The 144,179-nt window shown below is 46.6% G+C and overlaps 3 protein-coding genes and 1 pseudogene across 5 annotated transcripts in view; 2 read left to right on the forward strand and 2 right to left on the reverse strand.

Moving 5' to 3' along the window:
* The first annotated feature begins 32,318 nt into the window (after nucleotides 1-32,318).
* LOC148317949 (uncharacterized) lies at nucleotides 32,319-37,543 on the forward strand (annotated as a pseudogene).
* Nucleotides 37,544-61,178: 23,635 nt separating this feature from the next.
* Nucleotides 61,179-75,223, reverse strand: LOC148317950 (uncharacterized). Its single transcript, XM_088282585.1, has 8 exons — nucleotides 75,193-75,223; nucleotides 68,843-68,957; nucleotides 68,624-68,768; nucleotides 68,419-68,532; nucleotides 63,071-63,215; nucleotides 62,846-62,994; nucleotides 62,624-62,763; nucleotides 61,179-61,330 (listed from the first exon to the last, which is right to left on the reverse strand). The coding sequence occupies exons 2-8, from the start codon at nucleotides 68,940-68,942 to the stop codon at nucleotides 61,179-61,181; spliced, it is 945 nt and encodes a 314-aa protein (XP_088138711.1). The 5' UTR covers nucleotides 68,943-68,957; nucleotides 75,193-75,223.
* Nucleotides 75,224-77,394: 2,171 nt separating this feature from the next.
* On the reverse strand, nucleotides 77,395-100,444 carry LOC148317951 (uncharacterized). Of its 2 annotated transcripts, none has more exons than XM_088282583.1 (7): nucleotides 99,994-100,444; nucleotides 97,937-98,081; nucleotides 97,760-97,873; nucleotides 93,243-93,387; nucleotides 93,030-93,178; nucleotides 92,820-92,959; nucleotides 77,395-79,654 (listed from the first exon to the last, which is right to left on the reverse strand). In XM_088282583.1, exons 1-7 carry the CDS (start codon nucleotides 100,091-100,093, stop codon nucleotides 79,500-79,502), a joined length of 948 nt encoding a protein of 315 aa, XP_088138709.1. In that variant the 5' UTR covers nucleotides 100,094-100,444; the 3' UTR covers nucleotides 77,395-79,499. The 2 variants fall into 2 exon arrangements, with proteins under 2 accessions (XP_088138709.1, XP_088138710.1); XM_088282584.1 differs by lacking the exon at nucleotides 77,395-79,654 and adding an exon at nucleotides 83,372-84,320.
* A 40,295-nt stretch (nucleotides 100,445-140,739) lies between these two features.
* Nucleotides 140,740-144,179, forward strand: part of kpna1 (karyopherin alpha 1 (importin alpha 5)) — a 45,960-nt gene continuing 42,520 nt past the window's right edge. The window contains exon 1 of one of the 2 annotated variants that reach the window (XM_088283381.1): nucleotides 140,740-140,851. The gene's annotated coding sequence lies outside the window, so the exon portion shown is untranslated. Of the gene's footprint in view, nucleotides 140,852-140,871; nucleotides 141,086-144,179 lie in introns of those variants that run through there. The other variant, XM_088283382.1, reaches the window with a different exon arrangement.

Raw genomic sequence — 144,179 nt, forward strand, 5'->3', positions numbered from 1 at the left:
TTACGCAGATGAAAAAACGCAGTTCGAGTAATATTTTTAATGTGCATTTGAAAAGACATAGTTGCATCAAATATAACACCGAGATTTTTTGTTGAATCATTTTGGATAATATTACATTTATCGATATTCAGAGTGGTGTCTTTGAAAAGGTACCGATGACGCGCTGCTCCAATGATGAGCATCTCGGTTTGATCTGAGTTAAGACGCAAAAAATTGAAAGACATCCATTGTTTAATTTCGGCAAGGCACGCCTCTAATTTATAGCAGTCGCGCGGATTCGTTATATCCAACGGCATGTATAATTGCGTATCATCAGCATAACAGTGAAAACTAATGTTATATTTCCGTATAATATCACCAAGCGGTAGCATATAGATGCTAAACAATAGAGGTCCAAGTACCGATCCCTGCGGAACTCCACATGTGATCTTACAAAGATCCGAAGTCGTATTGCCATGAATTACACGGTGCGTCCTCTCCGACAGATACGAATTAAACCAAGAAAGAGCTGAACCTGAAATGCCAACACACGTTTCAAGGCGTTTTAATAATATGTTATGATCAACAGTATCAAAAGCGGCACTAAGATCGAGTAAGAGTAATATTGATGAGGTGTCGGCGTCCATAGCTATGAGAAGATCATTAGTAACTTTAGCAAGGGCCGTCTCAGTAGAGTGGTCGGCTCTCAAACCCGATTGGAAAGGTTCAAATTGATTATTAGCAGTCATATATTCATTAAGTTGTTGCGCTACGACTTTTTCAAGAATTTTTGCAATAAACTGAAGATTTGAAACCGGCCTATAGTTGATGAGACTCTCTGGGTCAAGGTTTGGTTGCTTAAGTAACGGTCGGATAACGGCGGTCCTAAAAGCTGCTCGTACTACACCCGTGGTAAGTGATAGATTAATTATATTTAAAACAGACGGTCCTAGGGTCGTAAACAGTTCTTTAATTAGTTTGCCAGGAAGCGGATCGAGCACACAAGTTGTCGGTTTTGCCGCACTAACCAATTTTGTTAGGCTCTCAAGAGATATTTTTTTAAATTGACATAAGGTTATCGGACAGTTATCAGCCCTAATGTCCCTATTAACACCATTTATCGCGGAATTCGACGGAATTTTAAGAACAGTGTCTTTAATCTCATCACGAATACATTCTATCTTCTGAGTAAAAAATTGCATAAAATCGTGAGCTGAATAGGAAGAGCTATCCGAGGTTGGTCGCTGTTGCGTTAGCATTGCTACGGTATCAAATAAATATTTAGGGTTGTTTTTATGTAAGACAATTAATCTAGAATAATAATTAGTTTTGGCTAGATTAAGCGCTTCTTTGTATATTAGATAAAACGGCAGCTCGGCTGAGGATCGCATAATGAGAACTTCAAATGTTTTAAAGGAATTGCTAAAACGAGGACTAAGTTTTAGGTTAGATTCGGAAATGAGGGCTACACCCCCGCCTTTCTTTTGAGGGCGCGCAACATGCGAGCTCACGAAGTTTGGAGGCGAAGCCTCATTTAGCGGTAAAAACTGATTCGGTTTTAACCAGGTCTCGCAAAGACCAATCATGTTAAGATTATGGTCTCTAATAAGGTCATTAACTAACAAGGCTTTCGATGAAAGCGATCTAATATTTAAAAAAACGAGTTTCAGTAAAATAGGTCTATCTAAATTATTCCGCGCAACAGGACTCCTGGTCATAATATTAAGGAGATTGCCTTGCCTAGGTCCCGGATTGTACCTCGAGCGACTATAAACGCGGCGAGAAATTCTGACGGTCGGAATCCGATAGTTATTTACCAGCTTTCGAGTGCTATTATTTTGAGAGAACGGCTCGTCGTCAATAAAACCGACCGAGGAGGAATGCTTAAACCCATCATGTATTGCCGCCTCAGTAGAAATTATATCAGTATGAGATGTAACAGCGTATGGTGTGTAGCGCTCAAATCTAGAAGAAAAGCTATGTGTGTTGTCTAAGTCTAGCATAGCGCTAGTTAGCTCTAGCCTTACAGACTCCATACCCTTCCTTACAGGCTCACTATTCGCCTGCAGCCCGACCTGCTCTAATATGAATAGTCATGGAAGGCTCAAACAATAATCTATGTTTCTAGAAAGAGTGATGGCGCCTTCCCAGTTAGGGTGAAGGCCGTCCATCCTCAGCAGGTCGGGTCGGCCCCAGAAAGAAGGCCAGTTATCTATAAACTGCAGTCCCTGCTCACTACAAAAACTAGCCAGCCACTTATTTAGCGAGAATAATCTACTAAACCTCTCATCATTGCCTCTCGCAGGCAAGGGGCCAGAGACAAGTCTAAACAATACAACAAAATGTTGCCCTATTCTGGAATGGGTGTGTGTTATCTAGTTGCGCACCCAATGTGAATAATAATAAAACCAGCGAGGCACATGAGCAGGCTAAAGCAACAACTATATCTTAATCTGTTTCGTGGACCCTAAATTAGAATATCTTATATCACCCTCCTTGTTGAGGAGAACCTCCGGGATGGGCGTGATGAGGCACTCTTTGAAGCGTTCTCCGGCCTTCTGGTCACACAGGTCACATGTCACCTCAAACCTGTGGAGAGAACTGGAGGAGTGGCACTTGCCAGTGAGAAGGGGTAAATTACCTCCCTTCTGAAACTTTCAGTTTTGCATAATTTTGTGTAATAATGTCAATCAATCATTCACTTGATGCTTGAATTTAATTACTCCGATCTTTCTCCAATAACAATTTGAAAATCAATACTTGGGAGTGCAATAGGGATCCAGGTTGATCAGGCCTGTCCGCCCATTGCATCCTCAGTACTGTAAGGGCTTGCCGGTGCCCTTAATCAGGTTTCCTTCCTGAGGCCCGTCCCTTAAGCATTCACTCAAACCATATATACGTACAAACACTTTTTCTTTCACACTTTCATTCACCTCTAGGTATCTAATTTCTTACCCAAAAAGATAATTTCCAATTTCCAATTCCACACCGAGACCCCTCCTTCGGCGCTTCCGCCTTGATTTCACTGAGATTTGTGCTGGCAGATCCTTAATTTTGCCTCAATTTAGCCAGCGTATGCCAAAGTTTACCACTGTGTGTTGGTGGATTTTCCCATTCAGTCCCCGTGATGTCGCGTCTCCTGTATCTCCAGGACGTAGCTGACGATTCTGCACCTGTGACGTCAAACACCTCATAGATGTGGATGTTAGCAGTCTGGCATTTATGGAATGCTGTCATGTCCCTTAAAAGTTGTCATGTCAGAGTTCGCGTCGTACAGTCAGAAAACATCTGTCTTCCACCTTTGTCACATTTAATACACATCAGTTAATAAATCATCTACAGAACTATTTAATCCAACTTTATATTTGGTAAACCAATCTCCTATCAAGGCTCATATTTTCTTATGGGGAACACAAATTCCTCTTTATTTACCTTTATTTATGCCAATGGATCCTTAAAAATTCTTCTTCATGCCACATAACAAGGAGAATCAAATTAACAATAACCTACAGAGAGTAGGCAGCAAAGAAAGTAAACAAAACTATTGTAGACCAAACCAGATAAACCAGCTATGTTTATCAGCCAAAGGGAACACAGACAGACACACACACACACAGTGAGGAGATGAGTGTCAGGAAAAGAGACAAACTGGGCTGTGAAGGGATGGGTTGTATGGAAACAAAGATAGGGGCCGCGGGCCACTCAGGGCCTCAGTGTTTTCCCCTCCTATTTGTCTGGAATTCATAAGGGAAAAATTATAACTCAGAAAAATCATAAGGAAAATAAATCATCTACAAATAGAACAGGAACATTTTACGTGACCAGATTTAGAAAACTACTAAAATACTAGTCGGCCCATATCAATGACAATAGTCTCAAAATAAGTAGTTTTAAACTTGTCAGTTTTCAAACTGTAATATTCCAAACAGTATTCCTAAAACAACTCCACTCTGGATGGCCGCAGCCACGTGCTAACCAGCCGAGCCGAGCACCAAGCCACCAGCAAAGTGAGCTCAATCAATAATATAACAAAACTGGAACAACACAAGAGGGACACAAGAGCGGTTAAACTCATGAGAGAAATTCCTCGATAATAACATCAGAAATAGACACATTTTCCAACATGTTCGCCTTCTGCAACATGTCAGGCATGTAAGGATCAAATTCCGACTGAGGGTATAAGCGTTTCAAAATGGCTTGACTACTGATTTGCATCGTTTGGTGTGTATTTGAGCATAAATTGAGGAGCGCTACTACTGTTAATTCATGAAATCCTGTTCATTTTAATTGCAAAAATAGTGGATTTGTTGGTTCTCGATATTGCTTTCTTCTAATTATTTTATGGCCCCTTTTTGTAAATTAAAAATTGACTGACTGTATATTTTGCAGGCCTTCCCCATGTGTCAATCCAATGGGTCATATAGGGAACACTCATAATGTTATATTAAATATCGATATATATAGTGCTTTCTTATCCAGTGTATCTTTGACTCTGCATAACAGAGCTATTGTTTTTTGCTAATTTTTTACTTTGTGCTCGATAGATGTGGTTTCCAACACAAATTCTAATTAAGAATGACACCTAGAAGCAGTTTCTCTTACTCTCGTAATATCAATACCATAAATGTCAATTTGAACACTCATGCCTCTCCTACTGTTACTGAATAACATGAAATTTGTTTTGACTTAATTATAGTTATTTATAGTTATTTTTATAGTTAATTATAGTTACACTAATTAATCAATTTATTTTAATCCAACCTGATTTTTATTCTTTTAAATTCTTGTTTCAAGCCCTTCAGCACCTGTAATATCTTCCCCCCCAAATTAAAATAAACATAAAAATATTATTTATCCCTACAACTGCTCCCTATTTTCTAAATTACTTGAAAATCCCTTTGAATGCAACCATATTTGCTCAGTTTTTAAGGAGTACACTATAATCCAAGGTATCAAAATCCTTTCAAGGTAAACAAAAACACTTACAAAATTTTCTTATCTAATACAGTTTCGTTAATTCCATACGTATCCTCAATGTGGAGTGCGTACTTCTAAATATTGTATCGCTCTATAGATTTGTCTGACCTAATTTTAAACAATTTCTCGAATATCTTACATCACAGCCATTGGCCAATAGTTTTGAAAAAAAAAAAAAAAATCATGTTTATCCCCATTTTTCTAAACTGAAATAACTTTTTCCATTTTCTTTTTCCATTTTACCATTCCGAATCCATTTAGCTTTATCTTTTGCCTCTTTCAATTGTTTGATGTCATTCAGCATTTTCCTCTCTTTCTTTTGCAACTGCTTAGCCAACTGAATCATATCCCATGTTCCCGGTTCTCCGCGGAACAGGTCATCCTTTTGCAATCTCAAAAACACATTCCGATAACTCTTTTTCTCTTCTCTTTTTTTTTCCTCAATTCCACTCATTAATTGTGTCTCCAACTTCACATAATGACCATCAATTTCTTGCCTCACACCATCGCTTTCATACGGTTCATCGCAACCGAGCCCCATATCTCACCTATCTCCACTCCTCCTGAACAATCCACTCCCGTGCGTCCCAGCCAAATATCAAACAAAACAGTCCAAATTATATCACACCAATCACACTGCTTACACTTGCACACAAATCGCGATACGTAAATCCCAGATTTTACACCGTATCAATACCACATATAGTCCCAGACTATTTTTGTAATGAGTAAATCCCAGATTTTACACTTTATTACGACTTCGCGATACGTAAATCCCAGATTTTACACCGTATCAGAACCACAAATTTAGTAATAAGTAAATCCCAGATTTTACACCTTATCACCGTGACACGTAAATCCCCGATTTTATACCGTGTCACAATCCACACTTTTAATATTTAATGTCCCAATTATCCCCGCTTTCCTCTGTTACATTTATTTTTCCCCAATTGTGCAGAATTCAGACATGTAGTAACAGGTATTCTGCTTACCTTTTAGATGTGGTACCACCAGAGGGAAAACAGGTCTAAGTCGGGATTTCCTTTCCGTTCAACAAGTCGTCACTTGGTGTGGATACGGGTGCCTGACCCTGGGTCCCAGACCCTGTGGTTCTCTTATTCGAAGTCTGTGGATTTCTTTTGTAGTCCTCTCCCTCTCATCACGTCGGGGTCACCAAAAATTGTTGGAATTTCTCACTTTAAATGTACCAAAAGTTCGAATTAATTATCTGACTCCATTAATGGTTAACCAAACACGACCTACATTCATCCAACAATGATGCGCGCTCGTTTTTGAGAGAAAGATGACCAGGAAGCCGGCAACTTCACACGGGAGTGGATTTATTCCTAACAGGAGATCGAATACAAATCTGGGGCTCGGGTCCCTACCATAACAGCTCTGCGCGTCCCTGTACCCAACAGAGGCCGACACCCCCCCCCCCGAGTTGACCAGGATCATTTATACATTTCAGCAAAAAAAGCAAAGATATTCTACTATTCTACTATTGGCTATGTGTAATCTGCAGTTAACTTTAGCTTTCACTTAGTGGATGTCTTCTGCCCGCAGGATGACGTATCGGCTCGTCCAATCTCACACAGCAGCGCCTTGATGTCGGGGAGGCCCTGCGTCAGTACCCCCGTTATCAGAAGTGCGGCTCGTCCTGTACAAAAAATATCTGCCACCTACGCATTTCACACAACCTGCCCTGACCTTCCACTGCACATCGAATCAAAGCACAATCAGCAAATATCTTTATTGCATTAAACTGAATCCATGTAACTTGTAGTCAATCGTATAAAATCCTTTATAGTCAAATGTATAAAATCCTTTAATCATTATATTCATTCACTCATTATATTCATACAATCTTGTAGCCTGAGTGAACCATTGCATGGTTGCAAGTTCGGCAGGAGAAACGTAAACGTTCCAGCGGCTTCTCGGGGCAATTTAGTGTTGTGTTGTTCGCGAACGATTCGTTCAAAAAGAAGGAATCTTTTTAGTTTTTTTTGGTCATCTTCGCGAACACCCAACCAGCAGCCAATGTCAGATATAAACGTGATTTACTGAACATACTGCCACGCTATTGGCGTTCACGAAGCAATCCGTGACGTAATTTCCCGTTCGCCAACGATTCAGTGAGTGAACGTGTCGCTGCCGTTTCTGGTTCACGCGAACGAGAACTCCGTGCAGTACATCAGTTCAGTCAGTGCACGCTGTTTTGTTGTGAATGATTTACGATTTGCCAAGGAAGGAACCACTCACCAACAGCACTCTGCAAGCTCACGGCTAATGCTAAGTCCATCCAAGTACCGGGGGCAAGCGGCAAGCGCATGAAAACAAGAGCGAATGACAAACTTACAGTCCCTCGCAGATCGTGACGAGGCGCCCCAGTCTGCAGCAGCTGGGAGATGACGTTGTTATAGGGGACATCTTCATTTGAAAACATTTCTTATTTATTTAGTTATATACAGTGAACCCCCGGTTATCGCGGTTAATGGGGACCGAGACCACCCGCGAAAACTGAAAATCCGCGAAGTAGCGTCGAACCTTCAAAAAAAAAAAAAAAAAAAAAGACAAAAAAAACCACCGTGTAAATATATACTTCGCACCTATATATATATATATATATATATATAAATATATATAGGTGCGAAGTAGCGGCACACCTTCAAAAATGCTTAAAAAAAATATATATATATATATGTATATATATATATATATATAAATATATACTGGTAGAGAGAGAGAGAGTGAAATTAATGTTCTAACAAAAAAAAATTATTATTAAAACTTATTTTTTTATTCCCCAGCCATTATTTTTGTATTTATTCAATCCAGCAGAGCTGGAGGATTGAACAGGACTCTCCAAACGCAGACATGGGAAAAAAAGGTGGTGATACAAAGATATTTATTATAATCACAATATAGTCAGTGTAATCAGCGCGTCTCGCAGCAGCTGACAAGACGATCGCTGGAGGAACGCCCACACAGCTGAAAAAACAAAAACACACGCGACATGACAGGCACGGATCATGACAGGCACGGATCATGACTGAAATGAAAGGTGGCATTCTTCATTTATTTATTTATTCATTCATAACTGACAGCCTCGCGCTCCGCGGGTGCCGGGCGGAAGGTGCTCCTCTTCGGCTTACTGTGACGCGAGCATGCCCTCCTCCTCGGGAGCTTCATTCGGTTAAACTTAGGGGCCGCTTGGAACCGCCCGTGCCCGGGGAACGTGCTCCTCTTCGGCTTACTGTGACGCGAGCATGCCCTCCTCCTCGGGAGCTTCCATTCGGTTAAACTTAGGGCCCGCTTGGCACCGCCCGTGCCCGGGGAAGGTGCTCATCTACGGCTTAACTGCCACGCACGCCGGCCGGAGCTCTGATACGGTCCGAACCGCGCGAAACGTCGCCACCAATCGTGTCCGGGGGAACCTGCTCTTCTTCGTCTACTCTCTTCTTCGTCCACTCTCCTCTTCGGCGCACGCCGGCCGTCTAACCGCTTTAGCGCCCCTTGTGCCGCTCGGCGAAACTACAATGCCCCCGAATATTTTTTAGACCCGCGAAGCACTGAACCCGCGAAAGGTGAACCGCGAAGTAGCGGGGTTTCACTGTATATATATATATATATATATATGCATATATATATATGCATATATATATATATGCATATATATATATATATATATATATATATGCATATATATATATATATATATATATATATATATATATATGCATATATATATATATATATATATGCAGCATATATATATATGCATACATATATATATACATATATATGCATATATATATATATGCATATATATATATATGCATATATATATTTGCATATATATATATATATATGCATATATATATATATATGCATATATATATATGCATATATATATATATATATATGCATATATATATATATATATACATACATATATATATATATATACATATACATACATATATACATATATATATATATATACATACATATATATATATATGTATGTATATATGTATGACAAAAAAATAATATATATATATATATATATAATATATATATATATGCTGCATATATATATATATATGCTGCATATATATATATTGTTGGAGTTGGGTCACCGTGGAAATGAGAAGTAGTTAGTAAATCAACCTTTAAAAGCCAAACTTACTCCAATGCGTTTTTTTTGTACTCAAGACGAAAAGGGTCAAATAAAGACTCAACAACTGATTAGAGTTCCGATATTTAGTTTCTTCAATTTCTGGAGTTCAGGAAATAGTACAAAGACAGATATCTGGCCGGCTTTTTCTTAATTTTACGAGAAACTGCACTCGGGCGAGCACAGTCGAAAAATGCGCACCATCTTTCAGCCCAGCTTGAGTTTTTATAGGAGTGTTTTTTATGTCAAGGGTAATGTAGGTTGAATCGGTCATCCTCGCTCCCTCCCACGGCATGGGTCCACGTCCAAGGGAAGGTCTTCCCCAGGTTAGTCATCGTCTGGATAGTTGATGATGGTCGATTCCCGTCTGGTCGCGTAGACTGGCACGCCAAGGCTGGCCTTCTCCGGCGGGCCGTCCCTCCGTCTCTCTCTCCCCTGGCATTCTTCTGTAATCTTGTCGGTGTGCATGTGTGCGAGTGTATGTGCAAGTGCATGCGTGTGTATGTGTGTGTATGTGCATATGTATGTGCAGGTGTATATATGTGTCTGTGTATGTGCAAGCGTGTATGTGCGTGTGCTCCGATCTCCAATTGTTATGTCTTTCGGAATGTGTTTTTTGAAGTGCTGTGAATGTGAGGGCAGCTCATGGAAATGCTATGTGCGGAAATCTATTCTCACTACTGAGAAATTCAATAAAGTTCACACATTTAAACTAAGTACGATAAATTTAGCATATGAGAATAATCTAATAAACCAGTAAACATCAGGCCTACAATCCCAGTCATTCTTGTAGCCCGTGCTTCTAGTTTCATTTGATAAATGCTTCTTGTTTCATCAATGTTTAAAATATTCAGTAAATATGAACCTGCTAACTTTATTAATCGACATTCTGTCCCTTATGTATTTAAAATAATGCCAGTAATCTTAATAGAATCCTTCAATCCCGAAAAAATATTTTACCATGAAAATGAAAACGCAACCCCCCGTCGACCCCACCACCCTACAGTGGTCGACCCCAATCAAAGTAATATTAGACAACAAAAAGTAATAAATTAACTAGTGCCGTTCCGCGATTAAATTTCTGAACTAAATCATCGCAGCACTACCGTAATTAATTGCACTCAATCACCTTTTTCAACTTGTTTGTGAAGCTTGTATCAGTCACTTAAATAATATATTGTAATTAACGTAGACCCACCAAATTTTATATCTATATCTATTTCAATTCCCAGACTGTTGTAATAGATTTCTTTGAATATGATCTAGACCAGGGGTCTTCAATCCTGTTCCTCGAGGGCCGGTGTCCTGGCCGTTTTCCACTTCTCCCTGGTGCAACACACCTGAGCGATCGTTATCTAGCTTCTACAGACCTTGCTGATTATCTAATCATTTGAATCAGCTGTGTTGCAGCAGGGAGAGGTGGAAAACCTGCAGGACACCGGCCCTCGAGGAACAGGATTGGGGACCCCTGATCTAGACAGTGGCATCCTCACAGGCATTGCCCCCAGAAACAATTTTCCAATGTATACATTTAGTTTTGCAGATAATCCCCACAATCCAGCAGTGTTGGTTCGCAATAATGTCCTAATGATATCCAGCTAATATGGCACAATGTTAGAATTTGGCTTTGCAAGCTGGGCAAATTATTCCTGAATTAAATAAAATTTAGTTCAGTGAGTTAGGGCTGGGCGATATGACCTCAAATCAATATCGCGAGAAATTGAACAATTTTACCTCGATAACGATAAATGCACGATAAATTCCCCCCGTGGACTAAAAAAAATCAAAATAAATGCAGGAAATGCATATTGACTGTTTTTATTATTGACCAACTGGTACACATTACTTTCAATGAAAAATAAAAGTACAAAAATCATTTGTATGAATTCCAAAATAGCTTGCTTTGCATTACTTGAACAATGTCACAAAGAAAAAGGGTACCTCTTGCAAAATCTTTTTCTGCAAGTAGATTGCGGCAAGATCCTCTCATGATGTAAATCATGGCAAATAAAAAAAAAAGCTAAATAAAATGAAAGAAAATGTCAATGCAAGCCAAATAAACAAGTGTGCATCATCGGGGAAAATGTGCCGTCTCGAGTACTCTGGTGCGCAGTCGCCACTTGACGTCTATGTAATGCACAGTCAGGCTCAATCAGGGATCCATGTTGCGACCCGACCTCAAGTCGGATGTGGATGCAAAATGCTTGACATGTCTAAGCTCCCGGCCCGATGTAGTCCATATCGGGAAATACGGCTTTCATGAAGCGTTTAAATCCTATGCGCTCCACTGTAACTAGAGGAACTATATCTTTAGCTATGTGCTAGGGCTATCGCGTCCACCTCTGAGACGTTCTCTCGTATGGTGTCGCCTCCGTTATGGGCTGTTGTCACTTGTCGAACCTTGCTTCTCACTTTGAACTTTCAGCACAGCATGGTTGTGTTGTGGGTGGTGAAAAAGCTTCTGGATTTGAATCGCCAGCGACGTCTGTTTTCTTTCTCGATTAGACGGGTGGAGTCACGTGACTAGAGGCGCTGTTGCGGTCTTAAAGGGGCATGAACATTGCCGCAGACAGAAAAGGCTTTTCTTTTTTTTTTTTTAAACACCGAATTTACCGACATGGGCAAAATGATTTCGGTCATTGTAATAAATTTCGGTAACGGTAAATTTTCAGTTTATCGCCCAGCCCTACAGTGAGTTCAAATATCTAACTGTTTAGAGATTACAAATTAAGCCCCGAGCTAACGCTCCAATTTTGACAGTTTTTTTTTTTTTTGACAAATTTTTAAAGCAAGCCAAATGGAATAGTAACCATTTATGATAAAAATAACAAATGCAAATCCCAAAACTATAATAACGCAGATACCAAATTAAACCATTTTTTACGGGAAGAATAGTTGCTCTCCAAGACCTAGACAGCTCCAAGACCGCTGCAGTCTTCACCTCCTATTGGCTCCCGAATGCCTCCGTCCACCTCCAGTCTGTGCCAACTCTGATTCTGTCAACTGGGGGAGGGTGTAGAGACAGTAAAACAACTGGGGGAGCCGTGGAGCAGAGCCCGAAATCAGTCGCGCCCTGTGTCCACAACCCCGCCGGCAGAGACGCACACAGAGCTACCTCTCCCGGGTGACCTGTCTTGTGAAATTTTGAAATTTAGTGATGTTCCCAAAACCGAAGAATTTGTAGTGGGTGTTGAAATATGATATCCTGATAGTGACGTGGAGTATTCAACAACTATGGGGCCTAGCTCTTTAGTATGAAGACGTGCATCGATCAATGTGATTTGTGGCTCGGCGAAAGTAAACAATTCATACCATTTCCGCTGCTCAGGGACAAGGCACGCATGTGAGGCAACGCCGGTAGACATAACAAATATATAATCCTAATGCAAGATGTGCTCCTGACTAAATTTGGATGAATGCATTTTGATAAACCAAATCATATGTGCGATCATATGTACAATGTACAATGTACTGGGTCAGTCAATTGGTGAATTAAATGGGTGGAGGTTGCTACACCACTCAGACCAGAGCAGGAACAGGGCATACCCACCGCAGGAGGATGGAGAACCAGGTTTCAGAGCTGCCCTCAGATGTTTCAGTTCAGCCACTGGAATGGAGGAGAGCACCCCATATGCTCCCCCCAACGGATGTGCACAGTCAAGTTCAGTCCCCTCCGGAAATGCCACTCAAATTCCAGTGTTAGTTCAGTCAATGGCAGTGACTCAGGCAATCGTGAGAGTCCACAAGGAGGATAGTGTTGTTGCTCACTGGGAGATGCGGAAGGATCTCACAAACGTGGAATAGCTTGCTCCAGTATCAAGCACCATCGACAAACTGTTGCCCATCCCCCGTCCCGAGGATGCTGGAACCTGCCAGTCCTCGTATGCTGAAGCTCCGCGGGCCCCCTATTGTGGAATGGGATACCAGCTGGTTGTTGTCAAAGGTGCGTTGGGAGGCAATGCAAGCATAGTTGGAGGAGTGGGTATGGTGGCGCCCCCTGCGCTGGTGGAGCTCTTTGTTACAGGTATGGCACTGGACCACAGGATGGCAGATTCCAGGAAGTGGCTCGGTATGGACAGCTCATCACCCAGTGACCCCACACCCCGCAGCAAGAGCACACCCCACTCACAACCCCTGTCTATAACCACCCCTACCTCTGTTACCGCAATCCCAAACTCGTTGACCGGCCTGGTACGGACAGCCAGCTTGCTGTGGCGCCGCGTCACCCGAACCTTGCCTAGGAGCAGCAGAAGCGGAAGGAACAGGTGCAATGGGAGCTGCATGCTGCTGCATTAGCTGCTGCCCCCCCCTTTTTTTATATATATATTTTTTAGCCCTCTTGGCCACCTGAACCTGCAAGTACAACAATTTTTAGTAACGCTCCTTAATCCAATCCCATATTTTCCTTTTCTGATGTCGTGCAAAATGATGTAAAAAAAAATGTGTTCTACTTAGACTGATTAGCATTTTTTCATTGATGGACTGTTTCGCATGATGTCCGTAACCGGAAGGACATGCCCTGAGGACGGCCAACTGGAACAGCTGTGTAATGATGACATTATTGGATGGGTCACTGCCGGAAGTCTCACTCCATTCACGTCTCGCCCTGGCCACATAGACGAGGCCTGTCTCCCCCTTCCCCACCTGGAAGACACAGCAACATCGGCCCCAACGGGGCCAGAAATATCTGATGCACGGCACGGCCAATCTCACCTGAGGTGTCCCCATTCAGCTGATGACCGTCATGCTGGTCTGTAGGTCTGGCCCCGGCCTCAAGTAAGGACAGTTCCTGACAAGTAAATTTTGTCCCGAATGTAACTCTGGCATCCCCCTACGGAGAACCTACCCTTGCGTTAAGTGAGTAATTTATTCATAAAAACAGCGCCACTGCCCCCTTAACTGAAATTAACTTCAAGTATCACTGCTGTGGTGCCGGATATTATGGTTAAAGTCTAAACAATACTACAAAATGTTGCCCTATTCTGGAATGGGTGTGTGTTATCTAGTCGCCGGGGCAGAGGCGAGAGGCGGCTGCGTGTCGTCCTCCACCACCGGTGCAGGAGCTTGGGGCGACGGCGGATCGTCGAGCACCGCCGAGGCAGCGACGGGAAGCGATGGCGTGTCCTTGGGCGCCGCCGGGGCAGGGAATTGGGGTGGCGGCGGACCGTCTGGCGCCGCCAAGGCAGGGATTTGGAGCGGCCGGGGGCCGGGCGCACCAGAGGCCGGGACTTGGAGCGGCGGCGGGCCGGGCGCAGCGGGGACAGGGACTGGTGGCGGACGCAGGACGTGCTCCGCCCGAACAGGGACTTGTGGCGGTCGCAGGGCGTGCTCCGCCGGAACAGGGACTGGTGGCGGACGCAGAGCATGCTCCGCCGGAGCCAGGACTGGTGGCGGACGCAGAACGTGCTCCGCCAGAACAGGGACTTGTGGCGGACGCAGGGCGTGCTCCGCCGGAACAGGGACTTGTGGCGGACGCAAGGCGTGCTCCGCCGGAACAGGGACTGGTGGCGGACGCAGAACGTGCTCCGCCGGAGCCAGGACTGGTGGCGGACGCAGAACGTGCTCCGCCAGAACAGGGACTTGTGGCGGACGCGTGGCGTGCTCCGCCGGAACAGGGACTTGTGGCGGACGCAGGGCGTGCTCCGCCGGAACAGGGACTTGTGGCGGACGCAGGGCGTGCTCCGCCGGAACAGGGACTTGTGGCGGACGCAGGGCGTGCTCCGCCGGAACAGGGACTGGTGGCGGACGCAGAACGTGCTCCGCCGGAGCCAGGACTGGTGGCGGACGCAGAACGTGCTCCGCCAGAACAGGGACTTGTGGCGGACGCGTGGCGTGCTCCGCTGGAACAGGGACTTGTGGCGGACGCAGGGCGTGCTCCGCCGGATCAGGGACTTGTGGCGGATGCAGGGCGTGCTCCGCCGAAACGGGGACTTGTGGCGTGCGCAGGACGTGCTCCGCCAGAACAGGGACTTGTGGCGGACGCATGACGTGCTCCGCCGGAACAGGGACTGGTGGCGGACGCAGGGCGTTCTCCGCCGGAACAGGGACTTGTGGCGGACGCAGAATGTGCTCCGCCAGAACTGGGACTTGTGGCGGACGCATGGCGTGCTCCGCCGGAACAGGGACTGGTGGCGGACGCAGGGCGTGCTCCGCCGGAACAGGGACTTGTGGCGGACGCAGGACGTGCTCCGCCGGAATAGGAACTTGAAGCGCTGGCGAGGCGCCGGAGCGGGGGTCAGCAGCTCTCGGGAGGCCAGAACGGGCCCCAGCAGCTCGGGGGGAACCGGGACGGGGCTTATCATCTGGCGGGGAGCCGGAACGGGACGCATCTGCTGGCGGGGAGCCGGCACGGGACTCATCCGCTGGCGTGGAGCCGGAACGGGGCTCGGCAGCTGGCGGGGAGCCGGAACGGGGCTCGGCAGCTGGCGGGGAGCCGGGAAGGGGCTCAGCAGCTGGGGAGGAGCCGGAACGGGGCTCAGCAGCTAGCGGGGAGCTGAGACGGGGCTCAGCAGCTGACAGGGAGCCCGGACGGGGCTCATCAGCTGGCGGGGAGCCGGGACGGGGCTCGGCAGCTGGGGAGGAGCCGCGATGGGACGCTGCGGCTGGCAAGGAGCCGGGACGGGACTCAGCAGCTGGCGGGGAGCCGAAAAGGGGCTCAGCAGCTGGGGAGGAGCCGGAACGGGGCTCAGCAGCTAGAGGGGAGCTGAGACGGGGCTCAGCAGCTGACGGTGAGCCCGGACGGGGCTCAGCAGCTGGCAGGGAGTCCGGATGGGACTCAGCAGCTGGCGGGGAGCCGGGACGGGGCTCGGCAGCGGGGGAGGAGCCGGGACGGGGCTCGGCAGCGGGGGAGGAGCCGGGACGGGGCTCGGCAGCGGGGGAGGAGCCGGGACGGGGATCAGCAGCTGGCGAGGAGCCGGGATGGGACGCTGCGGCTGGAGAGGAGCCGGGGCAGGGCTCAGCAGCTGGCGGGGGGGCGACAGAGGGCCGGATGCAGCAGTCGGTCCGGGCACAGCCGAACCGGGGGCCCTGATCCCTATCAGCCTGCCGCCATAGGGAATCAGGGGAATGGGGAACACGAGGGACCAAGGTTACAGGGGCTGGTGAACGCGAGCTAGGGGGTGCCAGGGGAACGTGAGCAGGTGCTGAAACCGATGGTGAACGAGGTGTGCGACGCGACCGTGACTTCCGAGATTTGGGACGTGAAGTGCGCGAGGTGGAGTGGGAGGTGGTCTTGGAAGACTCAAACGAAAAAGGTGTCAGGAATGGTTCGGGGGGGAAAAAGTGACTGGTACTAACTGGGTCCGGGTTGCGCTGAGCGTCTAACAAGGCGTAGATGTAGCCGGCATCGTACTCGTGATCCGAGTCGACAAAAACGTTCGGGGCATAGTGCTCAGAATCTTTTGCTAAATCATAGTCAACAAAAGCGTGAGTGGGTGAATTAGCCTGGTGATCAAAATTGTCGTCGTACTCGGGATCTATGGTACAGTGTGGAGGAAGGTCGGGGAGGAAGTTGAGGGCGTTACCGTAGAACAAAGACGAGGTACGGGGCTGGTCGGCAGGCTGATGAGGGGCAGGCGCCGGAGGCCGCACGGTCGGTGCAGCTGACGTGGAGGCTGCATGGGTTGCTGCAGCTGACGTGGAGGCGACGTGGGTTGCTGCTACTGACGTGGAGGCGACGTGGGGTGCTGCTGCTGACGTGGAGGCGACGTGGGTTGCTGCAGCTGGCGTGGAGGCGACGTGGGTTGCGGCAGACGACGTGGAGGCGTGACCCCTTTCAGCCATCTTTCGGTCGGCCAGCTGTGCCAGCCTCATGCTCTCCACCATCTTGACCTCCAGCTCCGCCATCTGAGCTGTCAGCTCCATGATAGCCTCCCGGGGTGGTGCCTCGGCGGCGCCCTTCTCCGCTATCGAGGCCACCTGCTCCGCTATCTGGGCCAGTCGTGCTCCCAGCTCAGCGCGTCGGGAGTCCAAAAGGGAGGCGGTCTTTACGAACTCGTCCTCGTAATCTGGGTCGATGATCAGAGGGGGTGGATTGACCGGGGAACCGTCGATGACGTAATCTGGAGAAACGGGGAGCGTGGCAGACGTGGCGCTGAGCTGATCGGCGGGTTGTTGGGGGTGGTCCGTGCGGCGGTGTCCATGACGCCGCCGCGAGCCCCTCGCTGGGTCCTTCTTTCTTGGTCGGGTCATTCTGTCAGGTTTCGCCTTGCGGCGATGAGGAGGTGGACCCAAGAAGCGAGGAAGCCGGGGTAGGTGAAACTTAAAGGGGATTTATTGAAGAGCTCAGCAGGGACAACAACGGGGCGTGGACAAAAAAACAACAAAGGCAACTAACCAAGACTGAACGGGCACAAGGACAAGGAACCAGAGAGCATGAACACTGCGTTGTCGGTCTGGGAGGTTTAAATAGTCCGAGTCATTAGGGGAGCAGATGGGAAGCAGGTGCTTGATGAGGGTAACGGGGAACAGGTGCGTGGCTGGTGATGACGAGTGCTGAGGGGAAACGCTAACACAGCTGACAAAACAATAACAGAAGCACATGGCAGGAAGGAGGGAAGAAAACAATAACAAAAACATTGACATGCCCGACACGGGTCATGACAGAAACAAAACTATCGTAGACCAAACTACCAGCTATGTTTATCAGCCAAAGGGAACACAGACACACACTGTGAAACGAGAAGAGTGTCAGGAAAAGAGATCAACTGGGGTGTGAAGGAATGGGTTGTATGGAAACAAACATAGGGGCCGCGGGCCACTCAGGGCCTCAGTGTTTTCCACTGCTATTTGTCTGGAATCATTAAGAGAAAAAATATTAACTCAGAAAAATCATAAGTAAAATAAAAAATCTTATCTGTCACTAGAACAGGAACAGTTTACGTGACCAGATTTAGAAAACTACTAAAATAATAGTAGGCCCAATTACAATAGTCTCAAAATAAGTAGTCTTAAACTTGTCAGTTTTCAAAATGTAATATTCAGAACAGTATTCTTAAAACGACTCCACTCTGGATGGCCGCAGCCACGTGCTAACCAGCCGAGCCGAGCACCAAGCCACAAGCAAAGTGAGCTCAATCAATAATATAACAAAACTTCAGCGGATAATGTTGCACAAAAGGGCGGTGCTTTGTTTCATAGTGGCGCTTCGCAATGTTGCGACGGTTTCGGAGCATATAATGCACCCTGGTTTTGAATCTGCTACAGCCAGAACGCAACTAAATTTCTCCATCCATTCATTTAAGACAATATGCATTGACCTTGCTAACTTTTTAGCACGGCAAACTGTCAGCAGCACTCTTCGCCGGTCTGCTGCGCAATTGGCAGTGGATCGTAAACAAAAGATTTGATTGGCTCAAATCAGTGACGCCTTTTCCGTATTAACTAGAATTGCAGCGTCAACGTTTGCGAATGCGCCCTTGAAAAAAAATCATCATAGATTGGTCATGGGTCCGGTCCGAACCATCTGTCGGTCCGGATCCGGACCGCGGTCCACCATTTGGTGATGCCTGGTATGAATGGTTTTATGTTTATTGATGTGAATTTTGTTAGGGTAGTTTCCATGGCAAGCAGGTTGTGGGAGCAGCTATAGGATGGGATGTGATTTTGTTAGTGTGAGTTGTTTCCAGTTGTGTTTCAGTTCGAGTGAGTAAACATTCCAGAAGGAGAGACGTCTGGTTGACGAATTAAGCCTGGTTCGTAGCGGGTAGGATGGTCTCAAATTGCAGCTTTGTCCGTTTTTATTGTTATTTGTATTAACACATGTGGGGCATGTGTCAAAGGGGGGAGATAGATGCAGTATTTTGTTCTCATAATTGTTTTTGCATGTAAGGATTTTTAAGTGTTAACAGGACATGTCAACGATGATCATGTGAAAGACTTGAAGATTGGGCCCAGCAGGAAGAATGCAAGCAGAGCGCTGGGGTCTCACCTCCATCTTCTGTGGGACCAGGAAGCCGGGCAGCCCCACACAGGAGATCAGGGGTTATAGTTTTAAACCAGTACCAGTCCCTCCTTTGTAGAAAGAATTGCCACTTCTAAAACCCATATGTGATTGCATTATTATTCAGTGTCATCAGTTTTATCAGTACACCTAACGCGTGAGTGTCCTAGTGTGCATTGAAAGATGCAGCATAAAAAATATTTTTAAAAATTTGGATAACAAGAAGCAAAATTAGAATGATAAAAAAGATAATTGGCTACATAATCATTGGGGTGAAATTAATCTTCAGGTCAAGTAGGGGTGTTTCAAAGAGAGACATTTAAAATCATAAAAGGATGAATGCATGTTACGTGGAATCTGATTTGTCAATACGGAAAAGCCTTGAGTGATGAAAACGTTGACATATGGTTATGGAACAAGTCTCTTTGACGGGAAAAGTCTGATTATGGTGAACAATTGATAATTAGACCTCAATGAAGTGAGTTGAAAAAGTTATTATATTGACTGAAAAGCTAAAGTGAGAAACTAGGATTAACTATTTGGCAAAAACTAGAATGTATTCAGTCTCGAGGAAGACTGAATGCAGTATAATTGCAATAAGAACAATAAGCCAGCCTAGAGTGTTACAATGTCCTGGAAACATAAGTTTGGGGTTGCCCATGTGAGTGAAATTCCTCTCTGAACCCCTCCTTTTTACCCCCGGCAGCAACTAATGATACAGGGATACTGATAAGAGATACAATTTTGTTAAATCAGAACACACAAGGTTAAAGGTCATGCAAAGCGAAAAAAACATCTGATGTTCCATACTTCAGTTTGGTGACGGCTGTACGAAGGTAATTGAATTAATGGAACGACATTTTGAGATAGAAATGATATGGGAATGTGATGACTTATCATGTTAAGAGGGGACTTTTGATATACAGTCAAGTAGACATTTTTAGTCTGCAGATAATCCAGTTTAAAGGCTATTGACTCGTTGGTTGAGGTAAAAGGGGCTATCTTAGAGTTAGTTAAAAAAAAGAATAGCTAAATTATAGTTGAGGCGTTCATGGGGATTAAAAATGAATAATGAATAGAAAACAAAACCAATTGGCATTGGCATAAGTAAAATATGATGAGCATACCTATTGGGAGTATTGATTTAGGTTTGGGTGATTAGCAGTCAGGAATTTATTTTGTCTTTACAAGACAGACCTTTGAGGTGTTCGACGTAATTTATAATAATTTTTAGATGACACGTGCTGTTAATTGTATGTTGATTACATCTAGTCATTGTTATGAGGGATAGGTTAGTGAGCTTTTATGGGAGACAAGCCTGGCTATGTTGCCAGGGCGAGACGTGAATGGATTGAAGGTTCCGCCAGTAACCCGTCCAATAGTGTCATCACCACAGAGCTGTGCCGGGTGGCTGCCCTCAAGGGCGTGCCCCTTTCAGTTACTGACGTCATGCAAAATAGTCCATCATTGAGAAACTGCTAATCAGTTTGAGTAGAACACACATTTTTGCATCGTTTTGCCTGACATCGATAAAAGAAAATAATGTATTGGATGTAGAAAAAGAATTGTTACGTTTGCGGGTTCAGAGGGCCAAGAGTGCTAATTCATTGGCAAAGAAAAAAAGAATATGGACAGGAAAAAAAAATAGGGAGGAAGCAGCTAATGCAGCAGCTGACGCATGCAGCTCCCATTGCGTCTAGGTCACGAAACAGAAGTCGGGGTGGTTATAGACATGGGTTGTGAGTGGGACGTGCTCTTGTTGTGGGGTGTGGGGTCACTGGGTGATGAGCTGTCCAAGCCGAGTCACTTCCTGAAAAGTGCCATCCTGTGGTCCAGCGCCATGCCTGTCACAAAGAGTTCCACCAGCGCGGGGCGCCACCGCTACCCCCTCCTCCGACAACGCTTCTATGGCTTCCAAACGCACACTTGACGCCTCAACCTGATTGGGATCCCATTCCACGTATTTTATAGTGCATGTTAGCACACCCTGCCAGGCAAAGTCGAAGACATCTATGCTTCGAATTGAATGTGACAAATACATTATGTGAATACGTTTTTGGTGATGGTTGCAGGAGAAAGCTGGACAAAAGGGCAGCTGTCCACGATGTCATAGTCTGTCTTATCATTCATGTTATTGCAAGCAAGAAACATCACAGGTTTAGACAACAGACTGCAAAAGAAAATGAAAAAAAAAAATAAAACACTGCCCAAAGGACACCACTCACATCTCTCTAAACAGCCATGTGATTGGCTGAGGCTGACTGGCCACCCAAGAAGCCATTGCTGTAATCTTTTTGTGTTATTTTTATTTCTTTTGGGGATAGGAATGGCATGAGAGATTATTTTTTTGTGTTCATTTTATTTCTTTGTTTCATTGTTTTCTTGTATGCTGTTCAGAGATATTTTTGGTTTTGATTTGAAACCAGATTGCTCTTTTGAGCCGCCTAGAAATTAAAAAAAAAATGCAGCCGTACGTTTCACCAAGATCTACAGAAAAGAAATTGTGGTATATGTCAAGTCATTATCCACACCGCTTATCCTGTACAGAGTCGCGTGAGGGTGCTGGAGCCTATCCCAGCTGACTACGGGCGAAAGGCACAGTACACCCTGAACTGGTCACCAGCCAGTCACAGGGCAGACATAGACACTGTAACAGAGTGGGAACCGAACCCACGCTGCCTGCACACAAATTAGGCAAATGTAACATTAGTAGGGTTCATAACAGGCCAACACCTAAAAAAAAGTTTCTTGGAGCCATATGCATAACCAAACAGGAAGTCCACCATAAAAATTTGGTGAATACTAAAACTGTTTGCAAAATGGGATTCTCTCAGTGCTGGACTGAGAAGAGCTATTGGTACTGACACGGCTTGTGGCAATGCCAGGGACGGACCCACTTCTGTCGATGCTCAGTACATCAGTTTTTTTAAGTTTCCCGTCATTTGTCATTTGCCACCAAAAGTGACTGATTGACAGCCATTTTGTCAGTAATGATGGAATACAATTGTTTCTACATGCGATACCTCAGGAATAAAGTCGCGAGCATGCAATTGTTATGAGGTGCAACAAATCGTCTGACAACTGTCTATTATACAATTGTATTCAACAAATGAATAGCTGCTAAAGGATAATGTAAATGGCAGTCAATTTAAAACTGAACAAAGGTTAGACTGCTCGGAGCCACTTTTGTGATCCTGGCATGGAAGTCCATTGTTTCAGAGGGGTCTCGTTCACACCTCCTGTGGTGCAGCTGTGATCCAATCTTCCTGCATTCATCTCCTGAGTGTCTGGTCATTAGCATGGTCTAAACTTCGGTTACACTTAAAGGATTTCATACATTTGACTATTAAAGGAATATAAGAGTTTGAGCTTAACATAGTTCATTAGATGTTGGTGCATCCAATGTATGAAAATGTGATATTGTAAAATGCTGAGAGTGTGACTGGTGAAGCGAAACTGGTTGCGGGGGTTGTGCAAGAATGGAATGTTTTAGAAGCAGAAGGTGCTGAGCGAGACGAGATGACTCCGGGAAGGAGCGGCCATCGGGGGATCGCACGCAGGAGGAGCCACGGGATTCGGCGGGAGGAGAAAGACCAATGAGAGCGAGCTAAAGTGAACTGCAATACACATAGCCAATAGAATCATGCAAGGATGCCTTTGTCTGTGCCATTTTGCATGTTGTATAGTATGAATCAGTACTGGGCAACTCGTAGGTAGAACACATTCGCTGGTGGCAAGAGAGGTGTAGAGTTGTATTGAGAGGGACTCGAGAACCAGGTGCCATGTAGAAATTCTGTAATGGGAATAAATCCACTTTGTGCGTGAAAATGCCGGCTTCCTGATACCTTTCTATTGCAGAACGAGCGCGCATATTGTTGGATGAGTGAGAGTTGGGTAAGGTCGCAAATTGGAGTCAGATTACTTATTTGAGTTTACATTGGGTTAAAGTTAAATTCTAACATTGATATAAAGATAAATTCCAACAATTTATGGTGACGCCGACGGGATGCATGAGAGGTAATAGAAGTCTGGGACTTCAAAGAGAGTCTGGGACTCTAAGAAAAGAAAGGAAGTCTGGGACTTCAAGAGTCTGGGGCTCAAAGGAAGCCTGGGGCTTCAGGAAAAACCACAAGAGTCTGGGCCTGGGGCCCACGTCCACACCAGGTGACGACCTGATAAAGAATAAAGGAGCCGCACATCCGACCGGCCTTCCTCTTGGGCCCACAGTGACATAAGGTAAGCAGATCCTTTTCAAATTCTGCATATTGGCAACGCTAAATTATAAGAGGAAGGCGGAGCGGAATGGTGTTAATATATATATGGTTAAATAAATAAATAAATATATAAATAAATAGATTATAAGAGGAAGGAGGAGCAGAACGGCGTTAAAATATATGGTTAAATAAATATATAAATAAATACGTGTAACAGTCTGGACGATAGTAGAGTAAAATCTGGTATTTACCTACTAGAATAGTTTGGAACTATTCGTGGTTAAGATACGATATGGTTAAATAAATAAATATATAAATAAATAAGTATAAAAGTGTGGACGTTAGTAGAGTAAAATCTGGGATTTACCTACTAGAATAGTTTGGAACTATTCGTGGTTAAGATACGATTTAAAATATCAGTGTGGAAGCGGTGTGAATGTGAAGGCTAAATTTGTTCTGCATAAAAGTGGTTGGGACACGCACGAGTGGATTTCAGGATGGCGAAGGAGAGGAAGTATGATAGTGGTCTCGGGTGTGAAACTCCAGACGAACGGTCTGAAGTCTGGTCGGAAATTTATGGTCATTACGCTAAGATGGAAGCACAATTAGTGGAACGGAAAGTAAGAAAATTAAGAAAGAAAAAGAACGGAGTCAGAAGTTGTTTTTGAAATTAAAAGAGGATGAATTGTTTTGCGGAGAGCCCGGAACATGGAACATGTTGAAGTTAGCGCAGCAGTTACAGAAAAAGGAAAGCAGAATGTTGGCAGATATTCGAGATATGAAGGGAGATCAGAGCCAAGCCGGATGGCGACAGCGTCATAAACTTAAAAAGGAAGTGAAGGAATTGGAGAAAGATAGACGAGGCATTCACCAATTGGCTATTGTTGCCACTGCGCTGGGGGCGATAAAAGAGGAAGAGAGAGTGAATGAGGTGCAGGTGAATTTGAGAATTGATCCGGACATTTTGGTCTGTCCGGAACCGAGATGTAAGAGGCATTTGATCTATCAGTGCCACATCGACATGGACAAAGCAGATAAAGATCAAAAGGAATCTGACGCTCTGGCGACTAGTTTGGGTAAATTACAGTTGGCAAAGTTGCATGGTGAGGCAAAACAAGAGAAGGTGAAACAAAAACAGATGTATCAAACTCCAGTGGGGGCTGGATGGCGCCGAGGCCAAGTGTTTCGTGGTGGATACAGAGGGCGTGGTCGTGGCGCCCCCCCTGGTCGGGGGCGGAATGGGTTTGCTCCAGGGACTTGCTTCAACTGCGGGTCCTCTGACCACTGGGCACGAGATTGTTATGGCAACCTACCACCAGGGGTGGAGCAGCAGAACCAGCAAGCAGGACCACCACACCAATGGGGACCTTTTGGTCTCCCAGCAGGGAGCTAAACTAGTGGAGCCAGGAGACTGGATGCTTGAAGGAAGTTTGATGATAAGACATTTGGTAATTGCCCAAGGTGGGGGCGAGTAGGCATGTGAACATTTCAGACACAGGAGGAGAGACAGACATCAATGGCAGTCATTTGCTGATTGAAGAGGCAGATATGCCTTTTGTTGCTGTGGCACTCAGTCCTTTTGTGTCAGAGGTGTGTCTCAGGCACACCCCCTTGATGTTACAGCAATGGAATCCAGTCTTCAGGCGTCCGCTCTCCGGGGGGTCTTCTCCATGTGGTCGAGCATGGATCGCATTGTGGAGCAATTCTTCTGCAGTGCTAGTGTAGTAAGGTACGGGATAAAATATATGTATTCAACCTAACAATAAATACAAATTAGCAGGGAATTAGAACGCAAGTTGAACACTGAAACATGCAGAGGACACCTGAGGAACAGCAGGGCGGCGACAATCTTATTAAAATTTACATTTTTAAGCAAAGGGATTATGGTTTTGGGATAAGTTTTAAGTGAAGTGTAACGGTTCAGGGAACCGTGAGAAAGGAAAACTGGACCCAATAGCAAGCGAGGATGGTTGAGGAGGATTTATTGAAGGGTTCGGGGGGAGAGGAACGGGTGCCGGGAGCAGGGCAGGAGGACAGGTGGAGGAGCGGCGAGCCAGCGCCGGGGTGCTCGCCGGGGTGGCGAGGTGTGCGCTCGCGGAGGTGCAGCGGAGACGGCGCGCTGAGTGTGCACCGGCGCTGTGGCGGGAGGAACGCGGGCGCGGAGAGCGGCGTGGAGGCGAAGGCGGCGGCGAGCCGGCGGAGGCTGAGAAGGGCAGGCAGGCGGCGTACGGGCGTACGAGGTGCGATCGACGCTCCGGGGCTCGGCGGCTGGCGGCGGAGGATCGGGCTCGGGCTGGCGCTGGGCGGCTGGAGGGAGAGCGAGGACAAACAATGGTTAACTCGGGTTGCATAACACAAGGAGCAGACGTGCACGAGGCGAACGTCGACGTGGACCGGGTACCGAGGTAGGTCACGGAATAATCCGGCGTCTGGCTCCTGGCAGCGCTGAGCTTTAAACCCCCGCGGTGATTGCTGATGATGGGCAGCAGGTGCGCAGGAGCCGACGCCCTCTCCGGTCGGAGGCGTGCCTGGCGGAAAACAGCCGGAACCTAGGGAAAAGGGGAAAAAGCTTGGCAGGCCCCCTAACCCGAACCCCCACATGAAGTATTCTATGAACATGTTGAAAGAAAATCTTTGGAAAGGGGAATATCTAGCCATTGGAGATTGGTTTACCAAATATAAAGTTGGACTAAATAGTTTTGTAGATGATTTTTTAACTGATGTGTATTAAATGTGACAAAGGTGGAAGACAGATGTTTTTTTGACTGTACGACGCGAACACTGACATGACAATTTTAGAGGACATGACATCATTCCATAAATACCAGACTGCTAACATTCGCATCTATGAGCTGTTTGATGTCACAGGTGCAGTTTCGTCAGCTACGTCCAGGAGAGGAGAAACAACTTCACGGGGAGTGAATGGGAAAATCCAGAGACCCACAGTTGTAAATTTTGGGCATACGCTGGCTAAATTAAGGCAAAATTATGGATCTGCCAGCACAAATCTCAGTGAAATCAAGGCGGACGCGCCAAGGGAGGGGTCTCTGTGTGGAATTGGAAAGTATCGTTTGGTGAATGAAAGTGTGAAAGAAAAAGTGTTTGGATGCATATGTGGTTTGAGTGAATGTTTAAGGGACGGGCCTCAGGACAGAAAATTGTTTGAGGTCACCGGCAAGCCCTTACAGTACTTAGGATGCGATGGGTGGACAGGCCTGATCACCCTGAATCCCTATTGCACTCCCAAGTATTGATTTTCAAAGTGTTATTGGAGAAAGATTGGAGTAATTAAATTCAAACATCAAGTGAATGGTTGATTGACGTTATTACACAAAATTTATGCAAAACTGAAAGTTTTGGAAGGAAGATAATTTACCCCTTCTCATTCTCACTGGCAAGTGCCACTCGTCCAGTTCTGTCCACAGGTTTGAGGTGACATGTGACCAGTGTGACCAGAAGGCCGGAGAACGCTTCAAATAGCGCCTCACCACGCCCATCCCGGAGGTTCTCCTCAACAAGGAGGGAGAAATAAGATATTCTACTTTAGGGTCCACGGTACAGATTAAGATATAGTTGTTGCTTTAGCCTGCTCATGTGCTCCACAGGAGTTATTATTATTCACATTGGATGCGCGACTAGATAACACACACCCAGTCCAGGATAGGGCAAAATTTTCTTGGATTGTTTAGACCTTTCCATATAATACAGCACCACAGCAATGATACTTGAAGTTAATGTCGAATTAGTGGCACTGTTTTTATGGAAAATTACTCACTTAACGCAAGGGTAAGTTGTTGTAGAGGAGATATTTCAGACAAAAATGACCCTGAAGTGGTCACAAGCACGTGTCTCATGTTGGATGTATGAAATTTTATTCTGATATTTTCCATTGTAACGTATTTCATTGTATTTAGGACTAAGACATTGTAAAACACTGTTTGGAAGAACTTATAGAATACCTCAAATTTAAGAACAAATGGGAAATAGTTGTTAAAGCAACTTTAGCTGACCATATGTGAGAAGTGTTAGGAAAACAAAAGACAGGCGCAAATTTAGAGTGACCAGGATCTTTCTGTCTCCCAGCAGGGGCACTAATATAGTGAAGCCAGGATACTGGGTGCTTGTATGAAGTTTGAAGATAAGACATTTGTAATTACCCAAGGGGGAAGGAGGGGTTAGTAACAGCTCTCACAGCTGTAAAGATAGCAGAAAGGTCAACATTGGTTTATTCGACACGTTGTAAAGAGGTCACACGTTGTAAAGAGGTCACGTTGGTTGAAATCTCCTACAAAGGAGACACCAGACTAAGAGGTTTATACAGAGTTGCAAGCGGGACAAAATTTATTTAAGAGGAACTGTCCTCACTTGAGGCCGAGGCCAGACCTGCTGACCAGCATGATGGTCACCAGCTAAGTGGGGACACCTCAGGTGAGATTGGCCGTGCCGTGCATCAGATATTTCTGGCCCGTTGGGGTCGATGTTGCTGTGTCTTTCAGGGGGGGAAGGGGGAGACAGGCCTGGTCTATGTGGCCAGGGCGAGACATGAATGGAGTGAGACTTCCGGCAGTGACCCATCCAATAATGTCGACATTACACAGCTGTTCCAGTTGGCCGTCCACAAGGGCGTGCCCCTCCCAGTGGCAGAAATCAGGCGAAATAGTCCATCAATGAGAAATGCTACTCGGGCTAAGTAGAACACATTTTGTACATAATTTTGCACGACATCAGAAAAGGAAAATATGGAATTGGATTAAGGAGCGTGACTAAAATTGTTGTACTTGCAGGTTTAGAAGGCCAAGAGAGATAAGAAAAAAGGAGGCAGCTGCTCCTTCCACTTCTGCTGCTTCTGGGCAAGGTTCGGGTGACGCAGCGCCACAGCAGACTGGCTGCTGTCCATAGCAGGCCAGTCAACGAGGTTGGGATTGCAGTAACAGAGGTATGGGTGGTTACAGACGGGGGTTGTGAGTGGGGTGTGCTCTTGCTGCGGGGTGTGGGGTCACTGGGTGATGAGCTGTCCATGCCGAGCCACTTTCTGGAATGTGCCATCCTCCGGTGCCATATCTGTCACAAAGAGCTCCACCAGCGCAGGGGGCGCCACCGTTACCCACTCCCAACGCACTTGACACAAACCCGCTCGTACCCCATTCCGTGACAGGGGGCCGCGGAGCTTCAGCGTTCAAGGACTAGCAGGTCCTAGCATTCCGGGGACGGTGGATGGACAGGTTTTCGATGGTGCTGGATATTGGGGCGAGCTATGAGCTCCTTCCGCAACCCCCACTGAGCCATGTGGACTCTCAAGAGTGCCTGAGTCACTGCCATTGACTGAACGAACACTGGAATTCGAGTGGCATTCCCGGATGGGACTGAACTTGACTGTGCACATCCGTCGGAGGGAGCATATGTCGTGCTGTCTTCCTTCCCAGTGGCTAAACTGAACTGAAACATTTGAGGGCAGCTCTGAAACCTGGTTACCATCCTCCCGCGGTGGGTATGCCCTGTTTCTGCTCTGGTCTGACTGGTTTAGCAACCGCCACCCTTTCAATTCACCAATTGACATATCACATTGTACATGTGATCACAAACATGATTTGGTTTATCAAAAATGCACTCATCCAAATTTAGTCATGAGTGCATCATGCGTTAGAATTATATATTTGTTATGTCTACCGCATTGCCTCGCACGCGTGCCTTGTCCCTGAGCAGCGGAAATGGTATGAATTGTTTACTGTCGCCGAGCCACAAATCGCATTGAATATTGATGAGCGTCATCATACTAGAGATCTAGACCCCATAGTTGTTGAATACTCCGCGTCACAATCGGGAGATCATATTTCAGCACCGACTACAAATTCTTTGGTTTTGGGAACATTACTAAATTTCAAAATTTCCAGGGAAGGGTCGCTCGGAAATGGTAGTTCTGTGTGTGTCTCTGCTAGAGGTGTTGTGGACCCAGGGCCCGACTGATTTGGGGCTCGGCTCCACAGCTCCGCGATTGTTTTTACTGTCTCTACCCCCTCCCCCAGTTGACAGAATCAGTGTGGGCACAGCCTGTAGGTGGATTGAGTCAATCATGAGACAATAGGAGGTGAAGACTGCAGCGGTCTTGGAGCTGTCTATGTCTTGTAGAGCACCTTTTCTTCCCATAAAAAAAGAAAGAAATAGAGGTTTAATTCGGTATCTGCGTTATTATAGTTTTGGGATTTTTTTATTTTCAGCATATATGGTTACTATTTCATTTGTGTTGCTTTAAAATTTGTCAATTAACAGTCAAAATTGGAGCGTTAGCTCGAGGCTTAATTTGTAATCTCGGAACACAGTTAGATATTTGAACTCAGTGAACTCAGCATCACTGGAGTCGGACATCACTCCGTACATCAACCTCCGGGTGCTTTCCCGGAGGTGGACTCAATCTCGCGGGTAAGGACAGTTTAGAGTTCTGGCTAGACCCTCACACGCCATCCAATTGGGAACTACAGAACAACAGTGGTACCATAACTCACAGTTGCGCCCGGCCCCAGTAGTTGCGCCCGGCCCCAGTATTTGTGCCCGCCAAGGTTGAGCTTAGAGGTTGACCGCCCGGACGGGCAGGTCAAGAGAGGGAATGTGTAGATGGCATGAATTGGATCAAAGTCAGACACTTTCGAGTCTGAACAAAGACGAGGACGATGCAAATGTTTGACTATTTTGCTGGCTGGCTTGTGCTTTGTGTGGACTATGTTGGCGTTTGAACAAAGGATGCAGGATGACAGAAGTGATGGAGTGAAAGGAGAACGAGTGATGGTGTACTATTCCTGTAATGGAACGGTATGGTATGAAGCAGAGCGAGATGATGGTAAGACGCTGACACAGACACAACAACTACTGCTAAATCTGAAATGTAAACAACCGACACAGGTGAACACTTGGGTGACAATTTTAATTGGACACACCCATGGAATGATGTGGGAATAAAAAAGAAAGAGCCTATTTTTGACACCCAAGTTGCAAAACAAAAGTTCACCTGCCTAAAAGTTAAATGGGACGGGTCCTGGGATTGGAAATATCCAGGAGTCATGGTGTAATGAAAATGTGTCTTTGCCAGTAGGAATCCCTCTCGCTCGTGATGATGTTTGGCTGTGGTGTGGAGAGAAAGTGCTGTACGATAGGCTTCCCACCAATGCCTCAGGTAAGTGCGCCCTGGTAACGCTGATCATGCCAGTTAGTGTGACAGCCTTAGATCTGGCCAAAATGGAGTGGGAAGGTGTTGGACAATGGGGAAGAATCCCCTTCCTTAACAGGAAGAGAAGGGACATGCAAGAATGGTTGAATGCAGGAGATCCCACGTATATAGATGCAATTGGAGTTCCAAGAGGGGTCCCTGGTGGATCAAATTGCGGCAGGATGGGAGAGCCTTTTCCTGTTCGTTACAGTAAACAAAAATGTGGACCGGATAAATTATGTCCACTATAATGTCCAACGATTGGCGAACTTCACCACCTCGGCACTCCAGGCAGTGCATGAGCAATTGGCTGCCACATCTCTGATGGCATTCCAAAATAGAATGGGCTTAGATATGGTGTTGGCTGAAAGAGGAGGAATGTGTAGTATTTTTGGGGATCAGTGTTGTACTCTGATTCCCAACAATACATCTCCTGACGGTCGCCTTACCAAGGCATTGGAGGGTCTGCGCACGCTAAGTAACAAAATGAAGGAGCACTCAGGTGTGGACACCAGTTGGTATTCTGACTGGTTAAACATCTTTGGTAAATATAAGAGCCTGATTGCATCAGTACTGATTTCTATCGCTGTGTTTGCCGCTATTATGGTGTTATGCGGATGTTGCTGTATTCCATGTACCAGATCATTAACTGTTAAGACAATAGAACGCACGTTGGGGCCACTCCCTCCGGGTGGTCAGTACATGATGATCCCTCAAAAGGACCCCCAGGAGGCGGAGGTAGCCGTGGCCCTCCGGGAGTCCAGGATGTGAGTATGGAAAGATGGCCTCGGGGACCTGAGGCCATAAGGAGGGAAGGAAATTTTCTACTGATTCTTATTCTTTTACTAATTGTTTGATGTGTTTTAGTTTTATGGCAAGTGATGTCGAGCTCGTGTGCAGCAATGAAATAAGGTGTTCAAGTGATGACCTCAGATGTCTGAGGTCATGAGAGGGATTAAAGGATAATGTAAATGGCAGTCAATTTAAAACTGAACAAAGGTTAGACTGCTCTGAGCCACTTTTGTGATCCTGGCATGGAAGTCCATTGTTTCAGAGGGGTCTCGTTCACACCTCCTGTGGTGCAGCTGTGATCCAATCTTCCTGCATTCATCTCCTGAGTGTCTGGTCATTAGCATGGTCTAAACTTCGGTTACACTTAAAGGATTTCATACATTTGACTATTAAAGGAATATAAGAGTTTGAGCTTAACATAGTTCATTAGATGTTGGTGCATCCAATGTATGAAAATGTGATATTGTAAAATGCTGAGAGTGTGACTGGTGAAGCGAAACTGGTTGCGGGGGTTGTGCAAGAATGGAATGTTTTAGAAGCAGAAGGTGCTGAGCGAGACGAGATGACTCCGGGAAGGAGCGGCCATCGGGGGATCGCACGCAGGAGGAGCCACGGGATTCGGCGGGAGGAGAAAGACCAATGAGAGCGAGCTAAAGTGAACTGCAATACACATAGCCAATAGAATCATGCCAGGATGCCTTTGTCTGTGCCATTTTGCATGTTGTATAGTATGAATCAGTACTGGGCAACTCGTAGGTAGAACACATTCGCTGGTGGCAAGAGAGGTGTAGAGTTGTATTGAGAGGGACTCGAGAACCAGGTGCCATGTAGAAATTCTGTAATGGGAATAAATCCACTTTGTGCGTGAAAATGCCGGCTTCCTGATACCTTTCTATTGCAGAACGAGCGCGCATATTGTTGGATGAGTGAGAGTTGGGTAAGGTCGCAAATTGGAGTCAGATTACTTATTTGAGTTTACATTGGGTTAAAGTTAAATTCTAACATTGATATAAAGATAAATTCCAACACTGCGAATGAATGTTGTCCTTGAACAACTGTAAACACTCCACACACAGCATATACGAGTGATCAAGCACTTTCTCCTGCTTCATATAATCTTGTATGCGCGACCATAAACTTCACAGAGTCAATCTTCTGGAAGAGATGATTAGCCAGTTTAAGGATGCAACTGCTCAAACACACCCAAAAATACACCTACATAGATGAAAAAGGATTTGATGCCAGTGGTGTTGCAAGAGATGTCTATGCTGCATTTTGGACTGAGTTTTTGGACCACACAGCTAAAGGAGAGGATATGAGAGTTCCATTACTGTCTCCTAAATGGCAGGAAGATGAGTGGAAATCCATTGGCCGGATTTTGCTGAAAGGATTTGAAGACCTTGGATACTTTCCATTTCGCCTTGGTCCCGTCTTCACAGTGGCGCTTGTTTTTGGTCAGAGCCAAGTGTCAGATGATATGCTGTTGGAAAGTCTTCTCCTATACATGAATCAATCAAATAGGGATCTGATTACCATTACCTTAAAAGAGGATCTTTCAGATGAGGACAAAGATGAACTATTGGATCTTCTGGAACCGTTGGATGTCACCAATCCTCCGACCAAAGAGAATTTGAAAGGTATCCTTAGAAGTGGCACACAAGCATGATCCAAAAACCAAGATACGCAGCAGAAAAAAATGTCATTAATTGTTAGCTACTCCTTCAAAGATGCACTTGGGAGCCCACAAAATGTCCTAAACATGTATCAAGACAAAATACCAACAACAAAAAAGCTTTTGAAGCTGCTGGAGGCATCTCCAACTACTCAAGCAGAGAACCAGAGCCTTCGTTTTCTGCAGCAGTGCATCAGAGGAATTGATGATGCAAGACTTGGAAAATTGTTAAGGTTATTAACAGGGTCAGATGTTATCATTGTTAACAAGGTTGAGATCCTCTTCACAGCAGTGGATGGGCTGGCAAGGCGGCCAGTTGTCATGCTCGCCGGTCGGCGAGGAGGGGGGTGGACCCAAGAATGCGGGGAAGCCAGGCATAAGGATAACTTAAAGGGGAATTTATTAAATTAATCAAGACAAGGACAAACAACGTGGCGTGGACAAACAAACGAAGTCGAACTAAACGTGACTAAACAGAACAAAAACCGAGGAACGAAGACAGTGACAAAAACTAGGGACAAGAGCGAGAGCGAGAACATGAGCGTGAACGAGATCAGGGAGCGGTCGTGACAGTCCAAATGGAGCAGCAACAGGGAGCCAAGCGGGGTAATGATCCGACACTGGGTTGATGGCATGGGAAGCTTAAATAGTCCGGTAATCAGGGGAGCAGATGGGGATCAGGTGTGTGATGGGTAACGATGAGCAGGTGCGTGACTGGTGAGGACGAGTGCTGAGGAGGAAATGCCCCGAAAGCAAGCAAAACAATAACACAAAAGCATGGAGCGTCCAAATAATAACACAAACCCTGTCATGCCCGACGCGGATCATGACAGTACCCTCCCCTCAAGGGACGGATTCCAGACGTCCCAAAAGAAATTAACAAAAAGAACCCCATGTCCAAAAACGAGGGTGGGCGGAAGGGGTCGGGAGGTGGGACCACCACCCGAGTTCGAGACCGGTCTGGCGGATGTCCTGGAGGCCAGACCAGCGAGTCCCGTCGAGGCCATTCGGGCGGACGTCCGGGAGGCCAGATCCATGAGTCCACCCGTGGCCATTCAGGCGGACGTCCGGGCGCACCCGGGACAGGAACGTGGAGCGGGGGCTGGTCGTCGAACCCCGCCGAGACAGGAACGTGGAGCGGCGGCTGGTCGTCGAACCCCGCCGAGACAGGAACGTGGAGCGGCGGCTGGTCGTCGAACCCCGCCGAGACAGGAACGTGGAGCGGAGGCTGGTCGTCGAGCCCCGCCGAGACAGGAACGTGGAGCGGCGGCTGGTCGTCGAACCCCGTCGAGACAGGAACGTGGAGCGGCGGCTGGTCGTCGAGCCCCGCCGAGACAGGAACGTGGAGCGGCGGCTGGTCGTCGAGTCCCGCCGAGACAGGAACGTGGAGCGGCGGCTGGTCGTCGAGTGTCGCCGAGACGGGGACGCGGAGCAGCGGCTGGTCGTCGAACCCCGCCGAGACAGGAATATGGGGCGGCGGCTGGTCGTCGAGCGCTGCCGGGGCAGGCACTTGCGACGGGCGCAGGACAGGCGCCGTCGGATCCTGGACCGGAGGCGGACGCGGGACGGGCTCCGCCGGAACGTGAGCTTGGGGCGGACGCACAATCTGCTCCGCCTGAACATGAACTGGGGACGGACGCACAACGTGCTCCGCCTGAACGTGAACCTGGGACGGATGCCCAACGTGCTCCGCCTGAACGTGAACCTGGAACGGACGCACAACGTGCTCCGCCTGAACGTGAACCTGAGACGGACGCACAACGTGCTCCGCCTGAACGTGAACCTGGGACGGACGCACAACGTGCTCCGCCTGAACGTGAACCTGGGACGGACGCACAACGTGCTCCGCCTGAACGTGAACCTGGGACGGACGCACAACGTGCTCCGCCTGAACTTGAACTGGGGACGGACGCACGACGTGCTCCGCCTGAACTTGAACTGGGGACGGACGCACGACGTGCTCCGCCGGGACATGGACTTGGGGCGGACGCGGGACGTGCTCCGCCGCAACATGGACTTGGGGCGGACGCAGGACACGCACCACCGGAACATGGACTTGGGGCGAACGCACGACGTGCACCGCCGGAACATAAACTTGGGGCGGACGCAGGACGTGCTTCGCTGGGACATGGACTTGGGGCGGGCGCACGACGTGCTCCGCCGGAACGTGGACCTGGGGCGCTGGCAGGGCGCCAGAACGAGGCTCAGCAACTGGCGAGGAGCCGAGACGGGGCTCAGCAACAGGCGGGGAGCCGGGACGGGGCTCAGTAGCTGGCGGGGAGCCGGGACGGGCCTCAGTAGCTGGCGGGGAGCCGGGACGGGGCTCAGCAGCTGGCGGGGAGCCGGGACGGGGCTCAGCAGCTGGCGGGGAGCCGGGACGGGGCTCAGCAACTGGCGTGGAGCCTGAACGGGGCTCAGCAGCTGGCGGGGAGCCTGAACGGGGCTCAGCAGCTGGGGAGGAGCCGGAGTGGGACTCTGGAGGCTGCAGCGGACGAGGAACCGGCACAGAGGGCTGCCGCTGACGAGGAGCCGGCACAGGAGGCTGCCGCTGACGAGGAGCCGGCACAGGAGGCTGCAGCTGACGAGGAGCCGGCACAGGAGGCAGCAGCTGACGAGGAGCCGGCACTGGAGGCTGCAGCTGACGAGGAGCCGGCACTGGAGGCTGCAGCTGACGAGGAGCCGGCACTGGAGGAACTGATCCCTATCAGCCTGCCGCCATAGGGAATCAGGGGAATGGGAGACACGAGGGACCGAGACTATGGGTGCTGGTGAACGTGAGCTATGATGCGCAAGGGAAACGTGATCAGGTGCGGAAAGCGACGGTGGACGAGGGGAGCGACGGGACCGTGACTTACGTGACTTTGGACGTGAAGCGCGCGAGGTAGAGTGGGAAGTGGACTCAAAACAGTCAAAAGAAGTGATCAGGTGCGGAAAGCGACGGTGGACGAGGGGAGCGACGGGACCGTGACTTACGTGACTTTGGACGTGACGCGCGCGAGGTAGAGTGGGAAGTGGACTCAAAACAGTCAAAAGAAAAAGATGACGGAAGTTGTTCGGGGGGAGGAAAGTGACGGGTCCTAACCGAATCTGTGTCAGGCTGGGCGTATAACAGGTTGTATATGTATTCAAAATCGTCCTCATGATCTGAGTCTTCCACGATGCGAGGGGGTGAAATGGCAAGGCGCTCAAATTCGTCTTCGTAGTCGGAGTCTATGATAAGATGTGGAGGTATGACCGGTTGGTAATCAATACCGTGATCGTGGAAGGAGAGGGGAGAAACAGACGTAGAACGGAAAATTGCACCTACGTGATGGACGCGGGATTGGTCGGCAGGCTGATGAGGGCGTCTGTCCGATCGGCGATGACGATGACGTCGCAGAGAGCTTCCCGCTGGGTCCGTAGTTGGTCGGATCATTCTGTCATGCTCGCCGGTCGGCGAGGAGGGGGGTGGACCCAAGAATGCGGGGAAGCCAGGCATAAGGATAACTTAAAGGGGAATTTATTAAATTAATCAAGACGAGGACAAACAACGTGGCGTGGACAAACAAACGAAGTCGAACTAAACATGACTAAACAGAACAAAAACCGAGGAACGAAGACAGTGACAAAAACTAGGGACAAGAGCGAGAGCGAGAACATGAGCGTGAACGAGATCAGGGAGCGGTCGTGACAGTCCAAATGGAGCAGCAACAGGGAGCCAAGCGGGGTAATGATCCGACACTGGGTTGATGGCATGGGAAGCTTAAATAGTCCGGTAATCAGGGGAGCAGATGGGGATCAGGTGTGTGATGGGTAACGATGAGCAGGTGCGTGACTGGTGAGGATGAGTGCTGAGGGGGAAACGCCCCGAAAGCAAGCAAAACAATAACACAAAAGCATGGAGCGTCCAAATAATAACACAAACCCTGTCATGCCCGACGCGGATCATGACACCAGTAGCTCATACCTGTGGGCCAGTTCTATCACTGCCAAGAACATACACTTCCTATCCAGAATTCTGCACTGAAATGGATAGCAATCTTGTTTGCTGAAAGCTCCTTTTCGTTCACTTTCGTTTAGGTTAGTGATAGATGACCGGTACCCTTTCAGGGACCAAGCCACACAGTCAGAATGACCGAAGCAGCCATTAAAAGTATTGGGTCGGGCCATGCATTCTAAACACACAAGATACATACAAATAAATACTGAGGGAAGTGCGAGACGGTATTTAGGGTGGCAATAATTACAAAAAGCCAAGTAATTCAAAACAAATCATGAGAAATACTTTTGAAACCAGAATATTGAGATCTTTAGAACAATGGCTTGACAAAATTAAACTGATGTGAAACACCGTTAGTAACCAGACAGCATTGTGCTGGCTTTTTTTGTTTTTGAGAGAACTCTTAGAAAATTAAATTTTACCTGTTGGACTGATGTTTTGCAAATACAGTACATTGTATATATAGTACAGGGCTTTACTTGAGAGCTGTAAATCTACAAAATGTTTACAAATATAGAAACACACAGCTGTTTATTATGTACCATGTTCATATAAACCCCCTGTTTCTTTTAAAGGTCTTACCTGTTGATTAACGACTTCAAAGAGCAATGATCAATGGTTTGTACTTTCTACTGATGCTTCTTTTGTCTTGCTCACTAAAGATTTCAGTCTCTGGTGTTAAACTGTATTTTGCAGGTTTTTTTGGAACTTTATTTTTATGAACAGTGTATAATAATCCATGGCAGAAAAACCGTATAAAATAAGACAATAGAAATATATGAGGAGCATTTTTACAGTTTTGTACACCAGAAATGACAGTAACAGGCAGAAAAGTGAAACGCGGAGATCAAACTATGTGAACATCAATATAACATAATGTAGTGTTCCGATGTTCTACTATGGGGGTCCACACCTTTTCAAAAGCATCAGACCTCAGTTGTAACTTTGCAGTAAGGGCCTCCATATCACAAATCTCCCTAAGCTTCTGCTTCCACAGCGACACCTTGGGGGGCCGAGGTTTCATCCAATTTATCACATTTTTCCTAGCTGTCATCAAGAGTATATGCAGCAGGTATTTCTGGTCTCTGTTGTAAACATCAACTTCTGACGGAAGATCAAAAAGGAACTTTTTAGGTTTGAATGACAAATTGATTCCCAGTGCCCTGTCGATCTCGCTCTTAACCTCTTTCCAATAAGGGAGCAATTTCGGGCAGTCCCAAAATATATGCGAGTGGTCGCCGATCAATCCACACCCCTTCCAGCAATATTTAACAGATGTGTTATTCATAAATTTGGACAGCACCAAGGGGGTCCGAAAAAATCTCGTCTTCATCTTCCAGTCAAATTCCCGCCAAACATTACTGCCAATACCCCTATGATACCCCGTACATATTTCTTCCCACTCTCGATCCTCAATAATAACATTCAACTCCATTTCCCATTTAGTTTTGATGTACAAAGTATTGTCTGTAGAATCCAGCGCTAAATTTCTGTATATGTGGGAGAGATGCTTTTTGGTAGGCAGACGACTTTTGATCACATTGATAAAGTAGACTTCAAGATTGGATGGCGCTATCTTAATAACACTCCAATCTTCGTGGTTCGTTACATAGTGTCTGAGCTGGAAATATCTGAACATGTCACTTTGGGGAAGTGAAAATTTATCTTGTAAATAGGAGAATGGTTGCTTAACATTGTCACAAAATAACTGATCAATAACTCTCATCTTATTGTTTGCCCACCTTGTAAAGGTGATATCTGACAATGAGGGAGGGAAGTCCGGATTTCTAGAGATCTGCACAGCTCAAGAGAGAGCCGCGCATCCTCTAATTCTTTTTTGCACTATTGACCATGCCTTTAGCGTGTGCCTTACCCATATGTTTGTAACTTCCAGTTTGTTTTGGGCCTGGGTATTCAGAAACACTAGCACTGATAGAGGAACAGCTGGCAATGAATTCTGCTCAATGGTCACCCAGCCCAGCTCTCCATCATTGGTGATCCATGCAACAACTGCTGCCAATTGCGATGCCCAGAAATAATGTTGCATGTTTGGGAGACCGAGACCACCTCTGTTCTTCCGAAGAGTAAGTGTTTTAAGTCTCACCCTTGGTCTCTTGTTCGTGAGGATTATTTTCCAGAACCGCTGGAAAATAGTATCAGGACTCTTCAAGCGCAGACACAGAGAGATGAATTTTAACAAAGGTATTTATTATTACAAAAAAATAGGCACACTATATATCTATATAAAATCAAACGCAATACCGACAAAGTGCAACGAAAATCGCTGGTGGAAAAACTCACACCAGGAGAATAACGATGGGAATGAAAAACGCTTGCAAAAGGCAAGGAACAAAATGAACAAAAATCGCTTACCGCAAAAGGGGAAGAAAAACCAATTGGCGAGCGAGCTCAACCGAGAAGAACAATAACTGAAAACGGAAAAATTTACCTCGTTGTTTGCCTTCCATGTTTCTTGATCCCGTTCGTTGTGTCTAGAATTCACAACTTGGGACATGAACATGAGCAAGGAGAATATTCCGACGACTGAGTAGTCAGCGCGGGTGTTTAAATAGTGCCGTACTCAATGAGTTGACGAGTGACAGGTGCGTGGCTGGTGGGCGCGTCTCTCCAGCCATGACGACATGAACAGGAACAGGCGCTGGAAGGAAACGCCCCCACTCCAGCTGAGCAAACACAAAACAAAAACATGACATGACAAAAACGAACCATGACATTGTTCTGCCAGACAAATTTCGATAAAAGCTTATCTAGCATGCGGAAGGCTGAAGACGGGACATTAACTGGGAGGGATTGGAACAGGAATAAGAGTCTGAGAAGCAGATTCATTTTAATGGCCTCTATTCTGCCCAAAAGGGACAACGGTGGTACATCCCATCTTTCCAATTCGTTTCTAAATGTCTCAAATAATTTGTTATAGTTTGCTTTATATAATCGTGAAAGTTGGGGGGAGAGCATGCAACCCAAATACTTGAAGCCCTGATTATTTCTGCGGAAGGTCACTATGACATCAAGTTGACTAGGCCATGTCCCCGACACCATCATCACTTCTGATTTATTAGGATTGATTTTATATCCAGACACTTGACCATAATCCTTAAGATTTTGCAACAGAGCCGGTGAATGGGCTGGATTTTCAACAAAAAGTAGTAAGTTGTCGGCATACAGCGCTATTTTATGTTGGTGTCCGCCCTCATCATGTATTCCTTGTATAAATGGATTTCTTCTGATCAATTCAGCGAGGGGTTCGATACTAAGAGCAAATAGTATAAGCGAAAGTGCGTCTCCCTGTCTTGTCCCCCTACTCATCTTAAAGAAATCGGAACAATGTCCGTTAACCCTAACTCTCGACCGGGGATTCATATAAAACACCTGGATCCAACTCGAAAGAGTTTCATTAAAGCCCATATGGATTAATGTTTGGTCCAGAAATGTCCAATCCAGCCTGTCAAACGCTTTTTTGGCATCCAGGCTGAGGAATAATGATGGGGTCCTTCTGGCCGAGGCAATAGATTGCAGGTTGAGGGCCCGTCTAACATTGTCAGTGCCACGTCGACCGGTAATAAACCCTGTCTGGTCTGAGTTGATTAATTTCTGTGTGTATTTTTGTATTCTGTCTGCCAAAATAGAAGTCAAGATTTTTAAGTCCTGACTCAGCAAGCTTATAGGCCAATAACCCATGCACTGAGAAGGGTCCTTTCCTTCTTTGTGTATAACAGTTATGATTGCCTCGGGCCAGGTTTTGGGGGGATCCCTGACATCTAAAGCATAGTTCTACACCCGCCATAGAATTGGGGCCAGCTCCCTCGCAAAAATTTTATAATACTCCGCTGGGTACCCGTCGACCCATGGGGAAGCCTTGTGCTTTAACTTACGAATGCGATCTATTATTTCCTGTTCCGTTATGGGGGAGCACATCATCTCTAATCTCGTTGCACACTTGAGTACAATGACAATAAAGGGATTTTTTATTCTGATTCTGATCTCAGCCTCATCCTCACCCTGAGACAGTTTATTCAATTGAGTCAAATCCAGAATTTGTGTTATTTTGTCCTTTTTTCCCATTACTGCTTGACCTTCATATAGTGTTTTGTAATAATCAGCAAATGCTTCTGCAATTTCTTTCGGTTGAGTGGTAGTTCTCTGTGTAACGGGATGTTAAATTTTTGGTACCACCCGATTTGATTGGGCTTTCCTGAACTGAAAAGCCAATAGTCTACTCGCTCTATTCCCCTTCTCATAGTAATTTCTTTTCGCGAATCAGAGCATTCCCTCTGCCCTGTCTGTAAGAAGTTCGTCCAGCTTTTCCCTTTCCTGATTTTGCAATACTAATGAGTCACGGCTTCCCGACGTTTTGTGTTCCTTTTCCAGCCTCCTAATTCCCGCCTCCAATGCAAGTCATTTCGCCTCTCTCAGTCTTTTTAATCTCGACGTGATTTGAATGATGTGTCCCCTCATAACCGCTTTGTCTGTTGAATAAGCATGCAGCCAAACCATGAGCCTCGAAAAGCCATAAATCGCTCCATTGATGCATATACCAAAAGGCTTTAGTTTGTCATAGGAGTCAATATACCACATAAAATTAGGCGATTTCTCCACCTTTGCTCGACACCACGGGGGTCTAAAAACTTTAGCAGTTGCCTCACGGTATTCTGGGTCACATATTGGATGCAGTGGAGGTGTTGTAGCTTGTAGACGTGGAACCTTCCGTGTCCCTCAAGTTGATCCACGAGAAATGACCCAACCTCTAGCAGGTCAGACTGATTTCTTCCTCCTGTACAGTCTCATACACTTCAATTTCCGTCGGAGAGTATGCATACTTATTCCAATTCCACTGTACTTAATAACTGTAAAATCTCGCCATGTCTCAACCCAAGCATGAAATAGAACTTAATCAAGTCGTTTAAAGGAGCTGCGTGATCCATTTTGTGTTGTTTCAACGTGACAAGTTTCACGTTATTACATGATAATTTTCACGTTTTTACATAATTATCACGTTTTTACATGATAAGTTTCACGTTTTTACATAAGTTTCCCGTTTATACATGATAATTATCAAGTTTTTACATGATAATTATCACGTTTTTACATAAGTTTCACGTTTCTACATGATAATTATCAAATTTTACATGATAATTATCACGTTTTTACATGATAATTATCACATATTTTCCTGGTGTGGCAGCAATACGCTTTCGTACATTGTCAATCTTTACACTGTAAAAATTTGACAGTAAAATTTACAGAAAATTATAGTCAAAAAAAGTTGCTAGCAAAGTATTGTAAACTCAAAATTAATTACTGTTAAAAATTATCACAACATATTACCATAAATGTTTTACAAGTTTCTACTGTATATAAGTTACAATTACCGACTGTTTTCAAGAAAACAGCAATTTAGTGTACCGTATTTTCGCAGTCATAAGGCGCACTTAAAAGTCCCAAATCTTCCCCTAAACTAACACAGCGCCTTGTAAGGCGACTGCGCTCATTATATGGACAAAGTATCACTCGCGACCATCAACCCTTTTACTTATTGGGCTGTTCGGAGTGCATGTTAGCACACCCTGCTGGACAAAGTGTGAGTCATCTATGCTTCAAAGTGACCATGACTATACATTATGTGACTATGGTGTTTGGGTGATGGTGTGGGAGAAAGCTGGACAAAAGGGCAGCTGTCCACAATGTTGTAGTCTGTCTTATTATTTATGTTATTGCAAGCAAGAAACGTCCCAGGTTTAGACAACAGACAAAAAGCCCAAAGTATAACAGCACATCTCTCTAAACAGCCATGCAAATCTCTCTAAACAACAGCCATGTGATTGGCTGAGTCTGAGTGGCTCCCAGAAGGCATTGCTCTAATGGCTCCCAAGAAGCCATTGCTATATCATTTTGTGTTATTTTTATTTCTTTTTGGTATATTGATGGCATGAGAGATACATGTTTTGTGTTAATCTTATTTCTTTGTTTCATTGTTTGCTTGTATGCTGAGTTTTTTTTTTTTTTGAAACCGTGACTCTAAGGAGTGTGGTGACCAGTGAAGTCCCTCCCCTGACGTAGTCTTGTAGACTATTGCCATGATACCTATTATTGGTTAGAGTCATTGTTAATGATAGTGATGGTCAATGGTATCATAGCAACTGTCTTTGAAATGTGGCGATTGCTTATGGTATTGAGGCAAAGTGAATTGCCATGGGCTGAGTCAGCTCTAGCAGCCGAGCTATTGCTATGCTAAAGGCAGCTGAGCTAGCGCCTTGAGCAGCCGAACTATTGCTATGCTAAAAGCAGCTGAGCTAGCGCCTTAGGCGGCGCGCCCAGTGTGTGCTTCAAAGACAGAAATAGCACTCTCAACAGGTGTTGTGCTAAATAAAATAATCTAATTTACCACAGTTTCTTGTAGTCTAATAAATTAGAGTAATTGCCTGGCAACTAACGTTGCCTGTGAATACCTTTAAATAAATAATATAACAACTTGTTGCACAATGTTTTACAGAAAATATTGTTTTTTACATTTGCTGCTTTGCAAATAATGGAGTATCAGGGGTGATACAAAACAATTTTATTAAACTTGGAGCATCTCAAAATATCCAAACATATATATGCAAACATGAGTCCAAAATTCTTAGTTGTGGAATAACCTAATAACCAAAGCATTGCCACCCTGCCCCCAAATCAACCTCTTGCCACCCCAAGAAAATCTGACGTGCCACTGGCTTTTAAATAATAAAAGAACTAAAAAAAATGGCAAACAGTTGTTATCTTTCCGATGATAATCAGACAGCCATTGATAATCAATCAGTAGCTTCAGCAGGGAGGAGACAATGGGATCGATGGTTTCTTTAACTTTGTTGTTTTTGTGCCACTGCGGGAATTGATTCCAACAAAACATCTCAAATAAGAAAATAGCAAAACTCAACAAAAAACTGCGCTCACCGCTGATTGATATGCCAGCAAAATCAGTCAGGCCTTACAATAAATTAGAAATTGAAAATATCTGCAATACAATTTTAGGGCAAAAACAGAAGGGTAGTTTGACTTCATGCCACAATGATACATCAAATACTGTATTTTCACGGCCAAAATACGCACAGTATCAAAGGGCGCAGCGTCAGTTGTTGGTGCTATTTCTGAATTTAGCACACACACTGGGCGCAGCACCCTATGAGGCGCATGCTCACGCACGCATGCTAACTCACATTCAGAGAAAGGCAGCTTTGTTAAAAGCAGTACCACATATTCTGTTGGAGCTCACATTACAACGCAGCCGCTAACAATGTCAGGGGCCGGCTGTCACTTGTCACCAGACTCCTTAGAGTTACGGTTTTAAATCAAAACCAAAACTATCACTGAACAGCATACAAGCAAACAATGAAACACAATTACCACAAAACATGCATCCCCCATGTCATTCATATCCCAAAAAGAAATAGAAATAACACAAAAAGAGTATTGCAATGCATTCTGGGAGCCTATCAGCCTCAGCCAATCAGGTTGGTTAGAGAGATGTGCGTGGTGTGCTTTGGGCAGTGTTTTTTTTTTTTTTTTCAGAATCTGTTGTTGAAACCTGTGATGCTTCTTGCTTGTGTGGCAGTGTACTCTTTTAAACAAGAACAAGCAGACAACGCCACCTGGGGACTTACACCCCAGGAGTATGAGATAAAATAAAATTAAAGGCACGTGGTTCAAATACCCACAGGACAGAAGTGATGATGAAATATTTTTATTAAAATTAAAACTAACTAAGGAGTGGTATGAGACCTGCCACAACAAAACAGTCAGGACTGGGGCCTACACCAACACCGTTCAACAAAAAAGTGGGGGATACAAACCTACACAGCACCTGCGAACTACAAAACAAAATAAGTGAGCAAAAGGACCACCACCAGGGGACCGCTGCTGCACCGGGACCCTCAGCGCCTGTCAAACAAAAAAAAGAACAAAATAAAAGCACACAATTGAGACAGACCTCAGACCACAAACAAAACAAAACCGTACAACAATCCTAGCAAAACAATAAAATGCACACAACAAAATAACACGTATAAAACAATCCAGTGGCTTTGTATGGGCCAGCATGGACGGCGATCTGCCTAATTGCATAGGCTGGGTCCAGCCCCTCAAGTCGGGTTACACCTTACGGCGACCCGGCAAACAGCATCCCACGAGTCCGTTAAAATTGCGTTAAAATAATCTTTAAAAGGCAAAACCAAGACAGCAGTGTGGCCCAGAACAGTGTTGAGTGGCACCAACACTGAAATAAATCAATTAAGATTTAAATAAAATTAACTGTGTAATATTAAATCCTCCTACCGGAGGGATGGACACTCAAATCGCAAGGGTTGGCTGGAAGGAGAACCTGCAACCCTGCGCTGCACTTGACAGCTGGGGTAATCAATTATTAGCTTCCTCAGTCTTCAACTAAAGGCGGACAGCCAGTGCCTCACCCGTTGAAGCGCGCCACGCGCACACAGACGCTATGGAACAGACTCGCCTTGAGTCACACACTTCGCTGCAGCAACAACGGAGCGAATGGGTTACCACGCAGCACACGAGAAGAGAAGGGCCGAGAGGACCGAAACATGCATACCTTCAGGTGACACCACACCCTGCTCAAAGAAGCCACAACAACGCACGTCCCGTCTGCCAGCTCCGTGAAGGAGGAAGTGGAAGCAAGAGACAGATGGGTGCCGCCCAGGGCACTATATATAGGCGGGGGCTTAATGGTCATAGGCACAACGGCCCTTGTAATAGGGTGTTGGGCTTTATTATGCCACATCTACCCCCAGATTTTGTATTGTCGCCCCGACGATGGCTAAAAGTCACACTAACACCAAGGTCTGAAGACAGCCATCTGGGCATTAGTCACAGGCCGTACCTGCTGAGTTTGACCATCAGTTAGGCCTGCAGGCAAGGGAAGATGAACATTTGAATGCTGTCCCGCTGTGGAGCGAGCAGTCCAACGTAAAAGGCACCGACTGGTCTCAGGTTGCTCCGTTGCAGAAAAGGGAGGGCACAGTTGTTCAATGCCAGCTAGTCTGGCTGGAGCTCCCAAAGGTGTTGCTACAGAGCAACTACCAGGACCTGCCGTACAAGATAACAAGGCAGAGGGACAAAAGGTATCTCCGGTACCAAAAGCCACAAGTCACCATCATCAAGGGACTCACATTCCTCCGGTCCCTGACTACAGGCAGGGGCAGCCTTAAGAGAAGGTGCCAGAAGTTCAGGCCTGATAACTGCCTTCAACATGTCACCTTGATCTGCTGGAGCTTTTAAGACCTGATGAGTTATAGGACTCCAGACATCTTGAATTTTGTGACGTCCCCTCACACTATGGTCCCTTAAGTAGACCAACTGACCCACTGATAAGGATGCCTCACGAACATGCTGGTCATGACGTTCCTTCCGGCGACTAGCCGCTGCAACCAATCGCTCTTGAGCACCTTTGAAAGCTACCGGAAGTCTAGCTTGGTGGTAAATAACCCAATCCTGTACCTCCCCGCGTACAGGATCCAGAACTCGCCCTAGCAGGAAGTCTATAGGCAGATGATGTTCTCTACCAAACATCAGGTAAACGAGTGACTATCCGGTACTCTGATGAGGTGTAGTATTACCTGGACCTGGGGCAAACATGAGACCCAGTCCCGTTCCTGGGATTTGGAAGAGTGCGTAGAAGGTTGTGAAGGGTTCTGTTGTAGCGCTCGCACTGCCCATTGCCTGTTGGATGGTATTGGGTAGTGCGAGACCTAGTAACCTCTTACAAGCAGTAGAGCTGCTGAAGCAGGACGCTCTCAAAGCTCCTATGCTGGTCCGAATGTAGTCTGCTCGGAACACCGAACTTGAAAACCACTCCATTAAGAGAACATTGATCCTGAGTTGGGACCACAACAGTGTATTTGCTAAACACATCTGTCATAATTAACTATGGGTGGGTTCCAGGAGGGTGAAGTCAATTACTAAGATCTCGTTTGGCTCTGAAGCAAACAAGTGACCCATGAAGCTATGTGGCACCGACCCAGAGTCCTTAGCAACCTGGCAGCGCTCACAGTCTTGAACCCACTGTTTGATTTCTGAAGACATCCCTGGCCAGTAGTAACACTGTCTCACCAGGTCAGTGGTTCGATCAATGCCTTGGTGGCCATGCTCCTGATGCAAACGAGTCATAGTCTCTCGCTTCAGGGCAGCAGGCAGAACCAGCTGCAGGAGTTCACATCCACCACCGGGCTGAGAAACTTGCCGGTAAAGAACAACCAGACGGTCCCACTGGCGCACCAAGGCCATCACTGGCCGCGAGGCATGACGTCACTCTGCTGCTGTGGGGCGTCCCTGTCGTCGCCAAAACAAAAAAAATATTTTATTATTGCATCAGCCTCTTGCAGGGTTCGCATATCAGCAGCAGAAGATGATAGACAACCAGATATCACGCGCTGGGTTGCCACCAGCCTCGGGTTTGGATGCATTGCATGTGTGGGTGTACTGGAGATTGAACTAACTGGCACAACACTATCCGCCAAGACAGAACCAGACAGGCACTGTCGAGACAGTGCATCAGCATTCCGATCACTGTGACCCGAGCGGTACTTTATTTCAAAATCAAATGCTGCCAGCTGCGCAGCCCAACGATGCTCAGTGGCACCTGTTGGAATTTAGCTCTGAATTAATGTTAGAATTTAATTTTAAACCAATGTAACCTCAAATTAGTAATCTGACTCCAATTTGCGACCTTACCCAACTCTCACTCATCCAACAATATGCGCGCTCGTTCTGCAATAGTAAGGTATCAGGAAGCCGGCATTTTCACGCACGAGTGGCTTTATTCCCAATACACAGATTTATTACATAATCGCCTGGGTCTCGGATCCCTCTCAATACAACTCTACACCTCTCCTGCCATCCACAGAACTCTACTCTACTTTTTCCGAGTTCCCCAGTAGTGACTATACAATATGTAAATGACACACAGACAAAAGCATCCTGGCATGATTCTATTGGCTATGTGTATCCTGCAGTTAACTTTAGCTTGCTCTTATTGGTCTTACTTCTCCCGTCGAATCCCGTGGCTCCTCCTGCGTGCGATCCCCCGATGGCCGCTCCTTCATCCACTGCTCCCGGAGTCATCTCGTCTCGCTCAGCACCGTCTGCTTCTAAAACATTCCATTCTTGCCCAACCCCCGCAACCAGTTTCGCTCCACCAGTCACACTCTCAGCATTTTACAGTATCACATTTTCATACACTGGATGCAGCAACATCTAATGAACTATGTTAAGCTTAAAGGATAATGTAAATGGCAGTCAATTTAAAACTGAACAAAGGTTGGACTGCTCGGAGCCACTTTTGTGATCCTGGCATGGAAGTCCATTGTTTCAGAGGGGTCTCGTTCACACCTCCTGTGGTGCAGCTGTGATCTAATCTTCCTGCATTCCTCTCCTGAATGTCTGGTCATTAGCATGGTCTAAACTTCAGTTACACTTAAAGGATTTCATACTTTTGACTATTAAAGGAATAAAAGAGTTTGAGCTTAACATAGTTCATTAGATGTTGGTGCATCCAATGTATGAAAATGTGATATTGTAAAATGCTGAGAGTGTGACTGGTGGCGCGAAACTGGTTGCTGGGGTTGTGCAAGAATGGAATGTTTTAGAAGCAGAAGGCGCTGAGCGAGACGAGATGACTCCGGGAAGGAGCGGCCATCGGGGGATCGCACGCAGTAGGAGCCACGGGATTCGGCGGGAGGAGAAAGACCAATGAGAGCGAGCTAAAGTTAACTGCAATACACATAGCCAATAGAATCATGCCAGGATGCCTTTGTCTGTGCCATTTTGCATGTTGTATAGTATGAATCAGTACTGGGCAACTCGGGGGTAGAACACATTCGCTGGTGGCAAGAGAGGTGTAGACTTGTATTGAGAGGGATCCGAGATCTAGGTGCCATGTAGGAAATCTGTATTGGGAATAAATCCACTTCGTGTGTGAAAATGCCGGCTTCCTGATACCTTTCTATTGCAGAACGAGCGCGCATATTGTTGGATGTGTGGGAGTTGGGTAAGGTCGCAAATTGGAGTCAGATTACTTATTTGAGTTTACATTGGGTTAAAGTTAAATTCTAACATTGATATAAAGATAAATTCCAACAAGCTCAAACTCTTATATTCCTTTAATAGTCAAATGTATGAAATCCTTTAAGTGTAACCGAAGTTTGGACCATGCTAATGACAAGACCCTCAGGAGAGGAATGCAGGAAGATTGGATCAAGGCTGCAACACAGGAGGTGTGAACGAGACCCCTCTGAAACAATGGACTTCCATGCCGGGATCACAAAAGTGGCTCCTAGCAGTCTACCCTTTGTTCTGTTTAGATTGACTGCCATGATTACATTATCCTTTACACCCAATTTAGCAGTCTGCAAGTAGCTTAGCGGGTTGTCATCTGTGAAGACCAGACACTTATGCCCCAACAGATATTCCCGGAATTTTTCAGTCATGGCCCACACAGAATTCTAATTTCATGGAGCTGTAATTATCCATATTGCATTTGGTAGGCCTGAGGCCACGACTAGCATAGGCTACAGGCTGAACCCCTTCGTCAGTCTCTTGCAAAAGCATTGCAGCAAGGCCACTATGACAGGTGTCGACTTCCAGAATGAAAGGACGAGAAAAGTCAGTATAAGTCAACATTGGGGCTGAAACCAAACTCGATTTTAAGGCCTCAAAGCTGGCCTCACACTGCGGTGTCCAGGTAGCACCCTGGGCTTGCTGAGCACCCTTTCTGGACTTTTTACTTGTGAGATCAGCTACTAATTTATGCAAAGGCCCTGCTATTTTTGCAAAGCCCTCCACAAAACGCCAGTAGTAGCTGGCAAAGCCTAAGAAAGAGCGCAATTCCGACACCTGACATGGTCGTTGCCACTTGGAAACGGACTAGATCTTTTCAGGGTCTGTAGAGACTCCCTCGTTTGAAATGACATGGCCCAAATACTTTACTTCCTTCTGAAAGAAGGTACAATTTAGCCTTCAGTCTAAAGGATAATGTAATCATGGCAGTCATGATCTAAACAGAGCAAAGGGTAGACTGCTAGGAGCCACCAGCATGACTTTTGTTGTCCCGGCATGAAAGTCCATTGTTTCAGCGGTGTCTCATTCACACCTCTTTTGTTGCAGCCTTGATCCAATCTACCTGCATTCCTCTCCTGAGGGTCTTGTCATTAGCATGGTCTAAACTTCGGTTACACTTAAAGGATTTCATACATTTGACTATTAAAGGAATATAAGAGTTTGAGCTTAACATAGTTCATTAGATGTTGGTGCATCCAGTGTATGAAAATGTGATATTGTAAAATGCTGAGAGTGTGACTGGTGGAGCGAAACTGGTTGCGGGGGGTGTGCGAGAATGGAATGTTTCAGGACAGATGGTGATAGCCGCAAGGAGGGAGCGAGACGAGATGACTCGGGGGGCAGTGGATGAAGGAGCAGCCATCAAAAGATCACAACCAGGAGGAGCCACCACGGGATTCGGCGGGGGAAGAAAGACCAATGAGAGCAAGCTAAAGTTAACTGCAGGATACACGTAGCCAATAGAATCATGCCAGGATGCCTTTGTCTCTGTTCCATTTGCGTATTGTATAGTATGAATCATTACTGGGCAACTCGGAGAGCACATTCGCTGGTGGCAGGAGAGGTGTAGAGTTGTATTGTGAGGGACCCGAGACCCAGGTGCCATGTAGAAAGTCTGTGTATTGGGAATAAATCCACTTGTGCGTGAAAATGCCGGCTTCCTGATACCTTTCTATTGCAGAACGAGCGCGCATATTGTTGGATGAGTGAGAGTTGGTTAAGGTCGCAAATTGGAGTCAGATTACTAATTCGAGTTTACATTGGTTTAAAATTAAATTCTAACATTGATTCCAACAAGTCCTTCCTTTTTAAGCCGCCCAAGTACCAATTCCAGCCGCTTAAGATGTTGTGTAATGGAGGAGGAGATGACGACAATACCATCAACGTACAGTAAGAGAGAATGTCCTTGTTCTCCAAATATCCTTTGCATCAGTCGGTGGAATGTGCTGGGCGCATTACACAGGCTGAAGGGCATCCGGTTGAACTCAAAAAGTCCAAAAGGTGTACAGAAGGCAGTCTTGGGTCTATCTGGTTCGGACACAGGCACCTGATTGTACCCGCTCGCAAGATCAATTGTCGAAAACCAGCGGGCCCCACAAAGTTCATCCGAGCTCTCCTCAATGCGAGGCAGCGGAAAAGCGTCCTTTCGGGTTTTACTAATCAGAAGACAGTATTCGACGCACAAGCGCAGTCTCCCATCCTTCTTACGAACCAACACAATGGGTGAGGCATAAGGGCTACAACTTTCCTTTTTACCTGAGCCTCCAAAAGCAGGTTAATATGAGATTTCACTGCCTCATAGTCTGAGGGAGGAATGCGTTGGTATCTCTGTCTAACCGGAACATCGTCGAGTAAAGGAATGTCATGGGAGATGAGGTTAGTCCTGCCCAAGTCGCCATCATGGGCTGCAAAGACAGACCAATACTCCTGTAACACTGACCTCACCTCACCCTGTTCAGAAGGGGAATCAAACAAAGAACGACCATATGCCCCAAAAAGATGTCACATTCATTCCCAAGACACCGGGGGGTGAGGTGACTGCTTCAGGCGGGTCCTTAACGACCAAAATACCACACACCTTCTCGCAGAGGGTCACGTCAAGCTCCAAATAGCCAACATATGGAATAGCCAGGCCATTAGCTGCTCGCAGCTGTAGCCAATGTCAAGACCGCAGGCGATCATAACCCCGAGGGGCAAAATGCTCCTGGAAAAAGCCCTCAGTTATGGTGGATAACACGAACCCAGTATCCACCAGGCATGTCACGGAGACATCACCCATGAGAACGTCAATACTTGGACAAGATGACATTAGGGCAGTTAGTTTACAATCTATGGAGTCTACCGAGCTCTGGCTCAACAACTCAGCGGGTTTCAGTTTTCGACTGCTGAATGGAAAAGAAGGCCTCGGAATGTTGGAACAAGGCCCTGCAACAGAATGGACATGATTACGAGGCAGGACACGCTCGCCATCACACTAGCGGGCAAAATGTCTGGGCTATTGGCACCTACGGCAAATCACATTGTGTTGAGACATCCAACCTTGAGGTTGGGGTGTGTGCAAGGAAGCAACGGTGCGTGCAAGATTGTCAAGCTGTTCTTGTTGGCGCTTCAAGAGGTCCATCCGTTCAGTGAGACCAGGCCCCTGCGGAGCACCCACCGGGGCTTGAATGGCATTGCTCTGAATAGTATACTGTAGACCATGATGGTCAAATGGACAGGGGTAGCTACGGCCACAAGAACCTCCCAGGAGACCTTCCCTCTCCCATCTAATGGCTTCACTTCGCACCTCCAACAAATCAGAATCAGAATCAGAAATCCAGAGCAGTGTTGATGGCGTCCTCAGTGGATCTGTTTGCTCGGTATGCAAACTGGTAGCGGACCAGTGTGGGAGGTAGGCAGTCACTGATGCGCTGGAGAACCAGTCTCTCAAAGCACTTCATGATGACTGGTGTGAGAGCAACAGGACGGTAGTCATGCAGGTGGACTGTGGGTGACTTTTTGGGGACAGGAATAATGGTGGAAGTATTCAAGCAGGAGGGGACGACTGCTTGAGCCAGGGAGCGGTTGAAGATCCTGCAAAAAACATGTGATAGTTGGTGGGCACATGCTCTGAGGACCTTGCCTGGTATTCCGTAGCTTACCTGGGGTTAATGGCCAGGAGCGCATGCCTCACATCGTGTTCCTCTATGGTGAGTGAGGCGGTGGGCTGGCGCCGAACCATTTGCTTCAGCTCCCGTCGCAACTAACTATCAAGTACATGCTCTACGAACTGGTCACGAAGCATAAATTCTGCATTTGGCATCCTACTAGGCGCACACTGCCGAATGGGCTTGCAATAACATGAATGATGAGACAGACTACAACATTATGGACAGCTGCCCTTTTGTACAGCATTCTCTCGCAAGCACATACTGGTCTGTTCAAACTGACTCTCTCAAACCATCACCAAAAGTTGTATTCAGATAATTTATGTCACAGTCAATTCAAAGTGCAATAGTGTCAGACTTTGACCAGCAGGGTCTGCCAGCATGCACTCTGTAATGCCCTAAGGGGCATCGGCCGTGGCACGAGTAGATAGCGCGTGTACAGATCTATGGGTCTTGGTCTATACCAGTGGGGTGCTTTTCTGAGGGGGGTGCGTTGGACCCTGGGGAACATGCTTTTTTCCTGCTGTAGTACGGCTGAACGATGCATCGTTTTGGGACCGAAAAAGACGATCTCAGACAACGCGAGTTTGAGTTCCTCAAAGCTCTTTGTGCCCCAAGTTCACACAGTAGGTCACGCAGGACTGATTAAAAAAAAGTGTCGCCCTGCCGCTCGTTGTCCCAGGAGTAATTTCTTTCGCCACAACTTAAATGCCCCGCGCCAAGCTATCTTGCGCCGAAGCAGAACGGTCTTTATTTGAACTACAGTAATACCTCGCTACTTCGCGGTTCACCTTTCGCGGGTTCAGTGCTTCGCGGGTCTAAAAAAAATATTCAAAAATTAAAAATATCAAAAATAAAATAAATAAATAAAATATCATTAAATATATTATCTATAGCCGCTACGCCGCCTCCTGCAGCTTCTCCTGCATCGTCTGTGTCAAGCTCGCTTGTAGCGAGGTGAAGGAGGAGGACCCAAAATGCACGGAAGCCAGGCAAGGGTAACTTAAAAGGAATTTAAGGGAACTTAAGAGGGCAAACCAGGTGCTGGGAGAAAACAAACTGACGTGACAAAGTGCAAAATAACGAAGAGGAACTAAACGTGACTAAACAGAACAAAATGACGAGGAAAACAGGGACAGTGACAAATAACTTATGCGCGTGAACGAGAACAATATCAGGACTCGGCCATGAAAGTCAGGGAAAGGAAGCAGAGGGAGCAATGTTCCGACGCCAAGCAGTCGGTCCTGAGTGCTTAAGTAGTCCTGGTAATTATGAAGTCAATGTGAAACAGCTGCGTGACTGACGAGGAACCGGTGTGTGGCTGGTGGGCGCGTCTCTCCAGCCATGATGACACGGGACGGGAACGAGCGCTGGAGGAAACGCCCCCACTCAGCTGGGACAACAAAACAAAGACATGGCATGACCGAAACGGGACGTGACAAAAACAAACAAAGACCTGACATGACCGACACGGGTCATGACAGTCTGCGGCGTCATCCGAGGAGCAGGAAAGCTCTTCATGCCCCTGTGCAGTCATTCATCGTTATTACCTCATCGTACTGCACAGGTCTTTTCATCAACTACGCTTAGAAGAACTTATTGTAAGAGGTCAGTTAAATGTTGTTTTTGTTAAGGTCGCGGGTAGGCGAGGTAGCGGGGAGGACCCAAAGATGCGGGGAAGCCAAGGCACGGGTAACTTGAAGGGAGTTTAATTAACGACAAAACTGGAAGGCAAATGAGGGAACTGGACAAACACAAACGTGGCGGGGTGCGAAAATAACAGAAGGTGAACAGAACGTGACTAGACCAAAAAGTGACGGGGAGCAAGGACAGTGACAAGTTACAAATGAACATGAACGTGAACGAGAACGGGATGAACGAGCAATCGGGGCAAACGCGTATAGAGGGTGTAGCGGGAGTAATTCACAGACGCCAAGCAGTCGGCACGGGGTGTTTAAATAGTCCAGTAATTAACAGTACAAATGAGAGTCATCTGGGAGGCTAACGGGGAACCGGTGTGTGCGTCTCATCAGCCGGGCGAGACAGGGCGGGAACGAGCGCTGGCGGAAAACGCCCCCACTCAGCTGAGAAAACAACAACACGAAAGCATGGCATGGGACGTGACAATAATACTAATCAACAACCCTGACGTGACCGACACGGGTCATGACAGTTTTATTGTTTGATTGTTTAACACGAATCTCTCTCTCTACACCCATTTTCTATATGGTATGGTACAATTTTATTCATGTACAGGTATTACTGTAATCTTAAACCCCCAGAAATAGAAATTATAAATGTTAATTTGTTGCGCAAAACGACGGACTAATTATGTTAGCTAATTGTAGTGTTTGCTTGTTTTTGAAAGCTGATAACAATAATTGGTTGTTCGTAAGTAAATTGTTCGGTAGAACAGTGTTCTAGACCCTCAATTGTTATTGTAAACAGACAACATATTTTACAGGGTTTTTTGTTATAACATGAATGTCACTCTCTCTCTCTCTCTACCCGTATATATATATATATATATATATATTTTTTTTTAAACATTTTTGAAGGTGCGCTGCTACTTCGCGGATCTTCAGTTTTCGCGGGTGGTCTCGGTCTCCATTAACCGCGATAACCGGGGTATTACTGTATATGTAAGTCCGCGCACAGCAGCAGCGACAAGCTACGTGATGGTAAATATATGACTCCGCTAACAAGTAGCGTTCTAAACGAGGAGGCGAGCAAGGAGGCGCTAAGCGTGCCAATCGCCAAAATGAATTGCTTTGATGTATGCTCAACTTTTAACAGAAGTCTGACTCCAACCGCGCTTGGGCGGAGAGCCAGCAGCTATGAACAGAAATGTATTGTAACGATTGCGTATCTAAACATAGAAAAAGATGACGGCTACGTTAGCAATTTAGCAGACGCTCTCAGGCTGGAACACAGAAATGGCTGACGTCATCATGACGAAGCGGTATATTATGTATTAATAACTGGTTTGTTCATGTTAATAAAGTTTAAAAAAACAAAACAAAATCGTATAGTAAATATTTATTATCTCATCAATATTTGCACAACAGAGTTTCGTGACCCTCACAATAATTGTTCTCAAAATTATATTTTTGTATCAATTTAGCTTTGTTAAGGGATATTTTATTGACAATCTAACATCAATATACAAAGAACATGTACATTAGTACGAAATGTAAAAAAAATGGTGGTGGGGGGGCGCAAATTCTTTTCTTCTTGGTAGGGGGGGTGTGACAGGAAATAATTGAGAAGCACTAGTCTCTACACAAGGTGTGTTGCATTACAGGGTGCCCCGCCTGTTTTGGGGAATTTTTTAGACTTTAAAGTGCACCTTATGATCGCGAAAATACGTTCACTTAAAAACTATCAAGTCCATCCTTCCATCCATTATCTGAACCGCTTCTCCTCACTAGGGTCGAGGAGGGTGCTGGAGCCTATCCCAGCTATCTTCGAGCAGTAATTGCAGGGCACACAGAGACGAACAACCATTCGCACTCACACTCATAGGGGCAATTTAGAGTGTCCAATCAACCTACCATGCATGTTTTTGGAATGTGGGAGGAAACCCACGCAGGCACAGGGAGAACATGCAAACTCCACACAGGAAGGCCAGAGCCGGATTTGAACCCACGACCGCTGCTGTGTCTCACTGTGAGTCCATCGTGCTAACCAGTCGTCCACCACGCCACCCAAACTATCAAGTCAACAACTTAAAATAATGTCTTGTGCATTCGTCATATTGCAAGCTTAACAAGTTCTACAAGCATCTATTGACCTTTGGATGAATTCCAGCGTACATGCAGCTCGCTCCTGGTACGCCAGATTAAAGTTTTAGTCGCATGAAAACAATGCCACCAGTCCTGTTGAAAAGTTGGGGTGTGGAGGGACAGCCACCTTCCCTGTGATGCTCAGCATCCACTCTTTGGATGTGGGCACTTTAACTAAACATAAAAAAATATTTTAAATGTTGAAGGATTGTATTGCGATAATTGGCATTCTTTTAAACATTTACGGGACAGAATGTCAATTATTTAATTTAGCAGGTTCATATTTATTACTGATTATGTGAAACATTGATTAAACAAGAAGCATTTATGAAATCAAACTAGAAGTACCGTGCATAGGAATGACTGCGATTGTAGTCATGGTGTTTACTAATTTATTCTGTTATTCTCATATGCAAAATTTTGCAGTTCATTGCAGAAATGTAGGTGTCTATAGGCTTCAATGTGTTTGTGAACGCTCGTCTGCAGGCTCCGTTCCGCCCACAATTTGAACTTAATGTGAGTTAAGTTATTTTAGGTTTCATGTTTAGATAAATTGGGTGTCTGATGGTTTAGTAGTGGTACATTCACCTGACTTGTGTGCAGACAGCATGGGATCGGTCCCTGCTCATTGACGGTGTCTGTTGTTCCCTGTGACTGGCTGGCGACCAGTTCAGCTTTTTGTCCGCCTTTTGCCCAAAGTCAACTGAGATAGGCTCAAGGTTCCAGCACCCTCCCATGACCCTGTACAGTGTACAGGATAAGTCGCATTTATTCAGAGCCAGAATGCCCTTTATTGACATTATACTACAATCGTGTACAATGAGATTAGAGCTTCCCCTCTCCAGTGCAAATATAAATAATAATGTAAATAAGAATAAAAATAAAAATAAATAAATTAAAATAATAATAAATAAAATCAAATCAAACAAAAAGAGTGTTGAAAAAGTGTACTCTGTACCATATTTTGTACTGCCAGGACCTTGAATTGATAGGGTCGCTGTCCGGCCGAAGCCGGAAGCGAAGGGTGAACTCCACAAACGCTGACCACAAGAAGAGTTTCAGATCAGATGTTTATTGGGGCCGACAGAGAACAATCAATCCATATCCACACTATGATATGGACTAGGGAAGAACATAGATTTAGGAATGTATATACAATTACAAGCGTCGCGAGCGACGGGAACAGAAAACGCTGGTGGACCGAGTCGCACCAGGAACAGAAAACGAGATTTAACTTAAAGCGCTTGCACAGCAAGGATAAACTACTAAACGATAATGGTCTTACCACAAAAGGGAAAGATGAGTCCAAATAACGAGAGCGAGAACCAAGGGCGAGCCGAAAGGTAGCTGAACAAAGTAACACTATGAACGGAGAAATCAAGACACGGAATAACAAGGAGCAAATGTGAGCATAAACCATGAGCGTGAGCATTGCGGGATAATAATCCGACGCCGAGCGATCCTCGGCGACGGCTTAAGTAGTTCAGGTAATCAGCAGGTGATGAGCGTCAGTTGCGCGGCTGGGCGCGTCTGCCCGGTGACGTGCGACGGGGAGCGCGCGGAGGGAACACCCACTGCTGAAATGAGAATCAGACGGATCATGACATGAATAATTGGGGATTGGGTGTAAAGTCATGTTCCTCCTGAAGCCGATGACAATCTCCTTAGTTTTTACATTGTTCAGCTGTATTTTATTGCCCTCATACCAAGCCGATAGTCCCTGGACTGCCTCCGTGTAAAGCTTTCTCATCTCCTTTTGAGATAAGACCGACCACTGTCGTATCATCAGCAAATTTGACGGTGTTGTTTCCGTGGGCCGGGCTGCAGTCATTAGTGAAGAGAGCGTACAGGAGAGGGCTCAGCACGCTGCCTGAGAGGCACCTGTGCTCAGCGTTCGGGTGGAGGATGTGTAGGGGCCGAGCATGACAGCCTGGTGTCTGTTGGTCAAAAAGTCCTTAATCCAGGTACGTGTGAGGGCGGGGAGGCCGAGAATGTCCAGTTTGGTGATGAGGATGTCTGGGATAATTGTGTTAAATGCCAAGCTGTGGTCCACAAAGAGCATCCTGGCATAGCTCTGCTGTTGTTCCAGGTGGCCCAGCACAACATGCAGAGCAGTGTTGATGGCATCCTCGGTGGATCTGTTAGCCCAGTATGAAAACTGGTAGGGGTCCAGTGTGGGAGGAAGGCGGTCTATGATGTGTTGGAGAACCAGTCTCTCAAAGCGCTTCATGATGACTGTTGTGAGAGCAACAGGACGGTCGTCATTGAGGTGGAATATGGGTGACTTTTTGATGGTGGAAGTTTTCAAGCAGGAGGGGATGACTGCTTGAGCCAGGGAGAGGTTGAAGATCCTGCAAAAAACATGTCACAGCTGGTGGGCACACTCTCTGAGGACTTTGCATGGTATTCCGTCTGGGCCAAACTGGGGGTTTACTGCCAGGATCACACGCCTCACATCGTGTTCCTCTAGTGAGTGGGGGGGTGTTGGGGCATGGAATGCGGGGCTGTGGCGGTTTGGGTGAGTTAAAGCTAGCAAAAAAGCAGTTCAGCTCCCCTGCCAACGACACAGTCAGGTCTACTGGTGTTATGCTACCGCCTCGTTAGTTGGTGATGCTCTGTAGACCCTGCCACACCTCCCGTGGTCTGTTACTCGGAAGGTGGGACTCTAACCTCCTCTTGTAGTCCATTTTGGCTTGCTTAATGCCTTTTTTTTCAGGTCAGCACGAGCCATACTGTACAGAGCTCTGTCTCTGGGGAATGGCTGTAACCGTGCTTGATGTTTGAATAGACGTGATCAAGAGTGCCCTAAAGGAGTGGAAGAGTTTAAACCTGGCTAGTTTTATTCGATGTCCTGCATCTTGTGTCACTGTTATTCTGTGGAATGCTGAGTGTGTGGCTGGTGAAGCTGAACAAAGAAAGTGAAAGAATGTGAAGGTTTGGGAGGTTTTAGGTTGGTGCCTGGCGCAGACAGACACCTCGAGCGGGAAGGGGTCGACAAGAAACTGGACCCTTCAACCACAAGCAGGAGGAGCCACCACTTGAAGAAAGACCAATAAGAGCAAGCTAAAGTTAACTGCAGGATACACATAGCCAATAGAATCATGCCAGGATGCCTTTGTCTCTGTGCCATTTGCATATTGTATAGGATGAATCATTACTGGGCAACTCGGGTAGTACATTCGCTGGTGGCAAGAGAGGTGTAGAGTTGTATTGAGAGGGACCCGAGACCCAGGTGCCATGTAGAAAGTCTGTGTATTGGGAATAAACCCACTTGTGCGTGAAAATTCCGGCTTCCTGATACCTTTCTATTGCAGAACGAGCGCGCATATTGTTGGATGAGTGAGAGTTGGGTAAGGTCGCGAATTGGAGTCAGATTACTAATTTGAGTTAACATTGGGTTAAAGTTAAATTCTAACATTGATATAAAGCTAAATTCCAACAGCCCCCACCCCTCACTTTTGGGGACTTAACATGCTAGTGGAACTTTGAGAGTACAGTCTCTAAATTGGTCTTATTAATGTCTCCCGCCATCAGGGTGGGCCCGCTGTTGTTTGTTAATCACGCTCACGAGCAGAGAGAGGGCCGTGCTGGCATTAGCATCGGGGGGGTGTAAACAGCAGTGACGATCACTACTTTTAGCCCCCTCGGGAGAAAATAAGGCCTACATTTAATGGACATGTACTCGATGTCAGGGGAGGATTGCTTCTCTGTGATCAAGCTGTAATTGCACACGGCTGTCCCAAACATAAGTTTCCCAGAAGTTGTAATTCCAGATCGTCCATTTTATAAACTACAGATCTGGCGTTGGTGAGGTACAGTCTTGGTAGAGGTTGCTTGTGTGGCTGCTGTCGTAGCTTTAGCAGGAGGCCGGACCTGAAGCCCCACCTCTGCTTCCTCTCCCTCTGTTGTCTGCGTCGCCATCCGGTCCAAATGGCAATCCACGTTAAAGCGGGCGGGCTCGCTAGTTCGTCAGGAATTTGGTGATCATCGCAAAATTTTTCAGAGATGGTTATTTTGTATTGATAACCAATGTCCACAATGTCCTGGCGGGTGTATCGATGTTGGGCTGAAGTGGGCGTAAATAAAGACAACAAACAAACATAAATAAAAGGTAGGAAGGAGCACTAAAAGGGAGGGCCGTGAGCCGCTGCATCCATTTGTGCTGCCATCTTGGAGAAAAAAAAATGATGACATTTTTTTAACTCAGCGGCATGTATTTAGCCTCCCTATCAAGCAACAATCACTTACATGTAACATAAATTTTATAAGTTACATAACAGATAGACCATGAGAGATGCATATTGTCTTTCAGTCACACCAAAAACGGCACTTTTAGAACAGCTTGTATCATGCACATATATTTACTAATAAACATACAAGCACAAGAAACATGAAATGTAATGTTTTTACACAACATCATCAAGACCTTTATGGTTTGTGTAATCTGAAATCAACAGGCAGGAACTGTGAAAGGTTCAGAGATTAGTCAGTGAGAGATCAACCCTGGATACTTACATATTAAGTCAGATAATAGAATAGTCATCATGTGTAAATTATTAACAATGAATGTCAAAGTACATAATTTGAACATGGGGCTAATGGTGTGCAAAAAAACCCCCAAAGACTATAACACACTACAGTGACAAATTGTATTTATTTTTTTTTTAATTACAGAACATGAAAACGCGTTCATCTGAGTGCCATTTTTTGCCGCTGGGCAGTCTCCATTGGCTCCATTACGTCCGGGATGATGTCACTGTAGAGTGGCTGCTTACAGTGGCGCCAAATTACCACGACAAGGCGGGCGGCATACAGCAACGAGGCTGCCGCCAGGAGCACAACTGCAGGTATGAGGAAATACAAGTCGTCATGCGCCAGAAATCTAACTTTTAATGTTGTACTACATACAATAATAAAATTATAATAATACTGTCCCTGAGTCATCACCTTATCTTGGTGGAGGTGTGTATGTGTCTAAATGATTCTAGGAGTCATGCCTCTATTTTCAGTTGAGTTTTATTTTTCTGATGCACGTGGTGAGCAAAGAGGACTGTGCCTTAGGTGACACACCTGTGAGCAGTTTGTTATCAGCTGCTTTTTAAGTAGAGGTTCAGATGTGTGCTTGTGTTGGACTTTAACTTGCTTACCTCACCGTGTGCTCTATGGTATTTGATTCTGTATTTTTTGTATTTTCTCACTCAGCTAGTTTTTGGTGTCATGCACTCACTGTTTGTTATGTCCTGTTCCTGCTGTTAAGCAGTCAGGATCTGAGTATTTTCATTTGTTTGGTGTTTGAGTTTCTTCTTTTTTTTTGTTGTTGTTGTATTTCAGGTGTGTTTCAATCTAATTGCACGGCTAATTACAGCTGTGGCCATTAGGTCAAGGTCAGTCCAGGCATTGTGTTTCCTGTCTGCAAATCTTCACAAGCTACATTGAAATATTTCAACTCTATAAATGTTTAATTCTTGAATATACATGTGAAACAAAACAACTTCTTTATAAGTCCCGACTTCATGCAAGAAATTATTAACATAGAAATTTTTTTTAAAAAATGTAAAAAAACAAGGTGGTACTTGAACCCGTGACAAGAAGAAATAAAGCAACATATCAGGTGTGATGCTCTACCCACTACACCACAAGCTGGCACACATTGCCGAGGACAGAATTTGTACTTTTAAACACTTGTAGAATAAATTCTCCGGCGAGGGCACAAATTAATCTGGTGCTCAATGTCTATGCCCATGTCAACTGTCATGCAATGTAGTAAGTCGCACATTCTGAACGCTGATTGGCTGTCAACAGCGCTGCTGTTGAAGCCAAAGGAGTGGAAGGATCTGATGATCCTAAAATAGTGGTGACGAACAGTAATTAAACAATGACGGATGCTTGGCTGAAATAATGATGACAGACTGGCGAATGGTGATGAAGTGTAATTTCATAATGACAGAAGCGCTGTTAAAATTATGGCGACAAAGTGACAGACGATTACCGTTTTGGTTCAGCTTGAAATCATGACCGACTAACGATGGTGGCCTGGACGCTGGCAAATGATGAATGACAGACCAGCAAAATTTACTGCTATGTCCACTTCTGGTAATATTGTATTATTGTTCAAGTAAAATGTATTGTCTTACCAATGAAGATGCCACTCCGGCTAGGCGATTCAGCATTGTAGTTTTTATCAAAGTTTCCTGCCAGCGCCCAGATCACAACTGGGTAGTCAATGAGGACATAGCGCATGTGCTTGTCCAGGACTACATTCTGCAGGAAAAACCTAAAAGAAAAAAAAATACTTTGAAGAACAGAGGGAAAAATATATAGATTTTATGTGTGTTGTTGGTATATATCAGGCTCACCAAACAAGCAGCACGACGGTCAAGATACAATATGACACAGTGGCAGCATTTGTAGGCGAAACATTTGCTTGATAGGTCAGCACAATGGCCAAGTTGATGAGAGTGGCAATGGTCGTCCACGTTGTGTAGATCATCACACCATTCAAAACCTGGAGTCACAATGTTAATGATATTTTATTTTCAAAGATTTATTTAATGAATGGAATCAGTGTAGGTTCCACTAACCAATATGCGAAAGAGCCACAGGTCAACTTTGTGGTATTTGTTGAGCCAGGCTCCATAAACATGAAGACCATGGCAGGCAAAAGATATCATGCCATAGTTGGTGCCGGCAACCAGAATCAGAAAAACAAGCGCCACAATCATCCACCTTGAGGAATGTATCAAAAAACAAATGTCACTAAAACAAATGTTCCATGTAAAGTGTAGTATTCAATAATTCGCTCATATGCGTTGACTCGCATATTCAAAGAGACATTCTCTTCTTAATCCATAGGGTTTAATGATGTTGATGCACTCTTCATGTACCGTACTTTCAAAACCATAAGGCACGCCTAAATGTCCCAGTTTTTCTCCAGAATGGACGAGGCGCCTTATAATGTGGAGCTCCTTATCTGTGGACCTAGTTCCAAATCCGCACATGCGTGAGTCGAATCCAATTCTTTGTTTTTGTTTTTCAATTTAAAAAAAAAAGGATTTGCATAAAAACAAAAAATAAATTCTCATATATTAAAGGTATTACAATTCAATAAAATATTGTGACTAAAAAAAAGTATTATTTTTTTTAAATGAAAAAAATGTGCAATTATCTACAAGTTAACGATGAAAAAATGTGATTAATTATGATTAAATATTATAAATATCGCTTGAGTGCTCTAATGTGTATATATATATATATATATATGTGTATGTATATATTAGGGATGTCAAGTGATTAATTTTATTTTAACTAATTAATCACCAAAAATTCTATGATTAATTGTAATTAATCACATTTTTCAACTACTATTTTTTGCAAAGCTCATAACAGATATTTACTTGAAAATTTTCTTGGAATTGATACAAAATCACCAAATATGAAGTATATTTAATTCAAAGACAGTTCTAATAGCTTTCTTGGATTCTTGAATACGATCTAAATGGAGACATCTTTGCAGACATTTATTTTCTAAACATTTCTCAAAACTGCCCACAAGCGCCACACTCCAGCAGTGTTGGTTTGCAAGGCTCAGTGGTAACTTAAACACCGTGTTTTGTTCTGAGACGTGCTAAAGACAGCTAATATGGCACAATATATGCAAAGTATGCAAATTTTTTTTTAAATAAATCAAACTGTGTTAACTGAGTTAAAAATATTTAAGTGAGTTAATTTTTTTGGGATTAATCATTTGAGTTAACGCTTTAATTTTGACAGCCCGGGCTGTGTGTGGGGGTGTGTGCGTGTTTGTGTGTGTGTGTGTATATATGTATATATGCGTGGGGGTGTGTGTGGGGGTGCGTGCGTGTGTGTGTAGGGGGTGAGTTAGGGGTTGACCTATTTCTGAATCATATTCTTCTCATTTCTCTTTTAACACCGTAGGCCTTCAACTTAGTGTTTTCAAACTGATTGCAAACTGAGTCCAAATCAGTTATTAATTGCTTATAGTCAGACTTTCTAGTTTTCTAACGTACATATTTTCTATACCCTTAAAAGAAGTGACAATAATTATATTGGTCTATAATTGGTAACAATTTGTTTATTCCCTGATTTAAAGAGTGAAATAATCTTACCCCCTTTCATCCAATATAGCAAAACACCTGCTTTAAATGTCAGCTCGTATACCGTATATTTACTGCAAATCACAGTGACCCAATTACAGTTGAAAATTAACATGTGTGTTTTCGTACAACCATGAGAACATCAAAATCATTCAATTGATGTCATATTGATGTTGAATTTAATCAGAGGCTCACTGGGTCTAAATATTATTTTTAGTTTTTAGTTATATTCTAATAATTCTTTTTTCTCAAAAGGTTGGTTGAACAGTAGAGACAGAAGCTCCCCAAAACATTTTTTTTAAATTGCTCACGTCTCGTTTAAAGATGTAATTTTGCTTTTGCGCACTATTTTTTTTTTCACGTTGAATCTAGATAAGAAAAAAACTTTGGATTTTAAATGGATACTCAAGTTGCAGAGAGGAGCATTAGGGTCCACATCTCCGGTAGGAGCCGGGCTCTTCTTTGTGGAAAAAAAAGATAAATCCCTCCGTCCTTGCGTCGATTATAAGGAACTAAACGCAATCACTGTAAAAAACCGTTACCCACTGCCCCTCCTGGACTCGGCCTTCGCTCCTCTGCAATCCGCGACCATTTTTTCAAAATTAGACCTCCGCAGCGCGTACCACTTGGTCCGCATTAGGGAAGGTGATGAGTGGAAGACCGCGTTTAAAACCCCACTTGGACATTTTGAGTACCTGGTCATGCCCTTTGGCTTATCAAATGCACCTGCGGTGTTCCAAGCCCTCATTAACGACGTCCTCAGAGATATGCTCAATGTTTGCTGTTTTGTCTACTTGGACGATATCCTCATATTCTCTCGATCCCTAAAAGAACACCAACTCCACGTGCGATCCGTCCTACAACGACTCCTAGAAAACCAACTATACGTTAAAGCAGAAAAGTGTGAATTCCACAAAACCTCGGTTTCGTTCTTAGGCTTCATTGTGGAGAACGGGCAATTAAAGGCCGACCCGGCCAAGACGCGCGAAGTCGTGGAGTAGCCGGTGCCCACTACGCGCAAACAGCTACAGAGATTCCTAGGGTTCGCGAATTTCTATCGCCGCTTCATTAAAGACTATAGCCGCCGGGCGCTGCCGCTCACGCGCCTCACCTCAACGAAGGTCCGTTTTACCTGGGATAGGGAAGCGGAGGGGGCGTTCGCGGGGTTAAAAGAGGCATTCACAAACCCACCTGTATTGCACCACCCTAACCCCAATCTCCCCTTTGTTGTAGAGGTGGACGCCTCTGATTCGGGAGTGGGGGCCGTCCTATCGCAGCGGTCCCCGGTCGACCAACGTCTGCACCCCTGCGCCTTCTTCTCCCGCCGCCTCTCCCCAGCGGAGGCCAACTACGAAGTGGGCAACCGGGAGCTCCTGGCCGTGATCCTGGCCCTACAGGAATGGCGGCACTGGCTGGAGGGCACCCAGGAGCCATTCATCATTTTCACGGACCACAAGAACCTGTCATACATTCGCCACATGAAAAGACTGAACCCCCGGCTGGCGCGGTGGGCTTTGATCCTCAGCCGCTTCAACTACACGATGACTTACCGGCCGGGGGCACGCAACACCAAGCCCGACGCTCTATCACGCATCCACGACGCATGGGAAGACGAGGAGGGGCCGGCGAGCGTGGTGCCCAGTCATCGCGTGGTGGGGGCCCTGCAATGGGAGGTCGAGCGGCGAATCCGAGAAGCTCAGGAGGAGAATGGAGCCCCAGCAGACTGTCCTCCCGGGCGCCTGTTCGTGCCGACTCGAGACCGGGCGGAGGTGATCCAGTGGGGCCATGCCTCCAAATTGGCCTGCCACCCGGGCATACGCCGGACCCTGGGCCTGATCGCCCAACGCTTTTGGTGGCCGTCGCTCAAAAAAGACGTGACGGCGTACATCCAAGCCTGCCCGCCATGCGCTGCCAGCAAGGCGTCGCACCAGTCCCCGGCGGGCCTGCTGCACCCGCTTCCCGTCCCGGCGCGCCCCTGGTCTAACATTTCATTGGACTTTGTCACTGGTCTGCCCGTCTCCCGCGGGCACACGGTCGTTTTGACCATAGTGGACCGCTTCTCCAAGGCCGCCCACTTCGTTGCGCTACCTAAGCTCCCGTCAGCCCTCGAAACCGCCAACCTGCTGGTCCAACACGTGGTACGACTCCATGGCATCCCGGACGACTTGGTGTCCGACCGAGGCCCGCAGTTCGTCTCCCGGGTGTGGAAGAAGTTCTGTCAGTGCCTCGGGGCCACATCCAGCCTCTCCTCAGGTTACCATCCGCAGAGCAACGGACAATCGGAGCGCGCCAATCAGGTCCTCGAGTCCGCGCTCCGCTGCGTCTGCATGAACCAGCCGGCCACTTGGGTCGATCATCTGCCATGGATCGAGTATGCTCACAATACCCTGATCTCCTCAGCAACAGGCCGATCCCCATTCCAGACCGCCTACGGGTACCAACCTCCGCTGTTTCCGACCCAACCCGGTTCTGAAGAGGTACCCTCGGTCCAGCAGCACCTAAAGCGAGCCCACCGGGCATGGAGAGAGGCTCGGGCCGCCCTGGCACGCACCGCGCTGCGGAACCGGCGCATCGCTGACCGTCGCCGCCGTCCAGCCCCGGGCTACAAGATCGGCGACAAGGTATGGCTGTCTACACGAGACCTCAATCTGGCTGGTTCATCTCGCAAGCTAGGGCCACGCTACGTGGGCCCGTTCGAAGTCTCAGCCATCATCAACCCGGTCTCGGTCCGCCTCAAGTTACCCCCCACTATGAAGATACACCCCGTGTTCCACGTCTCGCTCCTCAAGCCGGCCCCTACCTGCCCGCTGGTGCCGCCCTCCGCCCCGCCACCGCCTCCTAGGATCATCGACGGCGACCCGGTCTACACGGTGAGGGAGATCTTGGACTCCAGGCGCAGGGGAAGGGGGACTCAGTACCTGGTCGACTGGGAGGGCTACGGCCCAGAAGAACGACAGTGGATCCCTTGCTCCTGGATCATGTGTCCATCTCTACTACGAGATTACCACAACGCCCACCCAACGAAACCAGGTAGTCCGCCAAGGGGCGTCCGTTAAGGGGGGGTACTGTCACGATCGTGCCTTTGTGTTGCAGCCGAGTGGGCGTGGTCGACGGCGCGTTGCTCGGCGACCACGAGACTCCCCAGCTGCAACCCATCATCACGTAATTGTGGACTATTTAAGTGCGTGTCGGATTATTGACCTACTTGCTCTCGCCTTGTGCCTTGCTATAGTCTTTGCCAAACTTTGCTCCGAGTGTTGATCGTGTTTGTTGTTTCTTTGTTTATTTCTACAGCTACGTTTCGGCCCGCTTTGTGTTTTCTCGATGATTGGATTCAACCTTACCCTTTGGAGGAAGGACATTCTCGTTTTCGGTTTTCTTGCGTTGCAAGCTCCTTTTGTTACTCGTTTTGCTTTTCCTGGGGGAAGATTGTTCCCCCAGCGTTTTTCGTTCACGTCTCCCGACGTCTGTAAGTATAGACCCTCTATTGTCTCTGATAGCAACTCTCCTTGCCTATCGCCTGCCAATTGTTTTTTGCCGGCCACAATAAATATTGTTTCCACCATATTTTCCCTTGTCTGCGATTTAAGAGTCCACCCACACCGCTTCCCAGCCCCAGCTGGGAAGCGTTCCTCACAAGCATAGTTTATGACAACGGAGTGAATGGAATCACAGAGATGTGGACGTGGATAAAGCGCATTGTAACTTGCATAACCGTAATATTATTACCAACATCTTGTTAGTCATGCCTTATACTACTGTGTTTCAGCAGCTTACTGTAATTGCACATAAAACATTAAAAAGAAAATGCTTACGCTCTGTCCCAAACAAGCAGCCAGCCGATATTGAAGCATAGATTGAGACACCAGCAAATGAAGAATCCATAGGGCAAGACTGGCGGACTGCAGTAAACATAGCCATAATTATTCCTGTTTGAAACATAAAATAACAACAACAAAATCAGTCAAATGGTGCACACAAGATGGCCTTTAGGTAAATAAATTATTGACAGGTGAGTACTTTCTACAAAGATTAGCCAGGATGTAGAGAATCATGAGTGTCAACCACACATAGATCACACTCCAGATACTGAAGGTCCATCCCGATGGGGTGATCTCGGTCACAAATACGTCAGACACGTTACCTGTGGTGGTACTGAAAGGGCCTGCGCAGATTTAAGGCGCAGTGGTTATCAAATGCATTCGTCACAGGATCTGTATCCTACGGCATTTTGCTTACCCACTCCCAGAACAGAAAGACCGTTGAACACCAAACTGACACCGTAGAACACGAGCGACAGCAATATGACAACAAGACGTCCAGCGTTGTGTTTCCCCATTGTAAGCAACTGCTTCTAAATAGAACAGTTTAGGTAATCCAATTATACTCAATGAGGAAATAAAGTGAGCATAGACCTTAAATACAACCTCTTGTGGGGACCAGGAGAGACGACATTATTATTCAAAATTTGGTTTATGTTCATTGTAAATCATGAGCAAAAATTCTATTTCATTAATTTTTTATTTCAGAATCAGTGCCGTTATCAGTGTTCTATAGAGTTTGCTGATGTGCTGATAATTTGAATCAGGTGTGTTGGAGGAGGGAAAGCAGACAATGTCAGAACAACATTTTTGGATTTCCACATCTGCGCGATTTTATGTTGTTCGGAAGTAATCATGGTAACATGGCAAATTGGTTTCAGTTTCCGCAACTAGCATGGCACATGAATCCACTTGGATCCGGGGTCCTGTCGTGGAGGCAGAAACTACAACAGGGAAGCCCAGACTTTCCTCTCCCCAGCCACATCTACATCTTCTGGAGGGAGCCCCAGGCGTTTTACAGGCCAGTCAAGAGACATAATCTCTCCAGCAGATCACAGATCCCCATGTATATACACACTTACATCCCACAACATATACAAGTGTAAGGAAACACTCCTAATGTCCGTCCATGGTACAGAGGGGAAATAAATAAAAACGCTGCAATGATAAAAAAATATTGAATGATGGAAAATACTGCAATGATAAAAGTACTGTAATAGTAAAAGTACTGCAATGATAAAACAATACTGCAATGATAAAAGTACTGTAAGAGTAGAAGTACTGCAATGATAGAAAATACTGCAATGATAAAAGTACTGCAGTGGTAAAAGTACTGCAATGATGAAAAAAATACTGCAATGATAGAAAATACTGCAGTGATAAAGGTACTGTAATGATAAGAATACTGAATGGTAAACGAAATACAGCGTTGGTCAATATTTAAGTACTGCATTGGATAAAGCACAGTAGTAGTGTGTATTGCATTCTAGGACTGCACAATTGCACTAATGCCTGCCCGTTTGTAGGCCTGACCTAATGTTCTTGTTAATAAGGCTGACAGCAGCCGGCAGGAAGGAGCGAAGAAATCTCTCTTTCGTACAGCGAGGGTGTAACATTCTATCACTGAAGGAGCTGTGGAGTGTTCTAAGAGTGTCATTGAGTCGGTGGGCTGGGTTGTCCAGCATTGATGACAGTTTTGCCGTCATCCACCAGCCCCCACTGAGTCCACAGAGACCAGGGACCAGTCGAGTACAGAGCTGGCCCTCCTCACTAGTTTGTCCAGTCTCTTTTTGTCCTGGCCCGAGATGCCTCCTGCCCAGGAGACCACTCCATAGAAGATGACTGATGAAACCACCGAGTCATAGAAGTTCCTGAGGAGTGTTCCCCGAACGCCAAAGGACCTCAGCCTCCTGAGTAGGAATAGTCTGCTCTGACCCTTCCTATAGAGAGCGTCTTTGTTGTTGCTCCAGTCCAGTTTATTGTTCAGATGAACACCCAAATACTTGTAAGTTGAAACCCTCTCAACGTCTGTTCCCTGGATATTCACTGGTGCAGGTGGAGAGTGTCGACGTTTGCAGAAATTCACCACCAGCTCTTTGGATTTCCCAGCATTGATTTGGAGGCGGTTCTGCTGACACCAGTCCACAAAACCCTGAGTAACCCCTCTGTACTCCCGGTCGTGTCCGTCAGTGATGAGGCCGACAATCGCAGAGTCATCAGAGAACTTCTGTACGTGACAGGTGGAGGAATTGTAGTCCGAGGTGTAGAGGGTGAACAGGAAGGGAGCCAGAACAGTTCCCTGCGGCGCTCGCGTGCTGCAGAGGAGCACGTCAGACACACAGTCCTGTGTTCTCACGTACTGTGGCCGGTTTGTGAGGTAGTCCTGGATCCATGTGATGAGGTGGTGGGCCACTCCCGCCTGCTCCAGCTTGTCTCCCAATAGGGTGGGCTGGATGGTATTGAAAGCACTGGAGAAATCAAAGAACATGATCGTCACAGTGCTCCACACCTTCTCCAGGTGGGAGAGTGAAGTGTGGAGCAGGTAGATGATGGCATCATCCACACTGATGCCAGGCTGGTATGCGAACTGGAGTGGGTCCATCGAAGAGCTCACCAGGGGGCGCAGGTGGACGAGGACCAGTCTCTCCTGGGTCTGCATCAGAGCCAGCGCCACTGGTCTGAGGTTGTTGAGCTCCTTCGGATGGGGGGGTCTTAGGAACCAGGCAGGATGTTTTCCACAGCTGGGGGAGTCTGCCCAGCTTCAGGCTCAGGTTGAACATGTGCTGGACGATTCCACACAGCTGGTCTGCGCAGGATTTGAGGAGCTGCGAGCTAATCCCATCTGGACTTGCTGCCTTCCTCGCCTTCATCTTCTTCTTCACCTGAGATGTTGTGAGGAACAGGGCTGAGCAGGAGGAAGTGGTGGTTGTCTGATGTGGCTGGGAACTGAAGCCCGTGGAGAGAGAGAGGGGAGAGAAGAGAGGAGAGAGAGGGGGAGAGAGGGTCTCGTTCGCAGCGGCAGGAGTGGTTGGTGGGGGCTGCAGCAGGGGAGACTGAGCGAGATCAGGCATTTGATCAATCCTATTGAAACATAGGTTCAACTAATTTGCCCACTGAAGGTCCCCCCCCTTCTGGGTCTTACCTGGTTGTCAGTGGCCCGAGATGGTCTTCAGGCCCCTCCAGACATCGCTGGCATTATTCTGCTGCAGTTATTCCTCCATCTGCATCCTGTAGGAATTTTTCCCCTGTCTGTGATCCTCCTTCTGCACTCTCTTCAGCTCCTCCTTGTCGCCTGACAAAAAAGCCCTCTTTTTCTCCATCAGGAGAGCTTTAATGTCCGGTGTGATCCAGGGTTTGTTGTTGGAGAAACATCATACTGTGTTGGTGGGAATGGTGTTCTCCATGCAGAAATTAATATAGTCTGTAATTGTGTCTGTTAGACCATTAATGTCCTCCCCGTGGGCTTCGCTGAATACCACCCACACAGTTGTGTTGAAACAGTCCTTTAAGGCCTCCTCGGCTTCTCCAGACCATCTCTGAACTGTGCGTGTCATAGCTGGCTGCCTGCGGACCAAAGGTTTGTAGACAGGCAGGAGAGCAACCAAGTTGTGGTCAGCTTTGGCCAGCGGGGGGAGGGGCAGTGATGTGTACGCCTCCTTGGTGTTGGCATAGAAAAGATCCAATATTTTATTGTCTCAAGTGTGGCAGGTTACATATTGTGTGAATGAAGGCAGAGAGGAGGAAGGAGAAGCATGACTGAAGTCACCAGAGATGAGGAGCACGGCATTTGGGTGCTGTGTTTGTAGCCTGCTCACAGTCACTGTTAGCAGAGCTGTCTCACTGTTAGCAGAGGGTGGCACGTACGCCGCCACCGCGATCACATGACTGAACTCTCGCGGTAAATAGTACGGTCGGATGCTAACAGCTATCAGCTCAATGTCCCGACAGCAAAGTTGATCCTTAACAGTTATGTGCTCAGGGTTATACCATCTATCATTAACAAACACAGCCAGCCCTCCTCCTTTCCTCTTACCACTCTCCAGTGTCTTGTCCGCACATAGGATTTGGAAGCCGTCCAATTCCACGACGGCATCCGGCGTTAGCGCTGTTAGCCACGACAGGGTAAAGGGAAAAAACACACGAAAAAGGCTCAATCGTGAACCAAGTTGCTGTAAACAGGCAGCCACTCGCACAGCGCCGGAACCGGAAGTGCAAACTCGCAATAACAGAAACTTGCATTTAAACCCAGGGATGGAACGGTCTGTTCAAACGGACACCCTTTTTGTAGACGGAGGATGGACGGATAAAACACAGAGGAAAGTTGGTTTTCGTCTGTCCGTTTAATCATCTATAACCAATAGAATTCAAATATTTGTCCACGGAGCAGAATTAAATCTTGAAATGCTGTTGCATGTACTGGCCCTCTAACTGAGCGAATTATTGAGCGAATGAGTGGGCAAGTGAGTAAGCGAATGTTAAAATAATATTCAGAGGTTATTATACATTTGCCGGGACACTGCTTTATTTTAATACGTAGTGCATATAACATGTTGCAATCTAGTGAAGTAGACTATGCTTAAATGTTTGCAGTTTGAGTGGAAATCCAGGAGAGAAGCTGACGCAACCAACATCGTGCTGAATCCTGATAAGAGATGTTTGTCGAAGTCTGCTGCAGCCACGACGGCACCTATGCTAAAGAATGTCCAGAATAATAAAATTCTTATGAAGTGGCTACAGAGAAATAACATAGGAACAATTATGTTAACAAATGTAATAAAGATAAGTTTAATATCACACTGCACAACATTAACTACACGGTATAGGTTTTGTTGCTAACTTTGGTTCACACATTAACTAACAACTCTGGAAACAGCCACCTGCACCCAGGTTAAGGCGACTCAACAACTTTAAATCAACATGAAAGGAGTGCGGACGTGAGCAGGATCAACAACAGCTGCGACCAGAATAAACATACCATTAATACTGTTGTGTAAACCTGTATTGTGATATAACTTGTGATTCTCAATAAAAGGCCCAGGGGGATGTAGTAAGGTTCAGAGATCAGACCCGCTTACTGGGGTATCATCTCTCCTGGCTGCCAGACTCTTGCCACTTGGTGTCCGTGTCTATTTTGTCTCTCCAAAACCGAGATAGAGGTTTTAACCAAATATGAGGTTGAGGAAGAGTCAGAGGAGGAAGATTCAGAGGAGGTCCTACAAATCGAGGACGTGGCTATACGAGTCCTAAAAATATCACTTGTTGGAGTTGCGGAGAGATAGGACATTTCGCGAATAATTGCCCTCACATTATTTTTTGTAACAATCGCAACAATAAAAATAATGCTTGACTAGAAAATATAGCTATCCCACAAAATGTGATAGAAGAACAAAATACAGAGGAAGATGTTGAATTAAATTTACAAGATATTTTGATATTTGATAAATCCAAACCAGAATTACAGTTGATAGTGAATGGAAAAACAATAACCTTTCTTTGCGATACGGGAGCATGTAGAACGGCTTGTAAAGAATCTATTCCTGGTGCTTTGATGAATAATAAAGTATTTGTCAGGACGGCTCAGGGAGAGTTATCTGAAGTTTCCGAAACACACCCTATAAGAGACCCTTTAGGAGGATCGTGTAAAATACCAATCCTGGTAGTTCCAAATTGTCCAGTAAATTTGTTGGGAAGAGATGGGTTGTGTAGATTGGGATTAGCATTAGTACCGACGTTCGGGGGAGATATGGTGGTGAAAAGGAAACATGAAAAAACAAAATTGGATTTACACGTGATGCAGTGTTGGAGAACAATGACAGCGAGAGAGAGAGAGAGAGAGAAAGACAGTGAGAGAGAGAGAAACATGGAAGCAATATACTGTGTGTATAAACAATTGAGATACAAAATAAGCATCTTAAATTGCCATGATGCAGCGAGGGAACATTGTACTGTTATCATTTGTACTTCTGTGGAACTTCATCCTCTCGCGTGAGTAACATACAATAACTGTATACTACTTTCACCCATTACTTTGTTGTCTCGATCCACATGTACATTTCTGTATTATCCATCCATCCATCCATCCATTATCTGTTCCGCTTGTCCTCACAAGGGTCGCGGATGTTGCTATAGCCTATCCCAGCTGTCTTCAGACAGTTGGCGGGGTACACTCTGAACTGGTTGCCAGCCAATCGCAGGGCACACATAGACAAACAACCTGCGCTCACACTCACACCTAGGGGCAATTTAGAGTGTCCAATCAATCTGCCATGCATGTTTTTGGAATGTGGGAGGAAACCCACGCAGGCACGGGGAGAACATGCAAACTCCACACAGGAAGGCCGGAGCCGGAATTGAACCCACGACCTCTACTGTGTCTCACTGTGAGGCCATCGTGCTAACCAGTCGTCCAACCGTGCCGCCTTCTGTTTTATACATATTATTTTCCTTGCAATTACAGTAAATATTTTTATAAAGGTATATGGCACCAAGGAGTCACAACCTCAAATTGCATTGTATTCAATGACAATAAAGGCAAGGATTCTGATCCCATTTAACCCACAATCTAATTTAATTTGTATTTTAAAAAAATCAAACAAGAGTAAACACACTACCTTAAACAACAAAAGGCTATAGTACATAAAAAGATTTTAAGACACAACCCTTCATTTAGAATGCTTTTGGTGATCAAACTACTACTTTACTGCCAAAAATACCACGAAAGGCATGTTCAAAATATGAAATTGCCACACAAAAGGAATCGAGTCATACCTTTCACCGTCCGTCCTTCGTGCTTGTTGTGGAGATAGCAGAAGGTCTTAGCTTGTTTATGACTGTGGTGAAAGTCACATGGACCTCTTATCTTGCATGCTCTCCTGAAGCTCACTCATAAAAGAGGTGTCAAACACAACACACCTCCTTTTTACCTCCCATCATTATATATCATTTATTCTTGTTGATCTAAATCAGTGGTTCTCAATTATTTCCTGTCTCACGCCCGCCCTACCAAGAAGAAAACAATTCACGCCCCCCCCCACCTTTTTTTTTTTATATTTCATACTCATGTACATATTCTTTGTATATTAATGTTAGATTGTCAATAAAATATCCCTTAACAAAGCTAAATTGATAAAAAAAATATCATTTTGAGAACGACTATTGTGAGGATCTCGAAACTCAGTACTGTTGTGCAAATATTGATGAGATGATAAATATTTACTATACGTTTTTTGTCTTGTTTTTTTTAACTTTATTAACATGAACAAACCAAACAGTTATTAATACGTACATAATATAGAAAAGACAAAAAGAGCTATGGGGATTTAAAAAAAAAAATCCATGTAAATAACATAAAGCAACAGTTTTAATGTTTACTATACGTTTTTTTTATGTTTACAATACGTTTGACGTTGAACCTCTTTGTTGTGATGACGTCAACCATTTCCGTGTTCCAGCCTGAGAGCCTCTCCTCAATTGCTAACGACGGCGTCGTCTTATTTTATGTTTAGATACGTAATGGTTGCAATACAACATTTCTCTTCATAGCTGCTGGCTCTCCGCCCAAATGCGGTTTGAGTCAGACTTCTGTTAAAAGTCGAGCATACATCGAAGCAATTCATTTTAGCGATTAGCGCACTTAGCGCCTCCTTGCTCGCCTCCTCGTTTAGAATGCTACTTATTTGCGGGGTCATTTATTTGCCATCACGTAGCTTGTTGCTTCTGCTGTACCCGGACTTACATACAGTTCAAATAAAGTCCATTCTGCAGCGGCCCAAGATAGCTTGGCGCAGTGCATTTAAGTAGCGGCGAAAGAAATCACTTCCGGGTCAACGAGCGACAGGGCGACGCTTTTGTTTATTAGTACTGCGTGACAGGGCGACGCTTTTTTAAAAATCAGTACCGCATGACAGGGCGACACTTTTTTAAACCAGTACTGCGTGAACTAGGGGCACAAACAGCTTTGACGAGCTCGTTGTCTAAGATCGCCTTTTTTGGTCCCAAAACTATGCAAAAAAAACATGTTCCCCAGGGCCCCACTATTTGAGAATCACTGATCTAAAGGAACAATGTATCTATCAAATACAGAGGAACTAAAAACAGAATTTTGTATACTGCTGTGTTTGTAAATGCTTGTAGTTGTCTATGCTTGTGTGAAGCACAATGAGTTGTCTCATGCATGAAATGTGTTATATATGTCATGACCCGTGTCGGGCATATCAGGGGTTTTTGTTATCATTGTCACGTCCCATGCCATGTCCTTGTTTTGTTTGTCTCTGTCAGCTGAGTGGGGGCGTTCCCCTCAGCACTCGTTCCCCACCAGCCACGCACCTGTTCCCCGTTAGCCGTCACACACCTGATTCCCATCTGCTCCCCTAAGGACTGGACTTTTTAAACACCCCGTGCCGACGTTTCGGCGTCGGTGCATTGCTCCACTTAGGACTGTCACGGCCGCTCCCTGATCTCGTTCTCGCTCTTGCTCCCTTTACACCCCCCATATGCGCTTGTCCCGATTGCTCGTCCTCGTCCTCGTTCACGTTAGTTTGTCGCTGTCTTTGTTCCCCGTCAAGTTTAGTTCTGTTAGTCACGTTTTTGTTACTTTGCACCCTGCCACATTGTTTGTCCTTGTTTTGATTCAGTTAATAAATTCCCTTTAAGTTACCCTTTTCCCTGCTTCCTCGCATCTTGGGTCCTTCCCCACCTCGCCGACCGGCGATCCCTGACAATATAAATAAAACTGCCTTGTCTTGCCTTGAGTAGAAAGTACAAATGTATAACGATGTCATTCAAATAATTACACATGTTAAAGTAAAAAAGTTCAGGCTCTGAAATTTACTTGAAAACTGTACTTGAAGTATAGAGTATTCTTACCAGATGTTTCCACCATACATGATATACTTTGAAGGCTCTTAAAGTTGAAAGATTGTTAAAACTGTCCCATGACAGTTACCATGCAAGTAGACTCACCTCTCGACATCAGATTTGGGTTTTAATGATCATAGTTCAACTGCACTACAGAAAACAAAAACACACTTCACATATACAGTTGTTTACAATAATCTGTAGTAAAAGGACATACAGGAAGTAAGAAAGTGACATATGGCTGTGCATTCATTAAACAACAAAGCACATTTTAAATGCTCTGACCTGTTGCACCAGATTGCACTGTCAAACGTAAGTGCTGAAGATGACAAGACACACACACACTCGCACACACACACACATATATATATATATATATATATATATTTTTTTTTTAGTAGGGCTGTCAAAATTAAAGCATTAACTCAGGTGATTAATCCAAAAAAATTTAACTCAGTTAAATATTTTTACTAAGTTAACTCAGTTTGACTTACTTTTAAAATAATTAGCAAATATTGTGCCATATTGTGGCTCTTGTAGGCAGTTTTGAGAAGTGTTTCGAAAATAAATGTCTACAAAGATGTCTCCATTTAGAATCTGAATGACCTGGGCATTGCACGGCCCGCGGGCCACATCCGGCCCGCCGGGTGGCACTGACTGGCCCGTATGACAGACCTGGGCATTGTATGGCCCGGGCCACATACCTTTGGTTGACTCTGACCGCGAGTGTAAGGTTAATTGGAAATTTCAAAATAAACATACTTTTTAATTTCACCTCATTCATGGGCTAAAGCTGCACTGCTTTTATTCTGAAATTGTTTTTTTTTATTCCCGCACAATGTGCGTCGCACATAATGACGTAATGCATATATCAAGACATGCGCGCGATTGAATCACAACAAGACGACGTTCGCCCTCAAAAATGTCCGCTCAGGCTAAAAAAAGAAAGGTAGATGCCGAATGTAGAATTTTCAACAAAAATTGGACAGCGAAGTATTTATTTACTGAAGTTAGAGGTAAAGCTGTGTGTTTAGTTTGCGGGGACAGATCGCCGTGTTGAAGGACTACAATTTGAGTCGGCATTACCAGACGAAACATGCAGAGAAATATAAAAACGGCACCAGATAACAATGAACTGGGACACTTTTTCTCAAAATCACAGTTCAGTGACAGTCAATATGTTGTATCTTGCTTAATGTTTGGTGCAAAAAGACAATATTGTGATGTCTTTAAAATGCTCAGAACCTTTACACAACTATCCAACAGTATATGGAACTCAAAATGTGTTTTGAAGTGAATGTGACAGAATATGTTTACTAATATGAGTCACAAATAGTAAAAAATGTTAATATTTTGTCTACCATTGTGTTGAGAAATTTGAATGAATAAATTTTTGTAAGGCAACCTCATTTTTTCAGTTTATTTGGTATTTAGTTTCATTGCTTAACTTTAATATATACTCTTGCCAGCTTGTCAAAACAGTGCTATTTACTGCTTTTTAAAAAAGAAATACAATTAATATTATGCAGAATTGAGTTCAGCCTTTTGGCTCGGCCCTCCACAATATTTTATGTTTCTTATGTGGCCCCATGGAAAAAATAATTGCCCACCCCTGATTTAGATCGTACTCAAGAATCCAAGAAAGCTATTAGAACAGTCTTTGAATTAAATATACTTCATATTTGGTGATTTTGCATCAATTCCAAGATATTATTCACATAAATATCTGTTATAAGCTTTGCAAAAAATAGTAGTTGAAAAATGTGATTAATCATGGAATTTTCTGTGATTAATTATTTAAGAAAATAATCACTTGACAGCACTAATTTTTTTCATTTTTTTTACCTGGCAACCCCCCTTTAACTACTTTTCGGCCTTCCTTCAGTACCTGTCCAATCATCGAATTCACTTTATTTGTTCTTCTGAAATTAGTTGACATTATTCATGTCAGCCGATAGGTAAAAAGATGTTCATTTAAAACATGTATACCTCCAGTACTTTTGGCCCACACTGAAGATGATATTATTAAAGTTGTCGGAAGACATTTGTGGTACAATACTAACAAACATGTTACAAACACATAATACATGAAAAAAAATATTTGTTACGAACTGTACTACAAAAGATTTTACGAGCATAAGAAACTTGGGAAACCCACAACATTTAAAAGCAAAACTCGCGCATATTCTCACACAAAAGCAATATTTCAGTGAGCACTCTCACTTGAACAATATATTTCTTTGACTGTTGACTATGTCCATGGGCAACATGAGCGCCGCACTACTGAGACTGTAGAGTGGACTCTTGATGTGACGCCATGCAACCAGAATGACACGTGTGGCAAAGAGGACACAGGCCACTGCCAGCACGACCACTGTGGAAAAAGGCGAAACATTTTGTGTTAACTACCCAGCTTAGTTTTCCGCGATGCAAAAATATTTGGTCTCGATCCAATACACAGGATAAGTACAGTCAATAGTGAGACAGATACATTTTTCATTAAATAAAAATCAACCTCATTACATTAGTATAAATATTATTGATATTGGACCACCTGCCACTAACCTTGGCCAAAACATCCACCAAAAAGGGGGCTGACGGTGAGGAATGGATTCTTGTTCAAGAAAGCCATTTCCTTCTAAAGTTTGACCAAAACACTTCACCTTCAAAGTCGGACTGCACGATTTTCGACAAAATAATAATCATGATGATTTTGACTGAGATCCAAATCCCAATGATGAAACAATAATTCATTCATTTCAAAGCACTGTGTGCCCTGCAATTGGCTGGCAACCAGTTCAGGGTGTCCCCCGCCTACTGCCCGAAGATAGCTGGGATAGGCTCCAGCACCCCCCGTGACCCTAGTGAGGAGAAGCGGTACAGAAGATGGATGGATAAAACTCAACTAATCAAAATGATAAGAATAGCCTCATCCCTGCGTGTTGAACACTTTATTCTTGAACACACCATTTTTGGTCACACTTTATAAGTACACACTAATAAGCATTTGTACAAATCAAAGTTATCATTGATAAAGCATTTTTCTGACATGAAAAATCATTTGTATATAGTTACGAACAACAACTAAAAATGTTGTACTTATAATTAACAATACTAGTACATAATAGTAAAGCATTGGTAAATACTCAATCAGTCCTGAAGGAATTGTTTGTGAGGGTTCGCCGTACGGCGAGCAGGAGGTGGACCCAAAATGCGAGGAGACAGGGAGGAGGGTAACTTAAGGGAATTTATTGGATCAATTCAACGAGGGCAAACAAAGGAGCGTGGTGGGCAAACAAACGTGGCTAAACTGGACAAACTAACGAGGACCAAGGACCGTGACAAATACAGAGGGGCGAGAGCGGGCGCATGAGCGCGAGCGAGACAAGAGCAGGGAGCGGCCGTGACAGTCCGCGAGGGAAAGCAGGAGCACAACGGGATAGCACCACGGGATAATGACCCGACACTGGGTTGATGGCATGGGAAGCTTAAATAGTCCGGTAATCAGGGGAGCAGATGGGGATCAGGCGTGTGATTGTTAATGGGGAGCAGGTGCGTGGCTGGTGAGGGCGAGGTGCTGAGGGGAAACGCCCCTGCTCAGCTGATCAAAACAAAAACACAACAGCATGCACACAAAACAATAACAAAAACCTGTCATGCCCGACGCGGATCATGACAGTGTTAATGGATAGTAAAGTCATTTGGAAAGTTTAAGCAAATGATTATCAAGCTATTTTGACATACATTCATCCACTCATACACTCATACATAAACTATTCAGACACGTGCTATTGGTTAGTGAGTGTTAGCAAAACTCACACATTTATTTTCCAAAAAAAAGTCTGATTAGCACTTTTTAACACAAAAATTCATTAATTCGGGTGGTAACAAAGTAGTTACCATATATTAATGAACTATTTTGTCTGTCTATAAAGGATTTGAACTTCTGGTTCCGGCGCCGCGCGAGTAGCTGCCTGTTTACAGCAGCGTGGCTCACTATTGAGTCTTTTTCGTGTGTTTTTTCCCTTTACCCTGTTTTATTTTATTTTTACCTCATCTCAGCAATGGACATACAACTTGCGGTGGTTTTACTGCTGTTGGGGGGTGTTTTTTGCGCGATCGTGTCCGGAGACAAAACTCAGAGCTATGGATCGATCGTGTAGACAAGAGATCAGCTGTTAGCACTCCGTGCTAACCCCGCGCCGGCTCCCGGAACGAGACCCGATATCCACTGCGAGCTGAGGAGGAAGAGACGAGGATGTCGTGCGGGGGCGAAACGCCAAGCAAGGAGGAGACGATACCACCCCGTCCTCCCGTCCGTTATTATGGAGAATGTTAGATCCCTTCCCAATAAAATGGACAAGCTAACAGCGCTAACCTGTGTTGGAATTTATCTTTAAATCAATGTTAGAATTTAATTTTAAACCAATGTAAACTCAAATTATTAATCTGACTCCAATTTGTGACTTTACCCAACTCTCACTCATCCAACAATATGCGCGCTCGTTCTGCAATAGAAAGGTATCAGGAAGCCGGCATTTTCACACACGAGTGGATTTATTCCTAACACACAAATCGACAACTTGAGCTTGGGTCCCTCTCAATACAGCTCTCTTTGTCTCCGCTGTTCAGCATTAATTTATAGACACAATATGCAAATGACACAGAGACAAAGGCATCCTGGCATGATTCTATTGGCTATGTGTACGCTGCAGTTAACTTTAGCTTGCTTTTCTTGGTCTTTCTTAAAGTGGTGGCTCCTCCTGCTTGTGGTTGAAGGGTCCAGTTTCTTGTTGACCCCTTCTCCCTCGAGGTGTCTGTCTGCGCCAGGCACCAACCTAAAACCTCCCAAACCTTCACATTCTTTCACTTTCTTTGTTCAGCTTCACCAGCCACACACTCAGCATTCCACAGAATAAGATGCAGGACATCGAATAAAACTAGCCAGGTTTCAACTCTTCCACTCCTTTACCTGGCACGAGAGGAATTTCCGGGAGGCTAGCTTGCTGATGTTCATGAAGTCGTGGCTAACAGAACTAACGCCGGACGCCATCGTGGAATTGGACGGCTTCCATAGATAGATGATAGATGGTGTAACCCTGGGCACATAACTGTTAAGGATTAACTTTGCAGTCGGGACATTGAGCTGATAGCTGTTAGCATCTGTCCGTACTATTTACCGCGAGAGTTCAGTCATGTGATCGCGGTGGCGGCGTACGTACCACCCTCTGCTAACAGTGAGACAGCCTGTGACTTACTGACTGTGGGCAGGCTACAAACACAGCACCCAAATGCTGTGCTCCTCATCTCTGGTGACTTCAATCATGCTTCTCCTTCCTCCTCTCTGCCTTCATTCACACAATATGTAACCTGCCACACCAGAGACAATAAAATATTGGACCTTTTCTATGCCAACACCAAGGAGGCGTACACATCACTGCCCCTACCCCTGCGGGGCAAAGCTGACCACAACTTGGTTGCGCTCCTGCCTGTCTACAAACCTCTGGTCCGCAGGCAGCCAGCTGTGACACGCAAAGTTCAGAGGTCTGGAGGAGCCGAGGAGGCTTTAAAGGACTGTTTCAACACAACTGTGTGGGAGGTATTCAGCGAAGCCCACGGGGAAGACATTAATGGTCTAACAGACACAATCACAAACTATATTAATTTCTGCATGGAGAACACCATTCCCACCAGGACAGTAAGATGTTTCTCCAACAACAAACCCTGGATAACACCGGGCTTTTGTATCAGGCGACAAGGAGGAGGTGAAGAGAGTGCAATGTCAGCTGAGAAGGAGGATCACAGAGAGGGGAAAAGTCCGACAGGATGCAGATGGAGGAACAACTTCAGCAGAATAATGCCAGGGATGTCTGAAGTGGCCTGAAGACCATCTCAGGCCACGGACAACCAGGTAAGACCCAGAAGGGGGGGGACCTTAAGTGGGCAAATGAGCTGAACTTAATTTTTCATAGGTTTGATCAAATGCCTGCCCCCCGCTCAGTCTCCCCTGCTGCAGCCCCCACCAACCCCTCCTGCCGCTGCGAATGAGATCCTCTCTCGCCTCTCTTCTCTCCCCCTCTCTCTCCTCTCTTCTCTCCACTCACTCTCTCCGCAGGCTTCAGTTCCCAGCCACATCAGACAACCACCACTTCCTCCTGCTCAGCCTTGTTCCTCACAACATCTCAGGTGAAGAACCAGCTGAGGAAGATGAAGGTGAGGAAGGCAGCAGGCCCAGATGGGATTAGCTCCCAGCTCCTCAAATCCTGCGCAGACCAGCTGTGTGGAATCGTCCAGCACATGTTCAACCTGAGCCTGAAGCTGGGCAGAGTCCCCCAGCTGTGGAAAACATCCTGCCTGGTTCCAGTTCCAAAGACCCCCCCATCCGAAGGAGCTGAACAGCTTCAGACCAGTGGCGCTGACGTCTCATCTGAAGAAGATCCTGGAGAGACTGGTCCTCATCCATCTGCGCCCCCCTGTGTGCTCTTCGATGGACCCACTCCAGTTCGCGTACCAGCCTGGCATCAGTGTGGATGATGCCATCATCTACCAGCTCCACACTTCACTCTCCCACTTGGAGAAGGTGGCGAGCACAGTAAGGATGATGTTCTTTGATTTCTCAAGTGCTTTCAACACTATCCAGCCCACCCTTTTGGGAGACAAGCTGGAGCAGGCGGGAGTGGCCCGCCACCTCATCACATGGATCCACGACTACCTCACAAACCGGCCACAGTACGTGAGAACACAGGACTGTGTGTCTGATGTGCTCCTCTGCAGCACGGGAGCGCCGCAGGGAACTGTTCTGGCTCCCTTCCTGTTCACCCTCTACACCTTGGACTACAAATACAATTCCTCCACCTTTCACCTGCAGAAGTTCTCTGATGACTCTGCGATTGTCGGCCTCATCACTGACGGTGACGATTGGGAGTACAGAGGGGTTACGCAGGGTTTTGTGGACTGGTGTCAGCAGAACCGCGTCCAAATCAACGCTGGGAAATCCAAAGAGCTGGTGGTGGATTTCTGCAAGCGTCGGCACTCTCCACCTGCACCAGTGAAAATCCAGAGAACAGACGTTGAGAGGGTATCAACTTACAAGTACCTGGGTGTTCATCTGAACAATACACTGGACTGGAGCGACAACACAGACGCTCTCTATCGGAAGGGTCAGAGCAGACTATTCCTACTCAGGAGGCTGAAGTCCTTTGTGTCATGATCCGTTCTGTCATGCCATGGTATTTGTTTTGTTTTCTCAGCTGAGTGGGGGCGTTCCCTCCAGCACCCGTTCCTGGTTCATGTCGTCATGGCTGGAGTGACGCGCCCACCAGCCGCACACCTGACTCTCGTCAATCCATTGATTATGCCACTACATAAGCCTCCTACGCTGACTACTCAGCGTCGGAATATTCTCCTGCATCGCTCACGTTCATGATCCCAAGTATTGAATTGTATAGACTCCTCGCTCTTTTTCAAACTAGTGAGGAGGGCCAGCTCTGTCCTGGGCTGCTCCCTGGACTCTGTGGACTCAGTGGGGGGCAGGAGGATGACGGCAAAACTGTCATCAATGCTGGACAACCCAGCCCACTCACTCAATGACACTCTTAGAACACTCCACCGCTCCTTCAGTAACAGACTGTTACACCCTCGCTGTACGAAAGAGAGATTTTGCCGCTCCTTCCTACCGGCTGCTGTCTGACTTTTTAACAAGAACATTAGGTCAGGCCTACAAACGGGCGGGCATTCGTGCAATTGTGCAGTCCTAGATTGCTGTGCTTTATCAAATGATGTATTTAAATATTGACCAATGCTGTATTTCGTTTACCATTACAGTATTCTTCTCAAGACAGTGCTTTTTTCTATCATTGCAGTACTTTTACTACGACAGTTCTTTTATCATTGCAGTATTTTCTATCATTGCAGTATTTTTTTTAATCATTGCTGTCATGATCCGCGTCGGGCATGACAGGAGTTTTGTCATTGTTTACGTGTGCATGCGGTGTTGTTTTTGTTTTCGTCACCTCCCTGCCATGTGCACCTTGTTTTTTGTTGTCAGCTGAGTGGGGCGTTTCCCCTCAGCACTTTTTCCTCACCAGCCACGCACCTGTTCCCCGTTAGTAATCACCCACCTGATCTCCATCTGCCGCCTAATTCCTGGACTATTTAAACACCTCATGCCATCAACCCAGTGTCGGGTCATTTTCCCGTGTATCTCGCTTTGCTGCCGCTACTTTTGGACTGTCACGACCACGCCCTGTTCCCGCTCATGCTCTTTGTCATCGTTCCCTGTCCGCTTAGTTCGTTCCCGTCTCGTTTTTGTTCCCCTTTGTTATTTTGCACCCTGCCACGTGTTTGTCCCTGTTTGACACTGTCAATAAATTCCCTTCAAGTTACACCTTCCTCTGCCTCCTCGCCTTTTGGGTCCACCTCCTCGTCGCCGCAAGGCGATACCTGACAGAATGACCCGACCAAAGAAGGACCCAACGAGGGGCTCCCGGCGGCGTCAGAGACGCTGCCGCCCAGACAACCGCCCTCATCAGCCTGCCGACCAGCCCCATACCTCGTCGTCGTGTCACGGTAACGCCCTCGACTTCCTCCCCGACCTACCTCCGCACTGCATCATAGATTCCGATTACAACGAAAATTTTGATCACCAGGCCAATTCACCCCCTCACGTTTTTGTTGATTATGATTTAGCAGAAGATTTTGAGCACTATGCCCCTCACTTGTCGGTCGATTATGATTCTGAGCACTATGCCCCGCACGTGTTGGTCGACTCGGATCATGAGTATGACGCCGACTACATCTACGCCCTGCTAGACGCTCAGCGCAACCCGGACACCGTTAGGACCAGTCACTTTCTTCCCCCCGAACCATTCCTGACACCTTTTTCGTTTGAGTCCTTCCAGATCACCTCCCACTCCACCTCGCGCGCTTCACGTCCCAAATCTCGGAAGTCACGGTCACGTCGCACACCTCGTTCACCATCGGTTTCAAAACCTGCTCACGTTCCCCTGGCACCCCCTAGCTCGCGTTCACCAGCCACGGTAACCTTGGTCCCTCGTGTTCCCCATTCCCCTGATTCCCTATGGCGGCAGGCTGATAGGGATCAGGGCCCCCGGTTCGGCTGTGCCCGGACCGACTGCTGCGCCCAGCCCTCTGTCGCTCCCCCGCCAGCTGCTGAGCCCTGCCACGGCTCCCCGCCAGCTGCTGAGTCCCTTCCCGGGTCCCCACCAGCCGCAGCGTCCCTTCCCGGATGCCCGCCAGCTGCTGAGTCCCTTCCCGGCTCCCCGCCAGCCGCAGCGTCCCATCCCGGCTCCTCGCCAGCTGCTGAACCCTGTTCCGGCTCCTCCCCCGCTGCCGAGCCCCGTCCCGGCTCCCCGCCAGCTGCCGAGCCCCGTCCCGGCTCCCCGCCAGCTGCCGAGCCCCGTTACGGCACCCCGCCAGCTGCCGAGCCCCGTCCCGGCTCTCTGCCAGCTGCCGAGCCCCGTCCCGGCTCTCTGCCAGCTGCTGAGCCCCGTCTCAGCTCCCCGCTAGCTGCTGAGCCCCGTTCCGGCTCCTCCCCAGCTGCCCAGCCCCTTCCCGGCTCCCCGCCAGCTGCCGAGCCCCTTCCCGGCTCCCCGCCAGCTGCCGAGCCCCGTTCCGGCTCCACGCCAGCGGATGAGTCAAGTGCCGGCTCCCCGCCAGCGGATGAGTCCTGTTCCGGCTCCTCCCCAGCTGTTGAGTCCCGTCCGGACTTCCTGCCAGCTGCTGAACCCCGTTCCAGCTCCCCGCCAGTTGATACGCCCCGTCCCGGTTCACCCCGAGCTGCGGGGGCCCGTTCTGGCCTCCCGAGAGCTGCTGACCCCCGCTCCGGCGCCTCGCCAGCGTTTCAAGTCCCTGGTCCGGCGGACCCAGCCCTGCGTCCGCCACCAGTCCCTGTTCCGGCGGAGCACGCCCTGCGTCCGCCACCAGTCCCTGTTCCGGCGGAGCACGCCCTGCGTCCGCCACAAGTCCCAGTTCTGGCGGAGCACGTCCTGCGTCCGCCACAAGTTCCTGTCCCGGCGGAGCACGCCCTGTGTCCGCCATCAGTCCCTGTTCTGGCGGAGCACGTTCTGTGTCCGTCACAAGTCCCTGTTCTGGCGGAGCACGCCCTGCGTCCGCCACCAGTCCCTGTTCCGGCGGAGCACTCCATGCGTCCGCCCCAAGTCCCTGTTCCGGCGGAGCACGCCATGCCTCCGCCACAAGTCCCTGTTCTGGCGGAGCACGTCCTGCGTCCGCCACCAGTCCCTGTTCCGGCGGAGCACGCCATGCGTCCGCCAGAAGTCTCTATCCCGGCGGAGCACGTTCTGCGTCCGCCCCCAGTCTCTGTTCCGGCGGAGCAGGCCCCGCGTCCGCCACAAGTCCCAGTTCTGGCGGAGCACGCCCTGCGTCCGTCACAAGTCCCTGTTGCAGCGGAGCACGCCCTGCGTCCGCTACCAGTCCCGGTCCCCGCTGCGCCCGGCCCGCCGCGGCTCCAAGTCCCGGCCTCTGGTACGCCCGAGCCACCGCCGCTCCAAATCCCTGCCTCGGCGGTGCCAGACGGCCCGCCGCCACCCCAATTCCCTGTCCCGGTGGCGCCCGAGGACACGCCATTGCTTCCTGTCACTGCCTCGGCGGTGCTCGACGATCCGCCGTCGCCCCAAGCTCCTTTTTCGGCGGAACTCGACGATCCCCCGGCGCTCCAGTTTCCTGCCTGGGCGGTGGACGACGACCCGCCGTCGCTTCTCGTCTCTGTCACAGCGGCGCCCGACGAAGCGCCGCCGCTCCCGGTGCCTGTCTCGGCGGGGTTCGACGACCAGCCGCCGCTCCACGTTCCTGTCTCGGCGGGGTTCGAGGACCAGCCGCCGCTCCACGTACCTGTCTCGGCGGGGTTCGAGGACCAGCCGCCGCTCCACGTTCCTGTCTCGGCGGGGTTCGAGGACCAGCCGCCGCTCCACGTTCCTGTCCCGGCGGGGTTCGATGACCTGCCGCCGCTCCACGTTCCTGTCTCGGCGGGGTTCGAGGACCAGCCGCCGCTCCACGTTCCTGTCTCGGCGGGGTTCGAGGACCAGCCGCCGCTCCACGTTCCTGTCTCGGCGGGGTTCGAGGACCAGCCGCCGCTCCACGTTCCTGTCCCGGCGGGGTTCGATGACCTGCCGCCACTCCACGTTCCTGTCTCGGCGGGGTTCGAGGACCAGCCGCCGCTCCACGTTCCTGTCTCGGCGGGGCTCGAGGACCAGCCGCCGCTCCACGTTCCTGTCTCGGCGGGGCTCGACGACCAGCCGCCGCTCCCCGTTCCTGTCTCGGCATGGTTCGACGTCCCACCGCCGCGTCTCGTCCCGGCTCCGGCGGCGTCCGGCGTTCCACCGTGCCTCGTCTCCGTCTCGGCGGCGTCCGACGTCCCGCCATCGCTCCAAGTTCCTGCCTCGCCTGCGCCCGCCTCAACGCCGGTCCAAGCTCCGTCCTCTGCAGCACCCAGCGTCCCGCCGCCGCCCCTCGTCTCAGCTCCATCAGCGGACTCCAGGTGGCGTTCGGGTCGTCCCGGACGTCCGCCTGAATGGCCCCATCGGGACGCATTGGTCTGGCCACCCGCACGGCCCCCTGAAGGGCCACGAAAGGACTCGCTGGTCTGGCCCCCCGGGCATCCGCCAGACCGGCCTCGATCACGGGTCGTGGACCCACCTCCCGACCGCTTCCGCCCACCCTCGTTCTTGGACTCTGCTTCGTTTTGTGTTTTCTTTGGGACGTCTGGAATCCGTCCCTTGAGGGGGGGTACTGTCATGATCCGCGTCGGGCATGACAGGAGTTTTGTCATTGTTTACGTGTGCATGCGGTGTTGTTATTGTTTTCGTCACCTCCCTGCCATGTGCACCTTGTTTTTTGTTGTCAGCTGAGTGGGGCGTTTCCCCTCAGCACTTTTTCCTCACCAGCCACGCACCTGTTCCCCGTTAGTAATCACCCACCTGATCTCCATCTGCCGCCTAATTCCTGGACTATTTAAACACCTCATGCCATCAACCCAGTGTCGGGTCATTTTCCCGTGTATCTCGCTTTGCTGCCGCTACTTTTGGACTGTCACGACCACGCCCTGTTCCCGCTCATGCTCTTTGTCATCGTTCCCTGTCCGCTTAGTTCGTTCCCGTCTCGTTTTTGTTCCCCTTTGTTATTTTGCACCCTGCCACGTGTTTGTCCCTGTTTGACACTGTCAATAAATTCCCTTCAAGTTACACCTTCCCCTGCCTCCTCGCCTTTTGGGTCCACCTCCTCGTCGCCGCAAGGCGATACCTGACAATTGCAGTACTTTTACCATTATAGTACTTTTATCATTGCAGTATTTTCTATCATTGCTGTGTTTTCTATCATTTCAGTACTCCTACCATGACAGTACTTTTATCATTGCAGTATATTTCCCCTCTGTCCCATGGACAGACACTAGGAGTGTTTCCTTACACTTGTATTTGTTGTGGGATGTAAGTGTGTATTTACATGGGGATCTGTGTATATATGTCTATACTGTGTATATTTGCATGCTTTTTATGAATGTCTGCTGCTAATGTTATACATTAACGGCTACATTACGCCGCCGCCTCTGTGATCTATATCAGAGGTATTCAATTAAAAGTCACAGAGGTCCACGACTAAAATTTCTTCCAATTAAAAGGTCCGAACCAAAGTCCAACTTCCCTTAATGTCTAGCCTATGTTCACATTTTTATATAGCTTCAATATTTAGTCATTTTCAACAGAGCGCACTTATATACTAAATATTTAGCAATGTTCCCATTAAACACCTTTGCTAGTCAAACAAATATAAGGCATTTATTTCACATTCAAGAAAATGTGGCTTCAGAAACTTAAGGGTGCCACTTCCAGAAAAAAACAGTAAAATATCTCCTACAGAAATATATCAAGTGCTAAGCATTGAGTTAACACCTTTTACCTTTTTTTTTCTTAAATCAAAGAGTTATCAGCCTAAAAAAAAAAACGGAAAGCCTAATTTTCCAAGAAAAACAGGTCAACATGTTCAGTACACAATCAATAAAAATGGCTGTCCTCATGAAAAACTAATTCAGAATGAGCTTTGACGCCACCTTTTCTTTTGAATATTTTTTTCACTTCTCTTAATGAGAAAAATGAGTTTGTGACTGCCCTGCCAGTGAATTAAATCTGGGTTGGAAAGGAGTCAGGGCCATTGGGATTTGGTAGATTATTTCACACATCTGGGTTTTGGTTTCCTTTAAATAATGTTTGTGCAACCGCATTTCAGCACTCCTTCACAACTTCCCCATTGCTGAATGTTTTTTTATGTTTCCCCAAAATCCATTAGTGAAAAATGTAAAAATCTGTTATACTGCACTCGAAGTTTGATGTTTTTGTGTGCGCTCACCTCAAACTTCAGTGGATAACTTTGCACAAAAGGGCGGTGCTTTGTTTCGTATTGGCGCTTCGCAATGTTGTGACGGTTTCGGAGCATATGATGCACACTGGTTTTGTATCTGCTGCAGCCACAACGCAACTAAATTTCTCCGTCCACTCATTTAAAACAACACGCATCGACCTTGCTAACTTTTTAGCACGGCATACTGTCAGCAGCACTCTCTTTCGGTCTGCTGCGCAATTGGCAGTGGATCGTAAACAAAAGATTTGATTGGCTCAAATCAGTGACGCCTTTTCTGTACTAGAATTGAAGCGACAACGTTTGCGAATGCGCCCTGAAAAAAAATCATCATAGATTGGTCATGGGTCCGGTCCGAACCATCTGTCGGTCCGGATCCGGACCGCGGTCCGCCATTTGGTGATGCCTGATCTATATCTTTGCTGCAAATTTCCCCGTTGTGGGACTATTAAAGGACATCTTTATCTTTATCTTATCTTTACATTTAAAGGCTGATAAAGCCTAAAGATTCATAATGTTTCAGTTCAATACCTATGATTAATATTTGTATCAATGAGATTCTTTTAACATAATTTGGAATTTATATTTTGTCCAGGAAATAAATTATCCCAGACTGTCAACCATAACTGAAATTATCAAAATACTCAAATTAATTTACACACAAAAAACTTTGCGGCACGACATATAATTGATCATTCTCACAAAAGAGATATAGATTCAAACATGTTTTGTACGTACCAAAATGTGTTTCGCGTGTACAGGACCCACCACAAGTGCGCACAAACTGGGTTTTACGCTTACGGCTTCTCTCTCCTCTACGGTACAAATCGACATCGTAAGCGTAAATCTGCGTTTTGTACCGTAGAGGAGAGAGAAGCCGTAAGCGTAAAACCTTGTTTGTGCGGACGCGTGGTTGGTACTGTACTCGAGAAACACATTTTGGTACTTACAAAACATGTTTTCGTACGCGGTATTTGACATTACGCTTACGTAATTGTGGCATAAATCTAACGCCAAACAGGGGGAAGCGGGCGATGCGCGAAGGTATGCGCTCGCAGTTTCAGCGCTGGAGAATGACCCGCGGGACGGAGGAGACATCCACCACCACAACCGGCAGCCGTAGCGCTAGCAATCATTAAGTCCAAGTTCCTGTTCCAACATATCTAATATTCATTGGGAGGTGTGCAGAAGGCTCGCTATCAGAAGCTCCTGTCTGGTCTCTATGGTTGACTCATTCCGCACAAGTCATTAGAAAAGTAACGACAGACAATGTGCACAAATTGTTTTGTGCAATATGTGTGATGTCCTGTGCTTTTAATGTTTGGTGGAGTCTATTACTTGTCTTTCAAGGCTTGGGCAGCGTCCTTGTTGCACGCCCAGGCACGCCCCTGCAATTTCTGGCGCCGGCCCCTGCGCACCTGCAGCTCATCAGCACAATCAGCAACAGCATAAAAGCTCAGTGCAGCCAGGAGTCAGGCGCCGGATTATCCCGTTACACCCGTGGTACCTTGGCCGCAGTTGCGAGAATCAGATTAGCATTGCTGGCGCTGTCCTTGTGCTTGTATTAATTCTGAGCTCTTGTGTGCTTCCTCAAACATTCTTCCTGTCCGCCCAAGCCCGTGACACCACCGCCTGCCCGAGAAGACCGGACCGCGTCTCCCACGCCATCGCCTGACGTGCGCACTCCGGACCCGCTGCCTTCACTTGCTTCCCACCGCGTCGCCTGACCAGCGCACTCTGGACCCGCTGCCTTCACTTGCTTCCAAACCGCATCTCCCACTCCATCGCCTGCACTGCTGAACTCCGGAGCCGCTGCCTCCACTCGCTTCCCCAAAAATAAATCCCATCTCATATCCAGGTTGCTCTTGGGTCTTTTTTCTCTCACCATTACGGTTTCCCAACCCGTTACAATATGGTTTCATGAAGTTATGCAAGGTATATCAATATATACTTTACCTATAAATAATTCTCATTATATTTTTAAATTAAAAAAAAATAAAGTAGGTAGATCACTTGGTTATTTTACAAGTATCTCGCATGCTGAAAAAGAGTGGGAAACCCTGCATTAAAAAGTCGACTTTACATAATATATCATCATAAAACTGATTGTAGTTAGAATTATAATAATAAAAGGGAAAAGAAAACTTGCTAACCAGCAAATATTCCATTTTGACCAGGCGATGCCGTGTCATAGTTTTTGGTGTAGGTCCCAGTCAGCGCCCAGATGATGACGGGGTAAATGGTTAGGATGTAGCGCACGTGTTTGTCCAGGAAGAAATTTTCCATGATAAACCTGCAGTCGGGGTGACAAAATGATCAGGGGACAATCACAGCAGAATGCTGGATTATGTCATTTAACTTACCATACTAACACCACGACGACCAAAATGGCGAGTGAGACCGTGGCGGCATATGATAGCGACAGGCTTGCATACGTGTTGAGTACAATGGCGAGGTTGAGGAGGCTTGCAATGGTGGTCCATGTTGCGTATATGGCTATACCGTTTTGAACCTACCAGATGAAATGTTGGAAGTAAGTCGCCATTATTTATACACTAACATGTTAAGATACTCACCAACACGCGCACAAGCCAGAGGTCTACTCTGTGGAATTTATAGAGCCAGGCGCCGTAACTGTGGAGGCCATAGCATGAGAAGAATATCATGACGAAGTTGGTGAAAGTCACCACGATGAGGAAGGCCAGAGCGACAGACACCATCCTGTCAAAGAGTATCGTCCAAGATTATTGTAGTTCATGTAAAGAAAAGAAATAACTAAAACTAAAATAGAAGAAACATTTTCGTGGTCCAAATAAAATAAAACGGAAATGTTTTTTAAAAAATACTCTATGTACCGTATTTTTACGGTCATAAGACGCGCTGCATCAAAGGGCGCAACACCAGTTGAGGGTGCTATTTCCGGATTTAATGCATATACTAGGCGCGCCGCACTACAAGGCGCTAGCTCAGCTGCTCGCGCTAGCTCAGCTAGATCAGCTGCCTCGCGCTAGCTTGCTCAGCTGCTTGCGTTAGCTCAGCTACTCGCGTCAACTCAACTGCTCGTGCTAGGAAATGTCAGCTCACCAGGACTCAATACCCTAAGAGATCGTTGCCAGAGGTATTACCCCATTTCAATGACAGATGTCATGAAACTATTAGGAATCACTGCTAATAACAATGACTCCCACCAATAAAAGTTGTCTTGGCAATAGTCTACAAGACAACGTCAGGGGAGGGACTTGACTGGTCACCACACTCCTTAGAGTCACGGTTTCAAATCAAAACCAAAATAAAACTCAGCATACAAGCAAACAATGAAACAAAGAAATATGATTAACACAAAACATGTATCTCTTATGCCATCTATATACTCAAAAGAAATAAAAATAACACAACAAGATTATAGCAATGGCTTTTTGGGAGCCACTCAACCTTAGCCAATTACAGCAATGGCTTCTTGGGAGCCACTCAGACTCAGCCAATCACATGGCTGTTTAGAGAGATGTGCATGGCTGTTTAGAGAGATGTGCTGTTGTGCTTTGGGCTTTTTGCAGTCTGTTGTCTAAACCTGGGACGTTTCTTGCTTGCAATAACATAAATAATAAGACAGACTACAACATTGTGGACAGCTGTCCTTTTGTCCAGCTTTATCCAACACCATCACCCAAACACCATAGTCACATAATGTATAAGTCACGGTCAATTTGAAACATAGATGACTCAGACTTTGGCCAGCAGGGTGTGCTAACATGCACTCCGGACAGCCCAATGAGTAAAAGGGTTGATGGTCGCGAGTGATGCTTAGTCCATATAATGGGCGCGTCGCTTTACAAGGCGCTTTGATTGTTTTGGGGAAGACTAGGGACTTTAAAGAGCACCCTATGACCCGGAAAATACGGTAAATAAAACTATCTGAACTTAACCACAATAATAGCAATAATGTCCTTCATTTTCATCTTTGTCAATCTTTCATCTTTGTATGTATGTATATATATATATATATATATATATATATATATATATATATATATATATATATATATACATATATACCTTTTTATACATACATACATATATATATATATATATATATATATATATATATATACATATATACCTCTTTTATACATACATACATATATATATATATATATATATATATATATATATAGATATATACCCATCCATCCATCAATACCGCTTCTCCTCACTAGGGTCGTGGGGGGTGCTAGAGCCTATCCCAACTATCTTTGGGCAGTAGGCGGGGGACACCCTGAACTGATTGCCAGCCAATCGCAGGGCACACAGAGACGAACAACCATCCGCGCTCACACTCATACCTAGGGGCAGTGTCCAATCAACCTGCCATGCATGTTTTTGGGCAATCTGGGAGGAAACCCACGCAGGCACGGGGAGAACATGCAAACCCCACACAGGACTGCCGGAGCCAGAATCGAACCCACGACCTCTGCAATGTGCGGCCATATATATATATCCATCCATTATCTAGACCGCTTCTCCTCACTAGGGTCGCGGGGTGGGCGCTGGAGCCTATCCCAGCTATCTTTAGGCCGTCGGCTGGGGACACCCTGAATTGGTTGCCAGCCAATCGCAGGGCACACAGAGACGAACAACCATCCGCGCTCACACTGATACTTAGGGGCAATTTAGAGTGTTCAATCGACCTGCCATGCATGTTTTTGGAATGTGGGAGGAAACCGGAGTACCCGGAGGAAACCCACGCAGGCACGGGAAGAACATGCAAACTCCACACAGGATGGCCGGAGTCGGGTTTGAACCCAAGACCGATACTGTCTCTCCCTGTGAGGCCATCGTGTTAACCCGTCGGCCACCGTGCCGCCATATATACAGTGAACCCCCGGTTATCGCGGTTAATGGGGACCGAGACCACCCGCGAAAACTGAAAATCCGCGAAGTAGCGTCGCACCTAAAAAAAAAAAAAAAAAACGGATTTCGCGGTTAATGGGGACCGAGACCACCCGCGAAACTGAAAATCCGCGAAGTAGTGTCGCACCTTAAAAAAAAAATAAAAAATAAATAAATTATATATAGCGGCGCACCTTAAAAAATGCTTAAAAAAATATATATTAAAAAAAAATATACGGGTAGAGAGAGAGAGAGTGAACACACTAGAACACTGTTCTACCAAACAATTTACTTACGAACAACCAATCAAAAACAAAACAAACATACAAAAACAAGCAAACACTAACATAATTAGTCCGTCGTTTTGCGCAGGGGCATGAAGAGCTTTACTGCTCCTCTTCGGTTCACTAGATGCACCAAGGGATAAAGAGCGTTTGGGAGGCATCACGAATGGCTCCACAAAACTTTTACACTTAAAAAATTACTGCGAGACAAAGACTAACTAACCGCGATCTATGGCCCGAAGCGTATTGTACATACGTATACGAGATCAGCGTGGACTGATGGGCATCGGGAGAAGCTTGGGCTACTGTAGTGAATTGGCCAATTGACCAATTGCCCGTGGTGCTTACCGTATTGTATGTGCATTTCTTTGCGTTTTCAAATTTTGCAAAATGATGCAATTATATACCCCCCTGTATACAGTACACCATATAGAATACGGGTAGAGAGAGAGAGAGTGAAATTCATGTTATAACAAAAAAACAAATTATTATTAAAACTTTTTATTTTTTTATTCCCCAGCCATTATTTTTGTATTTATTCAATTACTTATTTTTGTATTTATTTAATTACTTCGACTTTTACCTGCTGGTACGCCGTGATTGAACAGGACTCTCCAAACGCAGACCCGGGAAAAAAGGTGGTGATACAAAGATATTTATTATAATCACAATATAGTCAGTGTAATCAGCGCGTCTCGCAGCACGAGACGATCGCTGGAGGAACGCACACACAGCTGAAAAAACAAAAACACACGCGGCATGACAGGCACGGATCATGACAGTGAAATGAAAGGTGGCATTCTTTATTTATTTATTTATTTATTCATTCATAACTGACAGCCTCGCGCTCCGCCGGTGCCCGGAGAAGGTGCTCCTCTTCGGCTTACTGTGACGCGAGCATGCCCTCCTCCTCGGGAGCTTCCATTCAGTTAAACTTAGGGCCCGCTTGGCACCGCCCGTGCCCGGGGAAGGTGCTCCTCTTCGGCTTACTGTGACGCGAGCATGCCCTCCTCCTTGGGAGCTTCCATTCGGTTAAACTTAGGGGCCGTTTGGCACCGCCCATGCCCGGGGAAGCTGCTCATCTACGGCTTAACTGCCACGCACGCCGGCCGGAGCTCTGATACGGTCCGAACCGCGCGAAACGTCGCCACCAATCGTGTCCGTCGCCACCAATCGTGTCCGGGGGAACCTGCTCTTCTTCGACCACTCTCTTCTTCGTCCACTCTCCTCTTCGGCGCACGCCGGCCGTCTAACCGCTTCAGCGCCCCCTTGTGCCGCTCGGCGAAACTACAATGCCCCTGAATATTTTTTAGACCCGCGAAGCACTGAACCCGCGAAAGGTGAACCGCGAAGTAGCGGGGGTTCACTGTATATATATATATATATATATATATATATATATATATAGTATAGAGTTTCCGGGTACTCCGGTTTCCTCCCACATTCCAAAAACATGCATGACAGGTTGAACGACATTTCTCTAACCAGGCATTTCTCTAACTGTCTAACTTTAAAATATGGGATAAAATATATCTTCAACCTAACACTAACCACTGTTCCAAAATTTTATTAAAACTGAGTGCACTTAAAATACAAAAGTCAAAATGCCATTTAAAAACTACCTTTAATGAAAGAGAATATAAAACTATTATAACCCTGGTATAGTCAAAACAAAATGCAGACTTGGACTCCTCCTATTTCCAAACAAGATATAGCAATCATTCCTAATCACCACTCCGTGGCCATTTGATACCTGGCTGCAGAGAGAGACACAGAAAATACCCCCCCCCTTCTTTTTTTCTTTGCAGACCATACATATTGCACATGTCAGCCTTCCACAACCAAGCAACTCTTAGATTTGGTCACTTCACATTGACGTGTTTCTTATTAGCATTAGAAGCCAGTTAATGTAAATTTCTTACCTTCTGTCCCACAAAAACAACCATCCGATATTGAAGCCAAAATTCAAGCACCAAGTCAGGTAGAAGCCATGTGACAGAACCGGTGGGCAACAGTACATCGGGCCAAATGCATTTCTGGTGGAAATAAACTTTATTAATGAGTGACTGCAATTAGTCTCAGTCATTATTTTTTCTTACCTTCGGCAGAGGCCCGCAAAAGCGTAGACCATCACAAGAGCCAGGAAGATATAAATGAAGGACCAGATGATGAAGGTCCACCCGGATGGTGTTATCTGGGTGGCAAAGGTGTCCGAAATATTGCCAGTGGTCTCCAAAAAAGGATCTGGTGCGTGAAAAGTTTTAAGATTGTAGGCTTTAGTGGTGTTTTTTTTTTCAGGATTTATTCACGCCTGCGTTCATCCATCCATCCATCCATTATCCGCCGCTTATCCGGGGTCGGGTCGCGGGGGCAGCAACTTCAGCAGGGAAGCCCAGACTTCCCGCTCCCCAGCCACATCTTCCAGCTCTGCCGGAGGGATGCCCAGGCGTTCCCAGGCCAGCCGGGGACGTAGTGTCTCCAGCGTGTCCTGGATCGTCCTCTGGGCCTCCTGCCGGTGGGACATGCCCGGAACACCTCGCCAGGGAGGCGTCCAGGAGGCATCCTAAACAGATGCCCGAGCCACCTCATCTGGCTCCTCTCTACGTGGAGGAGCAGCGGCTCGACACTGAGTCCCTCCCGGATGGCCGAGCTTCTCACCCTATCTCTAAGGGAGAGCCCAGACACCCTGCGGAGGAAACTCATTTCGGCCGCTTGTATCCGAGATCTTGTTCTTTCGGTCTTGTTCTTTCGGTCGCAACGCCTTTTTCCAAGCGAGTTTAATTCAAACATGACGCAGTTGTTGCCAAAATGAGTTTTACAGGGATGTCAAACTCAATATTGCACAGAGGGCCAAAACTCTGTGTGAATAACACAGGACACGGCCTGAACAGGTAAAACACTTACTGAACAAACTAAAATAAACATTTTTAACATAACAATCAAAACAGACAGTATACTCTAAAAATATAAATCTAAGTAATGAACTTGAACTTAAAATATTGTAAACGGGACGTGGCCTGGATGTAGAAGGAGTAGGACGCGTTTCTCGCTGCTCCTGAGCTGACCATATATTTATACATTTAAACTTGGTGTCTGAAGTATCCTAACGTCTTACTGAGCGACCACCAAAACCCTTGCGAAACTATGATGTCGCCTGTACTAAAACGGAGTCAACTAAAACAGGCCACGGCAGGTCTGGGCCCCGAAATACAACGTCGGACTCCGCTGGCCCTGACGTTGCTGAAATGTACAAAATGGTCCAGCTGAAGCCACAAATGGGCGTTCCCGTTTTTAACAGCAATTCCCCGTTCTGACAACGGAAACGCTCCCTCACACAAAGAGCCACGTCCGGTGTCGCCTATTCCCTATGGTGTTATATTTATGCCACTATTACTTAAGCGTAATGTCAAACACCTCAAACAGTCGATCGGAGGTGTAATGTTCTACCTTCTGTTATTCAGGAAGCCACGCAGGAACAATAATGCTGCATGCATGTGGTCCGCAGACCCGAGGCAGCGGTCAGGTGGAGGAGCTCTGAAAGCTATTGTAAACTAAATTGTTTATGCTCTCCACTTCAAAATTATTCAATATTAAAATATAAGCACGCTACAAAAATACTTTAACCCCTCCTCGTCAAAATAAATATTTGCTTTGCAATCAGAGCAGGTGTATTCTATTTCTGTCGTAGTTTGAAATGTGATGAACGATACAGCTGAAGTTTGTTTAGCAGGTCTCATTGTGTTTTTTTTTAAATTATTTTTCTCAAGATTCTGAAGTCCTCGGTCTAACATACCAGTATAAAGTGGTCAAAATACATGTGCATTATTTTCGTTTGAGAGTTTAAAACATGATAGTTTAGAAGTTACTTTAATAAGTGTAAAAACATTAGTTTGTTGAGCCAATTTCAAAACATGTTTTCTTTGTTTATCCTCCAGCTTTTGAAGTCCTCTGGTTTACATAAACTGTGGATGGGCAACAGAAGAAATGGTATGTCTGGCCATCATAGTTGTTTGAGTTGAAAACACATTGACGTTAGAGTAGCAAGTTTCAGAGTCTTTTCTTGATTTATCTCTGGCTGCTAATGTCTTCTGGTTTAGCATGCAATATTATGACGTATGTAAATTGCAAAATAATATACGCAAGGCATTTGACTTACATTGTCCTTGAGCTGCCAGAGAACTAAACACCACAGTGATGATGAAAATGCCCAGAGACAACACCATGGTAAACACAAGGCTAATGCTGTGGCTTGTCATAGTGATAAACTCACGCAATTCCAAACAAATGCAGTAAGAAAGGTCAAATCCGCTCAGCTTTATGGTTTGCTGTTGAGGCCAAGGTAAACAGTGTCACTCTCAGAGGAGGTGGCACGTGTACTTGACAGGTTTTATCATTAGCCCAACTGTGAATTGCCCTCCAGCACAATTACACGTGAGTATTACATCAGCGCAGTTGGGAGACACCCTATTTGGCATACCTGATACCTCACATCATTATTATTTGTGTTAGCTAACAAGTCCCTGCACACGTAGGAGGTGCTATGGTGTTCGCTGAGTGAGTCTGTCACAGACTTACTTACTTTTTTGATTTGATTGATTCATTGAACATATAAACATATTACAAGATAAAAACTAAATTGAAAGAAAGAGAAAGAAAATCATCAGTAGATGTCATAGTTCAACTTGGTTTACATGTTCAAAGGGAGTAGGGGTAGGGAGTAGTAGTCGTAAGTACAACACTTATCTATTCCTACCCCTTAGCTGACTTATTAAATAATTATGTCGTTACACTGCTGGATAATTTGTGTACAAAGAATTATGCCATAATAAAAATATACTTCTGTACCAGGTTCATATGATAAATAATGTGTGTATAATGTTGTTCACATTTATACTTGATTTATATAATTTTGTAGCACTATATTTTTAAATCTTCTTTTGAACACCACAAGTGATTCACACCTTCTCAATTCATTATCATAATTATTCCTTTTGAACACAGCCACATTACACTTGTGCTATATCTGATCTATTTTATTGCACATGCCTTCTTGAAAAGATCCCCACTCCCCAAATAAATTGTACAAGATATTGGTCAGAATTGGGGGTGCATTTTTTTTAATTATTTACGGATTGTATGCCAGGGACTTCTATACTGTATGAATGCACATATCAATAGCCCTGTCATGACCCGTTCAGGTCATGTCATGTCTTTGTGTTGTTGGCCCAGCTGAGTGGGGGCATTTCCTCCAGCGCTCATTCCCTTCCCTGGTCATCGTTGCATGAGAGACGTGCCCACCAGCCACACACCGGTTCCCCATCAGCCACGCAGCTGTGTCACATTGACTGTAATCACCCGCACTACTTAAAGCGCTCAGGACCGACGGCTTGTTGTCGGGACATTGCTTCCTTTCCCTGACTGTCCCGACCGCTCCCTGATATCGTTCTCGTTCCCATTCATGCTCCTAGTTATTTGTCGCTGTGCCTGTTTCCTCGTCTAGTTTAGTTCTGTCCAGTCGCGTTTTGGTCATCCTCATTGTTTTTGCACTTCGTTACGTTTGTTCCCCCGAGTCACTGGCCGTGTCCAAATTAACAGGCTGCGACCTCCGAAGGCCAGTTCGCAGGCTGGGTCCTCGAAGCCTAAGAAGGCTCCTCCTCAAGTAGCCTTATATGGACCGCATAACCCGTGGTGAATTTGGACAGGCTCGATAGCTACGTACAAATAATTAGGCTGCGTCCTTCGATGTCCAATATGGCGGACAGAAGACGTCACTTCCGGTGCGACAAGAACGCTTACGCCGGTGTCCAAATTCACGCGGCCTCCGAGTACTAGCCTTATAATCTGTCCTCGTTTCCATGGAAACTCCATGGAAACGGGCCCTGAGTGAAGGCTACGAGCATGCAACCTTCGCAGCCTTAAAAGCCTCGCTCTTCTTCTACGCCGTTCGACACTCGCAAGATGCAAACTACCGAAGCCACGTGTTCCGCCTCATCGGAGTGCACTTTCAGATGTAAGTTATTTATATGCAATATTAAAACATCACTCATGAGAAATATTGGGCAGCAATGTTTGGATATTTAGCTCCAGATTAAGATAATTTTATTAGTTGCGATATCGGCCAAATATAACTAAGGTAGCTCTAAGAACTATTGCATAGGAGGTACGGCTGAAACATTTGAATTGTCTTATTTCTGCATGTTAGCATTATTTTATTTAATCTTTCCCTTATGTTTTAGGGAGCAAGGAGATGACCGCGCGGCTGATCAAGCTGCGCGGGGAGTACGACAGCCTCTTTACGGGGGCCAAGTTCTCCGCAGCCACAGCATGGAGGTAAAAATACAATTACTATCGGGAAAAATATTTGACGGGTTATTGTCTTATTTCCATCCATTTAAACTCAAAATATCAAAAGGAAAACGCATAAGAATGGCGAGACCCACTATAGCAATTTTAGTTTCCATTCATCAGCCATTTGTGTTTGAATTAGATTTGCGCTAACACGCAGCTGTTTATCCTAGCACAGAATGTGCCCTGTATAAATTCCATGTACCTCCTGCAATGTGCTCCCCAATTACTGATATTAATGAATAATATACGAATCACCCTCCACATTAACATGATAAAACGCACTGAAACGGTCATGAACTAATGTACTGAAGTACATAAATCTGCATGTTACCCATAACACCAGGATTTCTGACTAATATTTGCATCTTTTTTACCCATTTTTTCTTCCTTTATTTTTGCATGCATTTTTATTTATTTAATACAGGACCATCGTGGAAAAGCTCGAGCTGCAGGGCAAAGTGACGCCCCTGCAGGCAAAAAAAAATGGGATAATTTAAAAATGAAGTATAAAGTATGGAAGTCCACATTTATTTTTCTTGTGTGTGAAAATGAAGATATAATTTTATCTTTTTGCTTCTTTCCATATAAAGGATTGCAAAAACCCAGGCACTGGCGAAGGGGTGGCAGGGAGGGCTACTGCCGATACTTTGCCCTGGTTTGACCTTATGGATGGAGTGCTCGGACAGAGACCGTCCATCACCCCCCCTGTCCTAATTGCCTCCATCCCTGAGGAAAGACCAGGGCCAAGTCAGGCCAGCCCGGAAGAACTCCCAGGGCCAAGTCGGGCCAGGGTGACGCAAGAGGAGGAGGAGGAGGAGGAGGAGGAAGAAGTCGTGGTCGTAGAAGAGGAAGAAGAGCGAGGCCAACAGCCGGAGCAACGACTGAGAGGGAGAAAGCGAAGGAGAGAGGATGAATTGATTGAACTATACAGACGTGATTTAGCAATGCGGAGACAGGAATTGGAGAGACAGAGGTTGGCAGAGGAGGGAAGGGCAATTGAGAGGAGGGAGACTTTTGAAAGGTTTTTTACTTTGATGGAAAAGATGATAGATCAAAATAAAAAATGAGTGAAATATACTTGGTGTTCAAGACTGAAATTTAGATAACATTCATTAAAAAGTAAACAAAAACCGGGGTACTTTCAAAACAGATGAACTAGTTCGTATCCCAGTCACATCTTGAGATCAGCTTCTTCAGACAAAAGTGAAAAAGCCCAGGTTTGTGAAAGACCAAAACATTTACAATAATATGAAGACTCCATGTCCGTTTTGCTTACAAACTTAATTTATTGAAAAACTGGTGGACAAACAAGGCATAAATTAAGTACATTATAATTCACAGTAACTATTCACAGAAAATAAAAAAGCATTTCCCAGTTCAGAACTGTTGCAGGATAAACCTGAGTGTGTCAGTGCTGTTTTGCCAATTTTCGCCTGAGCAGGGACTCATTTGGAGCATGGATGGAACCTTTCTTCCAGGACCCATAACATGGATGGGGCACGAGCAAGAGTCCTGATCTTCCTCTCGTGACTTGAAGTGGGGCATCATACCGGTTGCAGTGTCCACTCCATCATCCATTACGTGGGGGTTTGCAGGGATGGTCGGGGCAATAGATGGCTGCCATGTCACTACAAAAGATGGGATAGATTTGTTAACCATTCATTACATTGTATATGAATCTATTTTTCCATCTTCTGATATTTTGCCATGTTTGTGTGGCTGTGCTGTTTGATGATTCAGTTATAGATTATTTTGTGGCATATTTGATGGGATGATTGCTCAAATACCATTGTGCAGTTAAAAGTATTTAAATACCTAAATATACTCGTGGTCCTCTCGTACCTCCTCCAGGGCAGACACCTGAGCAGACAGGTGGTCCCTCCACTGCACTCCAGCGACTGTGTCAGCCACCTCTTCCACAGCAGCCTCCTCTTCCCCTTCGTCCTCTGACGCCATGAGGTCTCCCACCCCAAGGCAGATGTTGTGGAGGACGGCACAGGCAGCGATGACCTAAAAGAAATAAAAAGGAAATGCTGTATATTAGCTATATTTGATAGTTATTGCACTGAACGGGACATGATTTGATCCTGAGTAAAGAGCAACATATTGAAAGTATAAGTATCAATTATACTTTTTTTTTTTATTTACTTACATGTGGTGCAAAGGTGTGGTGCACCTCCAGGGCGTGGAAAAAGATGACCCGGAATCTCACCTTAATCATTCCAAAGGCACGCTCAATAATTGAGCGTGCCTTGGAATGATGAACGTTGAAGCGCCAGGCCCCCACGCCCTGCACCGGCCGCTTGTAAGGAGTGATGAGGGGGAGTGGTCGCTGGAGGCACGGATACCCTCCATCTGCCAAGATGAAGTGCCCTGGAGGAGGATACAGCCCTCTTTGATAAAGAGGGCTGTGCCGGAGGACCCTGGAGTCGTGGACTGATCCAGGCCAGCCCATGTAGATGTCCAGAAAGCGACTCTGATGGTCACACACAGCTTGCATAATTATGCTGCTGAAAAGCTCGCGGTTCTTAAAAGTCGTGACCATCAAGGTCACTTGGAGGCTTGATTCGGACATGACAACCATCTATTGCTCCAGCAACTTTTGCAAATGTATGGTGCCTCGCCAGCCCTGCAAATGCCTGGGTCACTGCCTGAAGGTCTCCTGCAGTGTTGGGGAAGTGGATGACTCTGTGGCGAAGAGCCACCACTTCCCCAGTGACCCGGTGGATGATGTAGTGGACAGTGGACCGCGGCATCCCAAATGCTCGTGCCACCACCCGATATGATGCCCCACTCGCCAGCCAGAAGAGAAAGACAAGGACCTCTATCTTGACACCCCATCCATGTCGTCGGTCTTGGTCCAGGAGGTTCAGCAACACTCTGAATGAGTCCCTGCTCAGGCGAAAGTCAGTTTGGAGATCCTCTCCATTGAAAAAACGATCCAACACTGGCACACCCAGGTTTATCCTGCAGTATGGACTTCTTGGCTGTTAATGTTTTGAATAAAAAAATAAAAAAAACATGAACGCATTAATTATTGTACTTGTTTCGTTTGCTTGCATCATTCCTACAGTATCGCCAACATAATTTTAATAACTCTGGCGCTAAACTCTCTAGTGGTATTCTGGTGTTTTGCCATATGTAAAAGTATGTGTTTGGTTACAAACTAATCACGGGGACAATTAAGCCGTCACAAGTATCTAAATTCATAAAAACTGTTTCAGAATGTATATAATTATATAATTTCCATTCAAAATTCGTTCCATTATGAAGCGAACACATGTACTACTGAGGTTGTACTAATGTTTTTAGCTCATCTGTAACAGTCACGTTATATACTTATTGACCTGTCAATGTTGGTAATAGTATGAAAATGCTGATAGACGGATTTAGAACTTATTTCATTCCTTCGATATAGGACAACTCTGCGATGGGAAAGCGTGATCCTCCTCTCCTCAAGAACAAAATGGAAATAAACCAAAAATTGAAATAAAATGAAGAAAAGTTCGGGTTCCATCGTTTAAAATGAAATAATACAAATGTTTTGCTAAGCTGATGCCTTCGGTCTGGCGCTCGTCGCTGATTATCCATTGATTATCCAAGCCGTTTATAAATCCACCGCAAATACTTATCACCTGCGTCGAACAGAGGAGCAAAGTATATGGGGGCGTAACGTAAATGTTGCGCCAAGCGGCCTTGGCTCCATGGAAACGAAGACCAATTCCAAGGCTGGATTCGAAGGTCGCACGTGACAGCCGTGAATTTGGACACCACGCGCGGTCGTGTCGCGCCGAAAGTGACGTCATGCGGCCGAAAAAGCAGCCTTCGGAGGTCGCAGCCTGTTAATTTGGACACGGCCACCGTTTGCATTAATTAAACTCCCTTTAAGTTACCTTTTGTCTGGCTTCCCTGCATTTTTGGGTCCTCCCCCACCTCGCTACAAGCGAGCCTGACAAGCCCTCTCACGGCTGAAGCCAGAGGGCAGCCATCTTAGGTTGTCACTGTTGCTGATGACTTCTGTTATTTTTTTTGTTGTGTTTTTTTTAATGCTGGGATCACTATATGGACTCATGAAAGATAGTAAACTGCCGTCCAATATGGATTATTTGTAAAGTGGTTGTACTGATAATTTACTTGTTTTGAGCGTCCCTGTAACAAACTCACAATGTTCATTTGTTTGTGATATACTTTATTTTGAAGTTATAATTTGGATGCTATATGCTTTTAATTTGGTGCGCTTCCGGTACGTTTAGGAAGTATAGATTAACAAATCATAGCATTAAGCTATTTAAGGGGGCGTTTCCAGAGGAAACGGGTGAAAGGAAAGGAAAGGAAAGAAAGGAAAAGCTTAATCGTTTTGACATTGCTGATCAAGGAATTGGCTAACGGAATCTTTTTAAGGCTGCAAGCACCTGGCTGGAATGGGGACATGGTATTTAATTTAGTTTATTCGTTTGCCGTGATTTACCCATGTACAGGTGTTTCAATGTCTTGGATTGCATGCTGTTAAGAGCTCTCATTTGTTTATTTTTTTGTTTGTTTTACACCGTAGGTCTTTCTGTGTTTCCGCAATGGAATCAGAATCAGAATCAGAAATCCCTTTATTGTCATTGTACTCAAGTGTGCAACGAGATTAGAGAGCTCCCCTCTCCAGTGCAATACAACAATAATTCAGATAAATATATAAATTAGATAAATAAGAGAATAGTTAGTGCAGTGGAAAATAATACTGAATAGGGTATATAAAAACACATCACGTTGCTGTTCTGCAAGGTACGGGTAGTCGTGTGTGTGTGTGCGAGTTTAGAATGGAGATGGCTCTTGGGAAGAAACTGTTTCTCAGTCTATTGGTCCTTGATTTGATGCACCTGTAGCGCCAGCCAGAGGGCATCAGGTCGAACAGGTGTGAGTTTGGGTGGGTATTGTCTTTGACGATGTTGAGAGCCCTTCTGAGGCACCGGGCGGTGTAGATGTCCGACAGTGAGGGGAGAGGGCAGCCAATAATCCTTTGCGCTGTTTTGACTGTCCTCTGGAGCCTCACTCTGTCCGCCTCAGTGCAGCCGCTGTACCAGGTGGAGACACAGTACGTCAGCAGGCTCTCGATGGACGAGTGGTAGAAGGCCAGCAGCAGCTTCCTGTCCAGGTTGAATTTCCTGAGGACTCTCAGGAAGTGCAGATGCTGGTGGACCTTCTTTACCACTGCTGTGGTGTTGTGTGTCCGAGAAAGGTCATCGGAGATCTGTACTCCCAGGAACTTGAACGTGTTGCCCCTCTCCACACACACGCCTTCGATGCAGAGGGGGGGCGGCACCGTCTTGTTCCTCCTGAAGTCAATGACGATCTCCTTTGTTTTTGCAATGTTGAGTTGCAGTCTGTTGTCCTCGCACCAAGCCGTCAGTCTCTGGACCTCCTCTCTGTAGGCTGTCTCGTCACCTTCCGAGATCAGACCGACCACTGTCGTGTCGTCAGCAAACTTGACGATGGTGTTGTTACCGTGGGCCGGGCTGCAGTCGTAGGTGTAGAGGGCGTATAGGAGAGGGCTCAGCACGCATCCTTGAGGGGAACCGGTGCTTAGCGTACGGGTGGAGGACGTGTAGGGGCCGAGCAACACAGTCTGGGGTCTGTTGGTCAGAAAGTCCTTAATCCAGATGCGTGTGAGGGCAGGGATGCCGAGAATGTCCAGTTTGGCGATGAGGATGTCCGGCATGATTGTGTTGAATGCCGAGCTGTAGTCCACAAAGAGCATCCTTGCATAGCTCTGCTGTTGTTCCAGGTGGCCCAGCACAACATGCAGAACAGTGTCGATGGCGTCCTCAGTGGATCTGTTAGCCCGGTATGCAAACTGGTAGGGGTCCAGAGTGGGAGGAAGGCAGTCCCTGATGTGCTGGAGAACCAGCCTCTCGAAGCACTTCATGATGACTGGTGTGAGAGCAACAGGACGGTTGTCATTCAGGTGGACGGCGGGTGACTTTTTGGGGACAGGAATAATGGTGGACGTTTTCAAGCAGGAGGGGATGACTGCTTGAGCCAGGGAGCGGTTGAAGACCCTGCAGAAAACATGTCACAGTTGGTGGGCACATGCTCTGAGGACCTTGCCTGGTATTCCGTCGGGTCCAGTAGCTTTCCTGGGGTTGATAGCCAGGAGCGCGCGCCTCACATCGTGTTCCTCTACGGTGAGTGGGGGGGAGTTGAGGCATGAAGTGCGGGGGTGTGACGGTTGGGCGAGTCAAAGCGAGCGAAAAAGCAGTTAAGCTCCTCTGCCAGCGATGCACTCGGGTCTACAGAGGTCGTGCTGCTGCCTCGGAAGTTGGTGATGCTCCGTAGACCCTGCCACACCTCCCGTGGTCTGTTGCTGGCAAGATGGGCCTCCAGCCTCCTCTTGTAGTTTGACTTGGCTAGCTTGATGCCTTTGCTCAGGTCAGCACGAGCCACCCTGTACTGGGCTTTGTCGCCTGACCTGAAGGCGGCGTCACGGGCCTTGAGGAGAGAGCGGACCTGGCTGGACATCCAGGGCTTCGCATTTGGGAAGGTCCGTGTGGTCCTGTGTAGGGACACAGTTTCCATGCAGAACTTGATGTAGTCCAGTACATAATGCGTGTAGACATCAAGGTCCTGATGATCAAAGAGGTCCCAGTTGGTGTCTTGAAAGCAGTCCTGTAATTCCCTCATGGCGTCATCACGCCAGGTTTTCACAGTCTTTGTGGTGGGCCTGAATCTGCGCCTGAGAGGGGTGTACGCAGGTGCGAGCTGCAAGGACAGGTGGTCTGACTGGCCGAGGGGGGCGAGTGGGAGGGCCCTGTATGCTAGCTTGATGTTCGAGTACACATGGTCGAGAGTGTTGTCTCCCCTCGTTGGGCACTTGACAGGCTGGTGGAACTCTGGGAGTACAGTCTTTAAATTGGCCTTATTAAAGTCTCCCGCTACTATGTGAACGCCATCAGGGTGGGCCCGCTGATGTTTATTGATGACGCACGCGAGTAGCGAGAGCGCCGTGCTAGTGCTAGCGTCGGGAGGGATGTAAACAGCTGTGACGATCACTACCGTTAGCTCCCTCGGGAGAAAATAAGGCCGGCATTTAACAGACATGAACTCGATGTCGGGGGAAGAGTGCTTCTCGACAATCGTGCTATCACCGCACCAGTTCTCATGCACGTAAACACAGAGCCCCCCGCCCCTTCTCTTACCGGTGTCCCTCGTCCGATCTGCTCGATGTAGCGAGCGCCCAGCCAGCTGGATGCTAGCGTCTGGGACGTTGGCGTGCAGCCAGGATTCCCTGATGACGATCACACTGCTGTCTCGCACATGGCGGTTTCCTAGGATTTGTAATCCCAGATCGTCGATTTTGTGGACCACGGATCTGGCGAATCAAGGCTACAAAAGGAATAAAAATCTTTGTGGAACATCAGTACGCTTCACCGTTGTCTGGCTGGGTTCGCTACAGTCCCTCATAAGCATTTTATCAAAAATCACTATTTGTTCTTGGTCTTCCCGAATAAAATAATACCAAACATTTGTGTGTGCATCTATCTTCTGCTTGTATGAAGCCTTCCATGGAGTCCCAGACCCGCCCATTTATTAGAATTGGGAAAAATAACAAAATCACCAGAAAGATCACCTTCCAGTCCTTTGGTACAGCTATTTTCATGATGAAATTGTGATTATTAGGGTGTAGTAAAGAAACGACAAAGTACAGTGAAACATGTATACTGTTGCATAGCGGCTGCAAGATGGCGCCTGCTGAGCAGGTTGGGCCGACAGACTCTGACTCTGTCCGAATGGCCGCCTGTATTCCCTAACACCTCATTCGCAATACAGCCCTGCCTGCACTTTATAGTAGTTGCCTCATTCTGTTTGGCGATTCGGACAGTATGGTCACGGCAATCTCCTCCTCACATGTCACATGACCACTCTAGCTGTCATGATGCACCGATGCATTAAGGACACTGACTATTTGTTGTGATTAAAGAATATTTATTTTAAACTATTTTATTTCCTATGTTGTGCCTATTTTCTGTTAAATTCAATGAATTATTTCCATAGTGTATGGGGATTGTATAGCCATATTGATTTCCTGCCTGCATTGTGGTCTATATTAACCTATTGAATGAAGTTCGATGCACACCACATTTCCAAGTGCAATGTGCGTAATTTAGCGTGCCCTAAATGTATCTGTAAGTGTTGCTCGCAACTTTTAGATTTGAAAATAATAATTTTTAGTTTGTTAGTTTGTACTTGGGTAATTTTTTGTTGGAAATTAATACATAATTATATGTGTTCATAGGTGATGTGTTATTTAAATATAAAAATAAGGGAACGTGTTAATATGTTAATGAAAATTAATAATGTCAGATTGTTTTCATGTCCGGAACTTTTATTTCTTATGCTGGTATTATGAAAGGTTTAGTATCAAGGACATGAATTGCAACTCAACTGTTCATGTCCACCTGTTAATGCTAATGCTCGTGCTCGAAGTTAGACTGACCTCAGAAGTACGCTAAAAGAAGACTACTTCGTGGATTACCGGACATTTTACCTCTTTTCACTGCAAGCGGCCAACGAGTTCTCACGCCGTGTGCTAGTTCCGTGATGGCGTGTGCAAGTCCTGTGCAAGTCATGACCACCGCAGAAGACGGGAAAGGAATTAACGCTTGTTCTCAAGAACCGCCTGTGTCAGTGTTGTTGTGAAGAGAGCGACAGTATCCACTCTGGACATTCTGACACCCATACAAAATGGTATAACCCACTATACAGGGAATAGTGTGCTCATTTTCACACAATCCCAAAGCCCACAACACCCTACAGTCTAGAAGTGAATTTAGTCTCAGAGAACGCTGGTTACAAGTGAAAACAATTTACAGAATTAGGACTATGCTTGTGACATCATCCACCAAGGCCACTTGTGTTTGATGTGCGCCATCAAACGACATTGGTTGTTGGTTTGGTAATTTTGCTGATAAAATTTTATTAAAACTTCAGTAGAGTAGTAAAGTAAAAACTTGCCCTGCACAATCTCCGGGGCATACTCTGAATGTTATAAATACAGGATTACCTAGGACCAGTGTTGTCACAGATTACAGTAAAAAAAGTAAATCACTACTTACTCCTCAACAAAGGCATCTAGTTACTTTACAAATTACTGATATCCTCCCTTCGCAGCCTCAACATAAGAATGACAATTACTTATGACATTTACTTAAATACTTTACTGAAAGTGCATAAATTTGAAAAATGTTCTTTGTTTATGTTTCTCTGGTTTTACGATACAGAAATTGGTTTATAACACGTTATGGCTTCGTGCACCACCACATGCAACACTTGCACCATTCTCATGGACTCTCCCTGCTACAGGGACGTGTCCGCCAGCTAGAGCAGAATAATGTGGTAAGCGTAAATGTGGCGGACACGACTGTTAGAACGGGTTTTAGCCAACCTGCTAGTCCGGTTAGCATTGGCCGTAAACGGCTTGCTAATCGCGGTGAGCCTGTTAAGACACATAGCAGTTCCATTCCACCTCGGTCTCCTGGCTCCCGCACTTTAGTGATAGGTGACTCCATTACCCCCAACATTAAGCTTGAAAATCCAGCCACAGTAATGTGTATTCCTGGGGCCAGAGCACCCGACATTGAAGCTAATCTTATGGAGCGAGCACACAAGAGACCTAGACACCAGCGCAGTGCAAACAACGCTAGCTATTCAGATATAGTGATACACGTTGGCTCCAATGACACTAGGATGAAGCAATCAGAGATCACAAAGAAAAACATAGCAAGGACTTGTGATCTCGCCAGAAAGATGAGTCGGCATCGAGTAATTGTCTCTGGCCCCTTGCCTGCGAGAGTCAATGATGAGAGGTTTAGCAGATTATTCTCGCTAAATCGGTGGCTGGCTAGCTTTTGTAGTGAGCAGGGACTGTAGTTTATAGATAACTGGCCTTCTTTCTGGGGCCGGCCTGACCAGCTGAAGATGGACGGCCTTCACCCTAACTGGGAAGGCGCCATCATTCTTTCGAGAAACATAGATTATTGTTTGAGCCTTCCATGACTATTCATATTAGAGCAGGTCAGGTTGCAGGCGCATAGTGAGCCTGTAAGGAAGGGTATGGAGTCTGTCAGGCTAGAGATAACTAGGGCTCTGCCAGACTTAGACAACACACATAGCTTTTCTTCTAGATTTGAGCGCTACACACCATACGCTGTTGCATCACATACTGATATAATTTCTACTGAGGTGGCAATACATGATGGGTTTAAGCATTCCTCCTCGGTCGGTCTTATCGACGACGAGCCGTTCTCTCACAATAATAGCACTCGAAAGCTGATAAATAACTATTGTATTCCGACCGTCGGAATTTCTCTGAAGTTCTCATTATGCGATCCACAGCCGCGCTGCCGTTTTATCTTGACGTTTTTTACCGTCCCCCTGGCTCTTACTCAAGCTTTTTAGATGAATTTTCTGAATTTGTGGCTGATTTTTAGTAACTCATGCGGATAATATACTTATCATGGGCGACTTCAACATTCATATGAATCTCCCGTCAGAACCACTTACTGTGGCGTTTCAGGCAATAATTGATATGTTTGGTTTCACGCAAATAATAGATGAAGCAACGCATACAAATGGTAACACGTTAGATTTGGTATTTACCCGAGGCTTAGCATCCTCAAAAATAATTGTATTACCATATACTAGTGCTATATCTGACCATTACTTTATCAAATTTGAAGTCTTGGCTCATTGCCATCGTTCTGACCATAATCAAAGCTATAGCAGCCGCAATATTAGCTCCTCAACCACCGCTGCGCTCTCTGAGCTACTCCCTTTAGCAACCGCTTCGTTTCATAATTATATTGGTACGATTGATGATCTCACAAACAACTTTAATGTCGCTCTGTTAAATGCGCTTGACTCCGTCGCACCTTTAAAAACTAAAACTCGTCCAAAGAGGCTTACTCCGTGGTTTACAGAGGAAACGCGCATACTGAAACGATCTTGTAGGAAGCTTGAGCGCAAATGGCGTGCGACCAAACTGGAGGTTTTCCATTAGGCATGGTGCGATAGTTTACTAATATACAAGGAAGCACTCGATTTAGCCAAAACTAATTATTATTCTAGATTAATTGTCTTACATAAAAACAACCCTAAATGTTTATTTGATACCGTAGCAATGCTAACGCAACAGCAACCAACCTCGGATAGCTCTTCCTATTCAGCTCACGATTTCATGCAATTCTTTACTCAGAAGATTGAGTGTATTCGTGATGAGATTAAAGACACTGTTCTTAAAATTCCGTTGAATTCCGGGATAAATGGTGTAAATAGGGACATTAGGGCTGATAACTGTCCGATAACCTTATCTCAATTTAAAAAAGTATCTCTTGAAACCCTAACAAAATTGGTCAGTGCGGCAAAACCGATAACTTGTGTGCTCGATCCGCTTCCTGGCAAACTAATTAGAGAACTGTTTATGACCCTAGGACCGTCTGTTTTAAATATAATTAATCTATCACTTACCACGGGTATAGTACCAGCAGCTTTTAGGACCGCCGTTATCCGACCGCTACTTAAGCAACCAAACCTCGACCCAGAGTGTCTCAACAACTATAGGCCGGTTTCAAATCTTCCGTTTATTGCAAAAATTCTTGAAAAAGTCGTAGCGCAACGACTTAATGAATATATGACTGCTAATAATCAATTTGAACTTTTCAAATCAGGCGAGCCAAAACGAAGTCCGCAGGTTCTTGAGCGTTCTCTATTTGGGCACCAATACTTTGGAATGCACTACCCACAGATATTAGAGGCGTCGCCTCAGTAGAAATGTTCAAAACACTATTAAAGACGCATTTATACACTTGTGCATTTAGTTGAACTATATGTTGGCCTGTTTACTGCCGCTTCTTTTCTCTTTGCTACCCCCTCTCTGCCGGCTGGGGGATTAGGTGACGGTGACCCACTAGGAAGTTTAAGGCATTGACCAACTGGGCAGGTACCTGTTCCACTGATGTCGTCTTCCTGCAGCGCGTCATTTGATCAATTTATTTATATACTTTAGCATCTAATCGAATTATTTGTTGGCCTGTTTACTGCCGCTTCTCTTTTCTGCCCCCTCTTCCCTTGCTTGGGAATTAGGTGATGGTGACCTGCTATGAAGATTACAGCACTGACCAACCGGGGAGGGACCTGCTCTGCCGAAGTCGTCTTCATGCAGCGCCTCTTCTGATTTCCTTATATTTCAGCACTTCGTTGAACTACTTGTTGGCCTGTTTACTACTTCTGTTCTTTTTTTTCTGTTCCCAATTCCATGGCTTGGGAATTAGGTGATAAAATAAGATAAGATGTCCTTTATTATTCCCACAATGGGGAAATTCGAGGTGTTACAGCAGCAAAGATATAGATCACACAGAGTCGGCGGCGTAATGTAGCCGTTAATGTATAACATTAGCAGCAGACATTCATAAAAAGCATGCAAATATACACAGTATAAACGTATCTAGTGTAAGGAAACACTCCTAATGCCTGTCCATTCTACAGAGGGGGAAACGCTGTAAAGGATAATGTAATCATGGCAGTCAATCTAAACAGAACAAAGGGTAGACTGCTAGGAGCCACTTTTGTGATCCCGGCATGGAAGTCCATTGTTTCAGAGGGGTCTCGTTCAGACCTCCTGTGGTGCAGCTGTGATCCAATCTTCCTGCATTCCTCTCCTGAGGGTCTTGTCATTAGCATGGTCTAAACTTCGGTTACACTTAAAGGATTTCATACATTTGACTATTAAAGGAATATAAGAGTTTGAGCTTAACAAAGTTCATTAGATGTTGGTGCATCCAGTGTATGAAAATGTGATATTGTAAAATGCTGAGAGTGTGACTGGTGGAGCGAAACTGGTTGCGGGGGTTGTGCAAGAATGGAATGTTTTAGAAGCAGACGGTGCTGAGCGAGACGAGATGACTCCGGGAGCAGTGGATGAAGGAGCGGCCATCGGGGGATAGCACAACCAGGAGGAGCCACCATGGGATTCGGCAGGAGAAGAAAGACCAATGAGAGCAAACTAAAGTTAACTGCAGGATACACATAGCCAATAGAATCATGCCAGGATGCCTTTGTCTCTGTTCCATTTGCGTATTGTATAGTATGAATCATTACTGGGCAACTCGGAGGTAGAGTACATTCGCTGGTGGCAAGAGAGGTGTAGAGTTGTATTGAGAGGGACCCGAGACCCAGGTGCCATGTAGAAATCTGTGTATTGGGAATAAACCCACTTGTGCGTGAAAATGCCGGCTTCCTGATACCTTTCTATTGCAGAACGAGCGCGCATATTGTTGGATGAGTGAGAGTTGGGTAAGGTCGCAAATTGGAGTCAGATTACTAATTTGAGTTTACATTGGGTTAAAGTTAAATTCTAACATTGATTTAAAGATAAATTCCAACAGCTGTAATGATAAAAACTACTGAATGATTGAAAATACTGGAATGATAAAAAATATTGGAATGATAAAAGTACTGTAATGATAAGAGTACTGAAATGATAGAAAAGTACTGCAATGATAGAAAATACTGCAATGATAAAAGTACTTAATGGTAAAAAGTACTGCAATGATAAAATATACCGCAATGATAAAAGTACTGTAATAGTAAAAGTACCGCATTGATAGGAAATACTGCAATGATAAAAGTACTGTAATAGTGAACGTCCTGCAATGGTAGAAATACTGCAGTGACAAAAGTACTGTAATAAGAATACTGTAATGGTAAACAAAAGACATCAATGGTCAATATTTAAGTACACCATTGGCTGAAAGCACAGTAGTAGTGTATATTGCATCCTAGGACTGCACAATTGCACAAATGCCCTCCCGTTAGTAGGCCTGACCCAATGTTCTTGTTAAAGGATAATGTAATCATGGTAGTCATGATCTAAACACAGAGCAAAGGGTAGACTGATAGGAGCCGCCAGCATGACTTTTGTTGTCCCGGCATGAAAGTCCATTGTTTCAGAGGTGTCTCGTTCACACCTCCTATTGTGTCAGCCTTGATCCAATCTTCCTGCAGTCATCTCCTGAGGGTCTTGTCATTAGCATGGTCCAAACTTCGGTTACACTTAAAGGATTTCATACATTTAACTATTAAAGGAATATACGAATTTGGTGTAGATCATTAGATGTTGCTGCAGCCTGTGTGTGACTGGTGGAGCGGAATGGTGTGTGGGGTGCAGGAATGTGCAAGAATGGAATGTTTTAGAAGCAGACGGTGCTGAGCGAGACGAGATGACTCGGGGGGCAGTGAATGAAGGAGCAGCCATCAAAAGATCACACGCAGGAGGAGCCACGGGATTCGGCGGGGGAAGAAAGACCAATAAGAGCAAGCTAAAGTTAACTGCAGGATATACATAGTAGCCAATAGAATCATGCCAGGATGCCTTTGTTGCTGTTCTATTTGCATATTGTATAGTATGAATCGTTACTGGGCAACTCGGATGTAGAGTACGTCTGCTGGTGGCAAGAGAGGCGTACAGAGTTGTATTGAGAGGGACCCGAGACCCAGGTGCATGTAGTAAGTTTTATGTGTTAGGAATAAATCCACTCGTGCGTGAAAATACCGGCTTCCTGATACCTTTCTATTGCAGAACGAGCGCGCATATTGTTGGATGAGTGAGAGTTGGGTAAGGTCACAAATTGGAGTCAGATTACTAATTTAAATTTATGTTGATTGAGAAATACTTCCAACATTGTTAAAAAGTATGACAGCAGTCGGGATCTCTCTTTGGTACAGCGAGGGTGTAACAGTCTATCACTGAAGGAGCTGTGGAGTGTTCTAAAGGATAATGTAAATGGCAGTCAATTTAAAAACTGAACAAAGAGTAGACTGCTAGGAGCCACTTTTGTGATCCCGGCATGGAAGTCCATTGTTTCAGAGGGGTCTCGTTCACACCTCCTGTGGTGCAGCTGTGATCCAATCTTCCTGCATTCCAATCCTGAGGGTTTGGTCATTAGCATGGTCTAAACTTCAGTTACACTTAAAGGATTTCATACATTTGACTATTAAAGGAATATAAGAGTTTGAGCTTAACATAGTTCATTAGATGTTGGTGCATCCAATGTATGAAAATGTGATATTGTAAAATGCTGAGAGTGTGACTGGTGAAGCGAAACTGGTTGCGGGGGTTGTGCAAGAATGGAATGTTTTAGAAGCAGAAGGTGCTGAGCGAGACGAGATGACTCCGGGAAGGAGCGGCCATCGGGGGATCGCACGCAGGAGGAGCCACGGGATTCGGCGGGAGGAGAAAGACCAATGAGAGCGAGCTAAAGTTAACTGCAATACACATAGCCAATAGAATCATGCCAGGATGCCTTTGTCTGTGCCATTTTGCATGTTGTATAGTATGAATCAGTACTGGGCAACTCGGGGGTAGAACACATTCGCTGGTGGCAAGAGAGGTGTAGAGTTGTATTGAGAGGGACCCAAGAACCAGGTGCCATGTAGAAATTCTGTATTGGGAATAAATCCACTTTGTGCGTGAAAATGCCGGCTTCCTGATACCTTTCTATTGCAGAACGAGCGCGCATATTGTTGGATGAGTGAGAGTTGGGTAAGGTCGCAAATTGGAGTCAGATTACTTATTTGAGTTTACATTGGGTTAAAGTTAAATTCTAACATTGATATAAAGATAAATTCCAACAGTTCTCAGAGTGTCATTGAGTGGGTGGGCTGGGTTGTCCAGCATTGATGACAATGTTGCCGTCGTCCTCCTGCCCCCCACTGAGTCCGCAGAGTCCAGGGAGCAGCCCAGGACAGAGCAGGCCCTCCTCACGAGTTTGTCCAGTCTCTTTTTGTCCCGGCCCGAGATGCCTCCTGCCCAGGAGACCACTCCATAGAAGATGACTGATGAAACCACCGAGTCATAGAAGTTCCTGAGGAGTGTTCCCCGAACGCCAAAGGACCTCAGCCTCCTGAGTAGGAAGAGTCTGCTCTGACCCTTCCTATAGAGAGCGACTGTGTTGTCGCTCCAGTCCAGTTTATTGTTCAGATGAACACCCAGGTACTTGTAAGTTGAGACCCTCTCAACGACTGTTCCCTGGATATTCACTGGTGCAGGTGGAGAGTGCTTGCGGAAATCCACCACCAGGTCTTTGGATTTCCCAGCGTTGATTTGGAGGCGGTTCTGCTGACACCAGTCCACGAACCCCTGCGTAACCCCTCTGTACTCCCGATCGTCACCGTCAGTGATGAGGCCGACAATCACAGAGTCATCAGAGAACTTCTGCAGGTGACAGGTTGTGGAATTGTATTTGTAGTCCGAGGTGTAGAGGGTGAACAGGAAGGGAGCCAGAACAGTTCCCTGCGGCGCTCCCGTGCTGCAGAGGAGCACGTAAGACAGACAGTCCTGTGTCCTCACGTACTGTGGCCGGTTTGTGAGGTAGTCGTGGATCCATGTGATGAGGTGGTGGGCCACTCCCGCCTGCTCCAGCTTGTCTCCCAATAAGGCGGGCTGGATGGTGTTGAAAGCACTTGAGAAATCAAAGAACATGATCCTCACCGTGCCCTCCGCCGTCTCCAGGTGGGAGAGTGAAGTGTGGAGCAGGTAGATGATGGCATCATCCACACTGATGCCAGGCTGGTATGCAAACTGGAGTGGGTCCATTGAGGAGCTGACCAGGTGGCGCAGATGGACGAGGACCAGTCTCTCCAGGGTCTTCATCAGATGAGACGTCAGTGCCACTGGTCTGAAGTTGTTGAGCTCCTTCGGATGGGGTGTCTTTGGAACCGGAACCAGGCAGGATGTTTTCCACAGCTGGGGGACTCTGCCCAGCTTCAGGCTCAGGTTGAACATGTGCTGGACGATTCCACACAGCTGGTCTGCGCAGGATTTGAGGAGCTGGGAGCTAATCCCATCTGGGCCTGCTGCCTTCCTCGCCTTCATCTTCATCAGCTGGTTCTTCACCTGAGATGTTGTGAGGAACAAGGCTGAGCAGGAGGAAGTGGTGGTTGTCTGATGAGGCTGGGAACTGGAGCCTGTGGAGAGAGAGAGGGGAGAGAGAGGGGGAGAGAGGGTCTTGTTCGCAATGGCAGGAGGGGTTGGTGGGGGCTGCAGCAGGGGAGCCTGAGCGGGGTCAGGCATTTGATCAAACCTATTGAAAAATAGGTTCAACTCATTTGCCCACTGAAGCCCCCCCCTTCTGGGTCTTACCTGGTTGTCCGTGGCCTGAGATGGTCTTCAGGCCCCTCCAGACATCCCTGGCATTGTTCCGCTGCAGTTGTTGTTGTTGTTGTTGTCGTTGTTGGGCTAGCGCCTGGGCGGGACCTCAGAGCAAGGATTCCCCAGCTAGCGCAATCACCTTCTGCGTCTCGGTGGAGAGGACGTTGTAAGGAGGAGGTGCATCGCCGAAAATCTTCTGCCGGAGGGGGATGAGTCGAGGGCACCGCAGGAGCCAGTGCTGGACTGTCTGCGGCTCCCCTCCACATAGTGGACATGTGGGGTCGGCTGTAGGGCAAAGGAGGTGCTCGTAAGCCCGGAGCTTGGGGTGGTGGCCCGCACGGAGCCGAGCAATGAGGACGGCGTCCTGCCTTGATTGAGCAGCGGAGCTGTCTGCGCGCCAAGAGAACCCTTCATAGGCGGCTGCGGTCCGCTCGTGCTTAGGGGGGTCGTCACGGATGCGGCGTTTGATAGTTGTCACGGCTGCGCGAAACGATACAGGACGGAAGGCTTCGGAGTGGTTGGAGGCGGCCTCTTTGGCTCGGGTGTCGGCGAGTTCGTTGCCGGGCAGACCGCAGTGGCCTGGGATCCAAAGAAGAGAGGTCTTGCCAGGGCGCGCATTCAGCAGTTGCCGGATGTGGGCGGTGTCTGCGGCGCGGCTCGAGATGGCCTGCAGAAGGGATTGACTGTCGGAGCAGATTGTCACCTTCGTGTGGGCGTTTGAGTGAACGAGCCACTCGAGGGCCATCGTCATAGCTTCCCTCTCTTCTACGTAGGACGACGTGAACTCGGCGCCCCTTCGCATAAGGGGCGCCGAGATCACGGGGAGCAAGGATACAACCTCTACGTGGTCTCCCGGACGAGTCGGCGGCCCCCCGTCGACGACGAATGTATCCTGCCGGCACCCACATCACCTCACGACTCGGCCCGAAGGACCGGTCAGGGAGAGGGCGCCGCCACTATCTTCTGCAGTTGTTCCTCCATCCGCATTCTGTAGGACTTTTTCCACTCTCGGATCCTCCTCCTCAGCTGACGCTGCACTCTCTTCAGCTCGTCCTTGTCGCCTGACACAAAAGCCCTCTTTTTCTCCTTCAGGAGAGCTTTAATGTCCGGTGTGATCAAGGGGTTTATTGTTGGAGAAACATCTTACAGTCCTGGTGGGAATGGTGTTCTCCATACAGAAGTTAATATAGTCTGTAATTGTGTCTGTTAGACCATTGATGTCCTCACCGTGAGCTTCGCTGAATACCTCCCACACAGTTGTGTTGAAACAGTCCTTTAAGGCCTCCTCGGCTTCTCCGGACCATCGCTGAACTGTGCGTGTCACCGCTGGCTGCCTGCGGACCAGAGGTTTGTACACAGGCAGGAGAGCAACCAAGTTGTGGTCAGCTTTGCCCAGCGGGGGGAGGGGCAGTGACGTGTACGCCTCCTTGGTGTTGGCATAAAAAAGGTCCAATATTTTATTGTCTCTGGTGTGGCAGGTTACATATTGTGTGAATGAAGGCAGAGAGGAGGAAGGAGACGCATGATTGAAGTCACCAGAGATAAGGAGCAGGACATTTGGGTGCTGTTTTTGTAGCCTGCTCACAGCTGCAGTCAGTACATCACAGGCTGTCTCACTGTTAGCAGAGGGTGGCACGTAGGCCGCCACCGGGATCACATGACTGAACTCTCGCGGTAAATAGAACGGACGCATGCTAACAGCTATCAGCTCAATGTCCTGACTGCAAAGGTGATCCTTAACAGTTATGTGCCCAGGGTTACACCATCTATCATTAACAAACACAGCCAGCCCTCCCCCTTTCCTCTTACCGCTCTCTAGTGTCCTGTCCGCGCGTAGTATTTGGAAGCCGTCCAATTCCACGATGGCGTCCGGCGTTAGCTCTGTTAGCTACGACTCCGTGAACACCAGCAAGCTAGCCTCCTGGACAATCCTCTCGTGCCAGGTTAGCGCTGTGAGCTCGTCCATTTTATTGGGGAGGGATCTAACATTCCCCATAATAACGGACGGGAGGACGGGGTGGTATCGTCTCCTCCTTGCCTGGCGTTTAGCCCCAGCACGACATCCCCGTCTCTTCCTCCTCAGCTCGCGGGGGATATCGGGTCTCGCTCCGGGAGCCGACGCAGGGTTAGCACGGAGTGCTAACAGCTGATCTCTTGAGTACACGATCGATCCGTAGCTCCGAGTTTCGTCTCCGGACACGATCGCGCAAAAAACAGCCCCCAACAGCAGTAAAACCACCGCAAGTTGTATGTCCATTGCTGAGATGAGGTAAAAATAAAATAAAACAGGGTAAAGGGAAAAAACACACGAAAAGGGCTCAATAGTGAGCCACGCTGCTGTAAACAGGCAGCCACTCGCGCGGCGCCGGAACCGGAAAAAAAAAAATGGTGATTCACTTGGAAGTGGCTGTTCTGAATTTACACCAACAAACTGGTTCAAGATCGAAGGCTCATCCTCGGATATGCTGCCATGGAGATTACGGCCCTGGATGAGGACCCACTCCACTGAAGTCATCTTCCTGCAGCACTTCATTTAATTGACTCTCACATTATCTCATCTAACATTGTATAGCATCATTGTATGTGTCAAATGTTGCCCACTTGGCATCCAAAGCAGCCGGTTCATCCTGGAAGGGGGATTCCCCCATCTGTGGTCCCTTCTCAAGGTTTGTCACTTTTCCCCCAATGGGGTTTTGAGTATTTCCTTGCCCTCCTGAGGGTTAAGATCAGTGGATGTCAATTGTGGTTATGTAAAGCCCTTTGAGACTGTCTGTGATTAAGGGCTATACAAATAAAATTGACTTGGCTTGATTTGACTACACCTTATTTATTGAATTGTAATACATTTAATATATGAGAATTTATTTTTTTGTTTTTATGCAAATACTTTTTTTTAATTGAAAAAGACAAAGCATTGGATTCAACTCACACAAACAGTCACACAAAACAGCAACTGAACAGCCTTTCTAAGGGATCAAATTGCAGTAATATGAGAAATATAAAATGCCAACAAAGTGCAAATGAAATGGGTCAAAATAATGGGCTGTCATACTAAGGTAGTTATGGTTACTGAGAGAATTCCAGTAATCACCGGCTCACGCGACTGCTTCTGCCTTCTCCGCTTCCTGCAAGTCTTGAATGCGGGTTGCAATGGTGTATCTCGAGGACAATTCGTAAGTGCAGTCGTTGGACGTAATGCAAAGTATTTCAGCCAGACTTTTGTCCTCCACGATGCTAACACGCAGTGGCCAACCACTGAGCTATGGCTTCGTCGAGTCTCTTTTCAGTTGATCCATCCATCGGTTTCTGTCGCAAATTATCCATGGATGCCTGGGTTTGACAAGAGGCTGGAGAATTGGCATCAGCGGTGTGCTTGGTATTTTAAAATGGACTTGCTGCGATGGCAGTTCAGTTCATGATGGCAATAGAAACAAAGACTTAGCTCTTATCAATGACACCATTAGGTAACTTTAAAAAAAAAATTGCCATTGAGAATTGAATTTGCGTCATTTTTACCACTCGCCATGATGCTTTTAGTGATATAAACCGGCAAAAACTCCGCACAGCAAGCCCATGCAGGCATGTCTCGTGTCTGGTCTCGCAAGATCTGGTAAGGTGTTGGTTTTTCTAGCGTCAGCGCTACGTCATAGGGCTACATTGTTTATTAGACCAAGGTGAGTTCTAATTGCCCGTTAAAAAAATTGACGGCTTTAAAAGAGGATTGAATTAATCCCATTAATAATGCGTTTTTCTGACATCTCCAACATATATATATATATATATATTAGTGCTATCAAGTGATTAATTTTTTTAAACTAATTAAACAAAAAATTTCCATGATTAATTGCGATTCATCACATTTTTCAACTCCTTTTTTTGCAAAGCTTGTCACAGATATTTACTTGAATAATATCTTGGAATTGATGCAAAATCCCGAAATATTAAGTATTTTTATTTCAAAGACTGTTCTAGCAGCGTTCTTTGATTCTTGAATACGATCTAAATGCTTGAGAGGCATTTTTCTCTGTAACATTTCTCAAAACTGCCCACAAGCGACTTGAACGTTTTGTTCTGAGACATGTTAAAGATGAACAGCGAAGATGGCACAATATTTGCAAAGTGTGCAAATTATTTTTTAAGTAAACCAAACTGAGTTAACGGAGTTAAATATTTAGAGTAAACTGAGTTAAAATATTTAACTGGGTTAAAAAATGTTGGCTTAATCTCCTGACTTCATGCTTTAATTTTGACAGCCCTACTATATATATATATATAAATATATATATATATCTCCATCCATCCATCCATTATCTATGCCGCTTCTTCTCACTAGGGTCGCGCGGGGTGGGCGCTGGAGCCTATCCCAGCTATCTTTGGGCAGTCGGTGGGGGACAACCTGAATTGGTTGCCATCCGCGGTTTCTTCGATTGCAACACTCACACAAGGTTAACGGCGCATGCGCATGTCATGCTTTATCAAAAATACCGAGCTTTCGCACATGTGGATGTTCCACCTACAGGAAGTGAAGGGTCAGCAGCTTCCTGTCTTCTCAAAAGCCTACGTAAACTTCGTTTTTTTTTTTTTTAATTAAATTTTTTTTTTGCCCGTACGAAAGTCGGTATACGGCGTACATGATTTGAAATGATAAAAAAAACGTACAAAATACGGGGAAAACGTATAATTTGACATATCTGCTGAAAGTAGTCTGTGTAAGAGCTGAGGATGCAGAGGACAGGGTTAGATAAGTGATTCTCAAATAGTGAGGCGCGGTGTGGTGCTGAGGGGGGCGCGTGGGACCCTGGGGAACATGCTATTTTCCCGTCGTAGTACGGCTAAAAGATGAATTGTTTTGGGACAGAAAAAGTCGATCTCAGACAACGCGGGTTTGTGTCCCTTGTTCACGCAGTAGGTCACGCAGAACTGATTAAAAAAAAAATTAAAGCGTCGCCCTGTCGCTCGTTGTCCCAGAAGTGATTTCTTTCGCCGCTACTTAAATGCTCTGCTCCAAGCTATCTTGCGCCGCAGCAGAACGGTCTTTATTTGAACTATATGTAAGTCCATGCACAGCAGCAGTAACAAGCTGTGGTGGTTCTAAGAACCGAGTGGAAGGAAGACTGGACCCAAAAGCAAGCGTGGAAGGTGGAGGAGGATTTATTGATAGGATCGGGGAAGGAGCAGCGGGCTCGGGAGCCGGGGAAGGAAGGCTGGTGGCGGAGCGGCGAGGCAGGACAGGTGCGCCTGCAGCAGCGGAGAGAAGCTCGCCAGCAAGGGAGCAGCGGGGGCGACGGGCGGAGGGCAGGCCGGCGCTGTGGCGGGACGAGCGCGGGCGTGGAGCTCGGCGAGGCGGTGAAGACGTCGGCGAGGAGGCGGAGAACGGCAGGCAGGCGGCGTGAGGACGGCCGAGATGCGGGCAGCGGTCAGGCGCTCGACGGCTGGCAGCGGAGGAACGGGCTCGGACGGGCACTGGACGGCTGGAGGGAGAACGAGGACAGACAGGGGTTAACGCGGAGAGCATGTCACGGAAACCAGGCAAGTGCGAGGCGAACGACAACATGAGCCAGGTACCACGGTAGGTCACGGGATAATCCGGCGTCTGGCTCCTGGCAGCGCTGAGCTTTAAACCCCGCGGTGATTGCTGTAGACGAGCTGCAGGTGCGCAGGAGCCGATGCCCTCTCCAGCCGGAGGCGTGCCTGTCGGGAGACTGCCGGAGATCTGTAAACAGAGAAGCTCGCCAGGCCCCCCCATAACCGAACCCCCACAGTACCCCCCTCTCAACGGACGCCTCCTGGCGTCCTACCTGGCTTGTCTGGGTGTAGGGCATAAAACTCCCGGATCGGGGAGTCGTTCAAGAAGTGTTTGCGTGGAATCCATGAGCGTTCCTCCGGGCCATAACCTTCCCAGTCGACGAGGTACTGGAAACCTCTCCCCCGACGCCTCACGTCCAATACTTTGGACACTGTAAATGCTGGGTGGTCGTCGATCATCAGGGGGGGCGGAGGGGCGATGGTCGGAGGGCTCAGAGGGCTGGAGGACACAGGCTTGAGGAGAGAGACGTGAAATGTAGGGTGGATTTTAAGAGAATCGGGAAGCTTGAGCCTGACGGAACAGGGGTTGATAATCTTGGTGATGGGGAAGGGACCAATGTAACGCGGGGACAGCTTACATGAATCCGTCAGGAGGGGGAGGTCGCGGGATGATAGCCAGACCAGTTGACCAGGCTTGTAGTCTGGGGCCGGAGTTCGATGACGGTCGGCCAGGAGTTTGTTCCGCTCCGCTGAACGAGTGAGGGAAGCCTTTACCTCCGCCCAGACTCCCTTGACCCGACGGATGTGCTCCTGAACGGAGGGGACCGCCACCGCGTGCTCCTGTTGTGAGAATAGGGGGGGTTGGTAGCCGAGACAAGCCATAAACGGAGACATACCCGTGGGAGCGCAGGAGAGGGAGTTGTGGGCGTACTCGATCCATGGGAGAGCCTCGCTCCAAGACACCGGGTTCCGGGCCACCACGCACCGCAGCGCCGCCTCCAGGTCTTGATTGGCCCACTCAGTTTGCCCGTTGGTTTGGGGATGGTACCCGGAGGAGAGGCTGGCCGTAGCGCCCACCGCCTTGCAAAACTCCTTCCAGACTTGGTAGGAGAACTGGGGGCCTCGGTCGGAGACGATGTCAAGTGGTATGCCGTGGAGCCGGAAAACGTGCTGGGTTAGGAGCTTGGCCGTCTCCAGAGCGGTGGGTAGTTTGGGAAGGGGGACATAGTGAACACTCTTGGAGAAGCGGTCGATGATGGTGAGAATGACCGTGTGTCCGTCGGATGGGGGGAGGCCCGTGACAAAATCTACGGCGATGTGGGACCAGGGGCGGCTAGGGATAGGCAGGGGGCGGAGGAGGCCCGCCGGGGCCGAATGTGAGGCCTTCCCTCAGGCACACACCGCGCATGCCAGCACGAATTCCCGTGTGTCCTTGGCCATGCTGGGCCACCAGAAGTGTTCCCGGAGGAAACGGAGGGTGCGAGCGACGCCCGGGTGGCAGGTGAGCGATGATGAGTGCCCCCACTGGAGCACCTGGGACCGTACGGCGTCGCGGACGAAAAGGAGATCCGAGGGGTCCGCTCGGGGATCGGGTTGAGACTGCTGGGCCTCCCGTACCGTGCGCTCGATCTCCCAGAAGACCGCTCCCAGGAGGCAAGAGGGGGGCAGGATGGTTTCCGTGGTCTCCGGACCGGGTGGAGCGAACATCCGGGATAGGGCGTCTGCCTTGCCGTTGTTGGACCCGGGCCGAAAGGAAAGGGTGAAATTGAACCGGCTCAAGAAGAGATGCCATCGAGCTTGGCGGGGGTTCATCCGCTTGGCTGATTGTAGGTAGGCCAAGTTCTTGTGGTCGGTCCAAACGAGGAAGGGGACGGGGGTGCCCTCCAGCCAATGCCGCCATTCCTGGAGAGCCCAAACGACTGCCAACCGTTCTCGATTGCCGACGTCGTAATTTCTCTCCGCGGGGGACAGGCGTCGGGAGAAAAAGGCGCATGGGTGTGTCTTCTGCGTGTCGGGGTCCCGTTGGGATAGGACGGCTCCCGCCCCTGTAGACGAGCTGCAGGTGCGCAGGAGCCGACGCCCTCTCCAGCCGGAGGCGTGCCTGTCGGGAGACTGCCGGAGATCTGTAAACAGAGAAGCTCGCCAGGCCCCCCATAACCGAACCCCCACACAAGCTACGTAATGGCAAATAAACGACTCCGCTAACAAGTAGCGTTTGTAGTGTATTTTTATATCCACTATTATGAACATTTTAGTAATTCACTTAAATAACTATGAGGGAATTGGAGACTAAAGAAGTGGCCAGTCTTTGTGTTGAAATTCCAATGTAAATAAGATACTGTCCAGGGGGACAAAAGGCTTACCAGTATTTAGGTGTGGAGCACTCGAGGTGATCGTAGCAGTCTGGATGGGACCAGAAGGCCACTTCAAAGAGCAACTACGGGCGCTAAGCGTGCTAAAATTAATTGCTTCAATGTATGCTCAACTTTTAACAGAAGTCTAACTCGAACCGCGTTTGGGCGGAGAGCTAGCTACTATTAAAGGATAATGTAATCATGGCAGTCAATCTAAACAGAACAAAGGGTAGACTGCTAGGAGCCACTTTTGTGATCCCGGCATGGAAGTCCATTGTTTCAGAGGGGTCTCGTTCACACCTCCTTTGTTGCAGCCTTGATCCAATCTTCCTGCATTCCTCTCCTGAGGGTCTTGTCATTAGCATGGTCCAAACTTCGGTTACACTTAAAGGATTTCCTACATTTGACTATTAAAGGAATATAAGAGTTTGAGCTTAACATAGTTCATCCAGTGTATGAAAATGTGATACTGTAAAATGCTGAGAGTGTGACTGGTGGAGCGAAACTGGTTGCGGGGGTTGTGCAAGAATGGAATGTTTTAGAAGCAGACGGTGCTGAGCGAGACGAGATGACTCCGGGAGCAGTGGGGGAAGGAGCAGCCATCAAAAGATCACACGCAGGAGGAGCCACGGGATTCGGCGGGAAGAAAGACCAATAAGAGCAAGCTAAAGTTAACTGCAGGATACACATAGCCAATAGAATCATGCCAGGATGCCTTTGTCTTTGTGTCATTTACATATTGTATAGTCACTACTGGGCAACTCGGAAAAGTTCAGTTCTGTTCGGTTGGTGGAAAAAGAGGGGTAGAGTTGTATTGAGAGGGATCCGAGACCCAGGCGAATATGTAGGCTGTGTATTGGGAATAAATCCACTCGTGCGTGAAAATGCCGGCTTCCTGATACCTTTCTATTGCAGAACGAGCGCGCATATTGTTGGATGAGTGAGAGTTGGGTAAAGTCGCAAATTGGAGTCAGATTACTAATTTGAGTTTACATTGGTTTAAGATTAAATTCTAACATTGATTTAAAGCTAAAATTCCAACACTATGAACAGAAATGTTGTATTGCAACCATTATGTATCTAAAACTAAAATAAGACGGCTACGTTAGCAATTTAGCAAGTAGCTCTCAGACCGGAGCACGGAAACAGATGACCTCTTCATGACGAAGCGGTTTGATGACAAATGTATAGTAAACAAAAAAAAAACGTATGGTAAACATATTAAAACTGTTGCTTTATGTTATCGACATAGATTTTTTTGTTTAAAATCCCCCTGGTTCTTCTTTTTGTCTTTTCTATATTATGTAGTATTAATAACTGTTTGTTTTTTTCATGTTAATAAATTTAAAAAAACAAAACAAAAACGTTTAGTAAATATCATCTCATCAATATTTGCACAACAGAGTACTTAGTTTCGTGATCTTCACAAAATTTGTTCTCAAAATTATATTTTTATCAATTTAGCTTTGTTAAGGGATATTTTATTGACAATCTAACATCAATATACAAATAACATGTACATTAGTACGAAATGTAAAAAAATTGGCGGTGGGGGGCACGAATTGTTTTCTTCTTGGTCGGGGGGGGGGCGTGACAGGAAATAATTGAGAAGCACTGGGTTAGATGGAGGCAACTGATTCGCTGTGGCAACCTGTGGAGGGAGAAGCCGAGAGGAAAAGAAGAATATTAAAACACCCTACCGGAGAGCTGGACAATAATTTCACAGTGTTTGCCTGGAAAAAGAGCCTGCAACCCTGCACTGCAATTGATAGCTGGGAGAAATCAATTATTAGCTACCTCAACAATTAACCAAAGGCGGACAGTCAGTGCCTTAGCTGTTTGAAGCGCACCACGCACAGACACGAGGTAACAGTCCCGTTTCGAGTCACACCATGCTGCGCTAAGGCAGAGGATGGGTTACAACGCAGCACACGTGAAAAAAGATGGGCCGAGAGGATCAAAACATGCATACCTCTAAGTGACACCACACCCTGCTCACAGACGCCACGTAACCGCACGTCACCTGTCTGCCAGCTCCGTGGGATGAGGAAGAGGTGGCAAGAGCCAGATGGGCGCCGCCCAGGTCTATTTATAGGCGGGCACTGAATGACCATCTATTCGCTTTCCGGGCAAATCACAAGGTTATCTAAGTATTCCATGAAGGGTTGCCAGGTGATCTATAGCTTTGCTGCTGTAACACCTCAAATTTCCCCATTGTGGGACTAATAAAGGACATCTTATCTTAGGTTTTAGAGAAGCCATCACCAGCTCCTGAGAGCGAAAGTCTCATTATCTCAAATTTTACACAAGTCAGAACCTCTCGAAGCCAGCTATTGTGTGTCGGGGGAGAGCATGCTTCCATTTAAACAAAATTAGGCGTCTCGCCAGTAAAGTCGTGAAGGTCAATACACAGTGTTTAACCGCCGGCCATAAACCCAGTCTGGTCGTGAGGAATCAGACCAGGCAGCGACTGCTGTAATATTGTGGCCAGAATTTTGGCCAAAATCTTTAGGTCAACATTCAGACTGATAGGTCTGTAGATGCCACATTCCAGAGGGTCCTTATCTTTTTTAAGCAAAAGGCAAATGTCAGCCTCAGAAAGAATCGGAGGAAGCTTGCCAATGGAGAACACCTCATTGTAGACGTTAACCAAGTGCGCCCCCCCAACATCTGCGTATAATTTTTAAAACTCCACTCCATAGCCATTATATTTTTTTGCTAAATATCATGTGATTCACCCCTCTGTCACCTTACCGTGGTGGAGGTGGTTTGCGTGTCCCAATGATTCTAGGAGCTAAGCTGTCTGAAGCTTTTTTGCCCCTGGTAGGGTATGGTCACCCATGGCAAACAGGTCCTGGGTGAGGATTCAGACAAAGCATGGCTTAAAAGACCCCTTATGAAGCATAAAACTATTGGACTCAGTTTTCCCTTGCCCGGACGTGGGTCACCAGTGCCCCCCTCTCGTTGGCGAGCGGCGTCCTGCACCCATGGGCTCGGCCGCGCTCAGCCCAAAGAGGCAACGTGGTTCCCACTGACCATGAGCTCATCACCTGTGGGAGGGGCCATTGCGAGCTGGGCAGCAAAAAATTATTTCACAACACCAACTAATACGAATTTCTTACATTTTGTTTGCAAAGAGTACACTTTTTTTTTTTTTTTTACAATTTTTACAAAGTACAAATTTCCATTGTACAAGTTATTTTAGCACCAAACTTACCTCCATACATATCCACCTTATTCATGAGGGTGCTCATGTGGAAACAATTATGTGAGCGGCTTTCAGTAAAGTTTGCTATTTGTTACAGCGGGTTTCACGGAGCGGTATCAATAAAAAAAATTCCACCCATTTTTCTAAGCGCTCAGAAGCCACCATTGCATTGAAAAACATGTTACCTGACGTGGGACCTGGTTGCGCTCTTGGCGGTTGTACGAACAAGCATAAGAAAGTTAGATCTGTGATTTCACGAGCAATGTTTTGAATTTGGCAGCCCGGACGAAGACGAGAGAATGTTGGCATGATAAACATTCACTTTCAACGCTGTTGGAGTAAATGTACATACTGTATTTTTTCATGGCCATTAGGAGCACTTTTAAGTCTCAAATATTCTCCAAAACGGCCGAGGGAACCAGTAATGCGGAGTACCATGGATATAGTTTGAGATCCAAACATTTGCACGCATGCTGCTCGTATGAGGAACGCGCTTGAATACCTTGACGCATTTTACAGTGCTTGTTAGCAGCCCCTGCTGATAAAGTCTGAAACTACAATGAGGTACAGATTTGACTGTGACAAAAAAACATTACTGTTGGCCATGGTTTGAGACAGTAAGTTAGAACACACCAGTACGTGCGAGAGAAAGCTGGACAATGCCTTATCATTCATGTTATTGCGAGCAAGAAACATTACAGGTTTACACAACAGCCTGCAAAAAAAAACCACATACTGCCCAAAGCACACCACTCACAACAGCTCACTAACCAGTCATCTGATTGGCTGAAGCAGAAAGACTCCCATAATGCATTGCGGCACTCCTTTTGTGTCGTTTTTATTTCGTTTTAGGATATGAATGGCATGAGAGATACATGTTTTGTGTTAATTGTATTTCTTTGTTTCATTGTTTGCTTGTATGTTGTTCGGTGATAGGTTTGGTTTTGATTTAAAATCATGACTGTAAGGAGTTTGGTGACTAGTGACATTCCTCCCCTGACAGAATTGCAAAAGCTTCAAGAGCAACAGTGTGATTGTCATTGACGAACTGCGATAGTCCACATTAAAGCTAACATGTATAAGCTATCATTCGCCTCATCGTGTGGTGTGCCCAGGGTGTGTTAAATACAGTGATCCCTTGCAATATCGCCCTTCGTCTTTCGTGGCTTCACTGCTGCGCAATTTTTGCAATTTTTTTTTACAGTGCATTGTGCTTTGTGTAGCGGCCCCTTGGATTTCGAATAGGGACGGAGAGTTTCAAACGGGTGCCGATAATCTTTTATCTCTGAACAAGTATGTTCACCATTCTGCACCTTTAAAACTACAGAACAGAAAAACACAAATTGTAATAGGAGTTTCACAAATAATTCACATATCAATTGTGTATACACAACGCTCATATCGGCTCAATACAAAGAAATGAAGAAATACAAATTAATAAAATTACACATTATACATTTCAATATGCCATCCAACTAATAATTTACATTTTAATATATTTAACATTTTATACACCATACCTCATTCCGCTCTCCAAGGGCGCTAGTTAACAGTTTCGAGAGTCAGCTCTCTAGCCTACTGTTATCCGTTCCTGCTCGGTTTCCTCCTGACCGTGGTCGGGGGGGCGCAGGGGAGATTCGTCTCCAAGGCCGGAGTTGCCCGGGGATCGTGATCGGCGCACGTCGTCGGAATGCGGCGTCCGTCTTCGCGGCCGGAGTTGCCCGGGGATCGTGATCGGCGCACGTCGTCGAAATGCGGCGTCCTCCCAATCAATAATAACACGCCAGCAGGGAGACAGTGGTGTACCTGTAGCCTCGCTTTATTGTTTTCATGCTCTTTTCTCTCCCATTTTTCACTTCCTCCTTTCATTCATTCAACACTCCAACCACATCCGCCCCCTCCCTCCTCCACGCATGCGCACCCCACACGTCACGCAAGCTTGTCACCATACTTGCAACACTACCCCCACTCTGGATGGTATTTAAACAATTCCACTCCAGCACAGAAACACGAGCTGACCTACAACATCTATAAGAGGCTTGGAGCCCAAAAGACAGTTGTGATTATCATTCTCTTATACAAGCGAGGTATGGTAAATGACAGCTTGGTAACAATAATAGGTTCATATAAGAAAATACATATTAACCACGGTGAAAATAAGCGCCACGAGGAAGGAGCTGAAAATCCACTCCTAAGTAATCAGTTTAAGGCGACCGGCGGAATTCCTGAGATAAAGCAATTTACAGTGACAGGTCAGAAGCGTAGCACTGGCAGGTTTTTTTTTTTTTAAACAGCGAAACACATTGAAAAATCGCATATGTAAACAACTTCCAATCAAACATGGACAAAGTAGAAAAATTGTATAAAATTTAGGTAAGGCCCTGAGAACTGCCTAGAACATTCAAGTGCTCCTCACACCATTTAAGTCACCCAGGCACCAAAACGGTCAGGTGCCCTGCGGGGACGTCCTGGTCGTTGGACTGGCAGGCCCAGCTGGAGTGACTCACCCACCGCGCCCCCACCATTTTCATGGTCTCCATGGGAAGGGGAGGATGGAATGAGCACAACCGGTGTGGGGTCAGATGCAGATGGTGAAATGGTGCCAGGATCGTCAGTCACGCTTGAGAACAAATCACGCAGGCCTAGATCATGGTCTGCTGGGCCATCCTCCACAGCTGGCGGAGGAACCTCGGTAGGTGCCCACCTCTGAGCTCGGTCCAAAGCCCAGGTGTTGTCCAGGGGCTCACGGCTGCGATAAAGTTTTAGTTGATCGTGGTGAACAACTTTCACCTTGGATCTCGGGTTCTTCTGAATACGGTAGACCAGGTCGTCCAATTGTCCAAGGACAAAGAATGGCCCTTCATATGACGGAAGGAACTTCCTCACTTTGTTCTTGACGTGGTGCGTACCTTTTACAAGGTACCACACAGGATCTCCAATCTTGTACTGCGAATGGCAACAGTTTTTGTCGTACTGTCTTTTTGCACGCGTAACAGACTCACCCAGAGCTTCTCTGGTGATCAGATGGGCCAGCTCCAGCCGTTCACGCAGCTGTTTGACGTACTCTGGAACGGACGGTTGAATGTCTGGGTCGGGTGGCAATCCGGCAACTAGGTCCACTGGTTCGCTCACTTCTCTGCCGAACATCATGAAATTTGGAGTGAACCCGGTGGAACTGTGTTTAGTTGCCCTGTAGGCCATGACAGCATAAGGAACCATAAGGTCCCAGTCCCAATGGCAACGTTCCGCGGTGGAGGCCAGAATCTTCTGGAGAGTAGCGTTGAAGCGTTCAACCTGGCCATCTGACTGGGGTCTAAATGGCGTAGTGTGAGTCTTGTCAATGCCAAACAAGCGGCACATGCTTTGGAATACTTCAGATTCAAAATTGCGTCCCTGATCGCTGTGCAGTGCATGAGGTATGCCGTAGCGGCACACCCACTCAGAAGCAACAACTTCGGCAACGGTCACAGCTCGCTCATCAGGAATGGGAAACGCCTCTGTCCATTTCGTGAAGTAATCTTGTATGACAAGCACATACCGGTTTCTGCGCTCAGTCTCATTAAGTGGTCCCATAATGTCCAAGGCAATGCGCTCCATCGGGGCCCCTACCCGGACAGTTCCCATTGGGGCTTGTGGTCTCTTGACGGGGCGGGCCCTGGACGCACAGCTGGTACAGGTCCGGCACCAGAGGGTGACATCCTCCCTCATGTGGTACCAGTAGTATCGGGTTTGCAGTCTGGCCACGGTCCGTTCAACCCCAAAATGTCCACCCACGCTACCGTCATGCATCTGTTTCATCACCTCGGGCCGTAAATTGTGAGGCAGCAGAATTTGCGGGTAGAATTGGGTGTCGTCAAGGCAGTAGAAACGACGGACCAAAACATCATCTCTGAAGTAGAGTCGTTTCCATTGGGACCAGTACGTCTTCACGGCTGGACTGCATGATGAAACTGTAGTCCAAGGGGGGCGCTCACTGCTGGCTGACATCCAGGCGCGTATTGGTGCAATGTCAGCGTCTGCGTCCTGGGCTTGGCTCAGCTCCCCCATTGTCCAGCCATGAAACAACGAAGCAGTATCAGGGGTTCTCGTCACATGTACATTTTCGGTCATATTGACAATGTGTACATTGGTGTGACTGCCTTGGTCTACAGTATGAGTGTCGGGTGCAGGGGCGCTTTGACTTACCCCCACTAGACCCGACACCATGGTGGATGGTCGTCCCTCTACCCCCACTGGACTCAGCGACAGGGAACCGGGGGCAGAGTCCAATTCGCACTGGACCGCCCGATGTGTGACGCCCGTCGGTTGCGAGGAAGGACTTGGCACTTTGCAGGCACAGGACTGGCGACAGGGCCTTCTGGAGAGGCCATCAGCGTTGGCATGCACACGCCCTGGGCGGTGAACAATCTCAAAGTCGTATTCAGCAAGTTTTTCGAGCCACCGAGCCAACTGCCCTTCTGGCTCTTTCATTCTGGTCAGCCAGCGCAGGCTGCTGTGGTCGGTGCGCACCTTGAAGCGTCGTCCAAGGAGGTACTGGCGAAAATGTGAAGTGAAGTCCACAATGGCTAGGAGTTCACGTCTCGTCGTGCAATAGTTCTGTTCGGTTCTCGTCAGTTTGTGACTGCCATAAGCCAGCACTCGCTCCACACCTTGTTGAATCTGCGACAGTACAGCACCGACGCCCGTGTCACTCGCATCGGTGTCCAGTATCATTTCACCGCAGTCAAGCGGATATCCAAGGACTGGGGCTGAAGTCAGGCGGCACTTAAGCTCGTCAAAAGCCGCTTGGTGCTCTGCATGCCACTGGAAGTGAGCGTTCTTCTTAGTCAGGTTGTGCAAGGGCTCGGCTATTGATGCAAAGTCTTTTACAAACCGACGATAGTACGAGGCTAGACCGATGAATCGTCTTACCTCCTGGATTGATGTGGGGGTGGGCCACATCTGGACCTTCTGGACCTTGCTCGGGTCGGTGGCCACACCGTGCTCAGATACTATGTGGCCAAGGTAGGCAACCTTGCGTCGAAAGAGGCAGCATTTAGAGGGTTTCAGCTTCAAGTTCGCGTGCTGAAGTCGGTCAAACACCTTGCCCAACCGTTGCAGCATCTCCGTCACGTCCCTGGCCAGCACAATGATGTCGTCCAAATAGACCAAGCAGGTCTCCCACTGCAGGCCAGACAAGACGCGGTCCATCAGCCGTTGGAACGTTGCTGGAGCGTTGCAAAGGCCGAATGGCATGACATTCCATTCGAAGAGGCCCTTTCTGGTACAAAAAGCGGCGGCTTTGCGTGCTCTTGGGGTCAACTCCACTTGCCAGTAGCCCGAGGCAAGATCCAACGTGCTGAACCATTTAGCAGTGGAGAGCGTGTCCAGCGTGTCCTGGATACGCGGTAGGGGATATGCATCGGTGATGGTACGGTCGTTGAGGGCTCTGTAGTCGATGCATAGACGGTACGTCCCATCCTTTTTACGCACCATAACAATGGGTGAGGCCCAGCTACTGTGACTACGCTGAGCGACACCGCTTTGCAGGCTGTCGTGGATCTGCTGGTCTGCATGCTGCTGCTTTTCTCCTGCCATTCTCCTTGGCGGTTGTTTGACTGGAGCGCCAGGACGGGTCATAATGTCGTGCTGGACAAGGCTGGTTCGGCCCAGGTCTGTAGGCCCTGTGGAAAATGTGTGGCCATAGGTGCACAGCAAACGCTTAAGTTGGAGCTGCTCATGGTCATTAAGGTCTTGGGAACTCTGGGCATAGAGCTCTTGCAGGTGCAGAGGAACCACTGGCGGGCCAACAAGTGTGTCCTTCACCGAGGGCACGCTGGACGGCTGCATGGCTTCGGCCGGCTGGAGGAGCCCAGCAATGGATCCTTCCTTAACAGTCACAGCTTTGTTGCCCGGGTTGAAAAGTCGAAGGGGGACCGCTTTGGAAGACTGGGCATCGATCAGCACTCTAGCAACGAGCACCTTGTGCTTTTCGACGAATCCTTTCGTGGGACTGAGCATCAGGTTCCCGAAGGTGGCTGCGCCTAGATCCACACTGCCCCTCACAACACATTCCTGCCCCGGCTCCACAACAACGGACCTGGATACTCTCACGGCAAGTGACTTTGGGCTAGCTTCAGCTTGGTAGTAGGGCACTTCTTCGCCGAACAAGATGATGCGATGACGGCCAAAGTCAAGGCGAGCTTCGGCTCGAACGAGAAAGGGATGACCCAGCAGCACTTCATTTCCAGATATATCTGCTACAACAAAATCAATGGTCACTTGACGGCTGCTGATATCGACAGGTATTTGGGCCTCGCCAAGTACAGGCACGTCTCCAGGGCCTACACCGATCAAGGTCTCGACAGTCGAGGGCTGCAGAGGGGGCCTCATGTCGGGGTGAATGGCGTTGTAATAGTGCAGTGGCAGCACACTCCTACGGGCCCCGCTATCCAGAACAGCGCACACTTCCAGCTCGTAAAGGCGCACGGCTATGCACATTTCCTTGTTTGGAGCCTTGAGATGGAGCATAGGTGGTTCGGGGCAGTCGCGAGGGCAACTGCTCAAGGTTGAAGTCTTGTTGGGTTTTTGAGGGGAAGGACACTGCTTCTGAATATGGCCCCAGCCTTGACAGTTATGGCAGCGAACTCGACCCTTCTTAAAGTTTTTGTGCTTACTGGATGAGGAGCTGACCGGAGATGGAGCTTCCACAGCATAATCCTCTTTCTCTCTGACAACAGCAGCCCGGGGCCGACATCCAGAAGTGTGGCGGGCTCCCAACAGCATGGCATCAGCGACATATGATGCAGCCCTTTTAGTGGTCTCGTGTAGACGTGCTATTTCATAAGCATCAGCAAGGGTGGCTGGTCGCTTTTCCAACAACTTCTGGACCGTCTCAGCATCACCTAGGCCGTTAGTAAACACTTCAACAGCAATAGAATCTTGCTCACTTTCCACTCTGTCACCATAAGCTACAGCTATTCTTCCATAAATGTCATCCCGGAATTCGTGCAATGCTTCTCTGGGTTTACGCACCCGCTGTCTGAGTTCCACAGCGGCTGAGGCGGCATGAGCGGAGGAAGGGCCATAGGCAGTCTCAAGCTCATCTACTAGGCGGTGATAATCCCACTTCCATGAGCGTGGGTTACGGTGGACGATGGCCCCCGCTGCTCCAACCAAACAGTGTTTCAACTGCGTCGTCATAGTCCTCTCCGACCAATAATTCGCCTCGGCGCAACTCTCAAACTTGTGCAGAAATTCTCTCCATGGTGTGCTGCCGTCGTATCGATCAGGGCGTAGTGTGGGGATCCTTTCTCTGGGATCATCATCTTCATCAGCATTAGTTTGGGGTTGAAGAAAGAAACGGTGAGACTGTCCGTCCCTCGGGTACTGCTGAGGACATGCAGGGATTTGCTGACTGTCTACCGCATCAACTTGTCTGTATTCCAACAATTTGCAAGGAGCTGGCGTGCTATATGCAAAACATCCCAGATTAGTAGAAGTAAATGGGTTCGAGTCCGGTGCTCCTATTTTTATGGTGGAAGCTGAACCACAGAGGGAACTGCTGTACGTGCAGTGGGGTCGTTTCTTATAAACGTCATCAGAAAAAGGGTTTGACCGGGAAAACTGTGGTGGGGCGAGCAAATCCTTCCCATTAGCACATGCGGTAGCACAATTTGCGTCACACAAAAATGGGTTATAATGTTCACATTTTGCCACAGGCTTGCATTGGTTAACTTCCTCAATCCATTCAGCACGTTTAGGAACACGGTCCAACAGCATACATGCGCATTGACCCTCGAGTCCAGAGTTTTCACGGGGATATTGAGCGGCAGCCATCGTGTGCTAGCTTAGCTACGAGCTAACGCACGTAGTTGTTGATAAGCCGCGAGTGCTATATTCCTCTGTGCTCACCACTCCTCTTAACGACGTGAGCTCGATCCTGTCCCTTCGTGGTCGCCAGTGTTATCCGTTCCTGCTCGGTTTCCTCCTGACCGTGGTCGGGGGGGCGCAGGGGAGATTCGTCTCCAAGGCCGGAGTTGCCCGGGGATCGTGATCGGCGCACGTCGTCGGAATGCGGCGTCCGTCTTCGCGGCCGGAGTTGCCCGGGGATCGTGATCGGCGCACGTCGTCGAAATGCGGCGTCCTCCCAATCAATAATAACACGCCAGCAGGGAGACAGTGGTGTACCTGTAGCCTCGCTTTATTGTTTTCATGCTCTTTTCTCTCCCATTTTTCACTTCCTCCTTTCATTCATTCAACACTCCAACCACATCCGCCCCCTCCCTCCTCCACGCATGCGCACCCCACACGTCACGCAAGCTTGTCACCATACTTGCAACACTACACATCGAGATTCTGAGCTACAGACAATGTAAAATAATGAAAAATCACAATGACAATTCTTTCCCAAAACAATCAAACAAATGAATGCTCTATATACCTAGTGTGTGGTCATATAAATGGCTTTTTGTTTACCGCTCCTCTGTCAACGTCTGAGCACACGTCTTTTCTGCCACAAGGTGGCACTGCAGGACCCCAACTTCCCATCTACACGCTCAAACAAACCACAACAGTGCATCATATCAAATGCAGTGGAAAACAATTAGTGCTGTCAAGTGATTATTTTTTTTAACTAATTAATCACAAAAAATTCCATGATTAATCGTGATTAATCACATTTTTCAACTACGATTTTTTGTGAAGCTTATAACAGATATTTACTTGAATAATATCTTGGAATTGATGCAAAATCACCAAATTTGAAGTATATTTAATTCAAAGTCTGTTCTAATAGCTTTCTTGAATTCTTGAATACAATCTAAATGGAGACATCTTTGCAGACATTTATTTTCGAAACATTTCTCAAAACTGCCCACAAGCGCCACACTCCAGCAGTGTTGGTTTGCAAGGCCCAGTGGTAACTTAAACACAGTGTTTTGTTCTGACACGTGCTAATATGGCACAATATTGCAAAGTATGCCAATTAGCAGCTGTCTTCGGGGTACACCCTGCCTGAACTGGTTGCCAGCCAATAGCAGGGCACAGGAAGACAAACGACCATCCGCGCTCACACTCATACTTAGGGGTAATTTAGAGTGTACAATCAACCAATCTGCCATGCATGTTTTTGGAATGTGGGAGGAAACCCGAGTACCCGGAGGAAACCCACGCAGGCACGGGGAGAACATGCAAACTCCACAAAGGAAGGCCGGAGCAAGAATCAAACCCACGATCTCTGCTCTGTGAGGCCATCGTGCCGCCCAAGTACAAGTTACTTCCATCCATCCATCCATCATCTGTACCGCTTGTCCTCACTAGGGTCGCGGGGGGTGCTGGAGCCTATCCCAGCTATCTTCGGGCAGTAGGCGGGGGACACCCTGAACTGGTTGCCAGCCAATTGCAGGGCACACAGAGACGAACAACCATCCGCGCTCACACTCATACCTAGGGGGAATTTAGAGTGTTCAATCGGCCTGCCATGCATGTTGTTGGAATGTGGGAGGAAACCGGAGTACCCGGAGGAAACCCACGCAAGCACGGGGAGAACATGCAAACTCCACACAGGATGGCCGGAGCCGGGATCGAACCCACGCCCGATGCTGTCTCTCACTGTGAGGCCATTGTGCTAACCATTCGCCTACAAGTTACTTTTGCACCAAATTTACCTCCATAGATATTCAGCGCTGTATGTCTGTCTGATACTGCCCCCAGGTGACCAAGGATCACACATACAAATGAGCAGCACAATCTATACTGATCGAAAGTGTGACAAACATTTTGTGCTACACACTGAAACGGTCGCCCACCAGTTACAGGGCAAAACATAAAAAAAAAAAATTAAAAAAAAAAAATATATATATATATATATATATAAATATATATATATATATATATTTGTTTTAAGCATTTTTGAAGGTGTGCCGCTATTTCGCACCTATATATATTTATATATAGGTGCGAAGTATCTATCTATATATATATATATATATATACACACACACGTTTTTTTTTTGAAGGCGCGACGCTACTTCGCGGATTTTCAGTTTTCGCGGGTGGTCTCGGTCCCCATTAACCGCGATAGCCGGGGGTTCACTGTATATACAGTTGAGTCATTTATTTATTGTAGATATGTTCTGTTATAGCTGTATTAATATTCTTCTTCTTCTTATGATGATGATTATTATTATTAGTAGTAATAGTAGTAGTAGTAGTAGTAGAAGTAGTAGTAGTAGAAGTAGTAGTGGTAGTCGTATTCGGATAGCGAGGAAGAAAAAGTCATGCGCCATCGAAAGGGCGGAGTTGTAAACAGTTGGTGGGGAGGCGATTGGCGCATGCGCACTTCAATACCGGCGACGGCTCGAGGAGGCCTAACGAGTGAGGGAATTAACTGAGTCCAATTTGACAGGTCGGTTTTTGTGCATTTCCAGCTACTTTTGCCTTTACACGGGTTAAAGGGACCTGCGTGGAAGTCTAAGGAGTTCTCGGCGTTTTCCAAAGTTGGGGAGGGAATATGGCGTATCACCTCTCGAGCGAGCGTTGCATGATGAATTGGCGAACTAGCATGAGCGAATCCAGCTAGGCTTCGTTAGCTGTTTGAGTTTCGATCGTCGGTCCTGTTGAAAGGGCTCAAAGTTGTTTAGTAAGTTCTGAATACGTTTGCTTTGAGTGTCGTCTCATATCTATCTATCTATCTATCTATCTATCTATCTATCTATCTATCTATCTATCTATCTATCTATCTATCTATCTATCTATCTATCTATCTATCTATCTATCGAGTCGCAGTGGTCAGCGCAGTTAATGCTTGATGGAAATATCATGCTTTCTCGTTTTTATTAATAAACATATCAGTTGAATGTACGAGACTGCTTTGTATGCTAAAATTGGAAATGGAACTACGGCCAGTATTTGATGCAAGCCTAAAAACCAATCAGCTTGCAGAGGGTGTTGATTAAAGAGCCTATCCCAGCTATCTTCTGGCAGTAGGCGGGGGACACCCTGAACTGGTTGCCAGCCAATCGCAGGGCACACGTAGACGAACAACCATCCCCGCTCACACTCATACCTAGGGGCAATTTAGAGTGTTCACGCAGGCACGGGGAGAACATGCAAACTCCACACAGGATGGCAGGAGCCGGGATTGAACCCACGACCGATGCTGTCTCTTACTGTGAGGCCATCGTGCTAACCAGTCGGCCACCGTGCCGCCATAAAACAAACAAAAAAACACGCACGACCAAAACAAGAGCCTAGAAATGCACGTAATGTGCATTAACTCTAGCATGATCGCAATCACAGTGTTCGTGGTTTAGCCAACCTTGGATTTGAACAAAAATGAATTTATTTAATCCCAGCCATCTTCACTGGAGTAACTCCCCTCAACCCCAGCGTTTTACTGGATTTTGGCTGTTTTTGTAAGGCCCAAAAATATTGTGTTCGAAAGCTTAAAAAAACTGGAGCCTACCAAAATAAAGATTGGACTCTTTTCTTTCATCATTTCATTTTTAGCTGACAGTGTCTGAAAATAGCTAAATTTGGTCAAAATTGCCATTCCTGACAATATAACGGAGAAATAGAGCTTTTTGTTAAAACAAACATTTCACGCACAACTTTGACCAGCTCAAACATCAAAATAATGATTTCATCTTATAGAATAACAAAAACAGCATGACAAAAGGTGCTTTTGATAAAATAAGTTTATTTATAAAAACAATTATTGAACTGCTGAAATGACCTATATACCAAAGTGTGTGCATGTGTATGTGTGTGCATGTATACGTATGTGTGTGCCATGCGTACACCTCCACCTGCCCTCCCCCCATACAGATTATACTTTTTTTGCGTGTAGTATGCACTAAAACATTTTTTATGGTTCAAGGGAACACAGCACGTCTCACACCACATATATGTTTCGCTGCACTTTTGTAGACCAGGCACTTTTGCTTTCGTGTGGCCTTTTTTGCGGTGGGTGTCAAATATTTTACTTGTATGTGTAGAGAATGGTACTGAGTTTTGCCTCAAAATCTGCAGAGTGGTCTGTGTCATCCACATCCACGTTTTGCTGGAGCAGCTCGTTGGTAATAAACAGTTGAAGGAAGTCTACTGTTCAGTAGTCAGCGGTCGCAGTGAAAGTGATGTCTTTGGGCTGGCATCCCCATCATTTTGAGATGCACGCCCTGTAATTTACAAAAATGTAAACAATTGAACATATGATATAGTTTGTTGCTGCAGTATGAACATTTATTCACCTTTCTTTACAACAGAATTGCAACGAGCTCTGGCACCTGACTGCACAAGCTGCAATTTAGCGAAATATGTACATTGACCACACATTCATTTTTACTGTTGCTTATATTTCCACATCTCTCTCTCTCCGTCTCTGCCCCCCCAGACACGTACACAAATACATACACTCATGCTGCTTAGTTACATAAATTGCTTCACCTTACTGAAGAAAATAAAATGAGCAGAAGTGTTTTTAGCAGAGATCTGACCGAACCAAATATATTTTCAGAATCAGAAATCCCTTTATTGTCATTGCACAGTGTGCAACGAGATTAGAGAGCTCCCCTCTCCAGTGCAATACAACAATAATTTAATCAAATATATAAATTAGATAAATAAAAGAATAGATAATGAGATGGAAAATAATACGAAATTGGATAAATAAAAACCCATTATGTCTCTGTTCTGCAAGGTAAGGGTTGTGTGTGTGTGCGTGGGGGTGTGTGCGTGTGTGTGTGTGTGAGAGAGCTTAGAATGTAGATGGCTCTCAGAAAGAAACTGTTTTTCAGTCTATTAGTCTTTGATTTGATGCACCTGTAGCGCCTGCCAGAGGGCAACAGGTCAAACAGGCGTTAGTTCGGGTGAGTATTGTCTTTGACGATATTGAGAGCTCTGCTGAGGCACGGGGTGGTGTAGATGTCCAACAGGGAGGGGAGAGGGCACCCTATAATCCTCTGCGCCGTTTTGACTGTTCTCTGGAGCCTCACTCGGTCTGCCTCAGTGCAGCTGCTGTACCAGGTGGAGACACAATAGGTCAGCAGGCCCTCGATGGACGAGTGGTAGAAGGCCAGCAGCGGCTTCTTGTCCAGGTTGAATTTCCTGAAGACCCTCAGGAAATGCTGACGCTGGTGGACCTTCTTTACCACTGCTGTGGTGTTGTGTGTCCAGGAGAGGTCATCGGAGATCTGTACTCCCAGGAACTTGAATGTGTGGACCCTCTCCACATTTTCGTATGCATACAACCCAGAATGATGATACGCAAGTCCGCCTATCGTGTAAATGCGTCACACTGCGCATGTGCGCAACAAATTTTGTTCACACGTACAGGACGCATGATCTGTACATATTATTAGTATTACTGGCAACTTCCTAGCATATTAGGGAATAATGATGTGCATAAAATGGCTCTTATGACAGCATGTGGGTTGACTTTAGTGTTGAATGGGAACTTGCAAGCCATTAACACTGACTTTCTCGTTATGGTGGGTCCAGTGACAATTCTCTGCTGCTTTCACTCACGTCAGATATTCTTCTGACAAATCGGGGTCCAAATCTGACTTGTATTCATCGACTTTGCTACGGGAAAACTCCATCACAGCAATCCATGCGGCGTGTGGGGCACGTAAGGCAGGCGCAGCAGCCTCTTTTACATGGACAAAGCGTCATCCTCTCATCCAAAGCAACTCCATCCCCTTTGTCATGCTTATGGAAACCTTTTTTTTTTTTTT

The sequence above is a fragment of the Idiotropiscis lumnitzeri genome, chromosome 19 (assembly GCF_059441095.1).
Source record: "Idiotropiscis lumnitzeri isolate Australia: NSW breed Sydney's pygmy pipehorse chromosome 19, RoL_Ilum_1.0, whole genome shotgun sequence".
NCBI lineage: Eukaryota > Metazoa > Chordata > Actinopteri > Syngnathiformes > Syngnathidae > Idiotropiscis > Idiotropiscis lumnitzeri.

Coding starts and splice junctions, on each gene's coding strand:
- LOC148317950 (XM_088282585.1), bottom strand. CDS start 68,942: ATGGGGAAACACAACGCTGGACGTCTTGTTGTCATATTGCTGTCGCTC. Junction 62,995..63,070: donor TGTGGCTCTTTCGCATATTG/GTTAGTGGAACC, acceptor TTGTGACTCCAG/GTTTTGAATGGTGTGATGAT. Junction 62,764..62,845: donor ACCGTCGTGCTGCTTGTTTG/GTGAGCCTGATA, acceptor TTTTTCTTTTAG/GTTTTTCCTGCAGAATGTAG.
- LOC148317951 (XM_088282583.1), bottom strand. CDS start 100,093: ATGACAAGCCACAGCATTAGCCTTGTGTTTACCATGGTGTTGTCTCTG. Junction 98,082..99,993: donor TCTGGCAGCTCAAGGACAAT/GTAAGTCAAATG, acceptor TTCACGCACCAG/ATCCTTTTTTGGAGACCACT. Junction 97,874..97,936: donor TTTGCGGGCCTCTGCCGAAG/GTAAGAAAAAAT, acceptor TATTTCCACCAG/AAATGCATTTGGCCCGATGT.